At 39.5% G+C, this 144,179-nt stretch overlaps 1 pseudogene; it reads right to left on the bottom strand.

The window, feature by feature from the left end:
- Positions 1-33,510: 33,510 nt before the first annotated feature.
- LOC103294972 (40S ribosomal protein S23-like) lies at positions 33,511-101,552 on the bottom strand (annotated as a pseudogene).
- Between the last annotated feature and the right edge of the window lie 42,627 nt (positions 101,553-144,179).

The raw sequence follows: 144,179 nt of genomic DNA, 5'->3' as shown, positions 1-144,179 counted from the left end.
ACTTTGATAAAGGTCTATTATGGTAGGCAAGGCCAAGTAGAAGATGGTAGAACAACAACCTGTGATAACTAATTTTATTTTATTTATTTATTTTTTTTAATATATTTTATTGATATTTTACAGAGAGGAAGGGAGAGAGATAGAGAGTTAGAAACATCGATGAGAGAGAAACATCGATCAGCTGCCTCCTGCACACCCCCTACTGGGGATGTGCCTGCAACCAAGGTACATGCCCTTGATCGGAATTGAACCTGGGACCCTTCAGTCAGCAGGCCGACTCTCTATCCACTGAGCCAAACTGGCTAGGGCTGTGATAACTAATTTTATATTTTAACTTGGTTTGCGCCCTGGTGGCCGGATATTTGGTCAGAAATATTTTGGATGTTTCTGTAGCAGTAGTATTTTTGATGAAACTAACATTTAAATAAGTAGATTTTGAGAAAAGCCGATTGCCTTCCGTTATGTGGGTGGGCTTCATCTGATCAGTTAATGGCCTTAATGGAACAAAGGCTGACCACCAAGCAAGAAGGAATTCTGCCAACAGACCACCTTTGGCTTGAATCTGCAACTCAATGCTAGGTATCCAGCCGCCTCTTCAGGTTTTGGACTTGCTGAGCCTCCACAGTTGTGTGAGTCAGTCTTTCTCTCCACAATCACACACATACACATCCTGTTGATCCTGAAGAACCATATATACTACTTCTATCTTCCAAAGTAGTAAAATGAAAGTAATACTACATTTCTGAAGGTATTCCAGAGATTAACATCATTATTCAGGACTGAAAAATGCAGTGCAAAGCTGGCCATTCCTACCACTTCTCACTCAACTTGCCTATGCAGAAGACAAATGGAGCCTGTGAAGAAAGGATTACCATAAGCTTAATAAGGTGATTCCAACTGTAGTTGTTTATCCAGATGTAAATGTGTTTTTTGTTTGTTTTGTTGATATTTTGCTAGTCCAAATCAACATATATTTTGGTACTTGATATACAAATTTGATACCTGGCAAATCCTTCTTGCTACCTGTTAGTAAAGACTATTTAATTTACTGGCAGAACCAATATTGCATCTTCAATGTCCTACCTCAGGGTTATATCAGCTCATTAGCTTTATGTCAAAATGTAATTTGATTGTTTCTCTTCTCCACAAGAATCCATAGTTACCTGGTAATCAGGAAGTGGCAGCTACTCCAGGTATTTTGGTAAAGCACATGCATGACCAAGAATAGCAAATAAATTGCACAAAATTTTAGGACCTTCTCATGTCCATAACATTTTTTAAGGTGTAGTGGTCTGGAATATATTGAGATATACCTTACAAGGTAAAGGAAATTTGCTGCATCTGGTCTCCCCTACCACTAAGAAAGAGACACAATGCCTAGTGGGCCTCTAGTGTTTGGAGGCAACATGTACCTTATTTGGGTGAGATACTCTGACACTTCTGATTTTGTGATTATCTTTTATTTTTGTAGGATCTCTAAATTCTACTGCCTGCTTCTTTCTTTTGCTTCACCACCAAATATCTAAAGTATACTTCCTTCTAAGACTCTTCTCTCCTCCTTTTTATTGAGATGGTGTATGAAGATATTCATATTCAAGTGGCCACTCTTATTCCCGCCGTAGCCTAGGGCTGAACCACTTTTTCCCGCCGTAGCCTAGGGATGAACCACTTTCTCCCGCCTTAGCCTAGGGCTGAACCACTTTCTCCAGCGTTCAGACCACACCCTACACCTGCGTAAGCAAGCCCCGGCCCCCACCCAGCCAATCAGAGTAGGCTAACTCAGTAACTTGAGTAGCGTTCCCATCCTCCCTGAGCCCCTGTCTATAAAATTGCTGTGTAACAAAGGATCGGGGCCCACAACCTCTGCTCTGTGTTCAGATTACTGGCATTAACCCTTTGCTTTTTGCATGAGAGGCGTCTCTTGGTGCTTTGTAAGTGCGGCCAGCGTTCCGGGCGTAACAGATTACTGGCATTAAGGAACTAAGCAAGAGGAGTCATAGAGAAACATGACTAATACTACCAGAAGCACCACAGCTCTCATTGTCAAATTCAAACAACATACAACTTTTTATTTACATACGAAAAGGGGGAGGGATTTTCTTCAAATAGAAAGCATCTCAAGCTCATCACAGGAAATTTCATTTAGCACATATGCTATTCTCTGAGAAGACCACCAATATAAATCAGTTATTGAATATATAAAACATTAAGGAAAGATCAATCTTGTAAAATGTCTTTGGATCTGAGGAAGCCTGCAAAGTGGAGCTGGTTTGCCATGCAGGGAGAGATAATGAAGTAATATATCTTTGTCAACAGTGGGAAGATGGTATACACACATGTGAGCTTGGTGTTCCCATGGATAATATTTTGTACTGATCTGTTAAGAAGAAGAACATTTCTCATGAGTTCAATCAGTCTATGAAGAATAAAGTTTTAAATTCTCTCAGTTCTGAGCAGCCCAAAAGGGAAAAAAATCTAAGATATGTCTCATTAACATGCATTTTACTTTTGGAGTAAATTTTTGACAAGATTTGAAAGAATAAATGCTTGAGGATGAAAGGCTAAATGATATGGCTTTTCTTTAAAGAAAAATGGACCTTGTGGTACACATAATAATTCCACCGACTAAAAACAAAGCACTGTATTTCTCAGCTTTTTAAGTGACTTTTAATATATCACCAGATTTTTAACTTATCACTTTATTTTCTTGAAAATACAACGTTGTAATTTATGTAACTATGAGATTTGAGGGATAAGATGGTTTAAGACATTGAGAGAGTTCCTGTCTAATATATGCCTGATATTCCATAAAAGCCCTATAGCTAACATTATAATCAATGGTAAATATGAAACACTTTCTCACTAAAATAACTTTCATAATAACATTATATTGGAAGTTCCATCTAGTGTAATAAACAAAATAATTTAAACATGAAAATTTATAAATGAGAAAAATGAAGCTTATTAATGTTAAGCAACTTATTAGTGATCACACAAGAGTAAATAAATTGTAACTCAGCCATAAAAAAGGAGGAAATCTTACCCTTTATGACAGCATGGATGGACCTAGAGAGCATTATGCTAAGTGAAATAAGCCAGGCAGAGAGAAACAAGTACCAGATGATCTCACTCATATGTGGAATCAAATAAACAAATTGAACAAGCAAAATAGAGACAGACTCATAGATAAAGAGCAGACTGTCATCTGCCAGGGTGAAGGGTGGGGGCTTGATGGGGGTGGTAGAGGGATTGAGCAAAAAAGAAAAAAAGAAAGAACTCATGGACAAGTACAGCAGTGTGGTGGTTGTGGGAAGTGGGGGTGGCAGAAAGAGGAGGAGCATATCCTACCTAATAATAGACAAATATGCAAACTGACCGCACCTTCGCTATGCCCAAGCCACGCCCACCAGCCAATCAGGACGAGTATGCAAATTATCCCAACCAAGATGGCGGTTAATTTGCATATCAAGACAGAGTAAAAAGAAGCGAATAGCTGCAGAAGGGAGCAAAGCTGTGGAGAAGCAAGCAAGCCAGGGGGAGGAGAAGGGAGGAGTGGAGGCGGGGCCGGGGGAGAAGGAAGGAGAGCAGGCGGGCTAGTGGAGAAGGCAGGGCGGGGGAGAAAGAAGGAGAGTGGGCGGGCTGGTGGAGAAGGCAGGCCAGGGGAGAAGGGAGAAAAGCAGGCGGGTTGGCGGAGAAGGTGGGGCAGGGGAGAAGGGAGGAGAGCAGGCGGGGTGGGGTAGAGTGCAGCAGGAAACCCTATTGCAGGATTCTTCCTGCAACCGGAACGCTAGTCTATATAATATAAAAGCCTAAGTGACCGGATGACAGGCCGGTAGTTATGATGCGCACTGACCACCAGGGGGCAGACGCTCAACACAGGAACTGCACCCTGGTGGTCAGTGCACTCCCACAGTGGGAGTGCTGCTTAGCTGACAGGAACCAGACGCTGGGTTCATGGCTAACAAGTGCAGCTGCAGCGGTGAGAGCCTCCCTCTCCTGCAGACACTCCCCCTATGCTCCTGAGTGGCAGTGGCAGGTGCAGCGGGACCAGGATGAGTGAGAGTGGTGCGGGGCCTAACCTGGGCTTGGAATCGACACAGACAGCGGGCTGGAGCCTGACAAGCTGGCGGGTAAGGCCGGGCTATGGCAGCATGGAGGTCCACTGATCCCCTCAAGCCAGGCCGAGGGACCCCACTGGTGCACGAATCTGTGCACCTGGCCTCTAGTAGGAGTTATAAATGGTGATGGGGGGAGACTTGACTTAGTGTAGTGGACATACAATGCAGTGAACAGATGATGTATTGTGGAATTGTGCATCTGAAATCTGTATCATTTTGTTAAGCATTGTCACCCCAATAAATTCCACTCATATGTGGAATCAAATGAACAAAATGAACAAGCAAAATAGATTGTTAACCTCTATATTGTTGGGACTATTAGGAAAGAGAAAATTTCTTATTCATTTATGACTAATAGCTGAAGGATGTTGAATTACCAGTAATGCTAATCTCTGTTGCTAACTAAAAACTAAAATTGTTTTCTAGTATGCTAGTTTGAGCTCACAAATAGCTTTTACTTTATTTTATTTTGTATAAATCCTATACTCAATAAACTTGTTGAAAAGTTAGTATTAGATTATGTTTTAATATATATAAAGAGTCCTTATCATTCCCAGAAGTGCAGTGAGGCAGCAGTGACAATAAGGGGTGAAATTATTACCAAACATTAAATAGAGGCTAAGGAAAAGTTGGGTACCTTAAGTAAAAATGCCTCTAAATTAATTATATATGGACAGGCAGAACAAAGGGAATTGCCCTGTTCTTCAAACAACTAAACACTGAAAGTGATTACTATCAACTTTATTCTTCTAAGTACATAAAAATCAGGTAGAGGCAGGCCATAATTGTACCCCTATAAAAACTATCATAGGTGAATGTGAATTGCCATTATGTGTATAAATCTCTGCTGTATTCCACGAGGGTATATAGGCCAGACTATATACCCTCCATTTCCCAAGAGCACGAGTGGAGCTTTTCAAAAGGTAGGTGTTATATTTTTATTACTTTCTGTGGATAGGGACAACTTATAAACTGGAGGTAAGGCTTCATAATGGGTAGTAATCAACTCGATTCTTTTAAATGGGATTTTTAAACTTTACAAAGACTAGGTGGCTACATTAGGTAAAGCACTGTTCAACTAGTTTTATCATATTTATAGGGCTAGGGATATGAGAAAATTGAGATGGAGTTTGAAAGTTTCATGTGTATTTTCTCACTTTTTAAGTTAGCCTGAAACTTTGCTCCCAAGAATTGCTATTAGGGAAAGATATAGAATTGCTGAGAGATAATCCATTTTTGAAAGCTTTTTAAAGTAATTTCTAAAATGACATTCTTATAAGAAAATTTCTGATACTCAATGTTTATTTTATTTAAGTATAAACAAATATTTCAGGGATACTTTTTAAATAAGGTGTGAGATTAAATTCAGATTTTTGAAAAGGTGCAAGAAAAGGCTATCAGGAGAATAAAAGAATAGAAAGAATATGTTTTTGTGTCATAAAATTTTGTATATTTTGAAAGTGTGGATTAGTTATATTATGATCACAAAAATATATCTAACTAATTAAAATTGGGACTATTTTCTCTTGAGAGAACAATAACAATTTTGAAGATTTATAACCATTAGTGTGGCAGTGGTAGCCATTTTAATGTGATTAATTGCTTCAAAGATAGAATAAAACCAACATAATATAACTTGGCCTTGGCATTGACGTGAATGTTAGTGCCATTACAAGAAGATAGACTTTTCCTTAATTTGTTTATTTATTTTTAAAGTATTTTATAATTAATTAGTAAGGCTAATTGCTGTTAGGTTTATGTGTCTGTGATCTATATCATACTTTATTTTATTTTGAGGAGAAAATATATGTATAGGTCTTTGAACAAAATCTTCTTTTCTTTGAAACTATCCAATAATATTGTGTAACTAATCCTATATAATAAAGAGGTTAATATGAAAATTGACCATCATGCCCTCACACAAGATGGCCGCCCCCATGTGGTCAAAAGATGGCTGCCCCATGTGCTCACAAGATGGCTGCCTCCATGTGGTCAAAAGATGGCCGTCACAAGATGGCTGGCAGGGGAGGGCAGTTAGGGGTGACCAGGCTGGCAGGGGAGGGCAGTTAGGGGCGACCGGGCCAGTAGGGGAGGGCAGTTAGGGGTGACCAGGCTGGCAGGGGAGGGCAGTAAGGGGTGTCCAGGCCAGCAGGGGAGGGCAGTTAGGGGCGACCAGGCCAGCAGGGGAGGGCAGTTAGGGGCGACCAGGTTGGCAGGGGAGGCAATTGGGGGCAACCAGGCCTGCAGGGGAGGCAGTTGGGGGCGATCGGGCTGGCAGGGGATCAGTTAGGCATTGATCAGACTGGCAGGGGAGTGGTTAGGGGGTGATCAGGCTGGCAGGCAGAAGTGGTTAGGGCCAATCAGGCAGGCAGGCAGGCGAGCAGTTAGGAGCCAGCAGTCCCGAATTGTGAGAGGGATGTCTGACTGCTGGTTTAGGCTCAAGGGGTCCCAGATTGGAGAGGGTGTAGGCTGGACTGAGGGACACGCCCCTCCCTCGAGTGCACAAATTTTGTGCACCGGGCCTCCAGTAAAAATATAATAGAGGCAAGTATTTTATGTTTCCAAAGAGAAAAATACCCTCTTGCTAGGTGCGAACACTGGTTTATATGAGTTCTTTAAAATTTATTTAGCTCAGGAGAAACTTGCTTTAAAGAAATAAAATCAGAGCACAAAGAAGTTGAAAACTCAAAGCAGAGAGATAGACTCACAAATGCATGACCTTACTTAATTCAATATTTGATATTAATTTTGGACCTGAATCATATTAGCCATCAATGTTTGCTGTATTTTTATTTAACATGCATTTCTATCATAATGTACTATTAATCCCATTTATTGGGGTTGGGGTTATCCCTTTAGGGTTACTTTGAAATTCCACACAAATACATGGGAAGATGGACTCAGGATTATGTATAGAATAAGCAGCTTTCACATGACTCAACACATAATGTTAACAGGGGTACTGCATTATTATTTTATGTTGAAGATGAAAATATCCACAAGGGTTATTTCAAAACAAACTTTCAATACTAAAATCATTTAGTTTATGTTTACTTATTTAGAGGAAAAATACCTTTCCATCTTTATATTAAAAAGTCAAAATTTTTTCTACTTTTTAAAAATTCTATTCTTCTAAAAAGCTGTGTTAGTCAAGAATAGGCCTACTCAGTTGAAAACAAATAAAACATGATATAAGAGCAAAACAAAGGGAAGACTAAATGCCATTCCATGTTGAATAAGTACATGATGTATCTATTGATTTAAATAGCACTGTTAATATTTATAAAATTAAAATTTAAATTATAAAGGTAACATATACGTAAGAATTACTATATTATTATTACTACTACATATATGGTAATTTTTATTGGAAATTTCTCAACATTAAAGAAATAAAAGGATTCTTATATTACACAGAAACCTCTGGCAAATAGAAAGAGAATTACTCTCTAACTGTATTAGGGCATACCATTATCTCAGATTCCAAAACCTGAGAATAGTTGGTTGTTATACATTACTAGAGGCCCAGTGCACGAAATTCATGCACTGGGGGGGGGGGTGGTCTCTCAGCCTGGCCTGCTCCCTCTCGCAGTCTGCAGTCCGGGACCCCTCACTCCTTACCACCCGCCTGCTTGCTGCTCCTTACCACTTGGCTCACTGCTCCTTAACGCTGCCATGGAGGCGAGAGAGGCTCCTGCCACCGCCACGATGCTCTCCAGCTGGGAGCCCGGCTTCTGACTGAGTGGCGCTCCCCCTGTGGGAGCATACTGACCACCAGGGGGCAGCTCCTGCATTGAGCATCTGCCCCCTGGTGGTCAGTGCGCATCATAGCAACTGGTCGTTCTGGTCATTCCGCCGTAATGGTTGCTTAGGCTTTTATCTAATCTAATAATAGACAAATATGCAAATTGACCGCACCTTCGCTACACCTAAGCCACGCCCACCAGCCAAGCCACGCCCACCAACCAATCAGGACGAGCATGCAAATTGCCCCAACAAAGATGGCGGCTAATTTGCATATCAAGACAGCGTCCAAAGAAGCCAACAGCTGCAGAAGGGAGTAAAGCTTTGAAGAAGCAAGCCAGCCAGGGGGGGGGGCGGGGGGGCGGAGGCGGGGCGGGGGGCGAAGGGAAACGCGGCGGGCTGGAGGAGAAGGCGGGGCGGGCGACAAGGGCGGAGCGGAGGCTGGGCCGGGGGCGAAGGGAAACGCGGGCGGGCTGGAGGAGAAGGTGAGGTGGGCCACAAGGGAGGAACGGAGGCGGGGTAGAGTGCAGCAGGAAATCCTATTGCAGGATTTTTCCTGCAACGGGAAAGCTAGTTATATAGATAATATACTGTAGATGATTTTCTCAAACATAATGTTGAGCAATTATGAAATTCTCAGAAGAATATTTAGAATAGATTTCATTTATATAAAGCATAAAAAAGACAAAATGTAATTAAATGTTTCATGGAATTATAAGAATGGCAAAATAATGAAGACCAAGGAAACATCACAGAAGTCAGGGCAGTGGTTATCTTGGCTAAAATAGGGAGTCGCGATTGGGAAGGACAAAGGAGTATGTTTGGCAGTGAAATACAGTTTCTATTTTTAGTATCAGAAATAGTTTTAAGTATATTGTCCTTATAATTATTTTAAACTTTAAAATATATTTTATACATTCTTCTTTATTTTTATATCTCATAATGGAACATATTTATGAAGGTTGATTTAAAAAAGAACATTTGTAAATTAAAATTAATTCTCCAGGAGGGAAACCACATTTCTGAATTGTAGTGAAACATGTTTTCAATTAATATCTTGCATGGAACAGCTCATCAGCAATATCTTGATTGCATGAGTTATATTTCCTAGTAAAAGCTATTTATTAATTTGTAGCATATACGTATATCTAGTTATAACTTTCTTCTGAAATACTAACCCTTTGCACTCGCTTGCTTTTTCTCGATTCCTTTATTCTAATGCTATCCGTGTCGAGTCACACTCGACATCCGAGTGCAAAAGGCTAATATATAAAGTATTTATACTTTGCCCTTAATTCATGTGTTTAATTTAAACCTTATTACAGTGCAGAAGCAAAACATTAATGTTGGAAATATTATTACTGCTGTTTTTCATAGCATTGTCTATCAACCTTTAAACAAACTTACTTTGGATTAGAAATGTAAGCTGTAGCTTGCTAGTAGAAAACTGAATGTATTATCAAAGACCCATAGAATTTACAGCTCACACACATTTGATGGATTATTTAGGCTGAATTTTCTTTTTGCTTTTATTTATGCAGGATGCATTTTAGACCTTCAAATAAAGAAATTAAAATATTTTTTAAATTTTATAGTGATTAGTGGCTTTATTTTGTACAATAAAATTTCAATATGACTTTAATAGTTTGCAAATAATATTATCTTTGAAAATCATAAAGTAGTTATAATTCAGGAAAATAGATATACCTGTCCAACTGGTCTAGTGTTGATTTCATTGGAGTCTTCATATTATTTTCTAATGAAGCTCTTTTTCTCTTAAAGTATTGGTCTTTGTGACACATTGAATTCATATCCAAGGTATTGATTATTCTATGAAATCTTTGTTTCCAGTTCATGTATTCATGTTATTTGGATGGATTTATATTTCTTACATACATTTTTCTTCTAAAAGAGAAGTGGAATGATTTGCTGGTTGATAAATACTATATTGCACATGGTTGTTCATTTAACACCTTTCTCAGCTCACAAATAACAAAATAAATGTTCACCTTTGACATGACATTAGCAAAGGAAAACAGCAATGACTTAATTATATGTTAAGTAAAAAAAAATCTAAGAAAGATTTAATTTGAAGGGTCAAAGAAAAGAGAGTTAAGAAAAAGAGACAAATAGGTTTTCACCTGCAGCCTTCACTTAACACTGCTAGTCCCCAAAATGATGTCACGAGGAAGCGGAGTCATGATGTGTGCATGTCCAAAGAAGTGGCATCTGCACATATAGAACCACCTTCCAATTTATCTTCCTAAGGAAAAAGCATTCACCATACACACTTCCTTACATGCTCTTTTGACAGAGACAGCATTAGAATGAAACACATGTATAGAGCCACAATTGCTGAACCTTGATTATAACAATGGTATGAGGATGCTTACTATGTGTTAGGCATTGAGACAGATATTATAAATGCATTCCTCATTTAATTTGCACAGTATCTCCAGAAGATTAAACATTACTGCTCCCATTTTGCAGATCAGTGAAGGCTCAGTAATTAAATTACTGGTCCAAGCATACTAGTTGGTCAAAGATCTGGATGTGGCCCTTGGTCTATCTGATTCTAATGGTTTCTTTATCTCAGTGATGGTTTGAGGTAATTTTACAGACCTGAAAACCTGAATTTTGTGGAGTTATTTTATAAATATCCTTAAATCCCTAAACTGGCTTTTAATCTGTTTCCTTTGAAGTCTCCCCCCAAAGTCCCACCAATTCCTAGTTCTATTTTCCACTTAGATTCTCATCATTTAAATCACTGTGAGAGCTTTCTAATGCTCTGACAATCTAATTCAATTCTCTGTTTAAAGCACTATCCATATCAACACCTTTTTCTAATGTACAATGCAATATAGGATAATGGTTAAGAGCATGAGTTCTGGAATCAGACTGGGGATTGAAATCCTAGTTTGTCTCTCATCAGTTATGTGATCTTGAACAAATTACTGTCAGAATAAAAATATTCTTTAAGTTGACACACAAGACCCTTCATAATAGGCTTTCTGCCTGTTACTCTAATCTCATCTTTTCCACTTGACCACATGAAAAGCTATTTGCAGTTATCTTGCTATTTTAGAGTCAGGCTTATATAAAAATTGGAAATTATACTTAAACATCATCTGAAGGATCAGTAAGATTTAAGATTTGTGCCTCGTCATATGCAATCTTACTGACTGAAATCCTCCCTCTCTCTCTTAGTTTGTTACTTTTCATTTCCCTCCCATACACATTTGCTAAAAACCTTGCCCAAGGGTAACCTGTCCTATGAAGGTATTAAGTATGGAGTTCCTGTTTGTTGTTGTTGTTGTGTGTGTGTGTGTGCACGCTCTTATCCACACACCAAAATGCTATGCATGTGTCTTTCATATCTCATATACTTTACTATAGGTTTGTATTTCTATGTGCCTTGCCCCAAATAGAATTGTAATAGGGAGTGAATGTGATATACTACTTATATTAGACTGACTAGTCATATAATAGAAGTAAAATAAGAATGTACTAACAAAGTAAGCTTATAAAAGAATTTATACAAAGCTACCCATGTTAATCTTAGTAAATGTTAAATCCAGCTTGTTACTCTAACCTGACTTTTCTCTCAAAACTAGAACTTGCATGTTAAAAGTATTTTTTTAAGCATACTTTACAGTTCAGAAGTTTCCATTCCTGTGTGAACCTAGAAAGCAGTGTGATCTCAAGATCCTGACTGATGCCTACTGCTCAGTCACAGGAATTCAACTGACAATAAAACCAGATGGCCAACTCAAGAATTGTGACCATAAGTTCCATGGGAAGGCCTATGGGAAGATATTCTGCACAGCCTACATTTCCAGCACACCTACACATCCTGCACATCCACAGTTTACCCTCCCCCTCTTTCAGCCCTATAAAAATTGCTAGCTTTACCAGAGCTGTTAAAATGGGCTTTGGGACAAGAGTTCCTCATCTTTTCAGGTGGCCGGCAATTGAATAAACCTTTCTTTTTCATCAGCACCTGTCTCTTGAGTTTGCCTTTTGTTGCAGCAGGCAACTGAACCTGGGTTTGGACACAGAATAAAAGTTCACTAGGGGCATTATTTCTTATTTAACTTTATATCACTGGAACCTATTTCAGTGCTTGCTACATGGTAACCTCTCCCTAAGTGTGTATTGAATGAGGATGTGTTAAATTAATTCAATATATTGGGTACAATAAAGACCAACACCAATACATATTTAGAAATCATACTTGTTTATCACCTGTAAAATGTGTTAAATGGAAATATCATAGTGCTTGAGATGTTATCTTTTCTATTAGCTCAGTCACATCTCTAATAGTAGAAGATAAAGGTATAATATTATATTATTTTTTCTTCAAACAGACATTTATTAAACAGTCTAATATTTTTTAGTTAATTTAAATTAATGTAAGTTGCATAGCAAGTTTGTTCGGTAATGTACAGAAGACCTGAACAAAATTAAAGTAATAGAAATGAGTATATGTTGGATTACAACTTACAGTACTTTTAAGGAATAGATATACATGCTTTTGTATATGTACTATGGACATTTTGGAGATGTGCTGAATAAATATGTTGGTAAAGGAAAGTAAATATCAAATTTGATACATCAAAGTTTTCCTTGGTCAACAGAAATTTCATAAATTTATCTTTATATCAGGCCAAACACTTTGAAAGTGATATTTATTTCATATTTTATGAACCCTAGGGAATGTGACTGAATATGTGGAAGAAGTCTTTTTGTTTATTTAAGTCTTATTAAGATTTAAAATCTTCCCCTCAAAAAAATAAATAAATAAATAAAATAAAATAAAATAAAATCTTCCCCTCAAAATACTTGTAAGTGTACATTTCAAAGTGTCTTTACAAATGTGACCTCCCCTATGTAACCAGCCTCCAGATAAAGAAAACACAGAATCTTACCAGAACCAGAAGCCGCTCCACTCTCCTTTGCAGTCACCGCACTGTTTCCCACCCAATCCCCTTCCTACCCTATACCATGAATAAAGTGTATCTTGACTTCTGATACATGGCTTAGTTTGACCCAACTTTTAACTTTGTGTAAGGGGAGTCATATACTTTGGGGCATTAGGCTTTTTTCATTCAATGTTTTGTTTGTTAGGTTTATCCTTGTATTGCATTTAATACTAGTTCATTCATTCTTTTTTTTAATTACTTTATTGATTAAGGTATCACATATTTGTCATCAACCCCCCCCTCCCATTCCCTCCCCAAACCCCCCCACACGCATGTCCCCATCCCCCTGTTGTCCGTGATCACTGGTTAGGCTCATATGCAAGCACACAAGTCCTTTGGTTGATCTATCTCCCTTGTCCCCACCCTCCCCTACCTTCCCTCTGAGGTCTGACAGTCTGATCAATGCTGTTCTTGTTCTTCAGTCTATGTTGTTCATCTTTTCCCCTAGATGAGTGAGCTCATGTGATACTAGGAATACACTTATAGGAACCAAAAATGAGACAAGCAATAATGGTTATGCTGAGAGGCAAATGAATCAGTCTATAGTGAGTTTCTTTCTGGGCCAACAGTTCTTTTGAGTCCCGATTTCTATGTCCAACAGTTGTTTATGTGTACATAACAGCAATGATATTTCAGTTCTGGATGGTGGACAGATGGTGGTAATGCAGGTCCAACCCTCTCTGGTTTGGTCATAGTTCATTCATTCTTATTACTGTATAATATTTTATTGTATGACTATATTAAATGTTTTGTGTTCCCTACGATAGGTAACAATTTGAATTGCTTCACATTTGGAAATATTACAAATACTTATGCTCTAAACATTTATATTCATATCTTTTCATAAACACATGTTCACATTTCTATTAAATTTATGTACCTGAAAGCAGAAGTTTCTGGGTCATAGAGTTTGCATAAGTTCATTTTTAATAGTCTCTACCAAATAATTTTCTAGCATGGTTATACCAATTTATACTCCATATAGATGAGAATTAATTAAGCTACCCTTTTTCTTCCTTTTAGCCATAGGTGTTTCAGAAGGAAATTTTAATTTAAAACTTTTAATTAATGAACATTGGCAAACCTATTAACTATTTTCTATAGTTTAAGAAACCAACTTTAAATAATTTTAGTACATTTTTCTTGTGAGATATATAATAAAATTTGATATCCTTATTATCATTATTTGTTTGAATATAAACATTATAAAATTTTAAAAATTATAAAATAGAGAAATATATTTCTTCAAATATGACTAAGCTAATCATAATTCTAATGTTCTACTTAATTAGTGCTGCCACAACTTTCTGCGATAGACCAGCACTGTCATTTGTCGCAAATGGATACTACTTAATACAGTTTTTTAACTTAGTCTCTTTTTACATCTTGGAAAATATAAACTTGAGGTTCTTTATTCCACACTGAATAGAATAGAAAGTTTAATTAACGCTAGGTTCCTGGCTGCCTGATGATTTTGCTGGGTCACACCTTTAAGAAGCTTCTACTTTAACACTAAGAGTAAGGCTTGAACAATTCTTTTTTTTTCTTTATTGATTAAGGTATTACATATGTGTCATTATACCCCCATTACCCCCAACCTTCCCCGACTCATACCCTCACCACCCTGATGTCTGTGTCCATTGGTTAGGTTTATATGCATGCATATAAATCCTTTGGTTGATCTCTACCCTTTACCCCCACCCTCCCCTACCTTCCCTCTGAGGCTTGACAGTCTGATCAATGCTTCTCTGTCTCTGGATCTGTTTTGTTCATCAGTTTATGTTGTTCATTATATTCCACAAATGAGTGAGATCATGTGATATTTACCTTTCTCTGACTGACTTATTTCGCTTACCATAATGCTCTCCAGTTCCATCCATGCTGTTGCAAATGATAAAAGTTCCTTCTTTTTTTATAGTGGCATACTATTCCACTGTGTAGATGTACCACAGTTTTTTAATCCACTCATCTGCTGATGGGCATTTAGGCTGTTTCCAAATCTTAGCTATTATAAATTGTGCTGTTATGAACATAAGGATGCATATATCCTTTCTGATTGGTGTTTCTGGTTTCTTGGGATATAATCCTAGAAGTGGGATCACTGGGTCAAATGGGAGTTCCATTTTTAGTTTTTTGAGGAAACTCCATACTGTTCTCCACAGTGGCTGCACCAGTCTGCATTCCCACCAGCAGTGCACGAGGGTTCCTTTTTCTCCACATCTTCGCCAGCACTTGTCCTTTGTTGATTTGTTGATGATAGCCATTCTGACAGGTGTGAGGTGGTACCTCATTGTTGTTTTGATTTGCATCTCTCGGATGGTTAGTGACTTTGAGCATGTTTTCATATGTTTCTTGGCCTTCTGTATGTCCTCTTTTGAAAAGTATCTATTTGGGTCTGTTGCCTATTTTTTTTTTAAATATATTTTATTGATTTTTCACAGAGAGGAAGAGAGAGGGATAGAGAGTTAGAAACATCGATGAGAGAGAAACATCGATCAGCTGCCTCTTGCACACCCCTTACTGGGGATGTGCCCGCAACCAAGGTACATGCCCTTGACCGGAATCGAACCTGGGACCCTTCAGTCCGCAGGCCGACGCTCTATCCACTGAGCCAAACCGGTTTCGGCCATTGCCCATTTTTTAATTGGGTTGTTTGTCTTTCTTTTGTTAAGTTGTATGAGTTCCCTGTAAATGTTGGAGATTAGACCTTTATCGGTGATAACATTGGAAAATATGTTCTCCCATGCAGTGGGTTTCTTGTTGTTTTGTTGATGGTTTCCAGGGCTGTACAGAGTCTTTTTATTTTGATGTAGTCCCATTTGTTTATCTTCTCTTTAGTTTCCATTGCCTTAGGAACTGTATCGGTGAAGATATTGCTTTGACATAATGTCTGATATTTTTCTGCCTGTGGATTCCTCTAGTATTTTTATGGTTTCCTGTCTTATGTTTAAGTTCTTTATCCATTTTGAGTTTATTTTTGTGTATGGTGTAAATTGGTGGTCTAGTTTCATTTTTTTTTGCATGTTATCTGTCCAATTTTCTCAACACCATTTATTGAGGAGACTGTCTTGGCTCCATTGTATGTTCTTGCCTCCTATGTCAAGTATTAATTGAGCATAGTGGTTTGGGTTGATTCCTGGGTTGTCTATTCTATTCCATTGATCTATATGTCTGTTCTTGTGCCAGTATCAGGCAGTTTTTAGGACAGTGGCTTTGTAATACAGCTTAATATCTATATTGAGATTCCTCCTATTTTGTTCTTCTTTCTCAGGATTGCTGCAGCTATTCGGGGTCTTTTTTTATTCCAGATGAATTTTTGGAGAGTTCTTTCTAGGTCAGTGAAATATGCTGTTGCTATTTTAATGGAAAGTGCATTGAATCTATAGATTGCTTTGGGTAGTATGGGCATTTTAATGATGTTGATTCTACCAATCCATGAACACAGTATGTTCTTCCAACTGTTTATGTCTACCTCTATATCTTTTTCCAGTGTCCTGTAGTTTTCCGAGTATAGGTCTTTTACCTCCTTAGTTAAGTTTATTCCTAGGTATCTTAATTTTTTTGGTGTGATGCTAAATGAGATTGTTTTTTTAGTCTCTCTTTCTGTTAGTTCATTATTGGTATATAAAAATGCCATAGATTTCATGGCATTAATTTTGTACCCTGCTACATTGCCGAATTCACTTATTAAATCTAATAATTTTTTGATGGAGTCTTTAGCGCTTTCTATGTACAGTATCATGTCATATGCTAATAATGACAATTTTACATATTCTTTTCCAATTTGGATACCTTTTCTTTCTTCTTCTTGTCTAATTGCTATGGTTAGCACTTCCAGTACTATGTGGAACAAGAGTGGTAAAAGTGGGCATCCCTGTCTCGTTCCTGTTCTTAGGTGAAATGGTTTTATTTTTTTCCCATTGATTATGATGTTGGCTGTAGGTTTGTAATATAAGCCTTTTATTATGTTGAGGTATGATCCCTCTATTCCCATTTTGCTGAGGGTTTTTATCAGGACAGGGTGTTGGATTTTGTCAAATGCTTTTTCTGGATTAATTGATATGACTATGTTATTTTTATCTCTCAATTTGTTTATGTGAGGTATCAAGTTTATTGATTTGTGGATATTGTACTATCCTTGCATCCCTGGGATAAATCCTACTAGGTCATGGTGCATGATCTTTCTGATGTAATGCTGGGTCCAATTTGCTAGAGTTTTGTGAGGATTTTGGCATCTATGTTCATGAGGAATATTGGCCTGTAATTCTCTTTCATTGTGTTGTCTTTATCTGGTTTTGGTATTAGTTTGATGCTGGTTTCATACATAGAGCTTGGAAGTGTACCTTCCTCTTGAATTTTTTGCAATAGTCTGAGGAGGATAGGTTTTAGTTCTTCCTTAATTGTTTGGTAAAACTCCCCTGTGAAGCCGTCTGGCCCCGGGATTTTGTTTGCTGGAAGCTTTTTGATGTCTGCTTCAATTTCCTGCATAGTTATAGGCCTACTGAGATTTTTATTTTTTTCCTGATTGAGTTTTGGAAGGTTATATTTTTCTAGGAATATGTCCATTTTTTTCTAGATTGTCTAGTTTGTTGGAATAGAGTTGTTCGTAGTATTTTTAAACAATCTTTTTTATCTTTGTGGGGTCTGTTGTTATATCGCCTCTTTCATTTCTAATTTTGTTTATTTGGGTCCTCTCTCTTTGCTTCTTGGTAAGCCTGGCTAGAGCTTCATCAATCTTGTTTATCCTTTCAAAGAACCAGCTCTTGGTTTCATTGATCTTTTGTATTGTGGTTTTTGTTTGTTTGTTTGTTTTTCTCTCTATGTCATTTATTTCTGTTCTGATCTTTATTATCTCCTTCCTTCTGCTCCCTCTGGGCTCTTCTTATTGTCCCTTTCGAATTCTTTAACTTGTAGAGTTAGGTGACTTATTACCATTTTTTTCTTGTTTTTTTGAGGTAGGCTTGTAGAGCTATAAACTTCCCTCTCAGGACTGCTTTCATTGTGTCCCATAGATTTTGCATTGTTGTGTTTTCATTTTCATTCATTTCCAGGATGTTTTTAATTTCTTCTCTGATCTCTTTAGTAACCCAATCATTGTTTAATAGCATGCTGTTCAGCTTCCAAGTGTTAGAATTGTTTTATAGTTTTTATTGTAGTTTATTTCTAATATTATGCCATTGTGGTCTGAGAAGATGCTTGATAAGATTTCAATCTTCTTGAATTTTGAGAGACTTTGCCAGTGACCCAATATGTGGTCTATCTTTGAAAATGTACCATGTGCACTTGAGAAGAACATATATACCATGGCTTTGGGGTGAAATGTTCTAAAGATGTTAATTAAGTCCATCTGATCTAGTGAGTCATTTAGGATTGCTGTTTCTTTGCTGAATTTTTGTCTAGAGGATTTATACAGTGAGGTCAGTTGGGTGTTGAAGTCCCCTACTATGATTGTATTGTTGTCAATCTCTCCCTTGATATCTTCCAGGAGTTTTTTTTATGTATTTGGGTGCTCATGCCTTGGGTACCTATATGTTTACCAGGGTTATATCCTCTTTTTGTATGGATCTCTTTCATATTATGAATTGGCATTCCTTATCATGTGCCATAGCCTTCACTTTGAGGTCTATTTTGACAGATATATGTATTGCTACCCCAGCTTTTTTTTTCATTTCCATTTGCCTGAAAGATATTTTTCCATCACTTCACTTTCATTCTGTGTGAGTCCCTTGTTCTGAGGTGGGTCTCTTATAGACAGCATATTCATGGGTCATGTTTCTTTATCCATTCAACCACTTGATGTCTTTTGATTGGAGCATTTAGTCTGTTTACATTTAGCATTATTATTGATATGTACTTGTTTGTATCCAGTTTTATTTTTTGTTCCTGTGTTCCTTCTTCCCTTTTTATTTCTTCTTTTTACCACAGTCCCTTTAGTATTTCTTGCATTGCTGCTTGGTAGTGATAAACTCCCTTATTTATTTATTTATTTATTTATTTATTTATTTATTTATTTGTCTGTGAAGCTCCTTATTTTCCCTTCAATTTTGAATGATAGCCTTGCTGGACAGAGTATTCTTGGATTCAGTCCCTTGCTTTGCATCACTTTGTAAATGTCCTTCCATTCTTTTCTGGCCTGATGTGTTTCTGTTGAGAAATAATTTGATAATCTAATGGGAGATCCCTTGTACATAACTTTCTGTCTTCTCTCTTGCATCCTTTAAGATTTTCTCTTTGTCCTGAACATTTGCCATCGTAATTATGATATGTCTTGGTGTGGGGATTTTTCGGGTTCATCTTGTTTGGGACTCTCTGTGCTTGTGTGACCTTTTTCTTCCCCACATCAGGGAAGTTTTCTGACATTATTTCTTCAATAAGTTTTCTAACCCTTGTTCCTGTTCCTGTCGTTCTGGCACACCTATTATTTGTAGTTGCTTTGTTTCATGTTGTCCCATAGCTCCCTTAGGCTCTCCTCCTGTCTTTTAATTTTTTTCTCCAATTGCAGTTCAGTTTGGTTGTGTTTTGCTTCCCTGTCTTCTAATTCGCTAATTCGCTCCTCCACTTCTCTTAGTCTACTGTTGAAACTTTCCATGGTATTTTTTTATTGTAGCTATATCACTCTTTATTTCTTCTTGATTCTTATATAAGTTGTTGATTTTTTCATCCATCCAGTTTATGAACTGTATGACCCTTATTCTGAATTCTTTTTCTGACATATTGCATACCTCTCTTTCACTTAGCAGCGTTTCTGGCGATTCCTCCTTTTCTTTTACTTTGCAGGGGAGGTTTTCTTTGTATCCCCATTTTTGCTCTCACCAAAGGATCTAGATGTGGAGTCGTGCAGGGGCTGCTCCTTTGGTGGCAGTGGCTCCTTGGGCAGTGGCTGCTCCTTGGGCAGTTGCGGTAGTGGCTGCTCCTCGGTTGGTAGCGGCTCCTCTAGTGGGCGCTGCTCGCAGCAGTGTTGGCTCCTCTGGTTGATGGGGTCAGGCTGCGTGTGCAGTTGCTACTCCTCTGACAGGAGCAGGCCGCATGAGGCTGCTGCTCCTTGGACGGGGGCGGGCTGTGCAGGATTGCCGCTGCTCTGATGTGGGCGGGCTGCTTGCGCAGCTGCTGCTCCTCCTGTGGGCGTGGGCTGCACGAGGCTGCTTTTCCTCAGATGTGGGCTGGCTGCTTGCAGGGCTCCTGCTCCTTGGACAGAGTTGGGTTGCTTATGGGGGTGCTGCTGCTCAGATGGAGGTGGGCTGCTCACGTGGCTGCTGCTACTTGGATGGGGCCAGGCTGTTCAGCTTCTCATGGGGCTACTGCTCCTTGGACACAGGTGGGCTGCTCATGCGGTTGCTGCTCCTCGGATGGGTGTGGGCTGCATGCGGCTGCCACTCCTTGGATCAGGGCAGGTTTCTCATGTGGCTGCTGCTCCTTGGGCGGGGGAAAGCTGCATGGGGCTCCTCAGACGAGGGCAGGCCGCTTGAAGCTGCTGCTTCTTGGACTGGGGCAGGGAACAATTCTTACAAAATCATTTTTCTGGAGAGAAATGAAACACATTGAAGTAGATATTGAAGAAATGAATTCCATACAGAAGATTACATGTAGTTGAAAATAATTAGTTTCTTAAAGTTTTATTCTAAGGGGGATCTCTGAAACTAGTGATTTCTCTGTTGTTTCCATTTAGTTTTTGGGTGAAGACTACATGACCTTTATAACCACAGGGCCAACCTTGAACAAGTGATACAGGTTTTGTTATGATTCAGGAGCTTAGAATCAGCAAAACAATCCAATTATTCGAGAGTGAGTATGAAGATCAAAGTAAAAATAGTAGTGGGGATTTAAAAATGGACTTTGCTATGGCAAGGTCAACAATAGTAGCAATTCCTGCCATCTGCATTCATAAAAAAATATTAGTCAATTACTCATGTTGTTAATTATGCATTAATTATGCAATTATCTTTTTTTAATGTTATTCCTTAAAATTTTTACATAAATAGATACCCAAGGAAGAGGTGAAACATGGATATGAATTACGACATCTCATTTGTCATCTTCTAAATTTTATTCTAAACCATAATTTCCTTACATTTATTAGGAGGAATAGGTAAAACAGTGACCATACAAAGTGAGATAAGGTTTTAACAAAGGAAGAACCAAAGATCTAGGATATTGCCCAATGTCCAATGGAGACATGGCTATCAGAGCTACCAAGAACACCTGATCTTAAACTTCTCATTGACCTATTAGATTTCTATAGACCCCAGGGAGGCAGTGGTGGTGGTGGTGGTGGGGTGTTGGGGGGCTGAAACTGAAAGTCATGAAAAGATGTGATTGAAATCTATATCCCAGTAAAGCCTGATGAACTCTAAGACTCAACTCTAGGGACCAGATTTTCCTATCTACTGGTTACTACATTTGTTTATTTCTTAAACACTGAAAAATTCAAATTCTCTTAACTAATACATTTCATGAATATTAGTATCTTGCCTTTGAAATTGTGAATAGTGAATATATTAATTTTGTCCTTATTAAACTTGCATCAACATTATTTACTTAAATAGATATCTATTCCTTAGTATAATTCCGAGGTCTACTTACAAATACTCAGACTCTAGATTATGTTATATATAACAATTTAGGAAAAATATTTTGTATGATTAGTAAGAAAGGGAAACAATTACCAACACAAAACTTTATCTTTATCAGTTTTTATTTACTTTTTTTTAAAGTTTAAGAATAGTTTATGCTTATTCAAGATAATCTGGCTAAAATTCTTATATTATACTTCTATTGTGATACTTAAGAATATCTTTTTTCTCCCTTTGTCCTCATGAATTATCAGATATGTAACTTCAGATGTAATAAGTATCAGAGGCTGTATTTAATTCAAAATGGGAAATATAGTTTACATTTTTCCTGGGAAAAGATTTGTGTAGCAAAATCCAGTCAAGGAAGTTAAAAGAGAGTTTTTTTGTTTGTTTGTTTTGTTAGTTTGTTTGTTTTGTAAACATTTTCAGGGAAAACTAAGATGTTAAGTTGTACAAACCAATTGTACTCTTGGCCCTTGGGTTTCTACTGTATACAATTACATGCAAGTTCTAATTCTCGGAAGCCATACTGATCTTTTCTGGGCTGTCATGTGTCTTCCTTGCTTTCTTGGCCATTTGACACTTCATATGTGTAAAAACCAAAAACTCTAACTGCGTATGAAATAAGCAAACAAAAACAAATGTATCCCTTCAAGAAACCCCAATTCTCTGTTAATTAAAAGATATTCCACCCTTTTTACTTTATTCCTTTTATTTCTTGTACTAAGGAAAACATTTTCTTATTTAAACTCTTGTAAACACATTTTGCCTTTTTATAGTGTTGATAGAATCAATTTTCATATATTTCAGTACAATGGGTTTTCATGGAAAGGAGTGTAATGGGATCACATTCATATGAACAGTAATCTGAAAAATGCAGCTTCTTTATTTTTATATATGATTTAATTATTAACAGAAACCTTCACTTAGCTGGACTTGGGGTAGTCTTGTCTGGAGGTATGGAAATGTAATTTCAACATAAATTTAGAAGTATATTAGTTTCTTTGGGTTTTAAGCACCCCTAATAAAGTTATTAAAGTCTTTTTTTGTAAAATGATCAGACTTTCAGGTAGTCTTCTCTCTGTTCCTCCCACTTTTGTATCTGGGTGTGTTGGAGTGGACTCGCAGTGGTCGGCAAACTCATTAGTCAACAGAGCCAAATATCAATAGTACAACGATTGAAATTTCTTTTGAGAGCCAAATTTTTTAAACTTAAACTTCTTCTAATGCCACTTCTTCAAAATAGACTCGCCCAGGCCATGGTATTTTGTGGAAGAGCCACACTCAAGGGGCCAAAGAGCCACATGTGGCTCGCGAACCGCAGTTTGTCGACCATGGGAGTGGAGGAATAATCTGACTTCATGGCCCCAAGGGAGAGGGCCTCCTGACTGTGTATTCTGGCCCTTGTCCATCCAGGAGGACTGGCCGAGTCAGCTCCGTCTCAGAACTTGCTCTGCGGGACTGTGCCTGACTTTGCCTTTTGGAATGTAATAGCCTATCATGGCTAATTTGGTCCTTGCCTTCAAAGATTAGGTTTCTACCTTTGGCTTCTCTTCTTCTCAATTACAGGCTTCTCTCACCATTTGCATTTCTGCATGATCTCTGTGTCATGCATGAGAAGTGCTGTCACTTCCATGTCATAGTGGATGTGGTGCTAAGGGCTGGAGAGTGTCTCTTAGGAGCTTGTAGACTTCCCGAAGCCATGTCCAGGGCAGTGTGTCTCTAGCTGCCATGCTCCCCTATTCCCAGATGGATATTTCTACAGTTTGCCTTCTGTTTCTCACAGTACATATCACCTTTGAACTAAGAATAAGAGATAGAGACAGAGTTATGTTCTCCTCAACTTCTCTGCATTTTGCTTATTCCTTCCAAAAGGCACAGGATGAAAAGATGAGTGGATACAGTGCTTTCTACTTTCTCTTCATGCCTAGTAGATCTCCAACTAAGTCATAGCTTATTGTTTCCCCTTTGATCTGTCCTATTATCTTGAGCTATAATGGTGAGTGGGGACAGATGGGAGAAACTAGCTTAAACAATAAAGGTAGCTATGTTAGGAGGTGCTTCAAAAGGATTCTCCATTTTAGACTAGTTCTCTGCTTATGGTTACAAACTTGAACTTTTCATAGTCTATTGATGAGTTGCCAAGGTGAGAGACAAGGAGAATATCAAACAAGAAGTAAGCACCTTTATAATTTTTTTTTTTTGCGTTTTATATGTCATTGAGCTATCAGTTTACATGAACTTTGAATTTCTGATTTACTGTACATTTATAAGTGGGACCAGAACGGCTCAAATATAGCAGGAAAAGCAAAAAGCAATAGCCCCAAGGCCTCAACAAGAACAAACTTATCTTTATTTTGTTAAACTCTACTGTTCAGAGTTTAATATATCAGTCCTTTAGTATAAATAATAATATTTTATATCTTGAAAATGCCATTTCCTTCAGACTCTGAATAGATTACTTGAACTCTGGATTATCAAGTAAAAACCTGATGTTATCATACAACTTCAACCAGAAGACAGTTGCCGATTCTGTCTCGTTATGATATTTTATATTTATCTTGATAAATAATGGATGTTTGTCATGGGCTATGCCTTATTCTAAGCATTTCCTATATATATAATAATTTATACTTTACAAAATTCCATTAGCTTGCTATTAACATCCCCACTTCGCAAACAGGCATAGAGAAAAAGTAATTTGCTCAAGATTACAAAGCAGTGACAAAGCTGAGATTTGGGCCTGAGGGATATGTTTTCTGAGTTTTAAATTCCTCCCTACACTATCTCTCTAATAGAGGAGAGAACTTTATGAATTACTATTCTTAGTTCTCCCTCACCTCTCGCTACATATTCTTTACTAGAATGCTAGCAACTAAGCCTACTTTGAAAGTTTGCCCACATAATCACAGATTCACATGTACATATATATAAACACACATGTTAAATTAACTAAACAAGGAGGTCATTCAATGGAGGTGGTTCTAATGCTGTGATAGACTACAAGAGCAAACTAAAATCTAAGCACTTAAATGCATCATGGTTATAAAATTGAAACCTAAGGACAACCAATCACAAACAGCTAATTAGGCTTTAAGCTTTACACAATCAATAATTTGCCTGCTTTGCTTCTACCTTTTCTCTATAAAAATCTCTCCCCAAGCTCCTAACCACTTATAGTTTGTGGCTCCTCAAATTTTGCTCAGATAAACTCTTAACATTTTTAATATGTTCCAGTTTATTTTTTAACACATAAAAATAATACAATCTCTCAAATTTAAACAAGAAAGCAAAAATAATTTAAATAAATAGTTTGAATATGTAAACACAATGTAAGAAAGAGAGCTTGGCATCTTAATATTAGTCTTGTCAGTGAGAACACACCCATCCAAACACAAAGCTTTCTACCAGTGTGACTGTCATATTTGTTATAACAATATCATATATCATCTGATATTTGAAGCAGACATCATTTGCTAAGCGATGCTTAGCAATGAGTATCCTGTATTTTCTTCCTGTATAACAATCTTCTCTCTGATTTTTACTTTGCTTCTAAGCATAATGTGCATATTCTTTATTGTTTAGCATATTCATTATTCATGTTTCCCAGACTGATCCTGTTAGGACAATTAATGACTGTGAAAGCTTCTTCCTTTTCTGTTCATTTACCCATTCTAATTATACTTGAAGGTGGCATTACATTTTCTTTATTTGAACTTCAGAGGAGAGGTACTAATGTGCAATCAGACAAAAGGATACAAGCAGGTAGAAATGAAAGATTGCCTGTCATTAACTGATGACTATGTGAACGTCTATTTATTTAAAGGAGGATTTGCACGAAGTGTCTTTCATCTTGTACAAAGCAGACATTAAGTGCATGAGAGGAAAACGACCGACAAAATGTGGTAATTGAACTGGCCAAGCTACGTTATCATCATCCCAAAGCTAGCTAATAGGATCCTAATATAAAAGGATCCAGCTGAGTGAAGACAAAAAAAAAATAAAATAAAAAAGAAACTCCTACAGCTAATAACTTAAAAGATGTGAAAAGTTTTGTTCAGTTATGTAATCTCCTTAAAACTTTAAATTAGACAGAGCATCACAGTTGGATGAACGTAAGCCTAGACATTCCTAAAATGTTCAAGCAGAGAGCATAAAAACATTAAACGTCTATGTATGGCTTTCATGCTCTCCCTTCATCATTATCTCTCCTTCCTGCAATGTCTTGTAGAGTTTGAGAAATGAGGGGACCTGGAATGCTTTTTGCTCCTCAGAGACAATGATTTTATCCGTTTGAGTTCAATAGATCTAAATAGCAAAATTGGTCACACTAGTGAATAGTGAATTCAATCAAAATAGTCCACCCATGTATGAGACATGGTTTAAGAGTTGTGTAGATTTTGACCATCCCAAGTGGAGTACAACATCACTGATATCATTCTAAATATTCTTCCTATTTTATCTTAAGTTATCCATGCTTAATCTCATGGTCTTTAAATAGAAACTAAGGGAAAAAGAAACATAATCTAGTAAGTCTATCCTTATTATTGAAGGTGTATACTTTAACAAATCTGCCAACATGAAATTAGGTATGCAAGAGGTGCTAATGTTTTTAACTGTAAACACCAATGGATTTTATAATAATGTGACAGAAATGACAATTTGTAGACCTAATTTTGAAAACTGCACCTAGGATTTATCAAAATATGCAATGCATTTATTGCAATGTGTTTAGGTTTTTTTCCTCTCTAATTTTCCTTTGCTTTAATACTATGTTTTAAAATATACTTTTTTCTTACTTTGGTATTCCTGAGCCCTTAAATTTTGCTTCAACTTCATTATTCCAGCTGAAATAGGCATCGCAATTAGCTGGCTAAAAAGTGCATGATTGTCCAGGCCAGGTGGCTCAGTTGGTTGGAGCATCATCCCGTGCACCAAAAGGTTGTGAGTTTGATTCTTGTCAGGGTACACACCTAGGTTGTGAGCTCCATCGCTGGTTGGTGCACATGCGGGAGGAATCCGATCAGTGTTTCTCTCTCTCCCCTCCTCTCTCTAAAATCAGTAAACATATCCTCAGGTGAGCATTATTAAATGATAATTTTAAAAAATGTATGATTTATTTAATTAAGGAATGTTGAAAAATCTCTTTGCAATTAGTAATTTTTTAAAAATAAAGTTGTTTTTATATATCCTGGCTCTAAAAATCAGTTCTTAGAATGTCAAGTTAAAACTGTAAATTTTTGGAAGACTTTATATAAAACCTTAACAAAATAATAAATAGGTTAACCTTTTGCACTCGGATGTCGAGAGTGACTCGACACGGTTAGCATTAGAATAAAGGAATCGAGAAAAAAGCAAGCGAGTGCAAAGGGTCAATATTTTTATATACCTATGCAATCATGGGTATTTATGTTTGTCATTAGGTTTAGGTACATGATTTCTATAAGAATCTCACTTCTGTTTGAAGGGATAATATGACTGCATTTACAAGTTTGGCTCACAATATTAGTGGAAAACAAGATTTCATAATTGGAAAGCCTAAAGACATGTAGGAACTTTACTTATAATCCCCAGCACCTCTTTGGACTCTGGCAGGCATCAGCTATCAATGACATTGTCCCACCTGTAGGAACTCACAGGCTAGCCATGGAAATTGGCGGACAGCAGAGCTCTTATTTCTCCTCTTAAGCCACTCAGAATGCACTTAGTAATTGGTTAAACTTCATTTCCAGACCTACCAACCTTTACAAGGATTTCAATGTCAATAGATATTTCACTGAAGATTTACTGGGGAAGAGAACTCACATTGCACAATGCATATCAGAAACAATAAATTTCTTCAAGTATGTATGTTCTTTTCTCCAAGATTTCTCAATTATTTCTGCCACCTCATTTCTCCACTTTTTCTTCTTTATTACTGAAGCAAGTTTTTCTTGGCCACTTCATATTATAGAACAAAAGCCCCATAATTAATGGAATTTTGAATACTCGTTGCTCCTTAAGCAATCCCATTTGAAGATTCTCATCCTAGCCCAAATGATATATCTAATAGTAATCCAACAAATGAATCTTATTACATTAACTAATCGTAAGGAAATAAGGGCTCAGATGAATAAGAAATTAGATCCACTCTGGGTAAGAAATAGTTCATAAAACTAGTGTCTTATGATCTGGATCTTGAGGGACACATAGGAATCTATGTCTATAAAACTGCTATAATTTAGGTTTTACTTATATAATAATCCAAATAATTTTAATAGTTATTTGGTGTTTTACATAGTAATTATTATCATGAAGTGATTCAATATTGAGATAATTGTTAATACTTAGTATTACAAACCCCATTTTATAGCCAAGAAATCCTAGAAGTTGAGGAAGTTGTCTGAGTTCATATAGCTAATATAGAGTTAGAATTGAATCCAGGAATGACTCCAGCATCTGATCTATTGTATTCTTCTGTTAAATGAAATAATTTGTTAGTTTACTAAAAATGAGTTTAACATATTTTCAACCTTATATATTATTAAATATTTTGAATAAACCCAGTTTGATTTTGTTGCCATGTATTATGCTAAAAGATGATAAAATAAATATAGCATTTATGCTTTTCATTGAAAACTCTAAAGTATTTTTTCATAGTGAATAAAAGCCTTAAGCAAATATCTTTAGAGTTCATCTTCAAGGTTGTGCATTTTTTTTTACCCTTGAGGAATTCAGTAGATTAGTTTGTACAGCTACATCAGCATCAAGTCACATCTGCCTTTAATTACAAGCTCCTGTTATTCTCAAGAATTTAGAAGCAAAGGTTGAATACATTAAGGAGACTGAACAGGTGCTTAGAGGTACCACTAGTTATCTAACATAACTAGATTCATTCTCAGTCAAGCCTGTGAACTAAAAGGTCATCCAAATGAAAATGTACTCCATCTGTTTTTATTATTCTCTTGTCCAGCATTGTGCTTTGCTGTTTATATATAAGAGTCCAGGATTTTAAAAAAGAACAACTTTGGCAACTTGAAGCAAAATGCCTTTGATGTAAAGTGTTTGATAGAATGACATTTATAGTTATTTTAAAATCTAAATATTATAGATTTCCAGTTATTTCAATATGACACAACAACAAAAGCAGAAATTAAACTAGAAACCTTCATAGTCTTTCCTGTCATAGTGTTTCCTATCATAATATGCATAGAAATACGAAAATATTTTACATTATTTTTTAAGTCTATCTTTATTGTTGAAAGTATTACGTATGTCCTCTTTTTTTCTCCATTGACCCCTTCTGGGCCACCCCTCCCTTCACCCCAGGCCTTCACTACCCTATTGTCTGTTTCCATGGGTTATGAATATATGCATACAAATTATTTGGTTGATCTCTTCTCACCCACCCATTCAAACCCCTCCCCCCCCCCCCCCCTGCCCCCACCTTTCCTCTGAGATTCAAAAAGAAAATTAGAGCAATCGTGAGATGTTTTGTCTAGAGATCCTGGTTATAAACTTTATATTATTTGTTGATTCATTCACAATTCTCATTTATTTTATAACTATTATAGTTAATTAAATAGAATGGTGATCCAGTAATATATAAAAGAAACTTGATTTTCTCTAGAGAGGCAATACACAGTAACCTAACAATTGTATAACTAATATGAGTATTAAAATTATGACATGTTTTGGAGATGCACATGGTACTAAGAGGTTATAAAATTGAATACTTTTATCAGTAATGTTGGGTTAGTATAATTTTGTCAGTAAGTTTATATACAGGTTCTGAATGCCTACTAGACAATAACTGGCAGATCTAATTCAGTAAAGTTTCCATTTATGCTGAGATACAAGTAAGATTGTTCATAACCTCAAGGAGGTGAAGACAGACAAATAGACACTAGTAGTATAGTTCTTAAATGTTATTTTTGGGAAGCAGAAGAGCCTTGGGGGCATAAAGGGTATGTCCTCATATGCACTGAGGGGACTGGGGAAAGCTCACTAACTTTCAATTTAAAACCCAAGGAGACTTGAGGTTCCCCACTATTTATGTCACCTTCACATTGGGAAGAACTTACCAACAGAAACCATAACAAAATTGATACATATGGTTTTAAAAACCCCACATATCAAAAACTACAATAAATGCATCAAAAGGGGAAAATATTTGTAGCATATAAATAGATAAAGGTTATAAACATCAACATATAAAAAGTTCTTTATTAAGCAACACAAAGAATACTGCTCAATTGAAAAAAATGGAGCAAAGGACAAGAAATGGCATTTCATATGAGAAGAAAAACAAATGGCCAACTAAGATGTTGTAAATATTAACATTAGTAGAAATAAAAGGTATGTGAGGAAAGCAAGATATTCTATATACAGACACATTTAAAAAAATTAAAACTCAGTATTAGAAAGGAGGCATTCTTCAACCCTGCTAGTAAGAGTGAAAATAAAGTAAAACATTTTGGAGGATTTGTTAAAGTATACTGACTGCTAAAAGATAGATATCCTTTGACATAAGGATTTCTAATTTTAGAAATTTATCCTATGAAAAGTAATTAGACAATTGTACAAAGATCTAGGTATATTTATCAAATCTACACTAATAAAAGAGAAAGACGCATATTGACGGTACCTCCGCAATGCCCATCAGCCAATCAGGAGTAAGTATGCAAATCAACCCAACAAAATGGTGGGTTAATTTGCATATGCAGGCACGGAGTGAAGACTGAATACTGAAGGCTCCATTGAAGGTTGAAGGCTTGGCTCCACTGAAGGCTGAAGACTTGGCTCACTGTGGCCCGGGTCCTGGGTGCTGGAGGAAAACCAGTGGTGGCAGCCAGGGGAAGGAAGGACTATTGCATGAATCTTCGTGCAACAGGCCTCTAGTATTATATATATGAAAGTAATTAAAACAATGTAAATATTTAACTATATTAGAATGGTGAATAAAATTGGGTATATGCAATCTTATATAATAATCCTATATAATAAAAGGGTAATATGCAAATCACTGAACAGCGGAACAACTGGAGCACCTGTGGCCCCTCCCCCCAGCTGGCCCTGCCCCCAAGCAGGCCCCGACCCTGAGCGGGGGTGGGGCTGGCCAGCAAACTGCCTGTGGCCCCTTGTCCCAGCTGGCCCTGCCCATGGACCCTCACCCCAACCAGCCCACCCCCAATGGCCCCCATTGGGGCAGGCTGGCTAGACCCCACCAGTGCACGAATTCATGCACCAGGCCTCTAGTGGAATAATATAAAGCCATTGTAATTATTACATACATACATGGTTATTGCCATGAAGAGATGATTAGCACATATAAGTGAAATAAACTAATTATAAAACTAGGAATAATATTTAATTTTTAAAAGTATGTTGTATGCATGTGCATAAAATATCATGAAACATATACTCCAAAATATATGCAGTGTGATAGAATTATAGGTGATTCTTTTAAACTTCTTTTTAGTTTCTACTGTTTTTTCAATAATGCCTGTGTATTGCTTGTATAATAATGATATCTACACTAATAAAAGAGAAATATGCAAATTGACCATCACTTTGTGATGCCCACCAGCCAATCAGGAGTGAGTATACAAATTAACCCAACAAAGATGGAGGTAGCCCCGCCTCCCAGCTGCTCCAGGCATCTGGGCAGCATGCATGCAGGCATGGAGCAGCTGGGAGGGGCGGGATGCCTGCTATGAGGGGGAGGGCGGGGGCCGGAGGGAGCTACAGGAGTGGCACTGTGGCTAGATTGAAGACTGAAGGCTCAGGCTGGAGTGAAGATGGAAGGCGGCCGCCACAGCAAAGGCTGAGGTCCTGGGTGCCGGAGGAAAACCAGTGCTGGCAGCCAGGGGAAGAAAGGCCTAGTGCACGAATCTTTGTGCAACAGGCTTCTAGTATATATACATATATACAGAAGTAAAACTTTTCCACCTTAAGTTTTATCTGTGATTGTCATCCCAAATTAAATTTGAATGCCCAAGAAATCAGGAGTAATAGTTTAACTTTTAAAATTTTGAAACAAATAAATGTAAAAAAAATTGAATATTTAACCAAAATGTTTCCTTCATTTACTAAATTACAATAGGAATTTATTTTTTAAAACTCTATTAATTGAAACATATTATGATAATGAAGAATAATAAAGGAAAGTGAAATTTGGTCAATAAGGGCAACAAGGCAAACCAATAAAAATATACAAATGCAAATGAAAGACCCATGTAATCAAAATCAACTGTAGTTTTAGATAAATAAGTGAATATGTTTATAAGTACACACATAGACATTGAAAGAGCCTGTGGAAAGTATTGTAGAGAGACTGGTGAATTTTGACTTTTATTTAGTTGTGATTCTTTTTTTAAAATATATTTTATTGATTTTTTACAGAGAGGAAGGGAGAGGGATAGAGAGTTAGAAACATCGATGAGAGAGAAACATCAATCAGCTGCCTCCTGCACACTCCCTACTGGGTGTGTGTCCGCAACCAAGGTACATGCCCTTGACCAGAATCGAACCTGAGACCCTTGAATCCGCAGGCCGACGCTTTATCCACTGAGCCAAACCGGTTAGGGCTTAGTTACGATTCTTGCAGAATTTTAAAGAAAGACATTTTAGTAAGTAAACGAACATATAACTTGTAGTAAAAGAGAGCCAATATTAGCTTTATAATAAAACTGAAGCATGAACTTCCCTAGTCATGACACTCATTAATCTGGCTTTATTAATTGCTTGGAATTCCCTATTAAACATTTGTCTTAAAGTGTTTCTCATTGTTGTGTTTTCACTGTGTTGTATTTTCCCCATCATGTGATTGAACATTGACTTTCTCCTGTGACATAGGCAGAGTCGTCACAAACGTAGAACCCAATGCTCAGGAATAATGTTGGAGTCAAGACTTAAACATTTTCATTCCATAACTATCCTTTTTGTTGTTGTTGTTGTTGTTATGCTGGTAAGAGATGAATAGCAAGTAATTAATATGAAAGAATTAAGTATATTGGATGATAAACTAGGAGTTAGATATGATGAAGAGGGAACAATAGTGAAGGATTTTGAAGCTTACATCATGAATTTTAATTTAAATCTAGAGCTCTGCATTCCTCTGGGCATAGAAGCTCTTCTATTCCTTAAGCAACATGCTTCTAGCTATTAAATAATATGTAAAAGCACTAGGAGATTGAAGGCCAATGAAGAGGCAATTGAGTTTGTTGAGATGTAAGGTTCAAACGTAGCCTATTGGAGAAACAGTCGTACCTATTTTGAGAGATACTTGCCAAAGGAGATTTTATAGATCCCTGGCAGTGCACTTTATTACCTTAATAGTCTTACAGTCAGAATTTATTTATTTATTTATTTCACTGTCATATCTGACTCTAAGCCTGTTGATGAAAAGAAAATTTAACATTTATTTAGTGTTTACTCTGGGTCAGGCTGCTTACTCTTTCCTTTTGTGTTTTCAAATAATCCTCCCAACAATACCATGAAGTAGTATATATTATTCCTACTGTACAGATGGGACGTTTATTGTGGAGAAGTTAAATAATTTGTCCACGATTATTGGGATTTGGACACAGAATTTTCTGATGCCAAAGCTGACAGACACAGAGCACGTCTTTGTACTTAGGCATCTTCTGTGGCATTGTATTTATATATGAAATAATGAAATAATTTACCACATTGACATCCAGATTGTTTGACAGGTCTCATTATCGCTAACTGGTTATTATCAGTCTTGTAATTGGAAAACTGTAGCTGGCTAGCAAAATACATTTTAAGAATGTTTAGAACTCAAAAAAAGAGAAGGGATTTGGTTGCTTTGGTTGCTTTTCCAGAATAAATAAAGACTTTGTGTCAAAGAAAGAAAAAAGATTAAAAGTAAAAGTTAGAAATGGTGAAGAAGATTAACTTTAAATATATATAGTGTTTGTTTTTCTAATTTACTTTAAAGTTAAAATAAACATATGCCTTCATAGAAGTTCAGAGAGGTTGTGGATTCTCAAAGTAGATTTCAGAGAAACCTGTGTCAAACACAATAACAGTCAATATGATTGGACATCTGTGTCTTCATTTATTTATTTTTTTATTTTGACACATATGACTTTATTGCTGTGTTTTCACCATCAAAACTTAGATCTTCTTTCCTTCTTGGCTGTACATAAGTCCAAAAGAGAGACATTGGCTACTTTGATAACCTTAAGGCGGGCTCCAAGAACAGCATGACCTTTGTAACCAAACCAGCAACCAGAATTTCATCATTTTCCTCACTAAAATTCAAACCGCCATCACTGGGTACAAAGGCTGTGATTTTTTGTTTTTGTTTTTTCCATTCTTGATCTGCTGGACCCTGACACACTTTCCAATGGTAGAATGTGGTTGTTTGGCTTCATCCCCTACTTTTTCCAGTTCCCTTTGCATGGCAAATGTCTTCAAAAGAGTTGGCTTTCAGGGCTGTGCCCAGATGGGCGTTTTTGAACTGTTTATCTTGCCACTTCTGATCTTGCCAGGGCTCTGGAGTTCCCTGACAGTATGAAGACTGAGACATTTTCCTGTCCTGAGGGCAGGCCTGAGCAAAAGAGAGAAGTAGCACAGGAAGGAGCCACAAATTACTGAACATCTTTGTCTTTAAAAGTGAGTGTGACGCCCAACCAGTGTAGCTCAATGGTTGAGCATCAACCTGTGAACCAGGAAGTCACAGTTCGATTCCCATTCCCAGGTTTCAGGCTTGATCTCCAGTGTGGGGCGTGCAGGAGGCAACCAATCAATGATTCTCTCTCATCATTGATGCTTCTATCTCACTCTCCCTCTCCTTTCCTCTCTGAAATCAATAAAAAAAAATATTTTTTTAAAAAGTGAGTATGACTATGAAACAAGTTTAATTCCAGGTATAATTGTGTACTGTGTAAAATTCTTCTCCACAATATACATTAATTATGTTAGCAGAAAGTACACCTATTTCCATTTCTAGGACTAGAATTATATTAAAAGTAAATATTTTGTCACTATTATCAGGGTGCATTTTATTGTCTGCATTTGAAGATAAGGCACTGTGAATTTATCACAATTCAATGAAGGCAGGATACTTCAAAAGCCTGATTTGAAGCTACATAATGATGTACAAAACTGCTTTGTCAATTTTAAAAAAAAACCTTGGTTGTTTATAATGTGGCACTTTACGCATCCTTTTTTGAAAATGCTTTTGATGTTGTATGTCTTGGTCGTAAGTTCTTTCAGGATTTTAAAAAAAGATGTATCAGTCTTTTCCCCCAAATCTCCAATGTTATACAGGATATAACCTGTACCAAAATCCTTTCATGCATTTTCATATTACATTCTCAAAGAGATTAAGTACTGATACTTTTCATAAGCTGATCCTTCATGTAAATACATTTCCTTGTCCTGAATATAACAATGCTATGTTAACCATGTATTAATTAAATTCCAATTTGGATTCAGTAGTTTTTCTCTTGTGTATACTAAATGTATCCTATATAATAAAGAGGTTATATGCAAATTGACTGTCATGCCCTCACAAGATGGCTGCCTACGACCAGGCTGACAGGGGGGTTAGTGAGGGATGACCAGACGACTGAACAGCAGGCTGCGTGGGGTGACCAGGCCAGCAGGGGGGGCGTGAGGGGTGATCAGGCTGGCAGAGGGGGGCAGTTGAGGGTGACCAGGCTGGCAGGGGGGCAGTAAGAGGCAACCAGGCCAGGAGGGGGGGAGTTAGGGGCAACCAGGCTGGCGGAGGGCTGCAGTTGGGGGCGACCAGGCCAGCAGGGGGGCAGTTGGGGGCGATTAGGCTGGCAAGGGTGTCAGTGAGGGGCGACTAGGCTGGCAGGGGGGCAGTTGAGGGCAACCAAGCTGGCAGGGGGGGAAGTTAGGGATGATCAGGCAGGTAGGAAGGTGAGCGATTAGGAGCCAGGGGTCCAGGATTGTGAGAGGGATGTCCCCTGGATCGGGCCTAAACAGGCAGTTGGACATCCCCCGAGGGGTACCAGATTGGAGAGGGTGCAGGCTTGGCTGAGGGGATTCCCCCCCCCAGTGCACTAATTTCGTGTACCGGGCCTCTAGTAATGGTGATATAGTCTCATATATCTGTAGGTCCATGGCATAAATCCACAAATCAGGCTGGAAATGAGAAAGTTTCCTTGAATATGTTAATGAATAATAAGATTAGTATAGAATACGCTAAATAGAATGAAACATTAGATTAAGCACAAATATTTATTCCAAAAGTGAAACCAGCTTATCTGCAGCAAATCTAGCACTCTTTAAATGATAGGCACAGACACGAGAAATTCAATAGCCGCATTTACAACCCTTACTCCAGCATTAGTTTGTAGGAGTGACCTTTTCCCCTACTGTTTATGCCTGACTTACAAGTGTTTAAACAATTTCAGTGCCCTGGTTTTGCATGACAATGGAAAATACCTTTTAAAGAGTAATTACTTGACATTTATGGGGATCCAGCATTGGGTAGCATGAAAAGTATCCATAGCTGTAAACATGAGTAAGCAAACAATTGATAAATGGATAATCCACAATAGGAAATGGCTATCTGTGGCTATCACCTAGAAGATACCATCTGATGATATAAGAATTTCTGTACTGGGTCTTGAAACATGACCTAATATAGCCAGGATGATGTTCACATTTCAATAACCATAACAGTGCTCATAGAGGAACAGGCATAGTTGATTGAGTGTGTGGCATGTCTCCAAGATCAAATAATCATGCAAGATTATAGCACTGACCCTCCATTATAGTCCCGTTGCTTCTGCCTTTCCTTTTATTGACTGAGAGGGCAGAGATGACTGGATAAATTCCAAGAAGGTGATAGCAGTTTTGGGGAGATAAAAATATTTTAATTAAGAAAAAGTTAAAATTTCTGACTATGTTTACCTTGGATAATAATACCAGGGAAACTATAAATGAGTTAAAATTACTAAATGCACTTTGGAAATTATTTGTAATTTATTACAAATATTCATTTATATATATTATGAATAAGATTTTCAATTTTTAATTTATAGATTATTTACTGTGATTTTAAAAGCCATCTGTATGTTAACCTATTAAGTAGTTTCTTTTTTTTTTTCGTCATTAACCATTTTTTTTAAAACTCATTCTTTTTTTTTTTTAAAGTATGTGAATTCTAAATATATTTTATTGATTTTTTACAGAGAGGAAGAGAGAGGGATAGAGAGTTAGAAACATCAATGAGAGAGAAACATCGATCAGCTGCCTCTTGCACACCCCCTACTGGGGATGTGCCCGCAACCAAGGTACCTGCCCTTGACCGGAATCGAACTTGGGACCCTTGAGTCTGCAGGCCGACGCTCTATCCACTGAGCCAAACCGGTTTTGGCAGTAGTTTCTAACATATATGTAATTATTAAGTCTTTCTAAACCAAATATAGAGATAATACAACTTCGGGATGTTTTCATGTTACTGCCTCACTTGCACACTCTCAATGCAATGGATATTTTAGCATATTGTATAGTCTCTATGATCAACTCTGAAAATTTGAACACAGACATAAAAAAAATCATGTAAAAAGTCTGGATATTTCAGGAATCCATTAAGTAGGAATATTTTGAATTGGATCTATATGAATAACTCTGGATTAAATTTGTATTTAAAAGTTGAAACTTTAAAAACTACAATATAAACAATGTAACAGAGCCTAAGTATAAAAGGAAAAAAAGAAGACATGATCAATATTGAATGACTATACCTTATGTTCTTGAGTCTAAACCTCTTTGAACTGTAGCCTCCTTATTGATAAACAGCACCTCTGAACATGGTGACCACTTATCTACCTCTTAACTATAAACTCATTGAGGGCAAGGGTCTTGTACACAGTTAACACCTGCTGTATATTTATTGAGCAAATGAGTGAATAAATAGTAAATGGAGTAACATTTTGAATATTTCCACAGTCATACCTTTTTCATTAAACAATTAATACTAATCAACAAAGTTTGGAAATGATACGAGGTCATAATCTTAAAACATGAAGTGACATCCATGGTATAAAATGAGGTATATGAATGCTTGTGCTATTTTTTCATTTATACGTTATACCTTTCTAGTCCTCTATATAAAGATTGTAATACAGAAAACTCTTATATCTTTATTTTTCAATTTGCTGAGAAGATGTGAGTCAACTATTATGAAAAACTTCCCATGGGTTATAGCAGGGACTTTGTAACAATGTTGCAAGATTCCAGAAAGCTTGGTGGAATGCAGAAGGTGTCAATTATTGATTATGATGAGCTATTTTGGGTCCAATGGTTGAAGAGTGAAAGGGAGACATTATACAGGTGGCAGGAATTTGGGAATAAAGAACAAGGGTTGCCTTAGTTTTTTTTTTTTTTTTTTTCAGACTTCTGAGAGGAAACATTTATTCTGAGGTTCTATATGTGATTTATTTTCTCATCCCTTTACCCTAAATTCTAGTTTCTACCTCAATACCATTTTGCCCTTCCTCTTACTAACAAAACCACATTTTTTTCTGAAGTGCCAATATTGCCTTCACAGAAAACATTTCCCAATCCCTCCTTGCAGGTTGGAGACCTTGTAACATAATTAAAATCAATGAGCTGAAGGTTGAATTGTTGAATGGGAATTGTTTAATGCTTCAAAATATACTATCAAGGAAGTGAAAGGATAACTTGCAGAATGGGGAAAGTTGCAAATTATATATCTAATAAGGAAATTGTATCCAGAATATGTAAAGAGCTCTTAAAACTCAACAACCAAAAGACAACCCAACTTTTAAAAAAATGGGCCAAAGATTCAAATAGACCTTCCACCTAAGAAGGTATACAAATTCCTAAAGGTCACATGAAATGATGCTCAGAAACATTAATCATTAGGAAAATGAAAATCCAAACCACAATGGGATACCACTTCACTCACACTACAATGGCTATAATAAAAAGACAGATAACTTTTGCCAAAGATATAAAGTTATTGAAACCCTCATAGATTGCTGCTGGAAATGAAAAATAGCACAGCCACTTTGAAAATTATTTGGCAGGCCCTCAAAAAGTTAAACAGAGAGTTGCCATATGACCCAACAATTCTGCTCTTAAGTATATACTCAAGATTGAAAATATATATCTCTATGCGACAACTTGTACACAGATGTTATAGGAGTTTTGTACCATCTTGCAAGAGTAGATAGAATCCCACCCAAAATTTGAGGTTTTTTTTTTTTTTTGGAAATCAGGGTGGTTCCAAGCAAGTTGAAATGCCTTGAAAGAACAGAGAAAGAATATTGGCTTGGTGGTCTTTATGATGGATAGGGGGGCTGGGTGGAGCTGAGATTAGGATTTATGTGCATGTTTTGAACTTCGCTTTGGTGCCAAAGGAGAGAACATGTAGGATTTCTTATTAGCTTTTGCAGATGTGGGACTGAAGGAAGAGGGAGGGGTGACTCTTCAAAGCTGTCATAAGTCAAACATCAAAAAATGGAGTCATGATCTTTATTATACAGTATTATTCATCATAGCCCCCAAATGAAAACAAATCAAATGTTCATCAACTGATGAATAGATAAATACAACATGGTGTGTTTATAGAAGAGTATATATATATAACATGCAAATTAGCCAGGACGCCATAACAGTCACGACTGGTCAGGAGGAGGCTGCGCACGCAGGTGAGGCCCTGAGCAGAGACAGAGACAGAGACAGAGACAGGGGGGCTGCCAGAGCAGACACAGGCAGGGGGGCCTGGGGCTGCTCCAGCTGTGGCACACCAGCTGTCCCGCCTCTGCACGTGAGCTGCAGAGGAAACACCTTTTCTGACTGCTAATTGGCTAAGCTCCCAGTACACCACTCGCAGTGTTCTTGGTAACTTGGGTAATAAGAATCCAAGAAGGTGATCTAGGGTTTTTCCACCTCACTCCTGTAGAAAAAAACGAAGGTCTGCTGCTGGAGGGGCTAAGAAATGTTATATCCTGCTCTAGCTGGTTTGGCTCAGTGGATAGAGCCTCAGCCTGCTGACCGCAGGGTCCGGGTTTGTTTCTGATCAAGGGCATGTACCTAGGTTGCAGATTCCTCCCTGGCTTGGGCCCAGGTGAGGGCTCACGCAGGAGGCAACCAATCGAAGTGTCCCTCTCACATTGATGTTTCTCTCTGTCTTTCCCTCTCTCTTCCATGCTCTCTAAAAATCAATGGAAAAATATCCTCAGGTGAGGATTAAAAAAAAGAAAGAAATGTCATATCCTATGAAAGAGACATCTTGAAAATGCCTAAAGAAAGTTGTCATTTTTTCATGGTGAAGGGATTGGAGTCCATGTTGATGTAAACACCTTGGCAGCTGCAGTGGCCAGCAGTGGCAGCAGCAGGGTGATTGGAGTGGCACCTTCCCCTGATCAGCTGGTTGTCTCCCACAGAGGGAGGCCAGAGTACAGCTTAGGCCATCAGTAGGACATCCCCTTAGGGCTCTCAGACTGTGATAGGGGGCAGGCTGGGCTGAGGGACTCCCCACCCCCGTGCATGAATTTTGTGCAACAGGCCTCTAGTTTGTCAATAAAAAGGGAATGAAGTACTGAAACATGCTACAACATGAATGAACTTTGAACTGTATGCTAAGTGAAAGAAGCCAGTAAAACTACAACAAAAAACCCACATTGCATGACTCTATTTATGTGAAATATCTAGTATAGGCAGCACTATAGAGACAGGACATAGATAAACAGTTGCTTAGAGATGGAGGATTGGGGAAAAATAAACAGTGACTGATAATGGCTATGAGGCTTTATTTAAAAGTGTTGAAAACACTTTAACAATGGCTAAAGATTAATTCTATTATGTTATCATCATGTTGCTCTCAATTTAGGTAAACATTCTTTTCTTTTTGTAAATGTGAAGTTGCTCTATTTTCCTCATTGTACTGTGTGTATATATATATATATATATACTAGTGGCCTGATACACAAAATTCATGCACATTAAAAGGGAATTAATTAGAGGAAATATTTTAATATTGCTATTTGCCCTTTCTCTATAATAGAAGTGTGAGACATGAAAGGAAATGAGTAAAATGTATATGAAAATAATACGTGATTTTATTAATAAATAAACAATAACAAAATGATATAACAACAACAAACATGATATAAAAACAATAAAGACATGGTATGAAAATAGCAAAAACATGATATAAAAACAACATTGATGCAAACAATGACTGATAAAGTGATTAAACTTATTCTAATATCTCCCTGATTACCACATTAAGAGTGAAAACACTTTCAGAGTGCTTGACTAATTTCCCTTGGGATGAAGTGCCATATTTTCTGGCATATAAGATGACTTTTTAACCCAGGAAAATCTCAAAAGTCAGGGGTCTTATACGCTGGAAAATACAGTATTTGGGTTTTAAGCAATCCGATATACATTGTCAGATTTTTCTAACCTACCATATTTTCCGGCGTATAAGACCCCCGACTTTTGAGAAGATTTTCCTGGGTTAAAAAGTCCTCTTATACGCCAGAAAGTACGGTATTTACAACTTTAACTTTAACGTCACATGCTCTTCGAACTCGAGAGAAAGCAACATATAAATGACCATGTCCAAAAATGGGTTCAGGTAAGAATATTCCTACTCTGTCTAGGGTTTGTCCTAGTGATTTATTAATAGTCATCACAAATGCTGGCATCACGGGAAACTGTCCTCAAATTAATTTAGATGGTAGGCCAGTGTCAGATGGAGACAAATCAATTCTTGGAATCAGAACAAACTCCCCCTCTGCAGATCCTGTTAATACTTCAGCTTTGATTATGTTAAGTCTCAATCTTTTGATAATAAATCTAGTACCATTACAAAGACCCCATTTACTACTAAGATTTCTCAGTAGCATGATGGTTGCACCCACTTTCAATTTTAATTTAGGACATGGCATTCCTGAAGGACTAATACTATTAAGAAATTCGATGGGAAATTTTTCCTTTTCAGCATCATCTGTTGAATCAATGGAATCATCACTCAAATAGGTGTGAAAATCTCCATTGAGTATATCCAAAATTTCTTCATTTAATTTTTGAAAGTGCTCATTCTTTGGACAAAGAATCTCACATTTAGATATATTTTTAATATTATTTATAGATATACTATTTCCAAAGGTAGCTTCAATAATAGATCCATTACAAATCATTTAACGAGGGATTTTAATAATATCCATTCCTAAATGAAAACTGCTATCAAGTTTGCCATCTCCGAGTTTTACTAACCATTTGCTATAAGCAGAATCATATGATCTCATATTTGTTTTAAGAGACAGCTTTCTGAAACATCCCCAAACAGTACAGTACTTTAAACTCGTTTGTACTACGGCCGATCGCGTAGCATGTGGCACAACACTGAGACATTGTCGAAAATCCCCTCTGAGAAAGAGAACTTTCCCACCAAATGCAACATTCAGATTCATAATTTCTCTTAGTAATCTGTCTATGGTGTTTATAGCATGACTGGATGCCATGGTGCATTCATCAATAATAAGGAGTTGGATCTTTTTAACGGTTTTAGCTACCTCACTCTTTATAATGAGTCTTGAGATTGAAGTGTCATTTAATGGAATTGGTAATTTATATTAGGAATGAAGGGTTCTTCCACCAAGAAGTAAATTTGCAGCAATTCCTGTAGATGCTGTGGGTAAAACAGTACTGCTAAGACCTCTAATATAATGTACTAAAACGTTATAAAGATATGTTTTTCCACTACCACCTGGACCATCCAAGAAAAAGCATTTGGGGTGTACAGTTTGATCTTCGATGGCTGAAGTTATAGTCTGAAAGGTTGCCAACTGTTCATTATTCAGAGAATTTATCAAAATCTCTGCCTGTTGTCGCTCATATGATTCATCACATGTATTTGCATTCATTAATAAAAGATATTCTGGCAGTTTGAAATGTGAACGTTTCATTCCATGCAATGTGAATATCTCGAATTTTGTTAAGGGCATGCATTTCACAGTTCACACAGGCACCTTCTCTTCGGTGTAATTTCCAACATAAATCTTCAATAAAATTATATTTATTCTCATCCCATAATTAGTCTGCAGCAGAAGGACATCCAAACACACATATGTATGCAAAGAGTTGCTGTAGTTGTTTGGGCATATTAAGGATGATTGCATCGTCAATAGTATCTTTCAAGATAGTGTAGTCAAGTAATAATCCTCGGTGTTTAGCAGCTTCACGAAATGTATCATAAATTACACCTCCTACAGTTAGCAGATCATCAAAACTTATCACACCTTTTACATACAGAAGCAAAAGTCTAAGGTAATATCATTCTGGTTCTCTAAGTTCATAGTGAACAGTCTACCTAATACTTTATTCCCACCCTTATGGTGTTTTGTCCACAAAGAATTATTAAACACATAATGCTGTGGAATCTCCCAATAATAATAATATGTGCATCAGAATCTTCTCTATTCAATAAGAACCAAGCCATCAAAGTGGAGTTATGCCTTTTAGCCCTATCTAAAACTTCACAAAATCATTGGTATGAAAATACAAATTTTGTTCATTTGGCAAATGAATAGCTAATCTTGTGATTGCATGAGATTGGTCATGCATTCGCATTCCAAAAAGTCTCCAAACAGCCTCAGGAGCGCTCACATACCTGGAGTCAATGAAGTCCTGTACTTCATCATTATTGATAATATTTATTTTCAGAAATTTGAATATTTGCGCAATCGTGCCCTTTATAGATGTATTTATTTTTTAATTTCTTTATTGATTAAGGTATTACATATTTGATGTATTTAAATAAATATTTGACACTTTTAATCAATGCACAGACTTCAACATTTATATGACAGTTATATTTGAGGCACAAATACAGGTTATAAGGGACAATCCAAGTGTTATAGACAACTTTATTTCCAATAGACATGGTGCTACCAGATCTTCGTTTGTATTTGGGATATCCATCAATATTTCCAATGATTGCATTTTGAAATTCTTTTGGATATCCTTTTGAACATTTTCCATTTTCCATACATGGACTATTTGGATTTTGTATTCCACATGGTCCATGTACCATATTTGATTTAACAATTTGAAAAAGTCGAGGACATTGGTCCTCATCTGGAATTTCTGCCTTAACTATACGGTCAATGTCATCTTCTGAACGTAATTTGGATTCACTATCTGATATCAATAATATGTGAGCATGAGGCAGTTCACATTTCTGAAATTCAATGACATGAATTTTAGCTATTACTTTGTCAAAAAATGGAATTTACATATATCATTTAAAAGAGCATTCAGCTTAATATTAAAAACTCTGGCTACCACGTCAGGTTTGTTTTCAACTTTTTGCCAGCATAGTAAATTGTTTGTAATATCAGCCCATTTGGGGTTGCATGTCATGGTTATGAATACATTGGGCTTGCCATACTTCGTTACAATTGCCATAGCATCCTGATATCGCTGCTGCATATTTCTGGGACTACCCTCAAATGATGATGGAAGTATTATCATTTTACAATGGGCACATTGTCATTTTCAGATCTAGATTTGAGATAATCCATCAAACCACTATATTTTTCAACTCTCAACTTAGTTTGGTTTGCTTTGATGAAATTTCTCCGATTGGCCTCCATTTTTTAATATGAATCCACGATAAACTGTTGAGTTAATATTCCTTCATTTAAAATAGGATTGAACGTGTCCCGCACAGAGAGATGAAATCCATAATACTGCATTTGTGTGATCTTGTCATTACATTTTGTCTAGTATTATTGTCGATTACACGGTTGCCTCTGAGTATTAATGCAATATCCATTCCCTAGCCTTTTTCACCATGTGGAAAAAGAATAGGATATGTCATTGCATCTAATGTAGGAAACAAGATACTGATTTGTTTCATTTTAGTGGCATTTGGATTATTGGGATCTGGTTTACAATGAATGACCAAGTCCCTTTCAAAAGGAGGTTCTCCATCTTTGTTTCTGAATATGACAGCACCCTCGGTTACATGGGGAGAATTATATCTACCTGGGTCACTGTTACGACTGTATTTAATTGCCATTGTTACTTCCATGGGAGTAATACCTTTTGCTGCTGCTTTAGATTGGGCTTCCTTTTTTACCTCATATAGCATCTTGTATGATTTTGTTAATTCATTTAGTTCATGCATGAGGTTGTTGATGTTGATCATGAGTCTTTCTGAGCAGACCTGGTTTCCTGGCATTGCTAATCTTTTATTTGTTGCTTCAGCTGTATCCAAAATATAGAGTTGAGCAAACTTCCAAGAAACACCATCCGAAGGATGTAAAGTTCTAGTTCGGTGATAAACTTTTTCTGTGTATTCTAAAACAGTATGGCCCATATCCTGATGGTGATGCAATATTTGCACCCATGAAAGCAAAAGAACTATTTATGGAATGAATATTTTCCATGAAATTTTTACTGTCAGAATCTTTGTCATTAATCTTTTTAAATATGCCGGGTATTCTGTAAAATGTATATCATTTGAACAGACTTTACCCTTGCTACAACATCAAGTAAATTTCCCATCAGATGGTTTTTCATCAGAGAAATTTAGCTATAGGCAAAATTGACATCTAACAGTCATTCAACCACAATTATGTTCAAGAATTGTATCCTCATGTACTCCATTTTCGCTGAGAAGGCAGTTCCTACCAGTTTTGGTAGTACTTGTTGATGACTGTTCTTTAGACATATTCTGTCATCGCCATCACCTTCTTTCAACTTCAAAGGCACATTGGTCTTTAGACATTTTCTGTCAATGATGCCGGCTTCTTTCGGATTCAGAGCTATGTTTTGCCAATAGTAGATTTTCAGATACCTTCTGTCACAGGCATCGCCTTTTTCCAACATCAGATGCACGTTGGTTTTCAGACATTTTCTGCCGATAATGCTGGCATCTTTCGGCTACAGAGCTACGTTGTATCAAAAGTTGCTCTTTAGACATAGTCCCGCCTCCCTGCTGTCACAGTCTGAGATGCAGGTGAATGAGAGTCCTGCCTGTCAGACCGCTGAGAGCTGTCTGACCAGCGGCTGATTCTGGCTGATTCTGTGGGGGTGGAAATTCCCACAGGCTGGCTGCTGTCGGGGCGGGGTGGAACACTGGCGTCGTCTTGGCGACGAAGACAGGCATCCTGCCACAGCCACTCTGTGCCTGCATGCGTTGCCCACAGGCCCGGAGCGTCTAAATACTCCAGTGTGCAGTTCCTATGAATGAGGCTAGAATCTGATCAGCATCCTCAACAGGGCCTTTCTTCCCTGTGGTTAATTTGGGCTTCCTTATACTGTGGTCTCAGGAAAGTTTAACTACTTTCGTAGCTTTTAAGAGGCAGCATTCCAAACAGCCAGGCGTCCCGCCCCGCCACTCCGCATCTGCATGTGCTGCCCACTGGCCCGCTCACCCCGGCTGCTCTGCGCCTGCATGTGCTGCCCAGAGGCCCTCCATGGGCAGGGCGAAACACTGCCATCTTTTTCGTGGAGTGATGGTCAATTTGCATATTCTCTCTTTATTAGATAGGATATATATATCCTAATATATAAAAAATCAGGGGCCGTCATGACTGAAACAACCAAACACAGGCTGCGTGTAGTGAGGGACAACCAAACAACTGAACAGCAGGCTGCATGGGGTGACCAGGCTGGCAAGGGGTGTTGGGGGTGACCTGGCTGGTGAACTGGTGAAGGGGCAGTTGGGGGTGACCAGGCCAGCGGGGGGGGGGCTGTTGGGGGACCAGGTTGGCAGGGGGGGCAGTTGGGGGCGACTAGGCAGTCAGGCAGGTGAGCAGTTAAGAGCTAGTGGTCCCGGATTTTGAGAGGGATGTCCAACTGCCGGTTTAGGCCCAATCCCCTAAACTTGCAGTTGGACATCCCCTGAGGGGTCCCGGATTGGAGACCGTGCAGGGTGGGCTGAGGGGACCCACCGCGATTATTAATTTTGTGCACTGGGCCTCTAGTATATGTATATTTCATTTTTAAAATGTAAAGGATTTTTATTATTTGCATTGTTAGATTCTGTAAATTAATCATTACTTAGAGCTCTGTTGGAAAGTATCTTTCTATTATACCTCACTCACTTGCTATTACTTTATGGCATCTCATTAAATCTCCACAACAACTTTACAAAATCAAATTTTTCTGTTTTTATAACTAAGAAAATTGGCATTCAAGGGAGTGCTGAAACCCTCACCCATCTGAAATCCATATTTATTTTCATAATATCACACTGCTTCTTACACAAAGGTTAATTGAATATTTTCCAGACTTTTCTTCATCTACAAACAAACCTCAAAATATGGCATATGATTGCTCTGAGTGAAATATGAGATTATAAATAGCTTTGTTAAATGGCACATCAACAAGATGTTTAGCTTTTTATATTGCTGGATTTCATATTTTATTTGTTTTTAATTCACACCAAATAAAAACATGACTTTGATGGCCCCTGTAAAACATGCCATGTGCAAATATGAAATGGAAGAGCAACCTGAAATGGATTTACTTCAGGAGATTTTATGAACCATCAACTCAGCTTTCAGTTCACTCACCATGAGAGATGAATATAATAAGTAAAAAAGTAAGAACTTAGAGTGGTTCTCTCTGACATATACAGGGTGTCCCAAAATATGTAAGAACACTTTAAAAACTGATAGCTCAATTTTGAAAATAAAATGTATTTTAATAATCACTGCCTTTATAATTATTCAAAGTGTGTGTATACATTTTTTTTGGGCAACACACACACACACACACACACACACACACACACACATATATACACACATATACATACATACTAATAAAAGGGTAATATGCTAAGTATGGCAGACATCTTCTGGACAACCATCCGGATGACCATCTGGACGTCTTTCCAGATAAAGCTGCAATGGCTGCCTGAGGCTCAGGCAAGCCGCGGATGGTGGCTGCCACTGGGAGGGCCGGCCCGATGCTCAGCAAGCTGTGTCTGGCTGCGAGGCCCGAGGCTCAGGCAGCCATGGTGGCCGCCAGTGACAGCAGCAGCAGGGGGATGGGAGGGCATCTTCCCCTGATCAGCCAGGTCGCCTCCAGTAGAGGGAGGCCCTGCGGCTTAGGCTGGGGGCCGAGACAGAAGCAGTTAGGGGCGATCAGGCTGGCAGCGGGTCAAGGTAGGGGCAAACAGGCCAGCAGGGGGGCAAAGTAGGGGTGATCAGATGGCAGGGGGGCAAGGTAGGGATGATCAGGCCAGCAGGGGGCAGTTAGGCACAATCAGGCTGGGAGGCAGGCAGAGGCAGTTAGGGGTGATCAGGCAGGCAGGCAGGCGAGTGGTTAGGAGCCAGTGGTCTCGGATTGCAAGAGGGATTCCAGATTGGAGAGGGTGCAGATTGGGCTGAGGGGACCCACTCCCATGCACAAATTTCGTGCACCGGGCCTCTAGTATATGTAATAAAAGGTAATATGCTAATTAGACTAGAAGTCATTCTGGACGAAACTGGGGCCAGAGGGAAGCCTGGGTCCCGGGTGCCAGAAGGAAGCAGGTGCCGGCAGCTGGGGGAAGGAAGGCCTACTCTTGCATGAATGTCGTGCATCAGGCCTCTAATATATATATGTAATTCCTAACCCTAATCCTAATATTTAGTTTGTTCTCTGATTCTCTGAGTCTTTTTCTGTTTGTTTATATTATTTTTTTAGATTCCACATATAAGTAAAATCATATGGTATTTGTCTTTGTCTGATTAATTTTACTTAACATTATACCCTCTAGGTATTGTGTTGTTGCAAATGATAAAGTTTCATTGTTTATGGCAGATTAATATTCCATGGCATATATGTAACATTTCTTCTTATTCATTGGTCTATCATAGGACACTTAGATTGCTTCCATATCTTGGCTATAATAAATAATGATGCATAAATAATGAACATTGGGGTGCATACTTTTTTTTGAATTAATGCTTAGCAGTGTGGCATTATGTAGTACGGTCCTTTGGGGACCACTGCCATCTTTCTGGTCACCTGAGCCAGGTGCTCCACAGTTGTTCCTTGTGTGGGTTGTGTGTCCTCCTGTGGTCACATTAGTAGATGGGATTGACCCTTAGGCTGATTAGCTGTGAGGATTGGCTATGGCTATGTAGGACAAGTTGTTGTGTGGGTGCTGACTTTACAAAATGGGTTTTGCTTTAGCTGGGCTGTGGTGCCTGTGGAGTCTACCCTTTGGGTGTGTCATTTGTGAAGCTAATTTGATGGTGCTCTAGTGTGGTTGGAAGGCAGCCTCCGGGTATGTTGGTTCTGGGGCCTTTTAGAAGGTGCAGGTCAGTTTCAGCAGCTTCCTTTGTATAGCCTAGGGCCACCTGGCAGGATCTGCATTATGATCTTCAGTTGACAGCTGCCTGTGTTGGCTTGGTGGTGCCTGTGAGAAGCTATACTGTGAACGGAGGCCAGCTGTCACCAGTGGCAGGCTTAGGGCCACTTTGCCAAAGGTATAGGGCATGCCTAGAGCAGCTATTTCCTTTTTGGAATTTGTGAGACTTTGAGAAATTTTAGGAAAGTTTGCAGCATGGGTCAAGATTGACTACTTGTGTGGAACAGCCACTGAAGGGGTTCAAAAGAGTGTGCTAGTCGGATGGGGTGTTAGGGAATTACCAGGGTGAGGCAATAGGTGTTAACCAGGTTATTGGAGACTCAGATTTGGTGCCCACCTGTGACTGCAGGCTGGGTGGGCTAAGGGCTCAACAAATGATTAATGGTGTCTGCCAGCACTGCCATTCTGAGATGGCTGCCCCTCCAGTCCTCATCCTGAAGCCAGACAATTCAGGTTCTCCCTGTATGTCCCTGGTGCTCTTTGAACCACTGGGGCTTATTACTAATGTTTATGGTGAGTGAGTGAGTCTGTGTTCAGGTATTTTAAGAGGACACCTACTACAGCCCTTTTTCTCACTTGGATGAAATCCCCACTCATTTTAATAGCCAGATGTTACAGAGACTGCTCTTCCCCAAAAGGGTGCTCCAGGCTAGAAATCCTGGTGTGGAGCTGAGACCCCTTACTCCTCAGGGGTGACCTCTGCAGCCTAGATATCCTGCCTGATTCTTAACCACCATAAGTTGGTGTGAGATCAGCCCATTTGGCTTCTCTGCCCCTCCTATCAGTTTCAGCTTGGTTTCTCCTTTATATCCTTAGTTACAGGAGTTCTGTTTAGCTAGTCTTAGGTGGTTCTCAAGTATGGTGGTTCCATAATTTAATTGTAGTTGGTGTGGTCATGGGAAGAGGCAAGCACAATATTTACCTACTCTGCCTCTTGACTGGAATTGTCCCTTCACAATTATAAATAGTATATTGCATTTGAGTGACAGAAATTTGGGGAAATTAAATTATATAAACAAGTATCTATATAGAGTCTCTAGTAAAGTGAAAGGAACACTTGGATTGATATATAAAACTAGAAAATGAGTGAAAAAATAATCTTTTATCAATATAGCTAAAACTGATAACTTATAACTCATTACCTTCAAACTTAAAAAATATATATTTTTATTTATTTCAGAGAGGAAGAAAGAAAGAGAGAGAGAGAAAGGGAGAGAGAGAGAGAGAGAGTGAGAGAGGGAGAGAGAGAAACATCAGAGAAACATCAACGATGAGAGAGAATCATTGATTGACTGCCTCCTGCATGCCTGCATGCCCCACAATGGGGATCAAGTCCACAACGCGGGCATGTGCCCTGACTGGGAATCAAGCCACGACTTCCTGGTTCATAGGTTTCAACACTGAACCACTGAGCCATGCCAGCTGGGCACTTTCAAATTTTTAGGAGAAAAAATTTAACTCAAAATTAGATTCAATTTGTTTTGTATTACCACATCATGCAGTTTGAAAGAGAATATTTAAGTATTAAATATTCTTTAAATGGACCAGGAGGTAAGTTTTGGATTAATGTGATTATATCCATGCATCAATTTTTAAGGTGTATGCCTAGGAATGGCTGGAAATTAATGATAATAACTTGACCTAGGCAACTTCAATGAGCATAGATACTTTGAACATCATTTATGAGAAAAAAAGCAATAGGCTTAATAGAAGGCATATGTATAACATAAAATATAAATATAACACTTTGATAAATTTAATTTTATAAAATTTTCCTGAAAGCTGAAAAAAGTAATAGAACATATTTATGCTTTTGTAGGTTTTATTTATTTATTTATTTATTTATTTATTTACTGCTTAATTAACAGTTGAGGGTTAAAGGCATTCTGAAGTATAAAATTATTTTTTGAATTTGAGTGACTTTATTTAGCTTAAAAGTTTGTTATCATATTTAAACCAAACCACTGTAAGTTGGCTACTTCAATTTCAATTATTAAATTCATGTGCTTCACAAAGATTTTTCACTTTAAAAATAAGCATTTCTTTTATTAAGGTATTAGAGGCCCGGTGCACAAAATTCATACACTGGTGCGGGTGTCCCTCAGCCCAGCCTGCACCCTCTCTAATCTGGGATCCCTATCACAATCCGGGACTGCTGGCTCCTAATCACTCACCTGCCTGCTTGCCTGATTGCCCCTAACCACTTCTGCCTGCCAGCCTGATCACCCCCTAACCACTCCCCTGCTGGCCTGATTAACACCTAACTGTTCCCCTGCTGGCCTGATAGCCCCCAACTGCCCTCCTCTGCCAGCCTGGTCACCCGCAACTGCTCTCCCCTGCCAGCCTGATGGCCATCAACTGCCCTCCCCTGCAGGCCTGGTTGTCCCCAACTGCCCATCCCTGCTGGCCTGATCTTGCACCCAATGGCCCTCCCCTGCCAGCCTGATTAACACCTAACTGCTCTCACCTGCCGGCCTGATCACCCCTAACTGCCCTGCCTTGCAGGTGAATTTGGTTCTGATTGGTCAGGTTCTATGCCAGTCAGCGTCAAAAGCTCTGCCTCCTAGGCAGTCATTGGCTCCTCACACTTCACCCAGATTTGGTTCTTATTGGTTGGTTTCTATGCCAGTCAGCGTCAAAAGCTCTGCCTCCTAGGCAGCCATTGGCTCCTCACACTTAACCCAGATTTGGTTCTGATTGGTTGGTTTCTGTGCCAGTTAGCGTCTCTGGGCCTATCACTGGGGTCTGATTAGAAAGGCGAGGCTGATCATCAGCCCTGGTGGAGGCCTGGAGAGAAATGGAGGCGCAGCTGCTGGCCAGGTCTGGAAAGAAAGAGAGAGGCAAGTGCTGATCAACAGCTGCCACAGAGGCTACAGATCAGACCCTGCTTCTCTCTTCAGGCCTCTCTTCTGGCCTGATTTGCAGCCCCCTCAGCAGTCAGTGCTGGGTCACTGCACCTGCAGCCGAAGTAGTCAGCACTGGGCTGCCACGGCAACCCAGTGCTGACTGCAGGACTGACTTCTGGTTGGTTGAACCTCTGGTCATTGTGGATGTGATGGACCCAGGATTTTTATATATTAGGATTTCAAAGAAGAGAAAGTGAAAATACTGGCCATATCTGCAGGCAGTTTTAGTTTTGCCCATATTAATAATGATTAAAAATACTCACAAAATATACAGTTGTGTTGTGATAAATATACCCTTTTATTTTTTTATTAAGATACAATTTATATAGAATGAAATGCTTATATTTTAGGGTTACTATTCAGTGTTCTATTAATTTTGACAAATCTTACATGTATGTAGACCACATGTATATCAAGACACAAAATATTTCTATCACCTTAGAACAGGGATCCTCAAAATTTTAAACAGGGGGCCAGTTCACTGTCCCTCAGACCGTTGGAGGGCCGGACTATAGTTTAAAAAAAAAACGATGAACAAATTCCTATGCACACTGCACATATCTTATTTTGAAGTAAAAAAAAAACAAAATGGCAAAAACGCTCGCATGTGGCCCGCGGGCCATAGTTTGAGGACGCCTGCCTTAGAAAGTTCCATCATATCTCTTTCCAGTCAATCACTACCCACCCTCCAGTAAAACAGCAGCCAAAATTTTTATTTCTTTTATAGGTTATTTTTGCATATTATAGAATTTCTTTCAAGTTGAATCATCATATGATATCTTATTTTCTGTTATCTTTTATTTTCCATTCAGTATTATATCTTTAAGATTCATCCACATTCTTATAAATAGTAGTAGTTTATTCCTTTTTATAATGAGATAATATTTTATTATATGGGAATATCTAAGTTTGATTATCCATTCTCCTTTTGATGGACAGGTGGGATTTTTTAGTTATTAGCTAATTTGATTAAAGCTGCTAGACATGTTTTACTAGGCTTTTGGTGGACATTTGTTTCCATTTATCATGGATAAATACTAGGAGTGTTATTACTGAGTGAGAGGGCAATGTATGTTTTAACTTTTAAAGAAACTATCAAACTCTCTTCCAAAGCGGTTGTATCATTTTACATTCCATACCATATGAGAGTTCAACTGAACTCTACATCTCTAACATTTGGTGTTGTCAATCACAGCCACTTTAGCCGCTCTGGTGGATATAGTATAGAGGTATGTGACAGAAGCCAGGTTGGAAAGACTACATGCTGTATCTCACTGTGGATGGAATTTGCATTTTGTTAATGATCAGTGATTTTGTGTTAGAGGGTCCCCAAGAACCTCAGAATAGGAGGAAGCAGAAACAACAGATAATTTTGTCTTGTATCTGGAATAATGAAAAGACAAGCAACCAAATTTAAAAAAAAAAAAAAAAAGAGTGATTTTTAAGCTTGCCCTTCACAGGGAAAGATATGCAAAAGGCCAATAAGCATATGAAACAATATTCAACATATGTACAGAAAAAAGTTAATATAGTACACTGTACTGCTATTTTTTGAAAGTCCTGTTTACATGATTGGTCCTTGGCTGGCAGCTGAGAACTTGGATTTTGAGAGGATTCTAACCAATAACTGATAAATGGTTCGCTGTGTCTCTTTGAGCAAACCGCTTTCCTTCTGGAAGTCTGAATTTGGGTACTTGCCAGGCAGGGTGTGCCTATGTGGCCAGTCCTCAAGGAGAATCCTGGGCATTGAGCATTTCATGTAATTTTGTAGCTGGCAAAATTTCGTATGTTGTCCTAATTCATTGCCAGGGGAATTAAATATATCCTGTCACTCCACTGGGAGAAATCTCTTGGAAGCCTGTACCAGTTTCCACTAGAATTTTACATTGTACCTTTTCCCTTTGCTAATTTTGTCTTGTATCTTTTTCTGTAATAAATCATAGCTCTGAGTAGAATTATATTTTGGATACTGTGGGTACTCCTAGTGAATCATCTAACCTTGAGATGACTTGCCTATTTGTTCTTTAATGATTATTTTTGATGAGTATAGCTTTTAATTTTGGTGATATCTAATTGATTTTTGTATGTGCTTTTTGTGGCTTTTCTAAAATCTTTGCCTAACCCAAATTAGGGAAGTATGCACCTTATATTTTCTCTAGGAGCAATCATTCTCCTTTTATATAAAATCTTTGTATTATATAAAACATAAAAACATATTGTCCTCCAGTAGCAAAAATTTCTCTTTGCCTGCAGTTAATGGTTATTATAATGAAAGATATTGCAACTTGACTAATTTTTCTAAATCTACATCCTCTGTCCTTATGCTGTAGAATATTGAGCAGATTACTCATGCTTTCACCCTCCATGCCTTTGAAAACGTGGGTAAATGTTATTTTTTTTCATGAATCAACCAAGATTTGCAGGAGAGCCGATGGTATTATTTCCAATCTGAGTCCAGTGGCAGAAAAAGGCCACTGTCCCATCAGGCATGAATAGTTTTCAATTTTTCAAATGGGCAGCTGCAAACATATGCTGTCTTTTACGAAAAAGAAAAGATGACTCAAAGGGCAGAATCAAGAGCCCAGAAGGTAGAGGCAATAACCACTAGGAATTTTCCCCAAACCTTGAAACTTAATCCAGAAAAATACGACATTTGTCCAGCTGGATTTCAGAACTGTTACGTTCTCTTTACATTCATCTCCCCCATTTCTGGACTAGAATATGTATAACTGTTCCTCTTTTCCTGCCCCCTTCCCCCCTTCTGTTTGTTGGGAGTGTCAGATAACTTGTTTCTTTAGTTTCACATGTCAACAACATATGGAGAGGAATTGCTCCCTCAGCAGCTGTCCTTAACAGGTTAAATGAAGACACCTCCTCCACATCTGGACCTAATTTAGATTTTGGACTTTGAATTAATGAGATGATGGGATTTTGGACTTAGAAATGTTGTTGTAATGGGATGAGTTGGGAGGGTTGAGTGTTTTCTACAGGAAGGATATTAGTTATTGTGAGCCAGAGGACAGACTGGAAACCATTAATAAAACATCTATTTATTATGATGGTTGTATTTTATAAACTTACTTTATACCCACAGAAGAGAGCTTTTATCACCTTTAATTTCATTTGGAAATAACCATGACTACATATAATTTTAATGAATAAATCCATTACTTTGATTTAAGCACACTTAAATTCTTCAATCAGTGAAGTCAATACACAATTTACCATTTATTTTTGGACAGCTTAGGCTGTTCTTAGCAACATTACTTATTAGAAGTGCTTTTCTCCCTGTTGTGTGAAAACTCTCACTGTCAGGGAAAAGAGGACAAAATGTGGGGGTTGTCAATCCTGAAAAAATATCTTTCCATCTTTCTCAAGGATGTTTAAAGAATAGAAAAGCAAGAATTAAAAAAGTCAAAGACGCTTTTCATACTTGTCTAAATTTTGTGCACATGTGAATCTATTCTTACTGCAGTGAGTGCAATAGAGGTTTTTAAAATATTTTTACTTGTTCACACAATAGAACACATTGCAAAATGGCATTTCTTATTTCAGGGTGCAAAGTTATTATGAATGTGTCATAATGCCCACATTATGCAAGAAATCTTTATGAAACCTGGCCTCATGCTATCTATACTATAAATGTTTAGTAATTCAGAGTATCTGATTAAAAAAATAGAATCTATAGACATAAAATAGCATGTTGGGGTAGAGTATTAAAGCTAATTTATATATTCTTCTTTTCAGAGTATTGACAAGGTGTATTTAAGCATGGATACCTAATGTATGTCCTGACATGCAGCAATAAGAATAAGAAACGAAATGTTGGCTGACAAAATGGAGTCAACAAAATGACTTCAAATTTTCAGACTAATGGGCTAAGTAATAAAAGATTTTGATGTGTGAACTGTCACTGAAAACTTTAATGCTCTATTTGGAGGGTAAGGAAATAATTCTTTATGTAACACTAGGAATATTAGTAAATTATTTCTAAGGGTTAAAGGAATCAGTGTGAAAAATTATTTGTGAAGTATTTTTATAACTGCTTGCCTAACTTGTCTGGGAGTTCATCTTCAATGTACAGTCTCCATACAGATGTTTATATGGTGTCCAAGGGAGCATCTTAGATGACCTAACTTGTTAGTGAAATATTTTTATTTAATTGGGGTACAGAACACGAATTATTTTCTTTTTCTAGAAAGCTGGGTTCAGAAAAATAAAAATGTAGTCATAAAAAATAAAATTAAATGGCATCCTATCTAATAAAAGAGTAATATGCAAATTAGCCATTACTCTGCTACACCCACAAGCCACGCCCACCAGCCACGCCCACCTGCCAATCAGGAGCAAGTATGCAAATTAACCCAACAAAGATGGCTGCAGCAACGGAGAGAGCAGGAGGGAGGCTTGGGTTTCCCCGGTGATGGAGGAAGCCAAGCTTTCCACACACCCTGGCCAGCCCAGGCCTCCACTTAAGGCTACAAAGTTTCAATTATAGAAGATAAATAAATCCCAACAGAAATGGCTGCGGCCACGGAGCGAACAGAAGGCTTGGCTCTGCTCCAGGCTACAAAGTTTCAATTGTATAAGATAAATAAATCCCAGATACCAGGGCCTCCGCTTGGGTCACCAAGGGGCATGGCCGGCCTGCAAACCACCACAGGCCCCTCTCCCAGGCCGCCCCATGCCCCAAGGGAACCCTCACCCTGATCCAGGACACCCTTCAGGGCAAACCAGCTGGCCCCCACCCATGCACCAGGCCTCTATCCTATCTATCCTATCTAATAAAAGAGTAATATGCAGATTGACCATCACTCCAATACACAAGATGGCTGCCCCCATGTGGTCAAAGATCCTGCCCCCATGTGGACACAAGATGGCCACCACAAGATGGCCAGCAAAGGAGGGCAGTTGGGACGGACCAGGCCTGCAAGGGAGGGCAGTTATGGGCAATCAGGCCAGCAGGGTAGGGCAGTTGGGAGGGACCAGGCCTGAAAGGGAGGTCAGTTGGGAGCAATCAAGCCTGCAGGAGAGGGCAGTTAGGGGTGACCAGGCCTGCAGGGGAGGGCAGTTAGGGGTGACCAGGCCCACAGGGGAGGGCAGTTAGGGGCAAACAGGTTGGCAGGGGAGTGGTTAGGGGATGATCAGGCTGGCAGGCAGAAGCGGTTAGGGGCAATCAAGAAGGCAGGCAGGCAAGCAGTTGGGAGCCAGCAGTCCTGGATTGTGAGAGGGATGTCCGACTGCCTGTTTTGGCCCAATCCTGGTGGGATCGGGCCTAAACGGGCAGTTGGACATCCCTGGAGGGGTCCCAGATTGGAGAGGGTGCAGGCTGGGCTGAAGGACACCACCTTGCCGTGCACGAATTTTGTGCACCAGGCCTCTAGTAAAAAATAAAATTAAATAAGTCATAGGTTGTACACGTTCTTTACCACTCAATCCCCCTCATACACCTACATTGAAGATTTCATATGAATTTTAACAAAATAAGAAATAAAATGTGGGATTGGTTTCTTTGCTTTTAAAATATCAAGGCTGGCCTGACTGGTGTGGTTCAGTGGATAGATCATCGGCCTGTGGACAGAAGGGTCCCAGGTTTGATTCCCAGTCAGGGTATATGCCTGGGTTGTGGGCTCTATCCCCAGTGTAGGGCATGCAGGAGGCAGCCAATCAATGATTCTCTGTCATCATTGATATTTCTTTCTCTCTCTCTCCCTCTCCCTTTTTCTCTGAAATCAATAAAAATATATTTAAAAAAATAAAATAAAATATCAAGGCTGGAAAAACAATGACTTGCAGGAAGCCATTGCAACACTAACATGTGATCTCCTATCTATTGCCTATTTTTGATCTATTATCCTAGATTTTTAAAATTATAACAATGGATTTCAGTTCAAAAATGGATGTTTCCTCAAAGTGCAGCACTTTTATAATTGATATTTAAATTATTCTAAAGAAAAAATAAAATTTTATTCTGCTTTTCATAGATTTAAAATCCAAAAAAATTTAAAAAATCCAAGTGAACTAAACATGTACATGGAAGGTAGAGAATGAGTGAGAGTTACAATAAAAGCCTCTGTTACTCCAGGAATAAAGTCAATTGCCTATTGCCTTTCTTAGATCATTAAAATTTTGAAATTTGGTACTGAAACTTACTTCAAAATAAATATTGAAAATCTCTTAGAGTAACAATCATATTTTCTCTAATGCAAAAAAAAAAAAAAAAGTCTCACTAGCCCTGGTGTGCCTCAGTGGTTAGAGTGTCAGCCTCCACGCCAAAGGGTCTCAGGTTTGATTCCCAGTCTAGGGCATGTACCTTGGTTGCAGGTTCGATCCCCAGCTTGGTTGGGGCGTATGCGGGAGGCAACCAATTAATATTTCTCTCTCATATCCATGTTTCTCTCTCTCTCCTTCCTCTCCCTCCTTTCCATTTTCTCTAGAAAAATAAATGGAAAAAATATCCTTGGGTGAGGATTAACAAAAAACAAATAAAAAGAAGAAAAAAAAAAGTCTCATCAAATCTCTTGACTTTTATGAAGGCAGACCTGAAAAAAATGATCAGCTAAACAAGTCTAAGATAAGCTGAAAACTAAAATTTAACAGATGGTATAGGTTGTTGGATTTTCAATACATTGACAAGGAGAAGAAAATAAACTGAAATTGTTTTTCATAAATTTTATATTTATTTTCAGTAATAATATTTGCGAATTATCTACATTGGTGTAAACTTTTACTATTTAATTTCAATTCAAATATTCCACCAATAAATGGAATTCAGAGATAATCCCTGAAACATTTTTTGGTTAATAGCAATAGCAAAGCACATTTTCTGAGCTGTGCACTCTTTGCTTAATGCAGTTATTACATCTTGTCCTGTTATTGTATGAAAAAAAAAAAAAGAAAGAACAGAAATAGAAACATAATGGTGTTGGGAAGAGAGCATAAGACATAATTCCCCTCAAATTAGCTAGTTCTCAGAGAACTGCAAATTGACTGCACACAAAGTATGCATGCTGATGGCTTGTAGTCATGACACTTAAATGTGTCAGTTACCAAAAAGGGGACCTGGCCCTTGGCGGGTATGCTTAGGACCAGCCAGTAGTCTTTGGGTCCTTAACTTCGTGCAGGAAAAACTTCATAACACGAGTCCAGATGACAATGAGGGAACATTTATTAAAGCTGGGGCATAAATAAGAAAGGGCTTAGCATGGAGGAAGCTACAGGAGAGCCCAGGCTGGGCTGCCCTAGTTCTCTAGGAAGTCAGAGAACAGGGGGCCTTGGGATCCGGTTCAGAACTTAGCCTGGGGTGGGCAGCTGCTATCTATTGCTCCCCTGATTGCAAGTCTCATGGGATCCCTTAGGATTTAGGAGAGGCAGGCCTGTGGGGGGAGAAGTTAGGGAAGAAGAGGGGAAAGAGAATGGTGGGGGCTGCTCCCCGAAGAAAGAGCAAGTCCTGGGTCCTTTGTCTTGAGGTGGGAATCTTAGGGGAGGTCTCAGGGGAGAGTTTTAGCAGAATATTCATCAGTTTTCTAGGTGTGCTCCTCCAGGGTCATGGTCTTCACTGATTGGTCAGAATCAGGGCAGGGGGTTGTCAGTCATCACAGCTGGTCCTGGCTGTCACCCATCTGGTTTTGCTGCTTTTTGGGGGGTCTGGAGCTGAAATACACCTGAGGCCTACATGTTATTTCTAGGGAGTTGACGTTGTGTATCTGTTGTAAATTGCTGCCAGTTTGTTCAGCTCTCTGTTTCAGTTTGTCCATTCCGCTTGTCCTAGCTTACTGGCCTGTCTCATTTTGACATTAGCATGTTGTCCCAATTTATCCTTCAGGGACGTAAGCACAGGTGACCAAGGGTGCCTCAGCCAGTCTCTAAACTGACACGTACGACCCAAGGTACTTACTTAATATTGACCGAGCATAAATTACACAGGAGACAGACATGCAATGCATGAATCACTCACGGTTTATTTACAGAGTCCTGGTGGTTTCCAGACCTCTGCAGGCCACCCGGGGATCCGCGCCGACAGACACACACACTGGACGTTGGACATTGCAGCTGCGGCTCGGCGTCTTGTTTGAGGCCTCAGTTTCCGGCTCACTGTTTGGACTCACAGTCCACGGCAGAGCTTGGGCAGATGCAGGAAGGGGGGTGGAGAGTGACTGTCTGTGGAGGAGCAGAGCAGGCCTCTCTGATCTTCCTCTGGTGCTTCCTCTTTTTATGTGCCTAGATGGGCGTCTTCAGTGTGTCTTATCAGCGGGTCCCAGGAGCCTTGCATATCTGGTTTTACATATGGGGAGCAGATCACTTTATCTATTTTCTACATACAGGCCACTCAGGGGTGTTTATCAACCTGTTTACATTACATTCAATACTTTTTAACATCACACTTTAATATCACACTGTAATTCCACACTTTGATACTTATTCTATATTATTCTTATCACTATTACTATAACACATGTTTTGTCATTTTTCATACATCTAAATATATTTATTCCTGTTCCTCAACTCATGTCAATATATGTCAGCTTAAGTTTTTATTACCCTTTACAAAATTTATCCTCACCCCCTTCTTAGTTCTCTTTTAAGATCTACTGATATGTACTTTTTAACAGGCTTTGATGATATTTTATACATCTAAATATGTAAGTGATAAATAAAAGTTTGTATCTGTAAAATATCTGAAAAAGAGGAGAAATAGAAAGAACAAACCTTAGATAGATGGCCATTGCAATGGTACACATACACTTAAGAACTGATTTGAAAGAAGTATAGGGAAAGAGAAAATATACAATTTGTAGACATTTTGGGGAAACACATCATCAGTGGAATGCAGTGGAAAGATATTGATACGGAATTTTTGGACTGGAACCGGATTCTTTGTCTGCTGGGGTCAAAGAATGAATCCAGGGACAGAAGATGGTATAGCAAAGGTGGAGATTTATTGAAGAACAAGTACAGACTCCCACATGGGGAGGGGGAAAGGGTCCTGCCAACTTCCTGTTTACATGGTTTATAAAGGCTGCAGTTCCTGTGTCCTGAGAGCCCCTCTGATTGGTCAATAATCCCTTTCGAATTGGTTACTATAGTAACTCCTGAGGCCCTCCTCCCTCATTGTCCTCCTCTTCCTTCTGGGCTTTCTTCCTCCTTCTTTATTTTGTAAATATAGACCTCTAGGCTACTCCCAGTTCCCTTGTCTTAAGTAGATGTAGCTGTTGCCTCTCTCTTGTGTTACGGAAATGTACCTTTTCCCAGTCTGTAGCCCTGTGTTTTTCCCATGGACCCCAATTCTAAAAATTCCCTAAGCCTGCCTATATTTCCTTAAAATTCCTGTTTCAATATGTAAAATGATTATAAGATTTCAAGATTCTACTAAATGTAAATATAAAGAGAGAGACAATTAAGAGAAGAAGCTAGCCCTAACCAGTTTTGCTCAGCGGTTAGAGTGTCGGCCCATGGACTGAAGGATCATAGGTTTGATTCTAGTCAAGGCCACATACCTCAGTTGCAGGCTCCATCCCTGGCTCAGGTCAAGGCGAGTGTGGGAGGAAACCAATTCATGTGTCTCTCTCACATTGATGTTTCTCTCTCTCTGTCTCTCCCCCTCCCTTCCACACTCTCTGAAAAGCATTGGAAAAAATATCCTCAGGTGAGGATTAACAACAGAGAGAGAGAGAGAGAGAGAGAGAGAGAGAGAGAGAGAGAGAGAGAGAGGCTAGTTTGTGAACACAAAGATCCTAAATTAGTTATGGGTAAGGTTAAGGGCAGAAATAGTATAGTGGGGACTAACTATACTTATAAGAAATATTAATTGTTCTCTGTTACCCATGATTGTCTTGTTCTGATTAAAGAAAGCACATTTTAACCTGGCTCAGAGTTGTACTCGGGATCTGGGAACTAACCTGAAAATGTGGCCCAACCTCTTCATCCAAGAGCTACTTATTATCATGGAAAGATTAACAACCTTGTTGTGGAGGCACCTGCCCTTTGCAAACCCACATCCCTTTGCAAATGCCCAGCCCTTTGATATCCATTCTTATTCTTTTTGCCTACTTCCCCATGTAATCTTTGTCCTTCTACTCCATATAAGCAGCTGGCTTGTGGGGGGAGGGGGAGGGGAAGGGGGAGGCAGGGAGGGTAGAGAGAAGATTTTCCTGGATGACCTTTTACTCTCCCATACTGATGGCCTTATTGGGATAATATATGATACAACCTTGTCTCTGCTTAATTGGCTCAAGTAGTGACAGGCAGCCTGGACCCAGTTGTTGTCCAGTTTCATCTTCTGGCACCCCAGATAGGATGACAAGTGGGACTCTTCTGGGGTGAGTACCAGGGATCCCACTTTCTGCCAGGACTGGGGGTTCCTGGGACTGAGGCCTGGACTCTTTTATTTACAGCGCTGCCAGGAATTTTTCTGTTTGGAGTCCCAGCTGTAGCCTCAGCAATTCCCATCACCTGCCTAAATTGAATTGAGCATTCTGTAATTTTGTAACGAGAGGTGTCCCTTTTCTGTTGTCTGTTGCATCTGATGTGAGCCTTATCAGCTTCTGGTTGCAAGTGGCCTCTCATGGGCCTTGCCTGGTGGGTCTCCATGTTGCAGAATTTATCAGGTGACCGTAAAATACACAATAAGTACCGGAGATTCAGGAAAAACCCTTTATTTGAAGCAGCACTGCTGGCTCAGGGAATTCGAAGATCCAAAGCCTGAACAACTTATACAATGAGATTACTCCTTATATATATTTCTAAATTCTATGTTTCCTTACTTCCGGGCTTTTGTGGTGGGCTTTCACACCCACTCCTGAGTCAGTTTAAATGGAGAAGTTAGATTGTATTGAAGCAGGAATTTTAGGGGGACATAGGCAGGCTTAGGGATTTTTTAGAATTGGGGTCCATGGGAAGCATGGGGCTGCAGGCTGGGAGAAGGTGCATTTCCATAACTCAAGGAAGCCAGGTGCAGTTACATTTCCTTAAGACAAGGAGGCAGCAACAGGTATATTTCCATAAGACAAGGGAACTGGAAGTAGCCAAGAAAGATCATATTTACAAAATAAAGAGAAGGAAGCCATTCATTCAGAAGGAGGAGAAGAAAGCCCAGAGGGTATAGGGAAACAATAAGGAAAGGGTGGGGGGAACCTCACATGTCCCATGTGAGGTTTGACCTTTGAGCCTAGGAGTTACTATGGTAACCAGACTAAGGGAATAGTGACCAATCAGAGGGGATATCAAGGCACCAGGGTCTGCAGCCTTTATAAGCCATAGGGAAGAGGAACCCAGTGGGACTCTTCCCTCTCCCCACTTGGGAGTCTGTACTTGTTCTTCAATAAATCTCCACCTTTGCTATACCACTTTCTGTCTGGATTCATTCTTCAATTCTGGCGGACAAAGAATCCGGGTTCCAGTACAAATATTCGGTATCAGTATCTAAATGCCTGGCCTGGATGGCACCAGTGACCCCCCTCCTGCCAAGCTGCCAAATTCCCAGCCTGTAGCCCCTGCAAATGGGGAGCACCCAGGAAAACAGACTATTGCCTAAGGAAGGGGCAGTGACTTAATTATAGGCTAACAAGAATGGGCACTAGGACACCGGTCACTGGCACAGATTCAGATTGCTAGTGCCCCCCCCCCCCCCCCCCCGCCAAGGTTACCCCTTATATTCCTCCTCATCCACACTGGAGCTTGATCAGTTAGGGTTGACACACGACCCTGCAAGGCGCAAAGCACTCTGGTATTCTCCTCTATGCAGGCTAACCCACCAGCAGTTGTCTGTTGTGCGCACTTGTAAATATTGTATATAAGAATGTCTCTGTTGATGCTTGTTTTGTGTCTCTTTGTTTTTTTATTTAATTTGTTTAAAGATGGGAGCACATCCCACTTTGCTGGGGGCCCCAGCTGCTTGTGGCAGGCTGAACCATGGGAGGTATGGCAGGAACTTCCCAGCAGCTGCCTAGAGTGCTTAATCTTGGGGAACCTCCTTGCTCTCCCTCTCAAGGCATCAACTGCCTGAAACACTTAGCTAGTGAGAGTTCTTGTCTGTCTGCAATGTAACTTTGGTTGCAGATGTCCTTTGCTTTCTTTCTTATCTTTTGGGGACTTAGTTTACTCTTTTCTGTTTTACGAACACAGAGAATCCTCTGTCTCCTCTGTGTGGACTTTGCGCCACTCAGACTGAAGGTCATTTGCTTTGCTGGGTTAGTGTGAGGTAAGAGTCTAAGGCTAATGTCTCAATACCTCCTTTTGAGAGACTCATATATTTAATTTAGGGGTTGTTTTTATTTTTGTTTTGAAATCCTACCTAATAAAAGAGTAATATGCAAATTGACCCTAACTCTGCTACACCCACAAGCCACGACCACAAAGCCACACCCACCAGCCAATCAGAGCCAGTATGCAAATTAACCCAACCAAGATGGCTATAGCCATGAAGAAAGTAGGAGGGAGGCTTGGGTTTCCAAGGCGATAGAAGAAGCCAAGCTTTCCGCCTTCCCTGGCCGGCCTAAGCCTCCACTCAAGGCTACAAAGTTTCAATTATAGAAGGTAAACAAATCCAAACAGAAATGGCTGCCAGCCACGGAGTGAGCAGGAGGCTTGGCTCCGTTCCAGGATACAAAGTTTCAATTCTGGAAGGTAAATAAATTCTAGACACCAGGGCCTCCGCTTGGGTCGCCAGGGGGCGTGGCTGGCCTGCAAACCACCACAGGCCCCTTGCTCAGGCCGCCCCACACCCCAAGGGAACTCCCACCCTGATCCAGGACACCCTTCAGGGCAAACCAGCTGGCCCCCACCCGTGCACCAGGCCTCTATCCCATCTAATAAAAGAGTAATATGCAGATTGACCATCACTCCAACACACAATATAGCTGCCCCCATGTGGTCAAAGATCCTTCCCCCATGTGGACACAAGATGGCCAACAGGGGAGGGCAGTTGGGAGGCACCAGGCCTGAAAGGGAGGGCAGCTGAGAGGGACGAGGCCTGCAAGGGAGGGCAGTTTGAAACGATCAACCCTGCAGGGGAGGGCAGTTAGGGGTGACCAGGCCGGCAGAAGAGGGAAGTTGGGGGCAAACAGGCTGGCAGGGGAGCAGTTAGACACCAATCAGGCTGGCATGGGAGTGGTTAGGGGGTGATCAGGCTGGCAGGCAGAAGCAGGTTAGGGGCAATCAGGAAGGCAGACAGGCAAGCAGTTGGGAGCCAGCAGTCCTGGATTGTGAGAGGGATGTCCAACTGCCTGTTTAGGCCCAATTCCGGGATAGGGCCTAAATGAGCAGTCGGACATCCCTCGAGGGGTCCCAGATTGAAGAGGGTGCAGGGTGGGCTGAGGGACACCCCCACACCCCCATGCACGAATTTCGTGCACTGGGCCTCTAGTAGTAACATAAGATGTCTTCTTGTATGTGGGAGAAATGGCTCACCTGTGGGGATAGGGGACATAGCCTATTTATTTAGACCCTCCTCCAGTTCCTCATTGGCTGAGTATTATTTCATCACCTATTTCCTAATAGGTCACCTAGGTCTTGATATCTCCTATTGGATTATTAAAAAACAAAATGGACTGGGGCCTTCTCTAGTTGCCTCCACCTCCCTTTGTCTAGAGGAATCTTCCTAGGACATGTGCTATCAGCCACGTGTACAGCTCCCATCCTCTCTCCCCACCCCCACATTCTGTTTGCTCTGGGTAAATTCAGCAGCAGCCTATTGGCCACATGCTCTTTCTTTTCTACGAAGACAAATCAGAGGCATATTTCTTACATATGCAAGATTTCATGTTTTTACAGTCTACTCCAAAAGAAAAATATGGGAAAAAAACCTTCTAACATCCCCCGCTCCCCAAGTTTTTCTTCTAGAAGGGCTAGGTTCTTTTTCTAGTAACATAAGTTTAGTTTGAAGTGAAGTTGTGATAAGCAACTGGAAATGAACAGAAGGCACATGAAAATATTTTGACAAACTCCACTTAGAGGAAAACAATACAGAGAATTTAGTTAAACTCTTAGAAATAGATGAGTAGAGGATAAAATCAGTATTTTGGGGGAATTATATACAGTTTGTATTTTAGGAGTTTACTAATTTATTCATCCAAATTTTTATTACAGGCCTAATATATATATATGGGCACTGTCCCAGACACTAGAAATACAAAATAGGGAGTAGAGTGAACATTTTATGATTCATGGGCTATTTAAAAAGAGGGAAATTCATCATATATATAATAAAAGCCTAATATGCTAAGTGTCCTGTCGTCCAGTCGTCTGGTCAACCAATCAAAGTGTAATAAGCTAATGATATGCTAAGGCCGCTCAACCACTTACTATGATGTGCATTAGCCACCAGGGGGCAGACAGTAGGCCAGTTGACCAGTCTCTATGATGTGCACTGACCACCAGGGGACAGATGCTCAAACTGGTAGCTTTGCTTGCTGCTGGGGTCCAGACAATCCAGACTGGGCAAGATGGGACCAGACATGCCCTGGAGCCCTCCCTCAGTCTCCCATGGTCGCTCCGCAGCCACCAGCCCCAATCAACCCTGATCAGGACTGGGTAAGATGGCCCTGATTGGCCTGATTGCTGACCAGGTGGAGGGACCCCAACTGTGCATGAATTTGTGCACCGGGCCTCTAGTATAAATATAATTTAATGTGGCATATTAGTCTGCTAGGGCTTCCATAACAAAATACCACAGATTGGGTGGCTTAAACAACAAAAATTTACTTTCTCATAGTTCGGAATTCTAAAGTCCAAGATTAACAATTTTTCAGGTTTGGTTTCTTCTGGGGTCTCTCTCCTTGCCTGCAATAGCCATCTTCTTGTGTATTTTATTGTGTATATGTTGCTGGTGAAATTAATGAGTTCTTTTCTGGTGTCGTGAAAAAAGAATTTCAAAGGCACACACATGGAGAAGTTTAAAGGTGACAGCAAGATTTTATTGTGAGTTAAGGGGGAATTAATACACCCTGGGGGATTAACTTTTGTTAATCCTCCATGTATTTTCTTTACCTGGGTTCAGGTAAAGAACAAAGAACCACTCAAACTATCCAACCCAAATTTCTAATTTTTCCTTGGCCTGTATTGGGCCCTCCTCCCAGCAATTTCTATTGAGGTTTCATGCCCTCTATCTAATCCAATTACCTTATCAATTGCTCGCATACTTGGCCTTGCCTCTCTATTTCATCCCCCATGTCTCTCATTGTGCATGTCCTAGTTTCATTACATCATCTAGTTTCTATTGAGCATGTGACAAGCAGAGAAATTTCCTTCCCTCCCTCTAGTATTGGGATTTTAGCACCCCCTGGAGGGTTTCCTGTCTGTTCCCAGGATTAAATCTCCTTGGTGGAGGTTCCCTGGGGTGTGTGCATGTGTCTGTTTACCAGGATACTAGATGGAATACTGTCCTACTACCTGCTTCAGCTTCCCAGTTTATTAAGATTACTTAGTTCCCTTTGCTTTCTTCCTTATATTAATAACTAGCTACCTACGCTGACATAGATGCACTCCTGGTATCTCTTCTTGTAAAAACACCAGTCCTATTGACCTCATCAGGTCACCAGCTCTACACCGATGAACTCATTTAATTTATATTTCTTCTTTAAAGTCCTTTTCATCAAATGCAATCACATTCTCAGGTTCTGGGGTATTAGGGCTTCAACATATGAAGTTTAGGGGGATACAATTCAGTCCATAACATGTGGTAATGAAACCAAAATGCGGTGGTCAAGTCCGAGTTCTTTGCCTCACAAAATCGAAGAATTAATTCACGAGCAAAGCTGGAAAGCAGAAGCAAAGTTTACTGAGAAAGAGACAGATTCACTGCAGAAGAGATGGCAGGAAGGGGGCCCAAAGCAGGTTACCCATGGAGCTCTTAGTCTAGGGCAGTGATGGGCAACCTTTTGAACTTGGTGTGTCAAACTTCGCCAAAAAACTGAGCATTACTCGGGTAGTGTGTCACTTTGAGGAAAAAACATTATTTCGCAAATATTTCATCCTCAGGAGCAGCAGATGTTTCATCCTCCGCGTGCGGCCGCCTCAGTGGCCGCGTGTCATCAGAAATGGCTACGCGTGTCAGTGCTGACATGCATGTCATAGGTTCGCCATCACTGGTCTAGAGATACAGCTTTTTGATTGGTCTATTCTGTGTAATATCCAATCATTTCAGAACCTGAGTTCCCCCCTGGCTGGATGGACCTGATTTGGAACTGTCACTTCAGGTCCAGGGTGATGTTTCTGTCCCCTCCCAGCTGGGCTCAGTCCTCCCCGTCCCACTGGGTTCAGCATTAGGTCATCCTGTTTGTTCCAGCAATTTTTCTGAAACCAGGTGCAGCCAGCAGTAGCCAGCAAGCTGCCTCATGTCCTTCTAGACTTCTCCATTTAGCTTCCCCTCTCTGGGTCCCGTCCCTAACTGCCTACTCTCTATCTATCTCCTCAGTAAGGCATATGAAAACTAAAATGACATCCCAGGCATCACTTAATTCTATATGAATAAAATTAAAAAAAAGACTCATAGAAGAGGTAACATGTAAAGCTAGTCAGTCTTGAGCAAAAAAAAAGTAGAACATTTTTAAAATAAGAAAAAACAGATAGGTGAGAGTGCACCATGTTTAGGGAAGGGTGGTGATACTGTTGCAATTAGGATATTTATTAATAACAGGAAAGGAGCAAAGGGAAGGACAAATATTATAGGCATGTTAAGTGTGCAGCTTGGCCAGGAAGCTGCAGCTTTACACTCCTCAGGGAGCCACTGGTCTATTCTTCACAGATCGCTGGGGGAAGGGACTGAACAGGGTGGAGAATAGACACATGCCCAGTAAAGTCTGGGTGACATAGGGAAGGTACTTTCTTGCCAGTCATACCTGGGAACAGGTCATTGGCAAGTAGTGGCCACTGAAAACACTGTAAGATGTGAGATATTTAATCTCCTAAACAAAAGAACTATGGTTCCTTTTGGCTCATGGCACTTTGGTTCTCTAGGGACTCTTGTTGCCAGGGTACACTGTCTTGGCTCCCCTGCATTCACCTACATGGCCCACAGCCATGTGTACCCCATACATAATAGACTGATGGACTGAAAACAGCCTGATGCTGTACCAGACCCTACTCCACCATGGAAAGGAAACTTTAGACACTGGCTTTGCTTTTAGCTCTACTGAGTCCCCAGCTATATTTCTTCCAGGACTGGATTAAGGGAAATGGGACTTTGGAAACCCAGGGATGTAATTCCACACAAATAAAAATCACTCATCCTCCCGTCTGAGTCTCAGAAAATTATTTTTCTCGAGATATCATAAGGACCCCACACCCAGCACTCAGTGGGGAGAGACCCAATTTTCACCCATGAGAGGGAGTGGTCCAATGTGAATGGAGCAGAGGCTGCAAAAAGGTCATGGTAAAACATGAAGATGGTGGCAGCTTAGAAACAACTTAGGAAAGTCCCTCTAGGACATACTAAGGAAAATGACCTGTGTCCTACTGGCCCCTGTCTCTCATCTGTCCATGTCAATACACTAGATGAATTTTGTTTACTTCTCAAATCTGTTCCTTTTTTTCTGTCTCTGCCACCTGGTCTAAAATATTCCAATCTTTTGTCTAGCACTCTGAAATAGTTCCTATATCAACTTAGTTCAACTTGCATTAAGCACAATGTTTTCATAACTTAGATTTTAAATTATCACCATCCTTTCTTAAAATCCCACAAAGGCTTTTGGTGGCTCTTAGAATGATAATCATCAACATGTCCCTGAAGCCCTGCATTGACTAGGCTGTACCTATCTTATTTCTGTTTGCAGTAACCCTAAACTTACCTAATCTCATCCCATTTACCATGTTTATTTGTTTTCCAGCCCAAACGGCTCTCGCATGCTTTATTTTCTCTCTTTGGTACGTTTTCTCCTCCTGTTTCTACCGAATTAATGTTGACTCATCCTTCTGAACTCAGCTCATGTCTCCTCCTTGAAGTCTTTCCTCACCTCCTAACAGATCAGAGACACCCATTTTTTGGTTTTAAGGTAAGTTTTGCATACTTCTTTTCTGTAGAATATACAGGGGTGTGCAAAAGTAGGTTTATAGTTGTTCTTACAGAAATTAATGTAATAATAAATAAATAAATAAAAATACTAGAATAAGCTTTGTGTTTCATGGAATCTCAACTGCACACCTATTTTTGCCCAACCCTGTATACAGTGGGATATTTTTATCATCGGACCTATAATTTTATTTACACTTCCTCAGTTAAGTATGCAAACTCCATGAAAATAGAAGCCATGTTTTGTTCACAACTGTATCCACAGTGCCTAATAATAGATCTTGCAACATTTAAATAATGCTCAATAAATATTTGTTGAATTTTAATTTAGGGTTCCAACATATAGTAGAGGTTATTAATCCAAGTGAGTATTAGTAACATTTCTCATTGTGCAATTTCAACTGAATAAGTCCTGCAGTAACATGGTCTTCCTCTGAAAATTAATTTACTCTGTGTAATATCCTATCTAATAAAATAGTAATATGCAAGTTGACCATCACTCCAACACACAAGATGGCCACCCCATGTGGTCAAAGATGGCTGTCCACATGTGGACACAAGATGGCCACCACAAGATGGCTGGCAGGGGATGGCAGTTGGGGCAATCAGGCCTGCAGGGGAGGGCAGTTAGGGGTGATCGGGCCAGCAGAGGAGGGCAGTTGGGGGCAACCAGGCCTGCAGGGGTGGGCAGTTAGGGGTGATCAGGCCAGCAGAGGAGGGCAGTTGGGGGCAACCAGGCCTGCAGGGGAGGACAGTTGGGAGGAGGGACCAGGACAGCAGGGGAGGGCAGTTGGGAGGACCAGGCCTGCAGGGGAGGGTAGTTGGGGGCTACAGGCCAGCAGGAGATGGCAGTTAGGGGTGACCAGGCTGGCAGGGGAGGGCAGTAAGGGGCAATCAGGCCAGCAGGGGAGCATTTAAGCATCTATCAGGCTGGCAGGGGAGTGGTTAGGGGGTGATCAGGCTGGCAGGCAGAAGCATTTAGGGGCAATCAGGCAGGCAGGCAGGCAGGCAGGCAGGCAGGCAGGCAGGCAAGCAGTTGGGAGCCAGCAGTCTTGCATTGTGAGATCCAGTGGGATCAGGCCTAAACGGGCAGTTGGACATCCCTCAAGGGGTCCCAGATTGAAGAGGGTGCAGGCTGGGCTGAGGGACACCCCCCCCCCCCACCATGCATGAATTTCGTGCACTGGGCCTCTAGTAGTATAATAATTGCAATAATTTAAAGCAGCAAAAATGACTCACATACCCACTTTCACTTAAACTGCTTAAACTACATGCTTTCATTTAAGTATGCCTGTTTTCATATGTATTTTCCATTGCTGTAATAATGGGGTATATAAACCTTGGGATTTAGATATATAGCTATATTCTTTGTTGCAACATAGCTCATAATTATTTACATTAGGTTTTACATTAGGTAATAATTATTACCCTGATGCTCAGAATGCATCAAATGCTTAGGATATTTCTTATTTTCCTTAAATGGGTTTACATTTTTAGAGAAGTCTTAAGGTTCACAGCATAATTGAATGGAAAGTACACGGTTTCCATATACACTCTGATCTTTCCTCCTTTTAGCTTTCTCAACTGTTAACATCATGCCACCAGAGTGACACATTTGTTACAATCAATAAACTTATATTGACACGTCATTATCACCCAAAGTCCATAGATTACATTAGGGTTCATTATTGGTACTAAACATTTGATGGGTTTTGACAAATGTATAATGGCATGTGTCCACCATTGCAGTATCATACAGAATAGTTTCATTCCCCTAAAAATCCTTTGTGCCCACCTATTCATTCCTCCCACCTATTCATTCTGCTCTTTACACTGTCTTCAAAGTTTTGCTTTTTCCAGAATGTCATATATTTGGACTCATATAGTATGCAGCCTTTATGATTGGCTTCTTTCACTTAGTAATATGCATTTAAGATTCCTTCATGTCTTTTCATGATGTGATAACTCATTTCTTTTTTGCATTGAATAATTTTCCATTGTCCAGATGTACTACAATTTATCCTTTTCCTATTAAAGACATTTTAGTTTCTCCAACTTTTGGCAATTACTAATAAAGTTGTTATAAACATCCATGTACAATCGGGGGATTGTATGGTACGAGCTTATTTATCTTTGTTAGAAACTGCTAAACTGTCTTCAAAAGTGGTTCTGACATTTTGTATGCCTGCTAGCAATGAATGCGAGTTCCTTTTGCTCCACATTCTCATGAGCCTTTAGCATTTTCTGTTCCCTCTTTTTCTTCTTTGAAAAACAAACAAACACCCAACCAAATAACTTGTATACATATATGCATAACCCATGGACACAGACAATAGTGTGATAAAGCCTGGGGTAAGAGTGGGGGGTGAGTTAGAAGAAGTCAATGTGGGGGGGAGGAAAGGGACATATGTAATACAACAATAAAAATTTAAAAATATATACAGCAATAAAATCCTTTTTCTTTCTTTGAATTATTTTCTCAGAGTAAATTCCTGGGGTAATATAACCAGGTGAGAAGGAGGCAGATCTTTTTCTAGAGATTTGATCTGCATTGCCACATGTGTGCCAGCTCTGTATCATCTATGTGCAAATGATACCCTGATATGCTTCTCCGGAATTGGTCTTTCACTCCTCCATTTTGCATGTTTCACTATCATTTAGAAATCACTATTCAAATTAAAAAAGATCTGATTTAGTTAGTCTATATTATTTCACTTTTATAAATATGCTTAAAACCAAACCCTTCAATTCTCAATTGATAATATATTTTTAGTGAAACCGCATGTTGTTGTTGTTTTCAACCCTGGCTAAAAATTGAAAGAAGAAATAGTAGCACAATGTACTTAGAGTACTGTTATTACCTCACATTGTTAGTAGTTGATCACCAAATATTTGTTGAGCACCTATTCATGTAAATTAAGTTTCAGAATTTAAAAAGTGAATAAAATTGAAAGGAGTTTTAGGGATAAAATAGGCAGGTTTAGTGAGTTTTAGGAATAAAGAGGGTCCATGGGGGAGGAAGGCATAGGTGAGGGCTTGGAGCCGCCAGAAGGCACACACTCACAGAGAGAAAAAAAAAAAAAAGGTGCCACAGGATAAGGGGAGAGGAAGGCATCCATCCACAGAAGACAGGGAAAAGCCACAGGGTGTGGGAGAGAGGAAACAAACCTTCACAGAGGACAGAGAAATGCAGACAAGTGGCAGAAAGAGGAAAACAGATTTTCACAGGAGATAGAGAATTCTCCACTGAAGGAGGAGAAAAAGAGGGGGGTACCACATGGGGTTTGGGCTTTGAACCTGATCTAGTCACCAATTAGAAGCCAATATGAAGAGACAAAGAACTTCAGCCTTTATGAACTTTAGCAAAAAAAAAATCCCAAAACTTGGTGGGTTACCCCTTTGGGACCCCCTCCCTACGTGGGAGTCTGTACTTGCTTCCAATAAATTTCCACCCTTTTCATCTACCACCTTTTGTCCGTGGCTTCATTCTTCAAATCCATCTGGACAAGGACTCAGGAAAGAAATCACCCTTGCATCCTGCTAAGGAAAACAACCCAAATCACAATTGTGAGTCCCTGCATTCCTGCTGCTATTGTTGGTGGCATTATTTGCATTTTTATAAGAGAAGGTGGCAACCATTTCTATTTCTAGAAGTGAAGACATCACACTCCCATGAATAATCATTTATCCACCTGTGTGGTTCATTTTAATTATGCATTTAAAAGGGAATGGATACCAACTGTTCTGAGTGAGGTATACAGGCTAAAATTCCAGCTTTATGTCTATATTGAACTACATATCACACCTATGGAAAACTCACGAAATGGAAAGTTTTGAGATTGTGATATGCAATTTGCAGAGACTAGGGGCTCTTTTGGGAGGATTGCTATTGAGACTCTCCTCTTTGCAGATCAGTTCTTGTTTAATATCTCCATGGACTGAGGTGGCTCTGACAGTTGGAAAGTGATAGGAAATAATACTAGAGAACCCCAAAGGCCAGAGAATACTCTTCATGAGTAAAGGGAGAATCCAATGTGGTGATTCTGATGATAGAGGATCATTAAAGATTATCTTGTGAAGGGCAGACTCAGAAAGAGGTTGTGGGGGCAGTACTGTGGTGCCTTTCCATACCCTGCCACCTGGTTCTTTGGACATATGTTATGGAAACAGCTAGGGAACAACTAAGGAAGATTTCAATAAAGATCTGTGAGGTTGGGAGGCCAGGCTTATTGTGTCATAACACACCTATAAGTCATTTTTATAGTTTGGAATAATATAGACAGATATCCCCATATCTTAAGGAACACCTTTCAGACTGTCCAATAGAGAACAGGGGCATGGGTCCTATAAACACGGTGAGTTTCCCTCCCTTTTTATGAGAGAACATATGCAGGACTGTCCACTATAGACATAATAAGCATCCCACTAATATTTGACCTCACACAGATAGAAGGCCTCTTATCACAGGAAGGGAAGAAAGGTGAATTTTCATGATTTCATGGAAGTGTGCTCTGACCTTAGTCTATGATTCAATTTGCTAAAGATAGTCTATCAGTTATGTCATTATGCCTATTAAAAGTGCTTGCCAGACATTATCTCAGCAATGTAGTGGAATATACCTATCTAGATGCTATACTTCTGAGAATGACTTTAATACTGAAGGAGATTCAAATCTACACTATTCCCCAGATTTTCCCCATAATTATTTCATATTGTACGTATGTATAGTCAAATATTGTGTTGTTACTTCCAGTTGAGGTTGGTGCTTCACATAAACTACTGTTAAGTAATATCCCCATGTGTATAATTTAGAAAGAATTTTCAGCTCAGTCATTTATACAATATAATTACAAGAATTTTAATTAATTCATAATTATGTGTGATGTTATTGTTATAAGCATGTACACTCATGGGTTTCACTTTTATTACAATACTGCAATTATTTTAGTCAGTGTCAATGTAATCTTGTTTTCTCATCATGACAGATATCATATTTCATTGTGAAAAAATTAAAAATAGAAATCTAACTAGAAAATTGCCAGTACACTCTGAGAATATTAATAACCTATTTTTTCACAACTCTCTTCTATTACCATCAAATATATGAATATATGGCTAAATTTATGATTTATAATAATAAAACAGGAAACAAAGGTTTTTAATTTTAATCTTTCAATTATATTTATATATATTGTAATGGTAATTTCTTGTTTCAAAAATTTTTGTTGTTGTTGTGCCCTGTAGATTTATTTTGTGCTTAGAAAAACAGATAAATTAAATGATTTATCTCAATTTACATTCAACTCAGTAAAATTCATTGAACTTCCATTTTATATCATGTATAAGGTACTGAGAAACAAAGTTAAATAAGAAAAAGCCATTTTTTTCTGTGGAGGCCAAAGTTCATTTTTATCTCAAATTATTAAGTAAATTTGAAATTTCATATATATCTCTAAACCCATTACTACCACCCTAACCAAGTCTATTATCAACTCCTGCCTGCATTGCTAAAGCAACAGCCTTCTAATCTAAGGGGTTTTATAGCATCTACTTTTGCCTGCCATCTAGTTTGTAGCCAGGATGTTATGCATAAAATACAAATATGATCAAGCATTTGCTTGCTTAAAACTCATCTATTGCTTTCATTGAAGTCCCATAATATCACTCTAAGGTTCTCTATAATAAGACCTCTGTTTAAGCCCCCAGGCCCATCCTATATAATAGAGGTAATATGCAAATTAACCCTCACCCCATCACAAGATGGCTGCCTATGACCAGGCTGGCAAGGGGGTTAGTGAGGGATGACCAAATGACTGAAAAGCAGGCTGCGTGGGGCGACCAGGCTGGTTGGGGGTGGGTAGTGAGAGGCATCCAGGCCAGCAGGGGGGTGGGGGGCAGTTGGGGGTGAGCAGTTAGGGGCGACTGGGGGGCAGCATGCGGGGGCAGTTAGGGGCGACCAGGCTGGCAGACAGGAGCAGTTGGGGGCAACCAGGCAGGCAGGGGAGCAGTAAGGGGTGACTAGGCTGGTGGGGGGAGGCAGTTAGGGCAGGCAGGCAGGTGAGCAATTAGGAGCCAGTGGTCCAGGATCATGAGAGGGATGTCTGACTGCTGATTTAAACCAGCTGTCAGACATCCCCCAAGAGGTCCCGGATTGGAGAGGGTGAAGGCTGGGCTGAGGGGACCCCCGCCTCCATGGCACTAGTTTTCTATAATCCTCTCCACTTCTTCATTTGTTCCAGTCATTCCTGGACTTGTTCCATTTCTTCTTTTTCTTTTTTAAATTTTCTTTTGATTAAGGTATTACATATGTGTCCTTATCCCCCTACTTCCCCCCCACACACACACTTCCCGCTCATGACCTCACACCCCTGGTGTCTGTGTCCATTGGTTAGGCCTATATGCATGCATACAAGTCCTCTGGTTGATCTCTCCTCCTTACCCCCACCCTCCCCTACCTTCCCTCTGAGGTTTGACAATCTGATCGATGCTTCTATGTCTCTGGATCTATTTTTGTTCATCAGTTTATGTTGTTCATTCCATAAATGAGTGAGATCATGTGATATTTATCTTTCTCTGACTGACTTATTTTGCTTACCATAATGCTCTCCAGTTCCATCCATGCTGTTGCAAATGGTAAGAGTTCTTTCTTTTTTACAGCAGCATAGTATTCCATTGTGTAGATGTACCACAGTTTTTTAATCCACTCATCTGCTGATGGGCACTTAGGCTGTTTCCAAATCTTAGCTATGGTAAATTGTGCTGCTATGAACATAGGGATGCATATATCCTTTCTGATTGGTGTTTCTGGTTTCTTGGGATATATTCCTAGAAGTGGGATCACTGGGTCAAATGGGAGTTCCACTTTTAGTTTTTTGAGGAAACTCCATACTGTTCTCCACAGTGGCTGCACCAGTCTCCATTCCCACCAGCAGTGCAAGAGGGTTCCTTCTTATTAGAAGCTATCTTTTATCATACTACCTTCAGTGTATGGCTTCCTTTCCTAAGTATATTCTACTCTATTGTTTTACCTGGTACACTCTTCATGCTTTTTAACTCAAAGATGCTTTCTTAAGTCCTCTAGAAAGTAGATGAGTATTATTTTATGTCCCTAGAGTTATCTTTTATAATATTTATCAACATAACTTAATTTGTTCAGTATATAAATTCATTTCAAAATTTATTTCCTGTGACAGATGAGGTAAAATATATAGCACCCCCTCACTCTATTTATTCCATCTTTGCATAAGGGACACTTTTGATTGCTTTAAAGTTTATGTTTTCAAGATTTGCAGAATCTCCTCTGCAGACAATGGCTCAACCTTGCAGTCAGCTGTTATGGTCAAGATTCATCTTTTCTTGAGAATTACCTGCTAATTCACTCCTGGAACCACATATTAAGTAATGTGCAAAAATGTATAATAAAATTAAATCTAGATTCTCCAGTGTTGTCAGTGGAAAGATAATATCTACTTTTAAGGGGATTGTGAAAAGTGGTTGGACCTTACAGCCCACTCATGGGGAAAGAGATGAATTGACATCTTTTCCATCAGAATCTCTCTCTAATTACCTGAGGCTTTAGAGCTGGGGGAACTTAGTCTTTTTATTCACATATAATTGTTTTCCATAGCATTTACTCATGAGAAAGCTAAATTTTTCATAAAAGTAAATCCATTCTTTACTCTGATACAATGATTTAAAGCATTAGTGTATTATGTGTGCAGTAAACAACTTTAAAGAGAAGTTCAATATTTAAAAGAACCTGAAAGAAAATCTCTCTCTCTCTCTTTCCCTCTCCCTCTTTCTCTCCTCGAGTGTGTTTGTAGGTAGGTGATTGGAGTCCTAGTATCTTGACCTATTTCTTTCCCTATTACAGTCCCTGAAGCACATTTGCAGAGGGACTGCACTTGTAGACATATCAAGGAGACATTTGGCTGTCATGTAGCCTAGTGATGATTAATTTCAGACCCAACTCATGATTAAAGCAGATGTTTCCAACACATCACATCCTTACCCTTTGAGCTTTCAGGTCATACAACCTTTGATTAAATTTCAACATGTATTTCATGCAGCTACCTCCATCAATTCAGAATTTTCCCATGAAGGAAAACCTATTAGCCATTTCTGCTTTGTATTAACTCCCTTATTATACAGTAGGGGCCCAGTGCATGAATTCGTGCACCTTGAAAGAAAATAAAGAAACTGTGGGCCTAGAGGCTATGGTAGGCACATCCTCCACGCCCTCAACCCATTCTCCTGCCGCGACCCTGGCCCCTGTCTGCTGGCAGCCCCGGTCCCGCTGCCACTGCTGCCACACACTAAAGGTGCCAGCCCTGCTTGTACCTGCTGACAGCACAGAGTGATTGGGGCCAGCACCAGCAGCGGGTGCAAGCGGGTCCAGCGCTGTCAGCGGGTGCGAGCGGAGGCTGCTGCCCCGATTGCCCCTCAGAAGCAGGGGGAGGTGGAGAAGCCCTCAGGGGCGATCGGGCCAGCAGCTGCCGCTCGCACCCGCTGATGGCGCTGAGTGATTGGGACCAGTACTGGGCACCAGCAGCAGGTGCGAGTGCCGGGTGGGACCGCAGCACGCGGGCGAGAGCAAAGAATTTTCAGTAACCACCAGAGGCCCACCCCAATGACAGTGACTGGCGCCCCACCTTGGTTTAGTGCCCCTGCTCACCTGCTCCACCATCCTGCTGCAGCCAATGCACGCCATGTTCCACTCACGACTCTGGTGGGTCAGTGCACATCGTAGCAACAGGTTGTTCTGTTGTTCGGTTGTTCTGATTGTTCCGCTGTTTGGTCTATTTGCATATTAGCCTTTTATTATATAGGATTAGTTGAAGCACTGGCATACCGGTGTTAACTTACTTGCCAAAAACCATGCTGGAAGGTAATGGAGTTGGAGTTAGGAATCTCTCTCTGTCCTCGGTTCTGCTGCAGTAATTCTTCACTCTCTCAAGCATTTAGAAAGATTTTTTTCAAATGCTATTGTTTTAGGGAGAGATGTGGTTCACTTTGCCAAATGTAATTTTACAAATATCTTTTAAGGTATGCATAGACACACAATATATATGTACATATATCTTCAACACTGATGAGTTGAACAGCTCATGGAAAAGATAACTCAAAACAATAAAATGGAACATATTATTTTTTTCCTATTTCATGTAGAAAATATACATCTATTTTAGTACATGTTGTGTAGTATTTTTAAAGGGATATAAGGCCTTCTATAGCTCAGATCATTATTAAATGATGATCAAGAAAATACACTAACAACTTATAACAATCTGTTTTGTCCTCATCTGTTAACTTTTCCTCATTGTGAGACCCTTCTCTATAAATGTGCTATTCCAGGATCATTTTGCTGAGTTTGATTAGAATGACAATAATAGAGAGAAGCATGTGACATTAAGGGCAGAAATAGGAGAGATGTTGGAATTTCAGGGGAACAGTTTGTTCTTGTGAAGGTCTAAACTTAAAAGCATTGGAAGCTTTCATTTATACAAAGTTATTCTAAGCCGAAACAATACATTTTCTATTCACTTCCTAAAGGCATTGGCAGAGACTTACAGCTCTCACTGAACTTTACTTTGGTCTTTAAATGTAATGTCCTGATGTGAATAATCTTGAGAACATAGACATATTGACAGCTTAATGCTCTGACATTCTATGCTCATTGTCTGATTTTATTTATTTTTCTTTCCCACTGATGCTCAAGCATAATTACAAGCACTCCCTTAAGAAGGCATTATTCATAACCTACAAAAGACTATTTGGCGTTAGGAATTAAAGCCATTCATTCCAGAAAATAAGGAACTAACTTTAATTTTAAGATGATTTCCCCAAAACTCTCATCACATTTAAGAGAAAGATTTTTATAGGGAATATTGGGCAAATTTTCACATAAAATATCTGTGCAATCACCAGGCTGCAGCTATTTCCTAGTGCATTCAATAATAGCCAAGTTTAGTACAGACTTTACTTAAAAACTTACACAAGGAGTGAAAAGATAGATTTTGAGTATTCACAAGGGAAGAGTACAGCATTAATAATTTGATGGATAGCTCTTGAAATAATTATGTTTTGTAAATGGAATACATAAAGAACTCATCAGTAATTCTGTGATGTAGTAATGCATACAGAAAAGCTAATACAGTGAGCTTTGGCAAAAAAACATATTCTGCAGTGTTATTAAAAAAGACACTATACTATTTGGAAAATTATAATTAATAAATTACACAACCACTGCTCCCTCTTTATTGAGCTTGTCTTAGTAACTGTGCATTTTATATCTCAAATTAGCTGGCAGTCAAATAAAAAGTGTAAGAATTTTATGAATTCCCAATTGCAATAATGTCTTTCTGAAGCAGTTTTGTAAAATAACATTTATTATAGAAGTGCCACACAGTTAAATTATCTTAGTGAGGTAATATAAAAAATATTTTTAAAATTTCAGGAGAATTACTTGAGGGGAAGTGCTCAGTGTACTTAAGACCTTTTACTTTTTCAAGACCTACGAGTAGGCATTACGGACAATTCCCATCTCTCCCATGTGACCTGAACAGGTTCACTTTGTAGGCAGCATGGTTAGAAGAGGAGAAGGAATTGGAATTACTCCAGAAACTGCTTTTACTTAAATTTCTTATTCAGGCTAGTTTATGACCTATTTTTTTTTTTCTTCAAAATGAAATAGTAAGTTACTAACAAATTTGGGGATGCTTTGACATTTATACAAGATAACTCTTCATTGTTTAATAAATTTGTTTCATTTACAACCTCAGAAAAGTTACATTATATTCTCAGAAATTATCCTTGTAAAGAATCTTGAAATTATTTGTTGAACGAAATATAACTGGTTCACTTCTAAGAGAAAACATGGTATGTAGTAAGAGGTTTGTAAAACACAGGTTTGTGCTGCATTTGTGCCATGAAATGAAAAAAAGAAAAATGTCTTTAGAACCAGATATATGATTCCAGTTTGAATTCTAGTTCCACTGCTTTTTCATCGTGAAGCCCTATGGAACCTAGTTATTCTTTCTAAATCAGTGTTTTTGTCTCTAGTTAGGATTAAAACTATGCTTAATATGTTGTTTATATGGATACTAGACGCCCGGTGCACGAAATTCGTGCACTGGGGGAGGGGGTGTCCTTCAGCCCAACCTGCACCCTCTCCAATCTGGGATCCCTCGGGGAATGTCTGACTGCCTGTTTAGGCCAGATCCTACAGGGATTGGGCCTAAACAGGCAGTCAGACATCCCTTTCATAATCCGGAACTGCTGGCTCCCAACTGCTTGCCTGCCTGCCTAATTGCCCGTAACCGCTTCTGCCTGCAAACCTGATCACCCCCTAACCACTCCCTTGCAAGCCTGATCGATGCCTAACTGTTCCCCTGCCAGCCCAATCATCCCCAACTGCCCTCCCCTGACAACCCGGTCACCCCCAAATGCCCTCCCCTGCATATTCCCTCTTTATTAGATAGGGTTTTTTCTTTAACATATTGGACAGCCCTAATTGGTTTGACTCAGTGGATGGAGCATCAGCCTGCAGACTCAAGGGTCCCAGGTTCAATTCTGGTCAAGGACATGTACCTAGGTTAGGGGCACATACCCAGTGGGGAGTGTGCAGGAGGCAGCTGATCAATGTCTCTCTCTCATAGATGTTTCTAGCTCTCTAGCCCTTTCTCCTCTCTGTAAAAAATCAATCCTATCTAATAATAGACAAATATGCAAATTGACCATACCTCTGACACACCCACAGGCCACGCCCACCATCCAATCAGAACGAGTATGCAAATTAACCCAAACCAAGATGGCTACAGCCACAGAGAGCAAGGTTTCCTAGGTAACAGAGGAAGCCAAGCTTTCTGCCTGCCCTTGCCAGGCCTAAGCCTCCACTCAAGCTACAAAGTTTCAATTATAGAAGGTAAACAAATTCAAACAAATGGCGGCAGAATGGAGCTTGAGAGAGCAGGCCAGGGTTGCCGCCGGCAACAGGGGAAGCAAAGTTTTCCACACACCCTGGCCGGGCCCACCCGCTTAAGGCAACAAAGTTTCAATTATAACCCCAACACAAATGGCTGCCAGCCTCGGAGGGAGCCCCAGGCTTGGCTCTGCTCCAGGCTACAAAGTTTCAATTGTAGAAGGAAAATAAATTCCAGATACCAGGGCCTCCACTTGGGTTGCCAGGGGGCGTGGCCGGCCTGCAAACCACAACAGGCCCCTCGCTCAGGCCGCCCCACACCCCAAGGGAACCCGCACCTGATCCGGGACACCCTTCACGGCAAACCAGCTGGCCCCCACCCCTGTACCAGGTCTCTATCTTATCTAATAAAAGAGTAATATGCAGATTGATCATCACTGCAACACACAATATAGCTGCCCCCATGTGGACACAATATGGCCACTACAAGATGGCCAGCAGGAGTGGGCAGTTGGGAGGCACCCAGCCTGCAAGGGAGGGCAGTTGAGAGGGACCAAGCCTGCAAGGGAGGGCAGTTGGAGGTGATCAACCCTGCAGGAGAGGGCAGTTAGGGGTGACCAGGCTGGCAGAGGAGGGAAGTTGGGGGCAAACAGGCTGGCAGCAGAGTGGTTAGGGGGTGATCAGGCTGGCAGGCAGAAGCGGTTAGGGGCAATCAGGAAGGCAGGCAGGCAAGCAGTTGGGAGCCAGCAGTCCTGGATTGTGAGAGAGATGTCCGACTGCCCATTTAGGCCCGATCCAGGATCAGGCCTAAACGGGCAGTCGGACATCCCTCAAGGGGTCCCATATTGGAGAGGGTACAGGCTGGGCTGAGGGACAACCCCCCTCTGTGCACGAATTTCATGCACTGGGCCTCTAGTAAAATATATGTAACAAAAAAAGAAACATTTAAGACTTCTCCATATCTGCCTGGCTGGTGTGACTCAGTGGTTGAGACCACAGGCTGCCGCCACTGGGTGGGGGATCGTGCCATGGGGGTGTGTGCCCCTTGCAGGCTTAGACTCAGCCCAGGCTATGGCCGCTAGGAGGGGGATCCCGCCGTGGGGGTGCACGCCCCTCACATGCTGAGACCCCAGCCCATGCTAAGGCTGTTGGGGTGCACGCCCATCACAGGCTTAGACTCAGCCCAGGCTATGGCTGCTGAAAGGGGGATCGCACCTTGGGGGTGCACATCCCTCGCACTCTGAGACCCCAGATAAGTCTTTGGCTGCTGGGAGGGGGATCGTGCTGTGGGGGTGAGCGCCCCTCGCACGCTGAGACCCCAGCCCAAGCTATGGCTGCGGGGAGGGGGATCGCGCTGTGGGGGTGCGTGCCCCTCGCACGCTGAGACCCCAGCCCAGGCTATGGCTGCTGGGAGGGGGATTGCGCTGTGGGGGTGCGCACCCCTCACATGCTGAGACCCCAGCCCAGTACAGTTGGGATTTACGCCCCTCGCAGGCTTAGACTCAGCCCAGGCTATGGCCGCTGGGAGGGGGATCTCGCTCTTGGGATTTATGCCCCTCGCAGGCTTAGGCTCAGCCCAGGCTATGGCTGCTGGGAGGGGGATCTCGCTCTTGGGATTTATGCCCCTCGCACGCTGAGACCCCAGCCCAGGCTAAGGCCGCTGGGAGGGGGATCGTGCCATGGGGGTGAGTGCCTCTCGCAGGCTTAGACTCAGCCCAGGCTATGGCCGCTGGGAGGGGGATCTCGCTCTTGGGATTTATGCCCCTCACAGGCTGAGACCCCAGCCCAGGCTGACGCCGCTGGGCGGGAATCGTGGTGTGGAGGCACAGGCGCCTCCGAGCTGGACAACCTGCTCTGCCAAGGCTGGGTGGACTGGGGGACTCCGGCAGGAATGAGAGGACTGGGCGCCGCCATCTTGTGGCCATGGGCGCTGCCATTTTGTCGCGGAGTGATGGTTAATTTGCATATTACTGTTTTATTAGATAGGATTTTATAATAACAATTTTATAGTTGTCTATTTAGAGAAGGCATCCAGTAAATGGTAATTCCTGTTGCTATTGCTGTTATTATTTATTATCATAATCATAAAGTAATGCCAAATTGCTAAATCCTTCCATTGTCACAAGTTATCTGTATGTTGGAATTTGGACTTATATAGTTTTGTATTGCTACATATATGTAAATATATACTATATACCTATTGGTATGTATATAGTGGCCTATGCTATGAATGGGAAAATGATATAAAAAGATCTTTATATCCCTGATGGGGGCTTCAAGTCAGCCGCTGCTGGCGGCGGCTGACTCAAAGCCCCTATCTGGGACCTGGTATGGTGAAAAAAAAGAAAAAAAAAAGATCTTTATGAGAAAAGGATAGGAAGTGAACACAAAAGTGATGATAATCAGGGCATTAATCTGCTTTACACTACATTGGCTCTTAATTATCCTACCTAATAATAGACAAATATGCAAATTGACCATACCTTCGCTATGCCTGCTATTGGCCAGGAGGCACGGTGGGGCGGGACTCGGGGTGGCCGGGGTGGCCGATTGGGCCGGTGGGATGCTGAGCTCGTGTCGCCAGCAGCAGTTCGAGGTCAGCGTCTGTGCCATGGCTATGCTGCGGCACAGAAGGGGCCTCTGGGGCAGCGAGCTCACATCCCGCCGCGGACCATTAAAAGCGGGGGAGCTGGGTGCCTGTCTGCTCAGGCACCAGGCCTTTCAGAAGCCTTCGCCACACCGGAGGCTTCTGAAAGGCCTGGTGCACCAGCAGACAGGCACCCAGCTCCCCCGTGATAGAAAGCGAAAGCATGTAGGGGACCCTACACGTGCATGATTCAATCATGCACTGGGCCTCTAGTCCTATATAATAAAAGAGTAATATGCAAATCAACTGAATGGTGGAATGACCAGTTGCTATGAAGTGCACTGACCACCAGGGGGCAGATGCTCAATGCAGGAGCTTCCCCCTGGTAGTCAGTGCACTCCCACAGGCAAGCACAGCGGAGGTGGCGGGAGCCTCTCCTGTCTCCGCCTCAGCGCTAAGGATGTACGGCTGCCAGCTTAGGCCCGCAGACTGCTAAAGGGCACAGGCCAGGCTGAGGGGACCCCTTCCCCCACCCTGAGTGCATGAATGTCGTGCACCAGGCCTCTAGTCTATAAATATTTGCCTAACATTTTTTCAGGGCCCACAGAGCTTTGTCAACATATTTCTGTACTATCTTTCAATTTGTGTGCTTTTTTATTCAATAATTCATTTATTCCATTATTCATCTGTTCATTTAATAATTACACACATGGTTTTTGATGGTCTATGTAAGTTAGATAATGTACTAGGTATTGGGGAAAGATCAATGAGTATGACAGAATATTTACAATAATCTATCCTGTGGTCTCACAGAAGTTGACATTCAGAGAGATAAATTATAACTCACAATGATAAATGCTATAGCAGAGTCATTAACAAATTTATATAAGAAGACTAAAAAAATAATAATTATATTTACAGAGATAGCGTATAATGGTAAAAAAAATGGCAGTTGAGCTGGGTGTTAGAAGGTGAGTGAGAGATTTTCAGGGAGAAAAATGAGAAAATATAGTCAGGGCAGAATAAATAATATATGTAAGATGGGATCAAGAAAGGTAGCATGGCTTTGTAATAATTATTTATAATAGAAAAAAATTGGAAGATATTCAAATGTTCAACAACAGGAGAGTTTTTAAATGAATTTTGGTACACCCATATAATGCAATATTTATTATTGCTGAAGTATATCAAAATGGGAAATTTATTGTAAAATAATGTTATACTTAACAAGTAGGAAGTCAAACTGATTGCATAGTACAATCAATTTTATGAATATATATAGTTCAGTGAAAAGACCAGAAAGAAAGACATTATAAGTTAATAATATTTATTATGGGTGATGGAACTGTAGGAAATTTTGAAAACAAATTCAAATTGACAACAGGACCATGAAAAGATTCTTATCACTAATCACCAGGGAAATGCAAATCAAAACCACAATGAGATATCATTAACAGACATCATATGAAAGTCCAATAGAAAAATACAAATATTGTATGATATTACTTATTTGTGAAATCCAGAAAGCTAAACTTGTAAATAAAGTGAATAAACTTGTGGCCCGGAGGATGGGGGAATAAGAGAGATACTGTTTAAGGGTATGAACTTACACTAATAAAATAAGTCCTGGAGGTCTAATGCAAAGTATAGTGAATATAGACAACGTATCTATAATAATAAAAGCATAATATACTAATTAGACCAGACATCCCTCTGGACGACCTTTTGGACGAAGTCTGTGGCCCGAGGGAAGCCTGGATTCCGGGTGCCGGAGGGAAGCTGGTGCTGGCAGCCAGGGGAAGGAAGGCCTACTCTTGCACGAATTTTGTGTATTGGGCCTCTAGTCTTACCTTATAATAGACAAATATGCAAATTGACCGCACCTTTGCTACGCCCAAGCCACGCCCACCAATCATGCCCACCAGGAAACCGTTGCAGGGACGTTGGGGTGTGGTGGAGCCCAAGGCCGGGAAAGCCGCCCGAGGCTTTCCCGGCCTTGGGCACCAGCGGGGATCCTGCATGGATCGCAGGAAACCACTGGGAGTCGGCTCCTGCAATCCTTAGCAGGGATGTTGGGTGCGGCCGAGCCCAAGGCCACCGCCCGGGGCCAAGCCCCGACCCTGAAAGAAGGCAGAAGGCGGTGGCCACAGCCAAGGCCTGGGTCCCCAGTGCTGGCAGAAAACTGGTGCAGGCAGCCAGGTGAATGAAGGTCTATTGCACGAATCTTCGTGCAAACAGGCTACTAGTTGTATTATAATCATCAAACTTGCTAAAAGAATACATCTTAATTATTTCCATCATATACAAAAATAAATTATTTTGTGACATGATAGAGGTACTATTGGTACAATGGCAATCATATTATAATAATAAATATATCAAATATACATATTGCATAGCTTAAATTTACACAATGTTATATAACAAATATGTTTCAATAAATAAAATAAAATTTTTATCTTATTCTTTAAAATATATCCAGTTTTCAAATGTACATTGACAATGAATCACTCTCTATAATGACTATGAATTAATTTTATAATACAGGGAAAAACAATAAACAAAATTATTTATATTGAGTTAGGGTAAGGTATTGGGCTGGAAATTTAAGTTTGGTGATTTAATATCATAGGTAACTGATGAAATTGAAGAGGTCCAATTAGACAATAAAAATGACCATGTTTTATGGCAAGAGAGAAGATTGGTCCTCTCTGTCTTACAGCCCAAGAAGAGAAGCAATAGTTCAGTGTTGGTAGATCTGAAACTAGATTGCCTGGAATTGAATCCCTCCTACTCTTTGGGCTGGCAAATCAAGTTCTCAACTGCATTATAGAATTGTGAAGATTTAATGACTTGACTTTTGTAAGACACTTAGTGATTGACAGTAAGTACTATAGCAGTATTTTAAATAATTAAGTAATTTTCATTACTGATGTGCCTCTATATTTTGCTTGACTTTTTTTTTTTTTAAAAAATGGTTAATTTGTCCTCTGTATGGCTGTTTTCTTATCCATAAAATGAGAAAAACAGTGGTATGTACAACATATATTTGCTGTGAGAATTAAAAAAATTATATTTCATAAAAATGTCAGTAGAAAAACAATCTAGAGAAAACAAATTGTAAGTTTAATTATATAAAAGTAAAGTCTCTGTGTTCCAAATAAACTCAAAGAGTAAAAGGGTAAGCTGCCAAATGAGAGAAGAAAAAATATTATATCTTAGAATCAACAAGAAGAAGACAACCCAATTAGAACTGGACAAAACTTGTTGTGTGGACATCTGTTTGTCCCTCTTGGCATGATTCTCTTTTTTCTCCATGGTACTCTCTCACCCATGAAGCTAACTTGTATGACTGTATCAGGAGGACTCCCATGGTCTCTGTCTTCATATAGATTTTGACCAACTAACAACTGAAGATAGTTGGGAGGGAGAAGGATTTTTATTCCCCTGGTTTCCTCTCTTGGAGGTCACTTCAAGACGTGTGTTTTTGATGGAAGGTCAGTGACTTTCTCAAGTATGTAAAAATTACATGGCTCCTTTTCTGAAAATCCCATTAGATAGATATTGAAACTTTTTGATATTTTTCTCATTTCTAACTTGAAATTTATGGTAATGTGATTTTCAGGTTGAATATCAAAGACACTAACTCATTCTGTTCAATCTGTTCTTCAAAAATATAAGGATATTTGGATTTTAACAATTATGTATATATTTAATAAATAATATATATATATATATTTAAATTTATAGCTTTGTATTTGATGCTTTTTGTAACTTTTTTCCTTCTTTATAATAATGCATTTTATCATGAATATGCTCCCTTCTTTTATCTTTATGCACATATTAACTACACTTATTTCACATTACTGTTATGATTAGTAGGTCTCTTTCCTTAGGTTTAAGTTATGCAAATTATATTTGCTGATTCTATGTCAGGGTCTTGGCCTTCCTAAAAATATTGAAGATTCTGATTTTGACCTTTAATCCGTTATAGAATTCTTGAAGCTGCAACTGAAGATTACAGTGGATTAAATTTTAAAAATGATATTTTTTATTGTTGACAGTATTACAGATGTCCCCTTCTTTCCCCTTCTGTCCCCCTCCACCCAGGCCCACCCCACCCCAGGCCTTCACACAATTGTCTGTGTTCATGGCTATGCATATATGCATATGTGTTCTTGGTTCATCTCTTCCGGGTTCCCCTCCCCTCTGGGATCTGTCAGTCTGTTCCATGCATGCAGGCCTCTGGACATATTTTGTTCGTTAGTTTATTTTGTTGATTAGATCCCACATATAAGTGAGATCATGTGATATTTATCTTTCTCTGACTGGCTTATTTCACTTAGCATAATGCTCTCCAGATCTGTCCATGCTGTAGTAAAGGGAAAGAGCTCCTTTTCTACAGCTGCTTAGTATTCCATTGTGCAAATGTACCACAGCTTTTTTATTCAGTCATCTACTGATGGGCACTTGGGCTATTGCACATAACACTGCTATGAGCATAGGGGTGCATATATTCTTTCTGATTGGTGTTTCAGGATTCTTGGTATATATTCCCAGAAGTGGGATCACTGTGTCAAAAAGGCAGTTCCATTTTTAATTTTTTAGGTAACTCCATACTGTTTTCAACAGTGGCTGCATCAGTCTGCATTCCCACCAGCAGTGTACGAGAGTTCCCTTTTCTTCACATCCTCAGCAGCATGTGTTTGTTGATTTTTTGATGGTAGCCATTCTGGCAGGTGTGAGGTGAGACCTCACTGTAGTTTTAATTTGCCTTTCTTTTATGATTAGTGATGGTGAGCATTTTTTTCATATGAATATAGGCCATCTATATGTCCTCTTTGGAGAATTGTCTATTCAAGTCCTTTGCCCATTTTTTAACTGGATTGTTTGTCTTCCTGGTATTGAGTTGTATAACTTCTTTATAGATTTTAAAAATTAACCCCTTAGCACATGTATCATTGGTGAATATGTTATTCTATCCCATATAGTGGATTCCCTTTTCATTTTGTTGATGTTTTCTTTTGCTGTGCAGACACTTTTTAGTTTGATGTAGTCCCATTTGTTTACTTTTCCTTTTGTTTCTCTTGCCTTAGAAGATGTATTGGCAAAAATATTGGTACATGAAATATCTGAGATTATGCTGCATATTTTTAAGTAATTATAAATTAATTAAATAATTTTATTAATTCATTATTTGAAACATTTCAAAATGAATATTTCACGGTGATTAAAGATGACAGCCATATAATTTGATTAATTTTAAGTTCTCACAGAAACTAATATTTTCTAGGCAATAGCATAATGTTCTATTTATGTTGCATTAATATAAAAATAATACAGAAATATAGAGACTCAATTATTGTATATTTTATAAATGTGATATTCTATTCTTCATCGCTATTTTCAAATTCTTTAGTGGAGATTATAATCCCTGATCTCGAAACCATTTGTGAAACCATTCTCCGGAGGTAAAACCTAAGTAAGAAGAATGCAAGATAGTTTCCAAAATGCCAATTTATAAGTAATGTTAAGATATAAATGAAGTAAATAAAAATTGGTCCCATGATATTTTATATAAATAATGCTTTTGAGAAAAATTGAGCTTTATTCTGTGGCTTATTTATCTGAGCATATTTCATAGTAAATAAACATTATTTTTGCTGTGAAATTTTACTTTAGAGAACAATACAGTCATTGTGTTAGTTTTTGAATAGTAATTGATAGAACTTCTCTTAATGGCTGAAGCATTTGCAACCATATTATTTCTGTGGTATATATTCGTTGACCAGTCAAATGACAAGCATTAAAAAAAAATCTCACCAATAGCATTATATATTCTTTACTTGTGAGACTTTGTGGGAAAAAAGAATAAGAAAATACAATAAAGACACAATGGAAAAATTCAGTTTAGATGCAGGTACAAGAAAATTTAGTACTTCATCCTTTGAATTCTTTGTGGAAAATATACATATAGGCTATAAAGGAATCTGGAGGGCACTATAAAATGGTCTTCAGATGATGTCAGCAAAGAAAGTTGTAATGGCAGAGTTGTTAAAAGGCTGATTGGGTAAACAATTTGGAAATAGAGACTGCATAATGAGTAAAAATCTTTCAAAATAATGGTCAGGATGACCAAATGAAACATTTCCATTTCCAAAGTCCATAAACCCTATAGGTTAAATTGCCTAAAGCAAGAATGTTGTCCATAGGAATTACATGGTGAAATCCCATTCATTGTTTTGAAATTCATGGGCTAGTGGCCTAGCCAGCAGGGTAATGATGTGTAAAGGCAACTGAAAGCCTAATAAAATTGGACTTTTGTGCATAATGGAGGCAAAATATAATTTTATTTTCTACTCTAAATTGTACTTTGCTTAGAGATGGACCTATATACTGTCCATTTAGATGAAAGTTAATTCTTTTCTGAGATAAATAATTGTTTTATTGATCAATGTTCATTTTCATAATGTTTGTGAATAAAAATAACAGATATTAAATCCGAACTGGTGATAGCAAATTTTAGTTAAGGAAAATGTATATGTTATTTAGAAATTTCACTTTTAAAATAAATACTTAATTTATCAAAGCTTAAATAGTAGAAATTACCTATTGTATTTACTTAATTCTCTATCACATAGACTATAAATTAAGTATTACATTTATTTTTGTGGACCTTGTACTATCTTTTTAAGAACCTATTTTCCTGGGCACTTTCATGAAGTAATGTGCTACTGTACTTGGTTTTAGGGTTCAGAAATTATCTAATCTACATTACATATTAAAATAATTTTTTTAGTTACCAAATATTTTTATATAACATATAAATTTTTCACAAAGAAAATTATATTTCTTTTAAATTGTTATATTTACAGTACAATAAAATTCTAAAACTCTTACCCAGATTTAACATTTGCTTATATTTTGCTCTACTTCTATTTCTTTATCATTCTATCTATCATTTATCTATGTATTCCTATCATATATATTTATGTACACACACAAATATGTGCAGCTCTCAATATAGTTACATTTATTTCCTAAAATATTTTCATGCAGATTGGAGATATAGAATATAGTATCTTTTTCCAATAAATACTTCAGTATGTATCTCCTAAGGAGGATATTCTCTCACATAGCAACAGTATAAATTTCAAATAAGAACTTTTATCTATATATATAAAAGCCTAAGCGACTGTTACGACCAAACAACTGGAACGACCAGTTGACCAGTCACTATGATGCGCCAACCTCCCACAGCTAGCCAACCTCCCCAGGTCCCTCCCCCTGGCTGGCAAACCTCCCACGGTCCCTCCCCTCATCAGGTAAGCCCTGTCCAGCAGGCCCCATGCAGCAGCTGGCAGGCCCCCAGGCCCCAGCTGGTCCGGCCCCAATTGGGATTAAGCGAGATGGCCCTGATAGGCCCTGATCACCGGTCAGGCCTAGGGACCCCACCTGTGCATGAATTTTGTGCACTGGGCCTCTAGTATTGATATAATATTATCTAATTAACATTACATATTAATCTTTTCATGTCAGTTTCCTTAACCCCCTTGTCCAGAATCTAATTCAGATCAAGCATTGCATTTAATTGTCATGCTACTTAAATATCTTTTAATGGACTCATTCCTCATCTGTAGTCTTTTTTTGACTCACATTTTAAATTGTCAGGATTTTCCTTATTTGGGTTTATTTGAGTTTCTATATGATTAGGTTTATTTTATAAATTTTTGATAAGATTTCCACAAAAGTGGTATTATGCTCTACTCAACATGTCCTATCAGGAGGCATATAATGTCAATTTGTTCTGATATTAGTGATGCTCAAAGTCTTTTTAATTTAATGTGTTAGAAGATATTTTTAAAATCTATAAATATACTACACTTATCAAACTTTTATCCACTATTTATAGCATCTATTAATGATTTTTCTATATTTATTAGTTTCCATTCAACTCTAAGGAAGAAATATCCCTTCTCTGTCCTTTGTTGATAAATGATTAGATAGATGATAGATAGATGATAGATAGATGATAGATAGATGATAGATAGATAGATAGATAGATAGATAGATAGATAGACAGATAGACAGACAGACAGTATCATAGAATCTTATTTTAGTCTATGGAAATTGCTGTAGTTTTTGTTTTGATGCTCAAATTGTCCCAGATTTAGGAAATAGGAACCTCTTCAAGATGCTTCCTATGTCCTTTTGATAGGTTTCTGCCACTTTAAGGCACAAGATATGTTCTGGGCTCATCTACTTTCCCTATCCTATCCATGAAATCAGCTATTTTGCCAAAAGAGACCTACATCCTTTTAGTGAATAATGGTATTTTGAAACCAAAGTTTGGACATTAGGTGTGTAAATTGCCATTTGTGTATTATTGCTTCTAGGCCCTATTGGTTAAACAAATCAAGATCTTTGGTTGTTACTGGTGCCATTGCTTTTAAGACTAATAACTGGAGAGAGTTGTTTGTTTATGTGTGAGTATTGATGCATGTATGTATAAACACATCTAAATTTTCTCTCCATTGATATATGTTTTATCTATAAGTCTATATATATATATCCATAAATCTATATTTATATATCTAGATCTATAAATACTGTCATTTCATACTCCATTTCAGCCACATAGGGTGAATTTTAGCCTATTTAATTTTCATATTATGTAGCTCCTTTCTCATGCAATAACAAACTGAACTCACATTATTCTCATTATTAACCTCTTTGTTCAAGTGTAGAATATAAAACAAGTATTTTCAGAATTATTAACCCACAAAAGTGCAAAAAGCAAGCGTACTGACTAAACTTTACTATATTTACAGTTATTTTTTAGGTACATACAGAGAAATTAACAAACCCTAATTTAGAAATCATTGTATTGGCAAATACACACACAGTTCTATCACCTAAGTAACATCCTTTGTGCAACTTCCCAGTCACCCCTATACCATTAAGAAGCAACAACATTTCTGAATTTTTTCATCATAGATCAGTCTTGCCCATGTAACAAATTCATCTAAATGGAATCTTATACAATATACTCTTTTGTATCTGATTTCATTCACTTAGCCCAAATCTTAGAGTTTCATGCATATACTACATATGCAAACTTTAGTTTTTTTCTCTCTCTCTGAATCCATTATATCTTTGCAGATATATATCTATATATATCTATATCTATATATCTATATTTATATCTATATCCATATCTATTTCTATATCTATATATAAATTTGTTTATCTCTGCTTCTATAGATTTGGGTTGCTTTTGCAGTTTAGAGCTATTATAAATACAATTACAAATGTTCTTCATAAGCCTTCTCTGTGGACATATCTTGTAATTGTTCTTTAGTAAATACTTAGTTGTGGAACAGCTAGAAGCTAGAGTATGTTTATGATGAACAGTATATGAAACTGAAAAAGTACTTTTTTTCTACATAATTATATCATTTTATACCTCTGTCAGCAAGGTATGAGTCTCTTGTAACATTTGGAATTGTCAGGGTTTTTAATTTTAGCCATTCTGCTGTGTCCTTATCAGTATCACCTTGTGGTTTTAATTTGAATTTTCATGACAATTAGTGATATAGAGAATTTTTTAATGTCTATCAACTTTTGTATATCTTCCTTTGTGAATTTTTCAAGTCTTTTGCCCACTAAATAAAATTTGTGTTGTCTCTTTCTTTTATTTTAATAAATCTTTATTGTTCAAATTATTACAGGTGTTCCTCTTTTTTTCCCCCCATAGCTCCCCTCCACCTGATTCCCCACCCCACCCCATGCCCTTACCCCCTGCCACTGTCTTCATCCATAGGTGTAAGATTTTTGTCCAATCTCTTCCCGCACCCCTCACACCCCCTTCCCCCTGAGAATTGTCAGTCCACTCCCTTTCTATGCCCCTGATTCTATTATATTCATCAGTCCATTCTGTTCATCAGATTTTTTATTCACTTGATTTTTAGATTCACTTGTTGGTAGGTATGTATGTGTTGTCATTTTGTTGTTCATAATTTTTATCTTTACCTTTTTGTTCTTCTTCCTCTTCTTAAAGAATACCCTTCAGCATTTCATATAATCCTGGTTTGGTGGTGATGAGCTCCTTTAGCTTTTTCTTGTCTGTGAAGCTCTTTATCTGACCTTCAATTCTGAATGATAGCTTTGCTGGGTAGAGTAATCTTGTTTGTAGGTTCTTGCTGTTCATCACTTTGAATATTTCTTGCCACTCCCTTCTGGCCTGCATAGTTTCTGTTGAGAAGTCAACTGACAGTCGTATGGGTACTCCCTTGTAGGTAACTAACTGTTTTTCTCTTGCTGCTTTCAAGATTCTCTCTTTGTCTTTTGCCCTTGGCATTTTAATTATGATGTGTCTTGGTGTGGTCCTCTTTGGATTCCTCTTGTTTGGGGTTCTCTGTGCTTCTTGGACTTGTAAGTCTATTTCTTTTACCAGGTAGGGAAAGTTTTCTGTCATTATTTCTTCTAATAGGTTTTCAATATTTTGCTCTCTCTCTTCTTCTGGCACCCCAATAATTTGGATGTTGGTATGCTTAAAGTTGTCCCAGAGGCTCCTTACACTATCTTCATATTTTTGGATTCTTTTTTCTTTTTGTTTTTCTGGTTGGGTGTTTTTTGTTTCCTCATATTTCAGATCTTTGGTTTGATTCTTGGGGTCCTTTGATCTATAGTTGAATTTCTGTATATTCTTTATTTCAGACAGTGTATGCTTAATTTCTGACTGGTCATTTTCCATTTTTTTGGCATTCTCATTAAGGTCCTTGAAGGTCTCACTAAGCTCCTTGGAGGTCTCATTAAGTTTCTCGGCAGTTTTTAGAAGATTCTTGAGTAACCTTATAAATGTGGTTTTGAACTCTATGTCCAGTAGTTTGCTTTCCTCCATTTCTTTCATTCGTTACATGTTTCTTTGTCTCCGCATTTTGCTGCTTCCCTGTGTTGATGGAGTGGTTTTCTGTGGTAGGTGTTCTATAGGGCCCAGTGGTTCAGCCTCCCCTATCACCTGAGGTGGACACTCTTGGTGCACTCCTTTGTGGGCTGAGTGCATAGTCTTATTGTAATTAAGCCTTGATTGCTGTTGGTACACTGGGAGGAATTGACCTCCAGGCCAATTGGCTGTGAGGACCCACTGTGTCTATAATGGAAGAATTGCTGTGCTGGAGACACACTTATGGGGCAGGACTTGTTTCAGTGGGGCTTTGGTGCTCACTGAGTCTGCCTCTTGAATGTGTCCCTTATGGATGTGAGAAGTTGAAATCTGGTGTCCTCTCACATTGACCACTAGATACACTAGCTTCTGGATCTCCAATGGGCTGCAGGTCAGCTACTGTCTGAGGCCACCCAGCAGGAGCTACAGCAAGAACTACAGTTTTCTTCTCTTTGCTTGGGGTTTGGAGGTCTTGGAGCTGTCTGACCAGAGCTGCAGTTTGTTAGGTTAAGCTGCAATAGGGCAGGCCATTTATATGCAAAAGCCCCTGCGTGGAGCGGGATGGGGTCTCAGGGAGTCACTAGGCTAGGGCATGGCAAACAGCAATGGCTGCCAGTCAGCTGTCTCTGTGTCTCCAAGTTTCCCCATCCCCACGTCTCGCGCCCCAGCGTAGTAAACAATGATTGCTGCGTGCACCTCTGTAAGAAAGCCACCCTCACTTTCCGACCCGATGGAAGACAGTCCAGCTTCTCCCCGTAGAAGTTTGGGTCCCCAGCGTCTCCCCAGAAACTGGAGTTCAGAGTAATTGGGAGCTTGTCTCCCTTCAGGTTGAAAAAAGCAGTGCACCTAGTCGCCCGCCGCCAGCTTGATTCATGCACCTCTGTACCTCAGCTTTTCAGCGCTTGTGCACATCTCAATGCTCTTTTCTCTTTCCTTCTAGTTGTAGAACTTCCACTCAGCCAGCTTTCCTGTGGTTCTGGGTGATAGACATTTTGTCTTTTAGTTGTAGTTTTGAAATTGTTGTGCGAGGCAGCAGTTTAGGTGTTTACCTATGCCGCCATCTTCAAGAAACCTGTTGTCTCTTTCTTATTGTTTTGGTATTCTTCATGCATTCTGTCTACCTCTGAGAATATTTTCTCCAAGTCTTTATCTTAATTATTCATTTTTGTTTGTTTTTGTTTTTAATTCTTACCTGAGGATAATTTTCCATTGATTTTTTAGAAAGAGTAAAAGGGAGGGGAAGAGACAGGGAAGAGAAACATTATGTGAGAGAGCTACATTGATTGATTGCCTCCAGCATGCACCCCCACTGGGGCCAGGATTGAGTGCAACCAAAGTATGTGCCCTTGACCAGAATTGAACATGGGATCCTTCAGTCTGCAGGCTGATGCTCTATCCACTGAGCCAAACCAGCTAGGGCTAGTTATTCATTTTCTTAAGCATGTTTTTGTTTTACTGATTTTAGAAAAGGTTAAAGTTCTACATATTCAGCTTTTTAAACAATGATATTGCTTTCTCTTTATTTTGTTTACCATAAGTTAGCAAAGCCATTTTTCAGTGTTTTTTTCTGAAAAGCTTTATACTTTATGTTTCTTTTTACAATTCTTATAAAACTAGCTTTCCCGTTGCAGGAAAAATCCTGCAATAGGATTTCCTGCTGCACTCTACCCCGCCTCCGTTCCCCCTTGCAGCCCGCCTCACCTTCTCCTCCAGCCCGCCCGCGTTTCCCTTCGCCCCCGGCCCCGCCTCCGCTCCGCCCTTGCCGCCCGCCCCGCCTTCTCCTCCAGCCCGCCCGCGTTTCCCTTCGCCCCCAGCCCCGCCTCCGCTCTGCCCTTGCCGCCTGCCTCGCCTTCTCCTCCACCCCGCCCGCGTTTCCCTTCACCCCCGGCCCCGCCTCCGCTCCACCCTTGCCGCCGGCCCCGCCTTCTCCTCCAGCCCACCCACGTTTCCCTTCGCACACGGCCCTGACTTCGCTCCTCCCTTCTCCTCCCCCCCGCCCCCTGGCTTGCTTGCTTCTTCGAAGCTTTACTCCCTTTTGCAGCTCTTGGCTTCTTTGACACTGTCTTGATATGCAAATTAGCCGCCATCTTTGTTGGGGTAATTTGCATACTCGTCCTGATTGGTTGGTGGGCATGGCTTAGGTGTAGCGAAGGTGCGGTCAATTTGCATATTTGTCTATTATTAGATTAGATTAATTTTTTTTCAGAGTTGTGAGATAGGGATCAAGTTCTTTCCTTCTTCTCTTTCTCCCTCTCCTTCCTTCCTTTGTTTCTTCCTTTCTTTCTTTCTTCATATGGATATGTAATTGTTTCAGTACTTTTTTTAAAAAAAGATTTTCTTTTCCCTATTGATTTGCTTTGATGTCTTTGCTGAAAATCAATTGAATCTATATAGATGGGTCTATTTCTATTATTCTGTTCCATTGTTCTATCTATCCTTATGTTAATGCCAAACTGTCTTACTGAAGCTTTATAGTGAGTCTTGAAATCAGGTCAACTTTGACATTGCTATTTTCAGTCATTTGGAAATTCCAGGTTCTTGGCATTTCCAAATACTTTTAGGTTCAGCTTGTGAGTTCTGCCAAGAAGCCTTCTGGAATTTTGACTGAAATTCTGTTGAGTCTGAAACCAGACAATGAATGGGTCTGGGCTGCCTGTCACTACTTGAGCCAATTAAAGCAGAGACAGGGTTGAATCATATATGAGCATTTTTATTTTACAACATTTCAGGAAGCATGGGAAAGCAGCAGGTCATCCACAAAAATGTGCTCTCCCCCCATTGGCTGCTTATATTGGGTGGAAGGACAAAGATTACATGGGGAAGTAGGCAAAGGAATAAGAATGGGCATGCAAAAGGGAAAAAAAGGGGGTGTTACAGGCATGGGGAAGCAGGCAAAAAGAATATGAATGGGTAAAATGGTTATAAATAGCAGGCACTGGGGGGTTGCAAAGGGCAGGCGACTCTGGGACTCCATTGTTTCAGCAACAAGATTGTTATTTTGTAAAAATATATTTTTACTGATTTCAGAGAGGAAAGGAGAGGGAGAGAGAGATGGAAACATCAATGATGAGAAAGAATCATTGATTAGCTGCCTCCTTACATTGAGCCCACAACCCGGGCATGTGCCCTGACCAGGAATCAAACTGTGACCTCCTGGTTCATAGGTCAATGTTCAACTATTGAGCCACACTGGCCAGGTCTTAGTAATAAGATTGCTAATTTTTCCATGATGATAGGCAGTTCTCAAATAAGGAAAATGGTCCACATTTCAAAGTAACTCCCAGGTCTTGGGGTGTACAACCCCCAGCCAGGTCAGAATATGTTTTCTTTAATCAGAACAAAACAACCATGGTTAACAGAGCATGATTAATACCGTATTTTCCAGCGTATAAGACGACTGGGCATATAAGATTTTCCTGGGTTAAAAAGTCATCTTATACGCCAGAAAATATGGTAACTCTGCTTTTCTGGTATATATACCATATATATAATATGTATATATGTATATACCATATTTTCTGGCGTATAAGACGACTTTTTAACCCAGGAAAATCTTATACGCCCAGTTGTCTTATACACCGGAAAATACGGTATTTCTTATAACTATAGCTAATTCCCACTACTCTATTCCTCCCTCCTGCCCCTAACAAATCTATCAATATAATTGTGGAGAACTGACATCTTAAATCTTCCAACACAAGAGAATGAAAGATTGCTTGTTTAAGTTTTCTTTAATTACATTCAGAAAAATTATTTTTTACTGTTCAGATCTTATACGTATTTGAGAAATTATTCTTAAGAATTATGTTTTTCAGATTATTGTAAATTAATTATGTCTGAAATTTTATTCCTATTGTCTGGTGCTAGCATATAGAAACACAATTAATTTTATATATTGACCGCCCGTTCTTTGATTTTGCTAAATTGGGTTAGCAGTTCTGATAAGTGATTTGTTTATTACTTAGGGTTTAATATATAAACAATCATGTCATCTGAAAATACACTTTATTTTTTCACTCTTCATAGATTTTATTTCTTCTTATTGCACTGGGTTGAGCATTCAGTACAGTGTTGAATTGTAGTTTTGGTCATATTCAGTTTTTATTTGGTCATATTCAGTATTCACATCCTGCCATGTAATCAATTTAGGAGGAAAGGATTTAGCATTTCAGCAATAAGTATGATAGTAGCTGTAGGTTTTCATACATGCCCTTTATTAGATTGAGGAGTTCTTTCCCCCCTCTTTCTAGTGTGCTGGGGGAATTTGTTTTCCTTAGCTCGAGATTTTATTTTCAAACAGAAAAGCACAGGTGCTAAGGCCGGTTTTGGCTGCTTGTTGTGCAGCCAGGCGCTCGCTGTGCTCGAAGGCCAGTGACTCCCTTTCGGCACTTTCCTGCCCCTCAGTCATGTTGGGCCTTTTCCATCCTTACATCAGTCTTCAATGTTAAACAGCTGCCAGCATCTGCCAGCTCTTTCTTGTCAGAGGCTTCCAAGTTTCTGCAGAGTTTGGGGTCTTCTGTTGTCTTAGTGTCTCCAGCCCATTTATTCCTTCATCTCTGGCCGTGGAGCCCAGCAAGTTGTCTGTGGGCCTACTGTGTGTAGGACCCTGAGACATGCTTGAGGACTCCAGGCAGCTGTAGGACACTCACTCAGGGACAGCCCATCCAGAGGAAGGAAAATGTGGTCACGCCACTGTGCTCTGGCCAGTGTGGTGAGTCTGGGGATTCACAGAAGCCCACCAGACTTAGATTCTCACTAGCCAATAGGTGCTCACCCTGGAGTCTGGGCCTCCATGCCCAAACTTTTCAGAGAGGGGTAAAGAGATTCAGCCCAGCAGGCCACCTACAGCCTCAGCACCTTGGGGACAGCCAACTCTCTCCATCACTGGCCTGGCCTCTATGCTGGTGGAGGGGTCAATAGACCCCCAACTAACTGCTTTATTTCAAATTAGAAAGACCTCAATGAGAAGGCAGGAGAGCCTGGAGAGAAGGTATACATACCTACCTTTGCTTCTTTGAGCCTCTCTCTATATATATTTTTAAATTCAGTGGCTCAAATAAAATTCGTGCGGCATCCATCTAATACCAATTACAGGCAAGGCCCCTCCAACACTTCATTACAGGAATAAAATGCCTGAGTCAACACAAAAGAAATAAAAACTGAATATGACCAGAACTCTTTCCTGTGTCACAGTTTAATTCTCTTATCTATATTCAGAATCTGGCAGTCAAAATTATGCAGAAATACAGATTTACATAATAGACTCCCATCGTTCTTTTTAGTTGCCTCTCTGAGGGAAAGAGGTGTGCATTCAAACACTCAGACAATCATCTATCAAAGGACACTTAGATTGTTTCCATGTCTTGGCTACCTTGAATAATGCTGTAAAGAAAAAGATGTGGTACATATATACCACGGAATACTACTCAGCCATAAGAAAAAATGAAATACTGACATTTGCAACAACATGGATGGAACTTGAGCGTATCATGCTCAGTGAAATAAATCTATAGAAAAGGACAAGAACATTATGATTGCACTCAGATGTTGGTTATAAAACAGGAAACAACAAACTCAAAGACATCGACAATATGGTGGTTAGAAGAGGAATCAGAGGAGGATGACAAGGGTATAGGGGGTCAAATATATGGTGACTGAGGGAGACTAGGCCCAAGGCAGCAAGCACACAATACAATATTCTGATGATATATTATAGAATTGTACACTTGAAACTTACATAATGTTATTAACCAATGCCACCCTAATACATTTAATTAAATAAATTAATTTATTAAAATTAAAATAAAACATTTAGACATATGCATCTGCTCAATGGGAAGCATCAGGCACTTCAGAAGGCCCAGCCACATAGGTTCATAAAACATTTAAACCAAGATGGAAAAGGATTCTATCTGGAAGAGCCCTAATGGTGACCACAGGAAAGCCACTGAGCTCCCTGGGGAAAGTGCTCTGCATCAATCCTCATTTATCTCCTTTCATCTCCTCCCTCACTGGCAGGTGCTCTGGCACTTGTGTGCCCTCAGATGATGCTCCCATGTGAAAGTGCAGAATGAGGCCATCGCCTCCTAACTCACATGTTTGTCATGCAGGAATTTTCTCCCTCAGTCCCAGGGAAACCAGTATCTCTGGCTAGTGCTGATCTGACAACCATTTCTAGCTCCCAGAAGTGGGAGCTGGTCACACCTCTTTCCATTTTCTGACCTGCCAGACCAACTCTGAGTGAGCATGTGGTGTCAGGGTTAAATTTCAAGGTGGTCTTGGGAACTACTTCTGGAGTGTCAGTGTGGAGGAAAGCACCATGCTGCTGGAACACCTTGGGGCCTCTTTTGGAAAGGCGCTTATAGCCCCAAGAATGTCTATTGCAGAAAAAATTGAGCTGCTTTAGGCTGTAGCAACCAGCATGGGGCATGGTGTCCATGGGGCCTGGTGTCTACCGACTGTGCCATCTTTCTCGTCCCTGTTATCCTGAGAGTCCTTCCTGGGAAATCTGGCCTGCCTTGCAGTTCTCATTCCTAGAAAAACCAGTGTAGTCTTGAATTGCCTGAAAACTGGATGCATTTCTTGGCCAGAGAAAATGCTGTTCAAGATAAACCTGCCCCTGATATACATACCCTTTGGTTAACCTTCTGACAGGTAATATGCAGACATGTCCACACATGTGCACATGTACTGTGTGTCCACACGTAAGTGTGCACCACTGTGCAAGTGTGTGGCTGATGTCTGAATGGGACTATCAGGTTGTTGTTTTTATTTTGTCAGCGGTATTGCACCATCTCTAACCATGTGTGCTTTGCAAAGGGACCCTCACTTTTGCTGTTCCCCCACATCACTTAGCTCTCTTTGTTGTTCGAAACAGTGACTGCAGCACCTGGGCAGGGCAGAAAACCCTGTGCACCTGGCTGTGCTGGGAGAAAAGACTGAAGAAGTTAAAAAATGGACAGAAGATGGTCTGCAAGCACTTCCCTGCACGTTTATAACCCTCTTCATTCTAATTTTGAGATGACTATGTGGGGTGAAAATCAGTTCCCTCACTTGCATCATCTCAGAGGCATACCTGATCCTCACTCATCAGTTAACACTGGAGTTGTCAGTAAGCCTCAGGCAAAGAATTCAAGGAAGATGACAATAGCAGCATGGTACAAGGTTGACCTGCCAAAGCCTTGCAGCAGGTTGCCAAGTCTGGGCCTGAACCCTCCTGCAGGCTTCTCCCCCATGACTCCAGCCTCAGGCTCGGTTGCCTCCTTCTCTTCCAAGCTCAGGTGCCACCTTGCCCACATCCCATACTTGCTGGGCACTCCTGAGGGCAAAAGCAGTGAATGGGGCCCCAGCACTCACTGGTTCGTGGCTCCCTGAAGGAGAGGCCAGGGGCATGGAGAAAGGGAGAAGAGGGGAGCTGCTTTGGGCCACCAGTAGCAGCTGCTGCAGTGTCAGGAGGACACAGGGGTCAGGAGCCTGCAGTTTGCACCTCAGTTCCCTGGGGGAATTTTTTAAATCTTGATGATATTTGAACTTTGATCAAATGCTATTTGGGTATACATTGAGTTGGATATATATGTATTCCTTTACTCTGCTAACAAGGTATAGTACATTGATTCTCATATGTCGAACCATTATTTCAATCCTGAGATAACCCGATAACCCTCACTTGATCATGATTTGTAATCTTTCTATGTATTGTTGTAGCCAGAATAATACCTCAAAGATGTCCACATCCTAATTCCTGAAATCTGTGAATATGTTACTCTACATTGCAAAAGAGGCTTTGCAGATGGGGAAATTATTTTGTATTATTTTAGTGGGTCCAAGGTAATCACAAGGATCCTTATAGGAGGGAGATAAAAGGATTAGAGACAGAGAAGGGGATACAGAGAACAGACTCAGGGGAGGGCAGTTAGGGGACTGGGTGAAAAAGGTGAAGGAATTGAGAAGTACATAATTGATAGTTACAAAATAGCCATGGGGATGTAAAGTACAACACAGGGAATATAATCAATAATGTTGTAATAACTATGTATAGTGCCAGGTGGGTACTGGAAATATTGGGGGGGAGGAACACTTCATAAAGTATATGATTGTCTAACCACTATGCTGTACCCCTGAAACTAATACAAATTTATATTGAATATAAACAGTAATAGAAAACTTTTTAAAATTAAAAACATGTGTTGTTTTAAGGTCATGACTTTTTTTGTAATTTATTACAGCAGCAATAGGAAAGGATTATTTTTAAATTTGGAAAAATATATAGTAAATATATATTTGTAGATTTGATTTTGAAAATTTATGCCACTACTTTAAATATATATATATATATATATATATATATATATATATATATATATAAATTGATTTTTAGAGATAGAGGAAGGGAGAGAGAGAAATGTCGGAGGCAACTTTTCAGTGTGCAGGACAACGCCCAACCAACTGAGCCACGCTGATCAGGGCTATATCCATACTTTTAAGGGATATTATTCTGTACATTGTTATTTTTTATTACTTTGTTGGGTGTTAGTGGTACAGTTAGGAAGGCCTCACTAAGCAAATTTGGAAGGTTTCCTGCTTCTCCATTACCTGAAAGAGTTGGTATAAAGTTGGTATATATTTCTTTCTTAAATATTTGGTAGAGTCTACCTCTGAAACATTTTGGCCTGAATTTTGCTTTGTTGGAAGATTTTATTGAGGTATTATTGATATACAAAAATTGCACATACTTAATGTTTACATATTGAATGGTTTGAACATATACATACACCACTGATAGCATTATCACAATCAAGGTACTAAACATATTCATCACCTCCAAAAAGTTTCTTGTTTGTTCTGTTAGGTGGTGTTTTTTTTAATGGTAAGAACATTTAACTTGACATTTATCCTCTTGTTTTGTTTTATTTTGAAGTGAACAATAGTGTATTAGATACTACATTGTACCACAGATTTCTCAGGCTCATTTATCTTGTATAACTGAAACTTTATACCTATTGAACAATAATGTTCCATTCCCCCCAGCTCATTCTGTTCTCTGCTTCTATGAGTTTGACTATCATAGATACCTCATATAGGTGAAATCATATGATATTGGTCCACCTGTCACCATCTTATTTCACTTAGCATACTGTCCTCTAGGTTTATTCTCATTATCACAAATAACTTTATTACCCACAAGAATCACCTTTAGTACTTGTTAGAACACTGATTGATAAGTCCCTCTGTCATGGTTCCTGACTTAGCAGACTGGGTGGGGCATGAGAATTTACATTTTTGGGGTGTTCTTAGGTGATGCTGATGCTCCTGGTCCAGGAACCACACTTTGAGAATCACCGCTTTAAAAATTTAGGTCTATTTACTTATTTATTTATTGTAAATTGTGTCTTTCAAAGAATTTGTTTTTTCTCAATAGTTGTCACATTTATTGGTATAAAGTAGTTGATTACATTTCTTTTATTTTTCATAGAATTTGTAATTCCTGATGATGTTAATTTTCTTTCTCTAGTCCTTAACTAATCTTGTTAGGGGGTTATAGATTTTATTATTCTATTCAAAGAACCAACTTGTGAAGAATGATTTTTAAAAATAGACAGAATTACGATGCAATATGCTAACTTTCCCAAGGTTTTATTTTTTTTACTTCTAATTTCATAAAGACATTATCTTGACTTAAAATTTCTTAATAAACTTTATTTTAAAAGTAAAAACTTACAGAATTTGACTCTATTAGCGATATAGCTAAAATTGAAATGTTTTTATCAAAGCCTAGTTCAACTTATTTTATTCAAACATACTAATTTCCAGGCCGGGTAGAAAACTTTGCAGTTCAATCTAAAGCTCTGATATATATTCAGAAAATGAGGTATACCAGGACTAAAAATGAGGTACACCATATCTCTTTCACACCATTTCATTCAGAGTCAAAGTTATGCAATGTACACTTTGCTATGGCAAGGAAGGCACATTCATTTAACTAACTCATTTCTACTTAGACAGGTAGAAACATTTCTCAAAAATTAAAAAAGAGTACATCATATAAATTCTTTCATAATTTTTCTATCCTATTAATCTATTAGATATGGATTTTTTAATTCTATTAATTTCATAGTATATAATTAATTACTAGAATCTATTCTATTAATTAAAATAAAAACATTCTTACATGTAAATGAAAATAGGATGCCTACTAGAAATACTTTCAGGCACAATAAAAAGTCTGAATTCTCCAGTAAAGTACACCACAATTTGTTGTTTTGTATTAAGAATTTAGTCCTTTCAAAAATTAAGTAAGAGGCAATCTGGTTCATTTGAAAAAGCCCTGGGCCAATAATTAGAAAACGTATTAGTACATTCAATGAGGAGCTTTGCTAATTTGGGCAAGCCAATCACTCTGCAATTTCATCTTGTTCTAAAACATTAACGTGGTATAAATACGTAAGATGATGATGGTGACTCTAAAGATATTTCTCTAAAAAGCTTAATATATCAATATTAGAGCTGTCATGGGAGTGGGGTTAGGATGGGAGATTTTCTTAACCCTTTTTCAAAAACTTTGCATGTTTTATGAACCGTACAATATTCAAAGGGGAGAGATCCAGCTCAGAGGAGAAACAACTTGTAGAGTTAGTTTCTGGTTCTAGTTTGATGAAGAGAAGCCTCTGATTGTCAGGAGGGTACACTCACTTTTCCAGAAGGGGAAGATTTGGAAGGAAACTGAAGGGACCTAACAGCCTGCACAGCCTTGTCAGAGACAGTAAATCTAGATAAATGATACTGATGATTTTGGTTTGGGAATTGGGAGCTATTATGCATAACACTATGCAGATAGGCCCACACTGCACAGAGGGTCACAAACATATGTTTGCTCCTTTTTCTATCTAGATTGTTTCCAAGATTTATTACTTTGGGATGTTGGGGCAGCTTTGTAGAGTTCAGTGGTTGTACATCCCTTCAGGAATTGTAAACGCTTGAATCCTTAAAGTCTTAGGGCCAATAAATGCATATGCAAATTTCCCTCTGCCTCCACACTGATCAGCTTTCCTGTATACCACAAACATCCTTTTCCTTACAGATCCTCCTTTGATTTATTCTTCCACTATCTATTAAGTCTTTTCAAAGTTCTTGGAAAATAGCCTAAAATTGACATTTATGCAATTTACTTGTGGGTTTTTTCTTCATTATTTCAATTTGACAGTCTGCCAGATGTAACTTCAGAATCCTGTCAGTTCTCCTTGTTCTCTCTGTAGCATTTGGCACTGATTATCTTTTCTCTCTTGAAATTCTTTCCTTTTAGCTTCCAACATATTTTACTTCCTTTTATTCTCTAATCCCTTTGAAGCTTCTAGTCTGTTTCTTGTTTACCCAGTCTTGGCAGTCCTCATGTCTCCTAGATTTATCTATGTTATTTGTTTGCTTACTTTTATTTATGTTTCAACAATAACCTCTCTAAAGATGACTTTTTAGGATATGTCTCAAGTTTTCTTAGGGTGATTATTGAATAATAAAAGAGTAAATAAATATATTTTAACAGTGATTTGCAATTTGGCTGAAGAGTTCTTTAGTACCAAAAACTTCAGCTAAAAATAAAAACCTATTACTTTAAAATTTCAGAACATTCACTTAATGGCCAGTGTTTATTTTTTTTTCACAGCATAGAAATATTATTATTCAGAGTGGTATACTGAATTATTTCCTGATTATTAAAGTAATAAACATTCAATATATAAACATGAAAATATAGAGACTAAAATAAAAAGACCAAATATATTAAACATTTAACTCTTTGGTAGGCAATCTACTAAAAATTTTACATTCCATATCTTATTTCTACAGAGGAGATATTAATGTTATTTTCATTTTATTGATAGATAACCAAGAGAGGATACTTGACTTAGTTTACACATATATAGAGGGGTAGTTATGGGGTACAAGAATATATGTAATTTAGACCCAAACTTTTTAATTACTACCTTGTTCTACTCAGGGATAACAATGGTAGAAATTAGGTGCATCTTCCACCAGTTTCCCTCTATAAGCTATGTCATCTCTGCTCAATAAAAAGTCCTTCTCTGGATACATGAGGAAAGGGGGGATGTTTCAGATCCATCCCTGGCTCAGCACCTGAAGCTCCATCCCAATGGCTCATGCTCCTTCATCCTGTTTCTAGCTTCAGCAGGACCCATGGTGGTTACTCAGACTTCTGCCTGCCAGTCCTCATAGTACAAGGTACTACATTTGCATGAGCCTTGGGCTAGGAAAGAATATGTAGCAGGTCACATTTCTCTTTATGTCCCATATTCCTTTGCTCTCCCACCACCATCACTGAGGGCTGGTCAAGTGCATCAGATTATACTACAAGTGGGTGAAAATTAAATAAATGTATGATGATTGCATACCAGTATTAAAACCTAAATAATTGCATATTTGATAAATATGACTGTTTCTTTATTCCAATGACAAGGCATACAAAGGTTAAACCTCATGCATAGGAATTCTCTTGTGGAACATGGTTTGTAACCATAATGCTCTATAGGTAGGCCTTCCTTCCTCTCAAAGAGGAACTTCATCCTCAAAACTCTGTAGTTCGAAACTCTATCCTGTCCTACTTTGAGAAACCCTACCTCAAATCCACAGAAATTTAGCCATAGGAACTGGCCTTCTTTTCCAATTCATGCCTACTGCTTAGGTAACCTGTGAGACTTAGTATACCTCCAACAGTACATACCACAAGTGTTGTTTATTCAGTGTAAATAGCAGGGCATGTCAAATTGGCCTTTTTCACTTCAAGTAAAATAAAATCTCAATTATAGTGTTTGACATTCTAACTCCAAGTTGGGTCCCCAAGCAGTCTCCTTACTTGTATGAGATGCAAGCATATCTGTTCATTCTTTGTAGTCCTCAACTAAATAACTACTAAATAAACCATAAACATTCACATATACCTCCCATAGAATAACACAGACATTTATATATACCTTCCACAGATAAGTGTTAAATGTCAGAGACAGCAAAGTGTAAATCCATTCAGCTTCTTTGTCTTTACTTGTTGCTAAGACTAAAGATTTATATACAAAGGGGGCAGAATAAAATTCCTATATTTAATAGCACGAAAAGGAATGTGAAGACTGGGCTGAAGGAGGAACTGCTTATCCTGAATTTTCCTGTAGACCCATTATTAGCAATGGATTACTATTTTCTATACTTTAATCAGAGAAATAGGAAATAAAGGATAATGGTATACATAATAATTCCTTTGGGAATAAATTATTCTTTGATTTTTTTATTTTCCTTTGTAATCTTCTCTCAATGATTGCTAATATTGATTTTTATTTTGAGATGCATGTTTTTATCATATAAAATATATTTTACAATTCCTAGTTTTATATGATTGTTAAAATAAAGAACATATTCAATTTCTTTAACTGTTTTGAAACTAAGATAAATTCAATTCCCATTGTTAATAATTCATGGATTGGGGAGAAATGATATGATGTGGCAATATGAGTAGAACGAAAATACTGCAAAATAAAGTCATGGAAGAAATATTAATTTCTTTAAAGACATAAGCCCTGTCATATGATTTAAAAATCTTACTTCATTGTATTCTACATTAATTATATTTTGAAATAATATTTTGGATATACAAAATATATTATAGAAATAATTAGTTAATTTGACCTGTGTCTATTCCCTTTATTTTAATATGGCTACTAGAAAATTTAGAAACTAAAGATTTAAAATTACTTGTGTGGCTTGTGTCTGTGGCTCGTATTTATATTTCTACTGGACAGTGCTGTGATGTCTTTTTTCTAGAATTGATCTTACATAAAAGTCTCTTACAACTTGATTAGCTTACATATATTGGAAAAACTTGCATCTTACAACGATACCTGTTTTCTGCATCTCATTTTACTTGTTAGCCTTCTTATCTATACGACTAAGAAATGTTTCTTAGCTTTTAAGACTTGGGCAGCCCCCAACTGGCCTTAGTAACAGAGAAATAAGTCTCAGTAACAAGGAAAATAGGAATTACTTGGGTCAGAGAAAGCCTCCCAATTAATGTGATTACCAGCAATTCACAAAGCAAATATTCTTTAGGAAAAAATGTTTTTAGCCCATATACCAATATATAATAAACATGAAAATGTTATTTTTCAGAAAATGTTTTATTTCCAATAATTTAGAAAAATGTATTTACCTATTTAATAAAGAGAGGCTGTTTTTAGTTTTAAACCCGGGTTGTATACTAAGTTATGCTGTAAACGTCAACAGTTTGCTTTGCTGATTCACTAGGATTATATAAGGACATTCTTCTTGAGTAACTGGCTGAAATGAATTATATAAAAATGCCTGTTAATGTTCTTCTTCTCTCCCATACCATTTAAGCTATTTTCACAAGTTTGAGTGTCCTTTTTGCAATCTATTTCTCGAGACATGCCTTTTATAACCTCACATAATGATTATTTTTTAAATACCTCTTGCAGCCACAGTGACCTTTCACTTGTTTTTAAAGTTTGATTCCTATAGTAATGTGTCTCAACTAGGGAGCTATCGGCATTTGGGACAGGAAGATTTATCATTTTGCGGTTCTTTCCTGCACATCGCAGGACCTTTAGCCTCTCCTTTCTCTATTCTCTAAATGATGGTCGGAAGCACTCATTCCCCTCCCTCCTGAGTCAATAACCCCAATTCCCCACCACCAAATATCACCTGGTCAGTACCATTCCAGTAAAATAATACTGATCTGAAATTTTGTTATTGTTTCCCTCATGGCCTTTACATTAAAAGAAATGATAATTTCCCATATACAACATTATGAATCATCATAAATTATCCAACATTTTTTTCATACTACAGTGTATGCCAGGCACTATTCTAAATGCTTTGCCGGAAATAACTTTACGCCTCCCAATAATGATGTAAGTTATATACTACCATCATCTTTATTTTATAAATATAGGCAAGAAACTATAGGCAAGAGTAGTCAAGTCACTTGTCCAATGTAATCAACTAGTAAATAGAGGCCCCAGATAAATCAGGAAGTCTGGATCTACAGCTCAAACTCTTGAACTTTTTGCTTTACTTATATAGTCATAAAACTGAAGTTTATTAGGAAAAAAAAAAACCTAAGCACCATTATCTTTCTCTGTTGTTAAGGTCCTATTAGAATTTTCACTTAGGCATACTCTTAAGTTGGGGCTCATATGTTATGTTAATTTTTAGTCTTGTAGACCAGAGTTAAGTGCTAAATACAGAATCGATAGTCAGAAATAGCTCATTTCTAAAAGTAACAATTCAATTATTGTTTTATTATCCCACCCCTCCATTCTAAATCTTAAATTAAATCTAACTTATTTGTTTGGGAGAGAGGAGATGGGTTATGAGCAACATGATATAACTATGTCCTTTTTTATATAATACTAGTGGCCCAGTGCATGAAATTCGTGCATGGGGGAGTGTCCCTCAGCCCGGCTTGCACCCTCTCCAATCTGGGAACCCTCGGGGGATGTCCAACTGCTGGTTTAGCCTAATACCTGTGGAATCAGGCCTAAACCAGCAGTTGGACATCCCTCTCGCAATCCGGGACTGCTGGCTCCTAACTGCTCACCTGTCTGCCTGCCTGATCGCCCCTAACTACTCTGCCTGCTGGCCTGCTCACCCCCAACTTCCCCCCCCCACCCCCGCTGACCTGCTCACCCCCAACTGCCCTTCCTGCCAGCCTGCTTGCCCCCAACTGCCCCCCCCACTAACCTGATCACCCCCAACTGCCCTCCCCTCCTGGCCTGATTGCCCCTAACTGCCTCTGCCTCTACCCTGCCACCATGGCTTTGTCTGGAAGGTCTCCTCAAAGGTCTCCCAGTCTAATTAGCATATTACCCTTTTATTAGTATAGATGGAAGAGAAAAAAACATTACTTTTTGAAGTTTTCATATGCTCTCAATGCAAAAATTACAAATCATTTCCTCAGGTATGTGTTTTATCTTGTTTTCATTATTGTATATTATACCACAGAGTATTCCCAGACACAACCGTTTCTAAAGTATAGTATTACTTCGAATGTCTGGGGGCAGAACCCAATATATAACTATGCCTGAAATGTCACTACAGTTTATTTTTGTTAGAAATTTTTACTAAGCTTGCTTTAAAATGTAATTCATACACCTATATTGGGAAATGAAACTCATTTAACTTTTACCATGTAGAGAACAACAGGTCTTTTGATGTATGCATGCATTTAAAACTACTATATATCATTTGGAACCAAGAGTAGGGTGTTTATGCCCAAGCAACTACATTAACTCTTTATAAAGTGGCCATAGAATCCAGGCAAAGAAAAATAATTTATCTTATTCAAATGTAAGTAAATGATAAATTGCCTTCATTTTTCAAGGAACATAATGATAAAATATTATTTTGTTTCATTTTGAACTATAAGGCTGCTAATTATTTAATCAGTTGCCTGTGTTGTATCATTTCTACCTCACTCTTCATGTGAGAACATTCTTTTGTTATTTTGCCAGGAATAATTTTCTCTCCCCTGATGGTATATTTCTTCTTTTTTTGATAATAAGAGCTATGTAACTTATTTTTTCCTTTTTACCCATGCTGTCAGGAAGCACGGGATAAAAATACAAGTGCATTCAAAGTGCACACATCTTGTTTTAATGAAGAGAAACAGCTGACTTGCTCTTAACCGAAAGGAAAGCAATTTCACTTAGTCAGATGAATCAGCTGACTACTTCCCACCTCTACCTCTATCAGCAACTAATAAAAATGTGATGCATGTTGAAAGCGTCAGCAACAAATCTGCTTTGAATTGCACATGTACCAAGCTCACTTTTAATATCTTTCTGTAAAATGACAGGCTAAAATATGTGTCCTCTGGGATGACTTATAAGAAGGGTTAGGTCCCCCTGCATTTAAATCACTAAAACATTGAACAACAGCAGAGCAGGTGGTAATCCCACTTAAATAATGTCAATGAGTAAGTCTAAAAAAAAATTTAAAATACCCCTATATTTAAAATATTTGCACTGGCTTTTCTTTCAGTTGTTTGAAAAGTTGATTAGAATGTATGCCTCCCAAATGTTATATTCACAGTAAGAACAATGAGGGGAATCTCCAATTAGTTTTGTAGCCAATTAAAATATATGATTATACTAAAATTTTCAATTCAAATGTGGCATTGCAGTAAAAGCTCTTAGCGCTCAATTAACCAGAAAACGCAATTAACCACCACATCTATTTCTACAGCTTCCTTTTTTTTTTTTTTTTTTTAGCTTTTAACATTACATAAATTACATTATCGCCTTTCTGGTAATTGCAGGCAACTATAATGGGTTTCTTTCATTTTAAAATGATTTTCTAAAGTTTAATTACTCTGGTATATGTTACTATAGATTTATGTGAAGTTAAGGTGTTTTATACAATTACTAGTGGCCCAGTGCATGAAATTCATGTATGGTGGGGGGGAGGTGTCCCTCAGCCCGGCCTGCATCCTCTCCAATCTGGGACCCCTTGGGGATGTCTGACTGCTGGTTTAGACCCAATACCTGTGGAATCGGGCCTAAACCGGCAGTCGGACATCCCTCTCACAATCTGGGACCGCTGGCTCCTAACCGCTCACCTGCCTGCCTGCCTGATCACCCCTAACCACTCTGCCTGCCTGCCTGATTGCCCTTAACCACCCCTGCCTGGCTGCCTGATCACCCCTAACCACTCTCCCCTACCAGCCTGATCATCCCTAACCACCTCTGTCTTGGCCCTGCCACTGTGGCTTTGTCTGGAAAGATGTCCAGAATTGTCCGGTCTATCTGGTCTAATTAGCATATTACTCTTTTATTAGTATAGATAGTTTTAAATTTTCAAACATGCTTATGAACTTATGTCCTTTAGTCATCTATGATCTTCCATTGAAACCAAAATGTGGGGGTGTTTTTGAGTCCAAATTCATTTTATCCCAAAACCTAAGAATAGGTTTATGGACAAGAAGGATAACGAAGGCAAAGTTTATTGAGAGAAGTCAGTCCTGGATAGGTGCAGCTGGAATTCCAGGAGCAGGCCAGCGTCCAGAGCTTCCTTTCCATGTTAGTTAGGTGTTAAAGTCCATGAGTCCATGTGCAGAGTTCCACATGGCCATGAGCCACCTGGGCTCAGGGGCTGTGCTTCCCACCACAGGAATGTCAGGAACCCATTGCACCCAGGGAGTAGAGAGGGTGAGAGGAAGCACTGGACTTTTAATCTAGAGGTGGATATAGCCTTGCTAGCTCCTGTTTGCTCTTTTCAATGAATTCTGCCTTAGTAACATCCTTAGGATTGGTTATACACCTTACTTCCTTGTGATTGGTTATCTGCAAGCTGCCTGTCTTAGTAACAATCTTACATTTTAAAGTTTGCCTCTTGCACGTGCCCTTCTTTCCACGCCCAGGTGGGTTGCCTTAGCAATTTCGCCTTGCTTGGTTCCCCAGTTTTACTCCCTCCCCCGTGGTCCCCATTCCTGACTACCTAGCTTCCCTCCGTCTCCTCACCATTAATCCTCAAAGTAGACTAGATAAGCCTGTTACACACTTCAATAAAATCTTAACATTCCTTGTATTTGAATTTACTTGTTGTTGTTTTTTGTTGTTAGCCATCATCTCTATACACTTTATAAGGGGAAGGACTATTTCTTTTAATTTACCAATTAAATCTCCATCCCTATGAAAGTACATGGTACATCGTGGTTCTTAAGAAAGAGACAGTGAGTTTTGAATAAATGTGTTTAGCACATGAATTAATAAATGAAGCTCTAGAAACAGTGAATTTAAAACTTATAATGAAGAAGATGTGTATAATAGGAGTGGGTTTCTTCTGAGGAAATTCTTGAATAATTAGAAAATACTTTCACTTTCCAGAGAAGACATCAGGTAAACCATCACTTTGAAAATAATAAATATTTCAAAGACCATGTATAATTTAAGACTGGAGTTAAATAAATGGTATTTATAATAATATACATGTTTTTTAAGTAATATACTTTACATAAGTACTAACTCTACTAACTATGAAAGCCTAAGTCCTTTGAAATTACAATTTGGGGTTTTGGAATGTTTTCAGATGTCACAGACACAGGACTACTGGAGTTAACAAGAGTGTCATAACATTTCAGGATTTCCTGTTTCATTATTCCTGAGAGAAATGTTCTTTTTTAATCTTCACCCAAAGCTATTTTCCATTGATATTTTTAGGGAGAGTAGAAGGGAGGGAGAAGAGGGGGAGAGAAAGAGACACATTGATTGGTTGCCTCTGGCCCGTGCCCCAACCCGGGCTGGGATTCAAACCTGCAACCAAGGTACATGCCCTTGGCTGGAAATCAAACCTGAGACCCTCTGGTTTGTGGGCCAACTCTCTAACCATTGATCCAAATCAGCCAGAGCCTGAGAGAGATTTTGAATTCCGCTGCATGTAGCTATTTACAAATCTTCTGAAGCATATATTTGTATTGCAGATAATTGGGATAACAATCACTTAATGATTACAACAAAGCAATATAATTTTTGTGTTGTATACTTACTATTGGCTTCCCTCTCCCCTGACCTGGACTCTCTTTGCTGTCCGTCTCTTTAATATGACAGTGGAACTTGTTTCCTAGTTTATCTTCTTCCTTTTTGTTGACTTCTAAAACTATAGCAATCTAGTTTCTGTGCCCATGACTTCATTAATATTTTTAATGAAGTTAAAGCTACTAATCCTATGTTAATAAACATAATATAAACTAATCTTTCATCATACTTGATCTCCCATTTGCACCAATAACCTAGAAGTGGATTCTTTTTTTTTTTTTTTGGGGGGGGGGCATGTTGTCCTTTTATTATGCCTGCCTTTCTGGCCTCCACTTCTCAATGTCCATTGGTGCATCCTTTACTCATTTCTTTATTAAAATGTTGGCAACTTTTAGGATTCTATCCTGGATTATATTGCCCACCCCATGAAGGATGTGCTAATGACTCCCACATGGATATTTCTTGCTTATTTATATTACTGTACCTTACAGTCCATCTACCTATTGGACATTTCCACTAGAAAATCTATAGTCATCTTAAACTCACATATGCCCCATCATAGTCATCCTCCTTTTACATAACGTAATTATTTGTGGTACCTATTACAATGAATCACACACCATACACTTCACTACTTGAGCCCCAAACCTGGGCATTGTCTTTGACTTCTCTCTGCATCTTATCCCATAATTCAAGTAATAACCTAATTCTATAGATCTCACCTCCAAAATACAGCTTCAATTTTTTTCACATTTCTCCTTCCCGGTACCACTAATTTCAGTCTTACATCACATCTCCTGTTTAGATTATGTAACCATTTAGCTGGTGTCCTTTCTTCAACTTTATTCCCTCCAATCTAGACTCTATGCTTCAATAATCTTTCTAAAATGCAGATTTAGCCATGGCATTTATCTGCTTATACTGCTTCAATGATTTTTCATTATACTCAGGACAAAGTCCAACTTCTTATAGATTCTACTATATTCTGACACTTCTAAATGGTTCAATTTATTGTCACTCCTTCCCTCTCATTCTAAACTCCTACTATATTAAATAACATAAAATTCTTATGCTTATATACTTGCTTTATTTTATTCACATGCTATTTTCTCTGCCTAGGCTTGTCCTACACCCACCTGTCCTTTTCTTGATACATAGTAGGTACTCACTAAATATGTATTAAAAAATATTAGGTAGCCCTGGCCGGTGTGACTCAGTTGAAGTATTGCCCTGTACACCAAAAGGTGACATGTTCCCCATCAGGGTACATACCCAGGTTTAGGGTTCATCCCGGGTTTGGGCATGTACGAGAGGCAGCTAATCAATGTTTCTCACTCACATCAATGTTTCTTTCCTGTTCTCCCTCTCCCTTCCTTTCTCTCAAATTAATAAAGAACATATCCTTAAGTGAGGATTAAATATATATATTAGGTAATACATCACATGTAAAATAAAAACTTCATCCCATTGGGAAAACAAAGTTCAGTAAAATAAAGTATTATTTCTTTAAATAAAATTTAAATGGAATCAAATAATGGTTGAGGTTTAAGCAAAACGTATATGTATATGTATATGTATATGTATATGTATATGTATATACTCAATTGAAGGTATGCTGACTTAGATCCCATGGCTTGAATAAATCAAACTTATTTTCAGACCACATGAAAAACTCTTTTAGTAAATATATCAGATGTTGCAAATTGTATCTTTGGTGTGAGATTCACCTTAATGAAATTCAGATGGTCTTATGATTGTTATGAACAAGTATGAAATAAGTTATTTTGAGGTCACATTTTTACGGAGATAGTTAGGAGCCATAAGAAAATGTTCAGGGTGAAACTATGATTATAGCTGGTAAAGTATTTTTCCATGAGTAAAAATGGACTTATGAATTTTAGGAAGCATTTGTTTATACACCTGTGTGTCATATGAATGTAACAGGGCATTTAACAGGATGGCTGAGACAGTTGAATATTCAACTTAAATTCTATCTTTTCTCAAACATATCCACTTTAATTAGGCCTTGAATCCTACTGATTGGTGGAATTGGGTCTTGACCATTTTCCACATTTCTGTTTGCATTGTTAATTTATGAACTTTTTTTACTCTGACCCCATGCAATTTAGGTGTATGCAAATATGAATAATGGAATGGAGTAGTCTTCACCTTTTGTCAAATAGTAAGAAGAAAACAAAAGGCCCTGGAGAGGAAACTTACTAAGACAGTATGTTCTTGATAAACAAAATGCACTCAAGAACTGGAGAAAGTTCTTAGCTACCAGTACAGTGATGGTTGCTTTTACCCAGCTTATCTCAACCACTTTGGATGGGTGAATGCGTTGGGAAATTTAACAAATCAGACACAAGCCTGCCACCATCCTTAGACACTCTTTGTGACCTCATTTTATGGAATATCTGAGAGATAAAGAACATGGTAAATGTCCTTCTGTGAATTTTTTTCCAGAACTGTGAGTATTGAGAGGCAATGGCAGTGCAGCACCTGTGCATATTCTCCTATAATAAAAGGCTAATATGAAAATCGACCAAACGGACCAGTCACTATGACATGCACTGACCACCAGGGGGCAGATACTCAATGCAGGAGCTGCCCCCGGTGGTCAGTACGCTCCCACAGGGGGAGCACTACTCAGCCAGAAGCAGGGCTCATGGCTGGCGAGCACAGTAGTGGTGGCAGGAGCCTCTCCCGCCACCGCGGCAGCACTAAGGGTGTCCAACTGCCAGGGGGAGAGGGCCTCAGCTGTCAGTTGGACATCCCCCAAGGTCAACAAACTCTGAGAGGGTATAGGCCAGGCTGAGACACCCCCCCCCCATGCATGAATTTCATGCACCAGGCTTCTAGTCAAGATATAATTATGGTCAGAGCCAATCAGTGAAGCTTCTGTCCTTCTTATGTGTGTTTCAATTCTGCTCATTTGAATATTATTGATGCCATTTCATGTGTGTATTCAAGTATGCCTGAAAGTTCTCTAAAATATTAGGGAGGTGAATCAAACAAAAAGACTGGAGTACGATTAATTTAGGGTAATGGTTTGTAGCATCATATAAGGGACTAGAAATCCATGCATGGGTAGGGTCCCTAGGCCTGGCCAGCGATCAGGGCCAATCGGGGCCTTCTGGCTGCCGGCCAGGGCCTCCCTTCCTCAGCTGTTGGCCAGGGCCTTCCTTTGTTCTGCACTGCCCCCTGGTGGTCAGCACATGTCATAGCGAGCGATCGAACTCCCGGTTTCCCTGTTGAACTCCCAAGGGGACACTTTGCATATTAGCCTTTTATATATATGTAGATCCTATATAATAAAAGAGTAACATGCAAATTGACCATCACTCCAAGACACAAGATGGCCGCCCCCATGTGGTCAAAGATGGCTGCCCCCATGTGGACACAAGATGGCCGCCACAAGATGGCCTGCAGGAGAGGGTAGTTGTGGGCAGTTGGGGGTGACCAGGCCAGCAGAGGAGGGCAGTTGGGGGTGACCAGGCCAGCAGATGAGGGTAGTTGGGGGAGACCGGGCCAGCAAGGGAGGGCAGTTGGGGGGAACCAGGCCTTCAGGGGAGGGCAGTTGTGGGTGATCAGGCAACCAGGGAGGGCAGTTAGGGGTGACCAGGGTGGCAGAGGAGGGCAGTTGGGGGAGACCAGGTCAGCAGAGAAGGACAGCTGGGGGGGACCAGGACTGCAGTGGAGGGCAGTTGGTGGTGAACCAGGCCTGCAGGGGAGGACAGTTTGGTGGGACCCAGGCCTGCAGGGGAGGGCAGTTTGGGGGACCAGGCCTGCAAGGGAGGGCAGTGGGGGGGACCAGGCCTGCAGGAGAGGGAAGTTGTGGGTGATCAGGCCAGCAGGTAGGGCAGTTAGGGGTGACTGCGTCAGCAGAGGAGGGCAGTTGGAGGAGACCAGGCCAGCAGGGGAGTGCAGTTGGGGGGGACCAGGCCTGCAGGGGAGGGCAGTTGTGGGTGATCAGACTGGCAGGGGAGGGCAGCTAGGGGCAATCGGGCCAGCTGGGGAGCAGTTAGACATCGATCAGGCTGCCAGTGGAGTGGTTAGGGGGTGATCAGGCTGGCAGGCAGGGGCCTCCCTTCCTCAGCTGTTGGCCAGGGCAATCAGGCAGAGGCAGGAGAGCGGTTGGGAGCCAGCAGTCCTGGATTGTGAGAGGGATGTCCGACCACCCGTTTAGGCCTGATCCCACTGGGTCCCAGATTGGAGAGGGTGCAGGCTGGGCTGAGGGACATCCCCCTGCCCTGTGCACAAATTTCGTGCACTGGGCCTCTAGTCCTATCTACTAAAAGAGTAATATGCAAATTAACTGTCACTCCACAACAAAAATGGCAGCACCCATAGCCACAAGGTGGCGGCACCCAGTCCTCTCAGCCCCACCGGAGTCCCCCAGTCTCAGGGAGGGCTGCCCCTGAGAGCCTGCAGAGTAAGCAGCCTGGTGGAATGCTGCACAGAGGCCCTCCTGACCCTTTATAAAAAACAAAAACAAATTCACTCCCCATGGCCCAATCCCCTCCCAGTGGCAGCAGCCTGGGGTCTCAGCCTGGCAGGGGTGTGCACCCCACAGCGCCATCCCCTGCCAGTGGTGGCAGTCTGCGGTCTCAACCACTGAGTCACACCAGCCAGGCAGATATAGAGGAATCTTAAATGTTTCTTTTTAAAAAAATATATTTTGTTGATTTTTTTACAGAGAGGAAGGGAAAGGGATATGTACCCCCAACCAAGGTACATGCCCTAGACTGTAATCAAACCTGGGACCTTTGAGTCTGCAGGCCGATGCTCCATCCACCTAGCCAAACCAGTTAGGGCTGTCCAATATGTTAAAGAAAAAACCCTATCTAATAAAGAGGGAATATGCAGGGGAGGGCATTTGGGGGTGACCGGGTTGTTGGGGATGATCGGGCTGGCAGGGGAGCAGTTAGGTGTCGATCAGGCTGGCAAGGGAGTGGTTAGGGGGTGATTAGGCTGGCATGCAGAAGCAGTTAGGGGCAATCAGGAAGGCAGGCAGGGGTCCCAGATTGGAGATGGTGCAGGTTGGGCTGAGGGACACCCCCTCCCATGCACGAATTTTGTGCACTGGGCCTCTAATATTTATATATTTGAACTCATTTGTATCAAGCTGTTAAATCTGTGACATCCAAGTTATGTAAAATTAAAAGAAATGGTATTAGCTGATCCTGTTACTTCAAAAAGTATTATCCACCATGTTAAAAAATCATAGAATATAAGCATTATAGAACAGAACAAATGTTCAGCCTAATTGAATACAAATGACTTCTTCATAAACATTTGTGATGTACAAAAAGTCACAACATTTTCATTCATCCCACTGCTTCAGTTTAAATATGTTCAGGGTTATTATTACAGTAAATGACATAATAAAATATATTTAGAGATTTTTTTGTGAAGCAATTTGTTTTAATATTCTTATACATAACTTTTAGTGCAATATTTATAAACTCATTAGAACCTAAGTGGGACACTTACATTTCAAGTTATATTTTACAATATTTTTATGTAAAAACTAAAAGAGATTGAGAGGCACACATTTAGAATTTAATAAATATTACAGGGAAGGAATCTTTAGAAACCACTGCATTGTATATCTAGGGTCAATTGCATACTGTCCACTTTTACTTCTACCACAAATAAATTTTTTGTTTTTCTTGGATAATCTTTCTCTCGGGTTTTGAACCACTGAAATGGATAGAAAATTCACCTAAGCATTTAGTTTCCTAGGTTTCCACAAGAAATATATATGTTGGACATATAACTCTGAAATTATAACTCTGAATTTTTTTTTTCATTTCTGAAAATACACAATTAGGCATACAGAAATTATTTTTTAAGAAATATGGGGATGGGGATTTCCTGAAAATGTTGTATTGGATTATTGTTTCCAATTCTTCACACCCTGTCTGTAAAAGTATTATTCATGCACACTTTGCTACGGAATTTGTAGTTCTATAAAAAATCTCATTAGAATAGGTCAGGCATATTTTCCCTGCACCATTGACTTTTGAGTTTCTCCATGTGCTTTGCTTTGGCCAATGGAATATTAGTGGATGTAATAGGAATGGAGGCTTTACTATGCACCCATGCTTTCTCCCAATGTCTCACACTTCTACTATCTGCATGAGAAGATGATGCCTGGAGTAGCTCAGGTTCAGGAGAATGGGAGGACTTGTGGAGTAGCCTGAGTACAAGCTATGGGCCGGGAGCCAAGCTGAGAACATCTCAGTTGGGCACAGCAGATCTTAGAGTATTTGTAGGAAAATAATTGTCTAGGTAATCCCTCAACTTTTATATAAAACATATTATAAATGGCATATGTTTGTTTTTAAAAATTTTAAATAAATTAATTTGTATTTTATTTAAAAATAAACAGAAATAACTATTTAAAATGCTTTCTTTAGTAAAAAGACTGTAATGCATATTCTTAGCAGAAAAAAGTTACTTAGCAAAAAAATTTATATTGATAAAGAAGTTACTTTCAAAATGTCAGTTTATATCACAAGTAGTTCAGTTGCTTATATTCAAATTAAGTTTTTATTATATAGCTCAATATATGAAGTTACATTTAAATTAAATTGGCATACTTAATTTATCAGTTTGATAATAGTAATTTTAAATATTTAGTATTCAGGTTATAGCAGTCAAATTATTTAAAATTCTCTCTTAAAAATAAGAGAACAAAATGTTACAGAACAAAAAACAAGAAGAAAAAAATAAACAAAAAATAGATTAAAAATGTTTTGGTTTAGGAGTAGGTGCTTTGGGAGGATGAATAAACTTTGTGTCTGATCATAGCCACTTTTGTACCTGCTTAGTACCATAGAAATGCCATACAAGTCAATGATTTAGAAAGAGAGTGTCAGTTTTGGGATATCTGGAGCCTTGTAATTTAAGTTCATGCTCAGGACATTAGGAAATAAACTCTTCAGAAGTAACAGACTATAGACATTTTACAAATATATATACTGTGAAAGGGCTTGTAGCACTTTGGAGCAAAGGCACTATGCTATATAATAAAAGGCTAATATGCAAACTGACCAAACATGGGAACGACTGGTCGCTATGATGCGCACTGACCACCAGAGGGCAAATGCTCAATGCAGGAGCTGCCCCCTGGTGGTCAATGTGCTCCCACAGGGGAGGACTGCATAGCCAGAAGCCGGGCTCACAGCTAGCTAGTGTAGCCGCAGTGGCGAGAGCCTCTCCTGCCTCTGTGGCAGTCGGACATCTCCCAAGGGCTTCCGGACTGCGAGAGGGCACAGGCCAGGCTGAGGGACCATCCCCCCCACCCCCCGAGTGCATGAATTTTGTTCACCAGGACTATTAGTATAAATATGAAGTAACATTAGTAATAATTTGCATTTGCCACAGTGCCTTTCACTAGTGATTTTTTGAAACACTTTGCGAAACTACTAAATACCTTTATTTTTATAGAGAGAAGCTGTATTGTAACCCATTACTGTGTCACATGTGTTTAATGAGCAACTGGATTTGCACATCAAGAATCAGAACAAAGAACTCTCTGCAAAGTGATAATTTAAGGACAGAGTCATGACACTTGTCAGAAGAAAGGGCAATTCAGCATTATCTTCTAATGCATCTGCAGATTGATTGTGCTTATACCTGCATCACCTTTCTCACTCTAATTGGGGCAAACTTAGACCACTGTCAGGGGTTCATAATTTCTAATAATCGAATACCAGAACAACATCCTGGAGTTGGAAATTTCAGGATTATTTATTCCTGTTGCCTCCTTTATACTTTTCTCTGCTAAATTCCATTCTTGTCCTTTGTTGTTGCGAATCTGAATTTCCCAGCACTGTTAGAAACTACCTTTCATTCTGTTTTAGGAAGTCAGTGAGATTTAGACAAAGTGCTATGGGTAAGCCGTCCATCCATAAACAGATGTCCTAGTACTGACTATGCTGGGGAGTAAGAGAGAAGGGAAAGGTAGACAGAATAGTGGGATGGCGTTTAAAACAGTGCTCATCTCATGGGGCTGTTGTGGGAACTAAGAGAGTGAAGCACATAGAAGATGCTTGACATATTGTAAGCATTGATAAATATCAAGATAATATTATTGACTAGGGGCCCAGTACACGAAATTCGTGCACTCAGGGGAGGGGTCCCTCAGCCCTGCCTGCCCCCGCTCACAGTCTGGGAGCCCTCCCTGGGGGGAGCAGGCCTAAGCTGTCAGTCGGACATCCTTAGCACTGCTGCAGAGGTGGGAGAGGCTCCCGCTACTGCTGCTGTGCTCGCCAGCTGTGAGCCCCGCTTCTGGATGAGTGGCGCTCCCCCTGTGGGAGCAGACTGACCACCAGGGGGCAGCTCCTGCATTGAGAAGGGTTGGGCTGAAACCGGCTCTCCGACATTCCCCAAGGGGCCCCAGATTGCAAAAGGACGCAGGCCAGGCCAAGGGACCCCACAGGTGCACAATTGGGGCCGGGAAGGGATGCGGGATGTTGGCCAGCCAGGGAGGGACTGCGGGAGAGTTCCAGGGTGTGTCCAGCCCATCTCACTCAGTCCAGATTGGCCAGATCCCAGCAGCAAGCTAACCTATTGGTTGGAACATCTGGCCCCTGGTGGTCAGTGCATGTCATAGTGACTGGTCAACTGTTGCCCCCTGGTGGTCAGTGCACATCATAGCAAGCAGTTGAACAGCCTTACCATACATTAGCATATTATGCTTTGATTGGTTGAATGAACAATAGGACACTTAGCATATTAGGCTTTTATTATATAGAATGTGGTCTGTTTTCCAAGCTCATTCACTTTGTAAATCCATATTGAGGGCTCTATAGTTATTGTCATAAGTGTCTTTCACATTATGTCTGAATGTAATTTGCTAATAGATTTTCTTCAGCAATTTTAATAATTTTCATCTTTTCTTTAATTTTCTAATCTTGTAATATCCTTGCCAGGGTTTTATATCAGAATTCTACTTGCTTCATAAAACAAGTTGGAGAATGCACTCATTTTTCTCTTTTCTGGAAAGATTTGTGTAACATTATTACTTCTTTAAATGTTTAGAGGACATTCCATAATGAATTTTATTTGTGGGAGAAATTCTATTTCTGGATTCAATAACTGTAATTGTTATATTTCTTTTTAATATTTTCTATTACTTCTTGTCTCCATTTGGTTAGTATTTCTCACTAGATACTTTCCAGTTCACCTAATTTTTGAAATTTGTAAGCTTAAGTTTATTAATAATATTTTTATTAGGTTTTTAAACTGTCTTTTTTATCTTGCTATTGGTAATTTGTGTCTTTTGTTCTGTGTTCTTAGTCACCCTTATGATTGTCCCTAACCGCTTCTGCCTGCCAGCAGGCAGAACAAGGGATCTACTGTGGTTTCTTTGAAAACACTTAAAAATTGATAAGCCCTCATAAGGGCTTATCAATTTTTAAGTGTTTTCAAAGAAACCACAGTAGATCCCTTGTTTATATTTTAGGCTTATTTCAAATGTATTGATTTTTGTTTTAATGCTTAACATTATCTTTGTTCTACTTTACATTTTTAATTTGCTGTTAATTTTCTAGCTTTTTGGGATTGATGCTAGCACATTGGACTTCATCTTATCTTCTTTCTATCATATATATTTAATGATATAAAACTCCCAGTAAGTATTGATTTAGCTAAATCCTACAAAGCTTTGATATGTGTAATTTTTATTATCATTTATTTAAAAATATTTTCTACATATTTCATCTATGGATACATGTATTGGTTAATTTCCAAATAATTGGTGGTGTTCTAGATATCTTTTTTTTTTTTAATTTATTTCAATTCTGCTGAGGTCAGAGTACATGCTCTGTAAAACTTAAACCCATTGAAATTTGTTGACACTTGCTTTATTACCTAGAATATGGTCAATGTTATACATGCCCCACATGCCACTGAAAAAAGAAAAAGCATACTTTTGCAATTGGATAAATATTATACATACTAGTGGCCCAGTGCAGGAAATTCGTGCACATTAAAAGGGAATTAATTGGAGGAAATATCTTAATATTGCTATTTGCCCTTTCTCTATAATAGAAGTGTCAGAGATGAGAGAAAATTAGTAAAATGTATATGAAAATCTCCCTCCTGTCAGAGTCTGGGGCACGCCGCAGGACCCAGAGTCAAGTCCGTGTCCACCTGTGTGCACCTAGAAATCATGCGAGACCCAGACCCAGCCAGCCGCACCCCCATTGGGCGAGATCCAGACCCGGCTGGTCCCGCCCCCATCAAGCCCCACCAGGCGGGGGGCGCAGCCTCAGGGCCCCAGTCAAGCCCTGCTGGGTGGGGGGCCCAGCCTCAGGTCCCCTGGCCCAGTGCCAGGCAGGGTGCATAGCATCAGGTCCCCCGCCCCAGCCCGATGCCACTCAGCCTCAGGTCCCTGCTGATTGCTCGTTAAGGCTCGTTATGGAAACCCTGCCTCCACTGTGGGCACAGCCATCTTGTGACGGCATGACAGAGTAAGGGTCAATTTGCATATTACCTCTTTATTATATAGGATGTGAATAAAGTCAAATTTTGTAAGGATGTCAATTAAATTTTCTAAATCTGAACATATTTTTTATCTGCTTAGTATAATATTTACCGAGAAAGGCATGTTAAAGACTACCACTGTGATTATGAATTTCTCTATTTCTATTTGAAGATCATATATATAATTTGTTTAATATAATATGAGGCTTTATTTGTAAAAGCCTTGTTAGGCACATTCATGCACTTCATTATGCTCTTTCTGCTTGGAGCTCTCGCCCCTCTCTGGAATGTTAGGTATATTATTGTGCTCATTATGCCTTTGATGGGGGCTCTTGCCCCTCCTGGCGATTCTCCTGTTCTTCTCATTGTAGATTTCATGATTAAAGGCCTTATGGTCCCGGTAAACCAGGCGTCCTCAAGCTATGGCCCGCAGGCCACATGCAGGTGTTTTTGACGTTTTGTTTTTTTACTTCAAAATAAGATATGTGCAGTGTGCATAGGAATTTGTTCATAGTTTTTTTTAAACTATAGTCCGGCCCTCCAATGGTCTGAGGGACAGTGAACTGGCCCCCTATTTAAAAAGTTTGAGGACCCCTGCGGTAAACCGTCTCACCCAATTTCCAGTGACCACCTACACCTGGCCCCCACCTGCACCTGGTACCACTGGTTACTCTGACCTTTACAAGAGATATAAATATCCCGCTCTTCCTACTCTGCCCTGCTGATGCTGTTTTGGCCTCAGCCCTTCTGCTAGCAGATGTAACAATAAATTTAAAATGCTTTATTTATTTATTTTTGGCCTCATGCATTACTCCTGACCTAACAAGCCTCAAATTAAAAATTATTATATCTTCTAGGTAGAGTGACATTTTATCAGTATAAAATGCTCCCTTTACCTCTAGTAATGCTTCCTGCATTTCTACCTAGTTTTCCTGATATTATTATAACTATACCAATAATATATATATTATGTATTATTTTTATATATTATAGTTATATATTTTAATGTGCATACATAATGATATGTGATGGTAATGCAAAGAATTACTTTCCTTATTTCAGATTATATTCTTTAAAATTGTCAGTATTTCATGTATTTAGGTTAATCAATTATCCTATCTAATAAAAGGGTAATATGAAAATTGACCATCACTCCAACACACAAGATGGCCACCCCCATGTGGACACAAGATGGCCACCACAAGCTGGCCAGCAGGGGAGGGCAGTTGGGGGTGATTAGGCCTTCAGAGGAAGGCAGATGGGGGTGACCAGGCCAGCAGGGGAGAGCAATTAGGGGCGACCAGGCTGGCAGGGGAGGGCAGTTAGGAGCAACCAGGCCTACAGGGGAGGGCAGTTGGGGGGGACCAAGCCTGCAGGGGAAGGCAGTTAGGGAGACCAGGCTGGCAGGGGAGGGCAGTTAGGGGCAATTGGGCCTTCAGTGGAGCAGTTAGGCATCGATCAGGCTGACAGGGAGTGGTTAGGGGGTGATCAGGCTGGCAGGAAGAAGCAGTTAGGGACAATCAGGTCAGGCAGGTGAGTTGTTGGGAGCCAGCAGTCCTGGATTGTGAGAGGATGCAGGCTTGGCTGAGGGACACACACACACACACACACACACATGCACACACACACACACACACACACACACACACACACACACACACCGTGCATGAATTTCATGTACCGGGCCTCTAGTCTATATATATAAAAGGCTAAGCAACCATCACATCCAAAACAATCGAACGGATGACCAAATAGGCTGCATGGGGTGACCAGGCCAGCAGAGGGGTTAGTGAGGGGCAACCAAATGACTGAGCAGCAGGCTGGGTGGGGTGACCAGGCCAGCAGGGGGTTAGTGAGGGGCGATCAAACGACTGAGCAGCAGGTTGCATGCAGCTACCAGTCCTGCAGGGGGGCAGTTAGGGGCGACCAGGCCTGCAGGGGGCAGTGAGGGGCTACCAGGTTGGCGGAGGGGCAGTTGGGGGCAACTACACCTGCAGGAGGTGCAGTAAGGGGCAAACAGGCTGGTGGGGGAGCACTAAGGGGTGACCTGGCCGATGGGGGGGCAGTTTGGGGCAACTATGCCTGCAGGAGGGGAGTTGGGGGTGACCAGGCCCGCAGGGGGTGGCAGTAAGGGGTGATCAGGCCAGCAGTGAGGGCAGTTAGGTGTGATGAGGCAGGCAGGCACGTGAGCAGTTAGGAGCCAGTGGTTCTGGATTGTGAGAGGTCCCACAGGGATCGGGCCTAAACCGGCAGTCAGACTTCCACCAAGGGGTCCCAGATTGGAGAGGGTGCAGGCTGGGCTGAGGGGACCCTCCCCGCCCCCCCGTGCACAAATTTTGTGCACCAGGCCTCTAGTGTTTCCATATCAATCTACCTATCTTGACTTATTTTGTTATTCAATGACATCAGAGTGTACTAGATAGAGCAGCAATTTTCAATTTTTTTCACCTCATGGCATATATAAACTAATTACTAAAATTCTGTGGCATACCAAAAAATATATTTTTTGCCGATCTGACAAAAAAGATAGGTATAAGTTTGATGCATTCACACTGGATGGCTATTGTTGTACTGGCTGTTGTCATTTTTCTATTTGACAACTATGGGAAAAGAGGTCAGTGCTCCTGACTAGTCAGATATTTGCTTCTTTTAAAAATTCTTGCAATACACCTATTGAAAATCTCTGGGGTAGAGTAATGATCTGTGTTCCAGGAGGTATAAGTTATATTTTTTAAATATATTTACATGTTGAAAAACCTTGATACTTTTTTAACATCTCTAAATTTGAACATCCTCATATGTAAAAATGATTCTTATACATATCTTAACTGTATAATACTGTGGAAATATATTAATATTCTTAAATTAAAGTGAAATTCTTTAATCTTCTGTGTGTTCTTCAGCAGAGGACTCTAATATATATGTATTTTAACATTTATTTTATTTTTAATGAGATGCATGAATAACTGAACATTTATTTGAAATATGTACAGATCCTACATTAAAAAATAGAAGTCAAAGAAAGCAGTATAGGGAGAAACCAAGATGGCGGCATAGGTAAACACCTGAAATTGCTGCCTCGCACAACCACTTCAAAACTACAACTAAAAGAAAAACGGACATCATCCAGAACTACAGAAAGGCTGGCTGAGTAGAAATTCTACAACTAGAAGGAAAGAGAAAAGCACACTGAGACTCAGAGGAGCTGCGGAAGTAAAGTGCAGAGGTACGGAGGCAGTATATTTACTAAGTCCTATAATGTTTTTATTTTAAGGAAGTAAAAAAAAACCACCCTGAGTATATTTTTACTGTAAGAGAAAGCTTGCCACAATTATTTGTAGGAGTTGGGCACTAACCTAGAACAAACTATTGACAAATAAACATTCCTTATATGATATTATGGCCATATATATTAAACCAGATACTATGTAGAACCATAAGCCTTTAATCCTATATAATAAAGAGGTAATATGCAAATTGACTCTCACTCCAACACACAAGATGGCTGCCCCCATGAGGTCAAAGATGGCGGCCCCCATGTGGACACAAGATGGCTGGCAGGGGAGGGCAGTTGTGGGTGATCAGGCCAGCAGGGGAGGGCATTTGGGAGGGACCAGGCCTGCAAGAGAGGGCAGTTAGAGGTGACTGGGCTGGCAGAGGAGGGCAGTTGGGGGTGACCAGGCCTGCAGGGAAGGGCAATTGGGGGCAACCAGGCCTGCAAGGGAGGGAAGTTGGGAAGGACAAAGGCCTGTGGGGAGGGCAGTTGGGGGGACCAGGCCTGCAGGGGAGGGCAGTTGGGGGTAACCAGGCTGGCAAAGGAGGTCAGAATAGGGGTGACCGGGCCAGCAGGGGAGCAGTTAGGCGTCGATCAGGCTGGCAGGGGAGTGGTTAGGGGGTGACCAGGCTGGCAGGCAGAAGTGGTTAGGGGCAATCAGGCAGGCAGGCAGGTGAGTGGTTGAGAGCCAGCAGTCCTGGATTGTGAGAGGGATGTCCCAGATTGGAGAGGATGCAGGCTGGGCTGAGGGACAACCCTCCCCCATGCACGAATTTTGTGTACTGGGCCTCTAGTATATTTATAAAACCAGTTGATTACTATTAAACACATAACAATGAACTCTAATAATTTTTTAGGATCTTCTTTGCATCACTTTTGACACAACTTACCTAATGTCTTGAGCCATCAAATAACTACACAGTTTTATGTATTTGTAAAGTTTGTTCACAAACACATTGTATTGCAAAATAACATTATATTGTATAAGTAAGTATAAAGAAAAGGGTTTTACCTTTAAGATTTTTGTCTGAGTTCATTGAAATATTTGGGTCAATATTAGAAAACAAACAAAATATATTTTGGAAGAAAACTTTTAGTAATAAAAAGGTAAAACCCTTTTCTTTTAGTAATAAAAGTTATTGCTGATTGAGAAGAAAGAAACAAAATGATAAAGTCTACTAGAAGGAAAAGAGTGGCTTTGAAATCTTAATCTTCACATTAAAACAAATTCAATAAAGTAATGTTTCCTTGGGAAGAGACTGTCTTACTTTTCTGTTGAGCACAATCAAGATCATATGATTTTAAATCCTGGAATGATGTTGATTGCTATTTTTCTTTAAAAGAACTCAAAAACAGTTAACCCCAAATATGTATTGAGCAAACACTTATTTATAAGCAATCTGATAAACTGATAAGTTAAAATTAAAGCTATTTGCCACTCATTGGTATATGATGTTCAGATAAAAAGAGTATTTTAAGAAACTATATTAGGAAGCAAGTTTGAATAGGGGGACTTGATACATGCTTATATAACAGCTGCTGTGAATATTAATAATACTGCTTAATGACTTTTGTTTTCCCGTGGCACATTCAGAAAGTGTTTTAAATTAAATTTTAAAATGACTGTTCCTCATTGCCTTTTAGCAGTTTTAGTGCAGCATTAAGTCAGTTTACCCTCTTGGGCTAGTAGTGCCTGTGTAGATGGAAATATACAACCGTTTACTGGAAGATCTAATTATATAGTGTACCTCGTTTTGGTGGTTGTGTTTTAACAATTAAAGCTGTGTTGTGGGGATTTAATAATAGTTATTTTGTTTACTTTTAAAATTGCAATCGGTGACACCAAATTTTGGCTCTAAATATTAAATTATTTACTTTTATAAAATTTTTACTGTGTTGCTCTGTTTAGTTTCTAATACTTGCAAGCTGAATTAAACATTGGTGCTTTTAGCATTTTATAATCCAAGATCATGCCAAACTGAAAAAAGAAAAGCTTCTGGGGAAAGTGACTTTTTTTCTGATCCAATCAGTATTTTTCAAACTGGTCTGTTTCAGATTTGATAGGTCTAATTTCCCAAGATAACCATTTGTTTTTAACATGCCCTTAGGATTTTGTCAGCTATGTAAAATTGGGATCATAATTTAGCTGGCTTTCTGTACTCTTTTATTGACTTTGTGCACAATAAAAAAGAGTTCCTTCAGAATATGAATAGCTGTCTTAAATATATAATTTTATGATTCTTTCTATAATATATGTAGAACACAGATAATTTATTTTGGAGTTAGGGATGTTGTAAGAAATATTTTTGTCCACCAAAGACACAAAAATTAAGTTTCAGAGTCCTTTAATAATTGACCCAAATACAAATAATTAGAAACTAAAAATTAAGTGCTTTATTTTAGCATACAAAAGGAACCTGTCTTTAGCTGTAGAAAATAAAATAATATTTGAACATAGTTTAACATATGTGTTTTAAAATATAGACATTTTTTTAAAGATAGTTTATACAATTATAATCATAAGCACAATAGTGTCTATGTTGGGAGCACTTACTAGGTGCTAGCATCATCCTAGATACTTTTCAGACATTCTTCTATTTAATTCTTGTAACTGTGCTATGTAATATATATCCAGTCTCACATATTCAGTCTTTTATTCCTTGCTCCTTACCAAGAGATAAAAGTCCTCACAGCTTGTGCTGGGCTTGTCACCTTCTGTGGGGATGTCCTTTCCTATTCGGATTCAATGTGTGTTCCTCTGGTTTAAACATATAAGCATTACCCACTGGTCTATCTGTCCCCTGCAGGAAGGTGATGGTGTCCTTGGTTCTGCAGTAGTACAAGAGTGGGGTGTGGGGGGGTGCAGGCCCTGTGTCAGCAGCCGGGAGGGACTGGCACCGCTACTGATGTTGCTCCGTCTCTTCTCTATGTGAGTAAAGCCAGTGGTTGGAATAAAGCCAGTGCTGCATTTTCCTTGGCAAGTCAAATAACAAGTTGAGTTAGACCCGTGGTCGGCAAACTGCGGCTCGCAAACCACATGCGGCTCTTTGGCCCTTTGAGTGTGGCTCTTCTACAAAATACCACGGCCTGGGCGAGTCTATGTTGAAGAAGTGGCGTTAGAAGAAGTTTAAGTTTAAAAAATTTGGCTCTCAAAAGAAATTTCAATCGTTGTACTGTTGATATTTGGCTCTGTTGACTAATGAGTTTGCCGACCACTGAGTTAGACGAATTGTTCTTTTACTCCTGGTGTTTGGCAACAGATACTACTGCTCAACAATCCTCACTGTACGGGTGCAACAACTAAGGCTAACAGTGTTGGGAGACAGTTCTCCATGGTGTTTCTGTACATTAGATCTTATTCCAGATTTTTTTTCAAGGATGTTTGCATAGCAAACAGCACTGGAAGACAGAGTGTCTTGCACCAACATAGACAACAGATTTTTTTTTTTTCCTGACCAGTATAATAAACATGTATCTGCTTTTGTTTGTGTGTTTTGCTAGCAGACCCCTTTAAAATATTTGAGACTGCTAAGCCTGGAGTTCCTCAGATATCACACAAGAACACGGGGGCCCAGCATCTACAAGCGTCTGCCTCCACACACTCCCATGGGATTTGGAGGACAAGGGGGATTGAAGCCACGGTGAAACCATGCTGATGTGTGTGCCATTAGTGATGAAGTTCTTTGTCTCAGACCTCGCAGTGTCACGTCTACCAGAATCTATAAAGTTGTGCAGGTGAGCTTGTTGACTTGCAAGTGTGGTAAAATCCTAGTCTCTTTACAGTTCTTGACAAAGGGAAGTTAATTATTTTTGCTGAAGATAATGTAGGCAGAGTGGCAAAGCTTGTTGGTACTTGAAACAAAATTGATCTTCTCCTAAAGTTAGCTTATGTGCTATTTGCCTTTATCTTTGCAGTAGGCTTCAATTTAGGAGATGTATCATTCCACATACTTAAATTTGTTCATTTTAAATGATGTTTCTGTTAAGCAGAATTTCATATATAGTCTAAGTTACCAGTCTTTCTTCACAGCTTCATAATTTTGTGTCATAGTTAGAAAGCCTTTTTCACAAGCAGGTTATATTTTGTCCTACTATTTAAATTTTTTTATGGTTCAGATTAAAATCATAAAATTATTTGAAATTTTTGCAACTATAAACTATGAGGTATGAGTGAAAACTTTGTTTAAATTCTTATGAAGTTTTCCTAAAAAATTTTATAGTGCATCATCTACCAACTAATTTAAGAAGAGAACTTTACCAAATACTAACGTCCCTAGTTTACTTGAGTCAATTTTTGCATATATACTATGGGTACTGACATAATATCAGTGTCACTCTTAATTACTGAGGCTTTAAAGTATATTTTAATGTTTTATCACTTTGCTTTTCTTTCACAGAATTTTATTTTTATTTATTTATTTATTTATTTATTTTTTAATTTCTTTATTGATTAAGGTATCACATATTTGTCCTCGTCCCCCCATTCCCATCCCACCCCCTTCCCCACACATGCCCCCACCCCACTGTTGTCCTTAACTGCCGGTTTGGCTCATATGTCTGCACACAAGTCCTTTGGTTGATCTCCCCCTTTATCCCCACCCTTCCCTACCCTTCCCCCGAGGCCTGACAGTCTGATCCATGCCTCCTTGTTTCTGGGTCTGTTCTTGTTCATCAGTCTATGTTGTTCATTATTTCCCCTAGATGAGTGAGATCATGTGCTATGAGAAATACACTTATAAGAACCGAAAATGAGACAAGCAATAATGGTTATGGTGACAGGCAAATGAATCGGTCTGTAGTGAGTTTCTTTCTGGGCCAACAGTTCTTTTGAGACCCAATTTCAATGTCCAACAGTTCCTTATGTGTACATGTCAGCACTGACATTTCAGTTCTGGATGGTGGACAAATGGTAATGCAGGTCCGACTCTGTCTGATTTGGTCCTGGGCAATCTGCAGTGATGCACAGCTGCTAACTGCTAGTATGGGAAGGCACATCAGCGTCTTCCATCTCTGGACTGCTTCTCTTCTGTCTTCATGGCTGGAGTAGTCCTGTTGATTCCTCTCTTGCTAGAATCCACATGGTCTCGGAGTTGTTTTCTGAAAATATACAAACATATTCTCGACCAAAAGTTAATAAAGGAATATTTTCTATAAATTTTACTGGGGATCCTTTTTCAATTTTTGCCCAAATGATTTTCCTCTGGCTTGCTTTGTCACCTTGTGTGTTTTTCATGGGTGTCTTGCTTTTAGCCTTACAATTAATTTTCTAAAGTATTAATTTTCTAGATGTAATTTACTTACAGGATATTTTTCCTTACATGATATTCCTCTACTATCCCCTCCTTTTTTGTTTTAAATGTTAGGAGGCTTTTGAAAATTTTATAATGTAGTCTTGATGGCTTTTAAATTTTAATTTTTTGCACTATAATATTACTGTTTTAGGTTCATTATATGGTACACAATTTTATCCTGAGATGAAGTACCAATAAAAATTTTAGTTGACACTTTAGGAGCACCTTTTTGTCCAGTACAATTATTTTTTCTAGAATATTCACTTGTTTCAACTAGCCAATTTAAATTTGCCTGAAAACTTGACTACTATTTTACTGTCAAATTTATTACTCTAACAATAATCTTGTTTTACCCTGTAAATATTGGTGGAAGGGATTATTTGCCTTCTTGAGTAGGTCCTGAGCATTCCTGGTGGTAGGCTGGATTTAGATATCGTAAACCCACTTCCCCACAACATGGGTACAAGACAACTCAAACAATTCTTGTTGGGGTGAGAGGTTAGCTGCTGTCGGCCAAGTCTCTGTCGGTCACCTGGGTCCTGATCTGAGCTGGGCATGGGAAGCACGAAGCAGCCATGGGGGCAGGAGACCTCCCTCAGAAGGGGCTAGGATTCAGGCCCCTGCAATGTTGGGGGGGTGAGGGTCTGTGCCCCACCTCTGTTGATCCCCAAATTATCTCCTGATGGCCCCTCTGCGACTGTGCCTGTCTTAGGTTGTTCCTTCCTTGAGGAATCTTACCCGTCTCTGGCTAACCAGCCATCATCCAGGGCCAAGCAGGGTGACGTGAGGTTCAGTTTTGTCTCCTTGGTAGCCTATGCCCCCGTGGCCTCCATGCCCAGCTCCTGCCTTGGGATCCCCTTGCCTGCTGGCGGGGCCCCAGCACTGATTCACAGAATTTTAGCAATTAATTTATTGTTTTATAGCTTAAAATTACTTAAAATAACTTAATTATTTTTTCACATTTAAAAGCAATAGCTAATAGTGGATATCTTTATCTCATTCCTGACCTCAGATACAAAGTATTCAATATTTTACTATTGTTAAAATTATTTTTGTTGATTTCAGAGAGGAAGGGAGAGGGAGAGAGAGATAGAAACATCAATGATGAGAGAGAATCATTGAATGGCTGCCTCCTGCACATCCCCTACTGGGGATCAAGCCCGCAACCTAGGCATGTGCCCTTGACCAGAATCCAACTTTAGACGCCCTCACCCCCACCTCAGTCTAAAAGCTGATGCTCAATTCCTGAGCTAAACAAGCTAGGGCTCAATATTTCACCTTCGAGAGCATCGTTTGCTACAAGTTTCTCTTACTATATATCAGTTTCCTTCCTTACCTAGATTGCTGAGACCTTTTTGTCATGAATGGGTTGATTTTATCAAATAGCTTTTCTTATATTACTTTATTCTTCCAATGTTTTATACTATTCATTAAGCCCAGCTGGTGTGGCTTAGTGGATTAATTACATTAACAGATACATTTGAATGTTAAACCAGTCTTGCATTTGGGAATAAATCCTATGTATTCATAATATGTTATTCCAGATAGACAGATTTGATTTGCTAATTTTATTTATAACTAGAGGCCCGGTGCATGAAATTCGTGCATGGGGGTGTGTGTCCCTCAGCCCAGCCTGCATCCTCTCCAATTTGGGACCCTCGAAGGATGTCTGACAGCCTGTTTAGGCCCGATTCCGGTAGGATCAGGCCTGAACAGGCAGTCGGACATCTCTCTCACAATCCAGAACTGCTGGCTCCCAACTGCTCACCTGCCTGCCTGCCTGATTGCCCCTAACTGCTTCTGCCTGCCAGCCTGATCAACCCCTAACCACTCCCCACCAGCCTGATTGCCCCTAACTGCCCTCCCCTGCAGGCCTGGTCACCCCTAACTGTCCTCCCCTGCAGGCCTGGTCCCCCTCCCACCAACTGCTCTCCCCTGCAGGCCTGGCTCCCCCCCAACTTCCCTCCTCTGCCAGCCTGGTCACCCCTAACTTCCCTTCCCTGCAGGTTTGATTGCCCCCAACTGCCCTCCCTTGTAGGCCTGGTGCCTCCCAACTGCCCCCCCCCCCTGCAGGCCATCTTGTGGTGGCCATCTTGTGTCCACATGGGGGCAGCCATATTAGACCACATGGGGGCAGCCATCTTGTGTGTTGGAGTGATGGTCAATTTGCATATTACTCTCTAATTAGATAGGATTTTGATCTATGTTCATGAGAGAAATGGTAATTTCCCCCTTTTTAAGGTTATAATAAAATAATATATATTTTCTACTTTCTAGAAGAATTTATTAAGATTGATATAATTTTTTTTCCTTAAATCTTTAGAATAAGTCAAACTATCTATCATAAAGTTTCTTGGTAGAAAGGATTAAATGTATTTAATTATTCTAATTTCTATAGTGCTTTCTATTTTTCTCTTTTTGTATAAGTTTTATGACTGGAATTTATTCACTTCAATTAGGTTTAAAATTTTTTTACATGAAGATTATATAAGGTGTTTAAATTTGTGTTGCCTAAATGATCTCATTTATATCTACACTAGAGGCCAGGTGCATGAAATTCATGCATGGGGGCTTCCCTCAGCCCACCTGCACCCTCTCGAAATCCGAGACCTCTTGGGGGATGTCTGACTGTCCAAGGCCTAAGCTGGCAGTCAGACATCCCTCTCCCAATCTGGGACCACTGGCCCTTAACTACTCACTTTCCTGCCTGATTACCCATAACCACTCTGCCTGATTGCCCTTAACTCTTCTGCCTGCCTAATCACTTGCCTGCCTGCCTGATCTTCCCTAACCACTCTGCCTGCCTCCCTGATTGCTCCTAACTGCTCACTGGGGGGCTGCCAGCTGGGGTGAGGGGCCGTGGTCATTCTGGTCTCTGGTCATTCTGGTCATTCTGCCATTTTGGTCACTGGGCTTTTATTAGATAGGATTTCCTTTTTATTTTGATAATTTGTGTTTGTTTTTTGTTTTCCTTGATATCAATTTTGCTAGGGCTTTTTAAATTTTATTGAAAATTACATCTTTATACCTTCCTGACTTTTTAAATTTAAAGTTTATTTTCTAATTTACTTATTTACATTTATATTCCTATTTTTATTCTTTAGTTTCTTCTATATTTTAGAGTTTAATATGTTGCTTTTTTCTAGCTTTCTGGCATGGAAGCTTGGGTTATTGAATTTCAGTCTTTTTTTTCTAATATGTTAATTTAAGGTTATAAATTTCTTTTTAAGTTCTGATTTACATGCATCACACATATTTTGACACATTATGAATATTGTTTTGACTGTATATTTTTTTCAATATTTTTCTTTTAGTCTGATTCTCATAAGGGGTGTTTCTGTCTAAAAATATTATCTTTAATTTGGCATCATTTTTTGCCTACAGTGCAATTAGTGATATATAAATATTTACTTATATCTACTTATAATTTTCTTTACTTGACTCACTTTTTTGTTGTTCCTTTTAAAATTTTCCTCTCTCACTTTCCTTGGAATTAGTCAAATATTTTTTATTTATTTTACCTTAATAGCTTGTTAGTATATATTTGTGTTATGCTTTTAGTAAATGTCCTAAAAATTACAATAGGCAACAGTGCCTTATTATATACTATATAGTCCTCTTATTACTTCCCTTAAAATCTAAGAAGCTTATACAGGGCAGTCAAATATGCCACCTCAAAATATAACTGTAAGGAGTTTAGGAAATCCTATTCCAAAACATGCTACTTTGATATTTTGAGTTGTAGGCATTTGAAAAATAGAAAATGCAAGGAGTGGCTTTCTTTGAATACCTCTTACCTGCCCAAATAAAGACTGATCCTCTGAAAGGAACTCAATTGTCATAAATATCCTCCCCAGGAATTTCATCAACCAGAGAAGATTGGCTCTTATCACAAAACACTGAGACTAGAAGTTGACATCACTTCCAGCCAAACTTTGTCACAAACTATCATGCTTCCCATATATTGTAAAGAGTGCCTATTCATCTCTGCTAAAAATTATTTGCTCTCTCCTAAGAAGACTAGATCTGTGAAAGGTTAAAGTCAGTGGTATGCTGGGAGGCTAAATAGTGATCTCAGATGGTGATTAAAGAAAATTGAATTTATTTAAGGAAAAAGGGATGGGCTACACAACACCGAGCCAAAGGGTATTGGGTTCATGATGGCAGCAACAATATACTTAGGATAGTGAAACAAGGAAGGGCATAGAAGAAGCAACAGGAAAGCCTAGGCTGGGAAGCTTTGGCTTGCTGAGAAGTCAGAGAAAAGGGGCCTTGGGATCAGGTTCAGGGGATTAGCGCTGGACAAGCTGCTGCTCTCCATTGCTCTCCTGGTTGCAAGTCTCCTGGGGTCCCTTAGAGGCTGGGGGACATGTGCCTGTGGGGGAATGGCACGGCTGTGCTCCTTGGAGGGAGAGCATGCATTGAATCCTTTGTCCTGAGTGTATTTATCTCTTCCTGCAAGTGGAAATCTTGGGGGAGGTCTCCAGGGAGGGTCTTAATAGAATATTCATGAGCTTTCCAGGTGTGCTGTATCAGGGTCCTGGTCTCCACTGATTGGTCAGTGCCAGGGCAGGGGGTTATTAGTCAACGTTAGCCGGTCCTGAGGCAGCCATGGCATCACTTGTCTGATTTTGCTGCTTTCCTGAGCCTGAAGCTGAAATACAACTGAGGACTAAGATGCTGTCTTTAGGAATTGAAAGGTCAGGGGGTCTAAACCGCCTGCCCAGTGGTATGGTAGAGGAGGGTAGGTTACCCTAGGGGGAGGTTCTTGTTTTCCCAGGTTTGCCCTTTGGTAGGCATCCAGGGCTCTCTGCCCTGGTGCATTTCTGTACCTGGCCCAACGTCTTTGCTCTGCTCATGTCTAACAATCTACCTTTCCCTTTCTCTATTAAGATGGTAGTTAAGCCCAAATTCTAAGCCACATCAGGGAGTTACTCATTTTTACCTGGGTATCTCCTGTGTCCACATGAGATATACATGTTAATAAACTTCTGTTTGTTTTTCTCTTGTTTATCTTCTATTGTAGGGAAATCAGCTCAGAAGGGTAGAGGGAAAATTATTTTTCCTCCTCAATATAGAGCAAATTGTATATGAAATTTCAAATTAATGAAGTTTTGGAATCATCAATTTCATTAGCCAAAAAATAATTTTTCCAAAGGTTAATATGTTTTTTCATCTCCAACATTAATACTCATAATATTACCATTTATTGCATTTTTATAGCATACTTAGTGATCTAGTGATTTTTTTTTCCTATTCTCTTTAAAAGGTTTCTCTTGCATCTCTTGAGGATTTCAAAACTTCTTTGTATCATTTTGCTACTCTATCTTATACTCAGATAAAGAATCTTAGAGCAGGCAGTTAAGTATTAACAAAAGAGAAGGGAGAGGAGGTGCATCTAATTAGGCCTGATTAACTTTTCAGTCACTCTGGAGAATAACCAGCATCTTTCGGCCAAACAGAGCAAAACATCCTGCCTAGTCAACTGGACTGTAAAGTAGCTTTACAGCCACTTGGTCGGGGGGTGAGGGGGAAACGGGTAACTGGCATCGTTCCACTGGATTAGCCACCCAATTAATGGGGGGGTGGGGGTTGGGGGGAGAAAACGGTGGGAGCGGGGAGCACAGCACATGCCCTCTTCAGAGCATGCCCCTGTCTTTCCTTCTCTCCCCAGGGACTTTTCACCTTCTTTTTTTTTTCTAAACTCCAAGGGTCCCCATGAGACTTGCAATCAGAGGAGCAGTGAGCAGTGGCAGAGGACTCCCCGTTTGCCTCTGTAACCTCCTTTCCGGAGTCCACACAGCTACCCTATAGCCTGCCTGTTCTCTCTGCCTCTCCACTTGCTACTCTTCACTCTAACAAATCTTACCACTATCACTTAAAACTCCTCCTATGTGAGTGTCCCTGAAATTCTTTTCTGGTGACACCAGTGAAGAACCTATTTCCTTCGGTAACATCAGCATTTTCAATTTTTAAAAAGTGCTTATTTATGTAAGAAAGCTAAACAAATGCCTATCTAAAAATCAGTGTAATTGCTGATAATGATCATTGCTTTGTCACATACACTAACAAGAAGATTTAATTTCCAAAGACTAGAGAGCTCTTTTGGCAGTTAAATGACTTGCTATTTTAATGAGAATTTGTGTCATAATTCATATTCAAGAAGGTTGCCAAAGTGTAAATGATCTAATCTATAGTTTGTTGCAAAATAAGCTGTTAGAGAAGCATTATTAGCTAATTGCATCTCTCTCTCTCTCTCTCTCTCTCTCTCTCTCTCTCTCTCTCTCTCTCCACACTTGTATCTACTTGGTAACAAGTGCTGACTCTTTTCCCAAAAACCTATTCTTTTTTTGCTTAACAAGCTGATACCTGCTGATAAGATGGCTTTACTTTCAAGTGATAAATTATCTTAATTAACTTTAATTGTTTGCAGACAATTTTATGCAAATGGGACATTTAAGAAATAGGAGCATAAAGATTTAATGGGGAGGATGCATGAGCCTAAGGAGAAATAAATTTTTTTATATCTTTTGAAATTTAAAATTGATGATAATGTTGAATGTAACAATTAAAGATAGAGTGAGAAATAAAAGAGTAATTTGCATGACTCCTGATCAGAACTTTGGATATTAAATGAAATAAAGGAAAAAATACATTGCTTGCTTTTTTATGTGTATATAGTTCTGAAACAGTTTTCTCTCTATAAATATTTTTTGGTGGATATTTGTTTCCTATAATTGTGACTTAACCTAGTTCATACTAGAAATTGAATGCCTTTGTAAGAGATTTCATAGCACTATGCTGCCAGCTTACATTCTTTATTGAGTTTAATTATGGTCATTACTAAGGTCATGGCATTTCTAAAGATATATTTAAAAATGTGATTGACAGTGTCATTTGAAAATACCAGTTTAGACAAACTTCTTTTTATTGTATTTTGTATGAGAATTGTGATCTCTTGAACTTTCTAAATTGATTTATCCCATCCATAACTAGAGGGTTATGGTTGATTTTAATTAATATTATCTGATATATTTTAAAAGAAATAGTTATTAAGGGAAAATAATTTATTTTACAGACACTATATAATGTTAAAACGCTGAGAAATATAAACATGGATAAAAGCATTTATAAAGAATTTTGAAAGCTCTATATAGAAGGAATTTTTTGGTCCCTCCTAAATTTATTTTTGAACTATCAAAATGCATTTTTAAAACTTAATGATATTAATCGCAATATATCTCTGTAATAAACCTTAGTTGTTTTGTCTGTCCTTTTTTCTTTAGGGGAGTTACTTTTGTCTTTTCTTTAATTCTCACTGGCATGTGGGTGAGCAACTGACCCAATGAGGTCCAATCAGAGTTCCTTATTTTTTTTTCCATTAGGTTCTGGAAAACAGATCCTTTCCATTTGTTAAAAAGTTGCAAGGGCATCAGTTTAGAAGCTACTAGTACTTATGTACATGTGAAGAAAGCCAGCCTGCAGTAGAAGATAATGAAACTGTCAGAAAGAAGCAGAAATGAGTTTAAAGACAAAAAGCAGAACTATATTTAGAATATCATGTTACTAGTTTTAGCTTTTGAAGGTCAGCGCCATACCTTTTTCCTTAAACTTGATTATTTGAGTCAAACTATTCACTTTTTTGGGGTCTAATTTACTTGAGTGTCTGTAACCAAGAGTCTTGAACAATATAATCTCTTCCTTAATTAACTCTTCATTCCCTTACATACACTTAGCAACTTTTCAGTGTAGATGCACCTTCTTTCCCCTAATATCAGAGAAACTTTCTTTATGTTCTGTTATATTAGAACTCGAACTCATTCCTGCCACTAACTGATAGATATCTTCTTGACTGAGTAATCTGATTACACATTTTCATCTCTTGCTCATGCAACTTTTGCCTTTGTTTCTGCATTTTTGCTTTTATTTTTACCATTCTCCTAAAAATTATTTCCCTAAGTTCCTAGGAAACAAATTCAACATGTATTTGAAAAGTATTTATTTAATGCCTTTTGTATAACGCACTCTTTCTAGTACTAAGAGAACAGGACTGGCAGTGAACAAGACAATGTCCCTCCTATAATGGAGCTCACGTTCCAGTAGGGGAGATACAAATAAACACATCTTTTGGAAGAAAAACAAAGATAGACAATTTGGGGGCACAAAAAATGCAATTTTTATTTTCAATGATAAAGCATAATCTAATAAAAACAGAACAACTTGGTTCTCTCCAGATTAAAATGATAACGTACTATTAATAATTGTCTTTTTTTTTAACAAGGCAATCAACAATTCTGAGGAGATACTATTTAGATTTGATGAAAAAAAAATTGCTTTTTTTTTATAGGAAGAAAAATGATTCCTTTTTCCTGGTTTATCTCAGGATATAAGACCTGGCTCTCTTACCTCTTTAAATGTAAGTCTTTTACAAATATAATTCCTAGCTATAGTATGAGATGTATTGCATGTTAAATAGAAGATTAAGCTTAGCTGAGGGCAAAGGCTCACCTTTTTATGTATACTATTAAAATCGTTATTTTTAGATGTTCATATTATATAATAATACTAGAGGCCCGGTGCATGAAATTCGTGCACGGAGGGGGGTTGTCCCTCAGCCCAGCCTGTACCCTCTCCAATATGGGACCCCTCAAGGGATGTCCGACAGTCCGTTTAGGCCCGATCCCACCAGGATCCACCGGGATCGGGCCTAAACAGGCTGTCGGACATCCCTCTCACAATCCAGGACTGCTGGCTCCCAACTGCTTGCCTGCCTGCCTTCCTGATTGCCCCTAACTGCTTCTGCCTGCCAGCCTGATCACCCCCTAACCACTCTGCTGCCAGCCTGTTTGCCCCCAACTTCCCTCCTCTGCCAGCCTGGTCACCTCTAACTGCCCTCTCCTGCAGGGTTGATCACCTCCAACTGCCCTCCCTTGCAGGCCTGGTCCCTCTCAACTGCCCTCCCTTGCAGGCAGGGTGCCTCCCAACTGCCCTCTCCTGCTGGCCATCTTGTGGTGGCCATCTTGTGTCCACATGGGGGCAGGATCTTTGACCACATGGGGGCAGCTATATTGTGTGTTGCAGTGATGATCAATCTGCATATTACTCTTTTATTAGATAGGATAGAGGCCTGGTACAGGGGTGGGGGCCAGCTGGTTTGCCCTGAAGGGCGTCCTGGATCAGGTGGGGGTTCCCTTGGGGTGTGGGGCGGCCTGAGTGAGGGGCCTGTGGTGGTTTGCAGGCCGGCCACACCCCCTGGCGACCCAAGCCGAGGCCCTGGTATCTGGAATTTATTTTCCTTCTACAATTGAAACTTTGTAGCCTGGAGCAGAGCTAAGCCTGGGGCTCCCTCCGAGGCTGGTAGCCATTTGTGTTGGTGTTATAATTGAAACTTTGTTGCCTTAAGCAGGTGGGCCCGGCCAGGGTGTGCAGAAAGCTTTGCTTCCCCTGTTGCCGGCAGGCAACCCTGGCCTGCTCTCTCAAGCTCCATTCTGCTGCCATTTGTTTACCTTCTATAATTGAAACTTTGTAGCTTGAGTGGAGGCTTAGGCCTGGCAAGGGCAGGTGGAAAGCTTGGCTTCCTCTGTTACCTAGGAAACCTTGCTCTCTGTGGCTGTAGCCATCTTGGTTTGGGTTAATTTGCATGCTCACTCTGATTGGATGGTGGGCGTGGCTCGTGGGCATGGCTTGTGGGTGTGTTGGAGGTATGGTCAATTTGCATATTTGTCTATTATTAGGTAGGATGACTTAAAGTCAGGAAATAATAATTGCTATAAGGAAAACTCAGTTGGTGTTAGGAAAAGAGAGCAGCAGGGTGGTTTTAGTTTAGTCTGGTGGGAAATGGGCTTTCTGAGGCAGTGACATGCATCAAGTGAGGTTAGTGTGAAGATTAAGGAAGGTAGAAGCAGCAGCATGTGGGAAGTCCTTGAGGTGGGAATTCAGCTGTGTGTTAAAGATGTAGCCTGAAGGCTAGAACACAGGGAATAAGCTCAGAGTGAAAGTAATGGTAGTTAGAGATGTCAAGATCTCAGCCTGAGCAGTGTGTTTAGAAGTCTTTGGAGAGCTTTGAGAGAGGGGTGACATGATCTGAACTCTGTGTTTTAAAAGTCACCATGGATGGTCCATGGAGAATTGTCAGTAGTCAGACATTTGCTCCTTTGCTGGAGCACCCACATAGTGATTAAACAACACCGGAGATAAAGGCCCAGCTCTCTCACCCAACTTCGTCATTCCATCTCCAGAACTCCTTGCAGGGTGAGCGAAGGTTTCCCTTGGGATTGTGTCACAACTGCAGAAAGTTGTCCCTCTGCCTAGCTGTCCCAAGTGTATCCCGGGAAAGGATCTGGGGTGTTTATCTAAGGCATCCCTTTTGATCAACTTTAACCGTGCAGGTGTTGGGACATTCAAGTAGTTGCTAGCGAAGAGGCTACTCTACGTAAGTAGGACCA

The sequence above is a fragment of the Eptesicus fuscus genome, chromosome 2, assembly GCF_027574615.1.
Source record: "Eptesicus fuscus isolate TK198812 chromosome 2, DD_ASM_mEF_20220401, whole genome shotgun sequence".
NCBI classification, from domain to species: Eukaryota; Metazoa; Chordata; class Mammalia; order Chiroptera; family Vespertilionidae; genus Eptesicus; species Eptesicus fuscus.
This window is presented reverse-complemented; position numbering and strand designations above follow the sequence as displayed.